Source organism: Nycticebus coucang, chromosome 3, assembly GCF_027406575.1.
Source record: "Nycticebus coucang isolate mNycCou1 chromosome 3, mNycCou1.pri, whole genome shotgun sequence".
Taxonomy (NCBI): domain Eukaryota; kingdom Metazoa; phylum Chordata; class Mammalia; order Primates; family Lorisidae; genus Nycticebus; species Nycticebus coucang.
In genome coordinates, this window is record NC_069782.1 from 116,133,974 (window position 1) to 116,278,152 (window position 144,179).

General features: G+C 38.5%; 1 protein-coding gene across 5 annotated transcripts; it reads left to right on the forward strand.

Annotated features, from left to right (window-relative positions):
- Positions 1-21,465: 21,465 nt before the first annotated feature.
- A1CF (APOBEC1 complementation factor) lies at positions 21,466-107,666 on the forward strand. Of its 5 annotated transcripts, none has more exons than XM_053583843.1 (12): positions 21,466-21,557; positions 51,904-52,047; positions 68,073-68,207; positions 70,063-70,193; positions 75,435-75,673; positions 84,400-84,564; positions 89,808-89,905; positions 92,892-93,165; positions 94,862-95,067; positions 98,265-98,401; positions 99,135-99,277; positions 102,195-107,666. In XM_053583843.1, the coding sequence occupies exons 2-12, from the start codon at positions 51,949-51,951 to the stop codon at positions 102,365-102,367; spliced, it is 1,800 nt and encodes a 599-aa protein (XP_053439818.1). In that variant the 5' UTR covers positions 21,466-21,557; positions 51,904-51,948; the 3' UTR covers positions 102,368-107,666. The 5 variants fall into 5 exon arrangements, with proteins under 5 accessions (XP_053439818.1, XP_053439819.1, XP_053439820.1 ...); XM_053583844.1 differs by having other exon boundaries at positions 21,474-21,557; positions 102,216-107,666; XM_053583845.1 differs by having other exon boundaries at positions 21,474-21,557; positions 94,886-95,067.
- Positions 107,667-144,179: the final 36,513 nt, after the last annotated feature.

The window sequence follows — 144,179 nt, forward strand, 5'->3', positions numbered from 1 at the left end:
CCTGTAGGTCGTGACCCACAGGTTGAGAACTGCTGACTTAGTATAATGTTTTCCAGTTTCATCAATATTATCAGAAGAGGTAGGATTTCCTTGACAAAAAATGAATACTATTATATTATATGCATATACTATAAGCTCTTTAACAATTCCTCTATACATCTGTGTTATTTCCATATGCTACTTATTGTGAATAATCGGGAGTGTAGTCATCTCCTCAAGATCTTAATTCAATTTCATTGGATATATACCCAGAAGTGGGTTGACTGAATCATATAGTTTATCTCAATAAAACATTTATAAAAATTCTGGAATGTGCTTGTCTTAAACTTTAATAAACATTCTTTCAAAGTTTAAGAAAAAAAAAAAGAAGGAACATTCTCCTAAAAAGAGGCATATGGAAGTAGTAAACAAGCAATTTCTAGACTTGACTTTTGTATTTGTAGATATATAAATGGATTTCTTGGGTCAGTCCTGATGGAGCTAAATGTGAGTACAATTAAAAATGAGTAGCTGGGGCTTTTTCCATGACTTAGCAATTATGAATTGGGCTGCAATAAACATTCTGGTACAAATATCTTTGTTATGATGTGATTTTTGGTCTTCTGAGTATATGCCTAGTAGAGGAATTATAGGATTGAATGGCAGATCTATTTTTAGATCTCTAAGATCTAAAAACATCTCTCCAAAAGGAATGTATTAATTTGCATTCCCACCAGCAGTGTAGAAGTGTTCCCTTTTCTCCACATCCACGCCAACATCTCTGGTCTTGGGATTTTGTTCCCATTGATCCATGAATGGATTAATAACTTGTGGTATATGTACACCATGGAATATTATGCAGCCTTAAAGAAAGATGGAGACATAACCTCTTTCATGTTTACATGGATGGAGCTGGAACATATTCTTCACAGTAAAGTATCTCAAGAATGGAAGAAAAAGTATCCAATATACTCAGCCCTACTATGAAACTAATTTATGGCTTTCACATGAAAGCTATAACCCAGTTATAACCTAAGCATATGGGGAAGAGGAAGAGGAAGAGGGAGGGGAGGGGGGGAGGATGGGCAGAGGGAGGGTGATGGGGGGGATTACACCTACGGCGCATCTTACAAGGATACATCTGAAACTTACTAAATGTAGAATATAAAGGTCTTAACACAATAACTAAGAAAATGCCAGGAAGGCTATGTTAACCAGTGTGATGAAAATATGTCAAATGGTATATAAAACCAGTGTATGACTGCTGGTGGGACTGCAAACTAGTACAACCTTTCTGGAAGGAAGTATGGAGAAACCTCAAAGCATTCAAGCTAGACCTCCCATTCGATCCTGCAATCCCATTACTGGGCATCTACCCAGAAGGAAAAAAATCCTTTTATCATAAGGACACTTGTACTAGACTGTTTATTGCAGAGCAATTTACAATCGCCAAAATGTGGAAACAGCCTAAGTGCCCACCAACCTGGAATGGATTAACAAGCTGTGGTATATGTATACAATAGAACACTATTCAGCTATTAAAAAAAAAAAGAGACTTTACATCCTTCGTATTAACCTGGATGGAAGTGGAAGACATTATTCTTAGTAAAGCATCACAAAAATGGAGAAGCATGAATCCTACATACTCAATTTTGATATGAGGACAATTAATGACAATTAAGGTCATGGGGGGGAAGCAGAGAGAGGGAAGGAGGGAGAGGGGCTGCGGTCTTGGTGTGTGTCACACCTTCTGGGGGCAAGACATGATTGCAAGAGGGCCTTTACCTAACAAATGCAATCAGTGTAACCTGGCTTATTGTACCCTCAATGAATCCCCAACAATAAAAAAAAAAAAAAAAGAAGGAGCCCTCTGTGAGGACAGCAAGGGAAATAAAAGCTTGAACTGTTAAAAAAAAAAAAAATTCCAATTTCCTTTTTTGTACCCATAAGTTGTTAAGAAATGTTTTATTTACTTTTGAAATATTTTGGGATTGTCCAGATTTATGTTAGGGAGTTCTACTTTAACTCCTGTGTAATCAGAGAATATATTTAGTATGATTTAAACGATTTTGTATTTGTAGAGACTTGTTTTATGGTCCAGAGTATAGGGCGTGTGGATAGACCTCAAAGTAAATTTGAAAATAATAATTTAAAAATAACTTTCCATTGGGTGGTGTTTTTGTAAATGTCATTTAAATAGAGTTATAGTAAGGGTTGCTTAAATTTTCTGTGTCTTCATCAAATCTCTAATTATTCTGTCAATTGTGAGAAGAATGTTGAAACCTTTAAATAAAACTGAGTACTTTTCTACTTCAAAAAAAAAAAAAAAAGAAAAAAAAAGTGTATGGTGCCCCATGATCGCATTAATGTATACAGCTATGATTTAATAATAATAAAAAATATATATACATATAAAATAAAAAAAGAGTAGCTAATGCTTTTATTCTGATAAGCTTTGTTAGATTTTTTTGGATTTTTTGTTTGTTTTTAAAAATCTCTGCCTCATTATCCAGAGGTCTACATTACTCATTGAGTTAGCCTAATGAAGGGCCATTGCCTGGGAGAAAGAATAAGGTCCACAAGGATATTTCTCTCCAACACTGCCATTTTCCCTTCAGCCTATGAAGGGAACTAACTCATATTAAATGTTTACATGCTCAGCACAATGGTAAGCCTTTATACAGAGTCTGCATCTCATTCTTCATAGTTCTTCCAAAGAAAGTTATGAAAACCCCGTTTTACAGATGAGGAAAACTAAGGTTCAGAAATTATGTGGGCAGACTTACCAGATCTCATATTAAGTTTTTCTGTCTCCTGCTTTTTCAGTACTACCTAGAATACCTTGTTGATTGTGTATGACACAGAGAACATAGCCCTATTGAGATAAAATCATTTTAAAAAGCCTTTTCTGGTCACAGCTATATAAGAACACACAAAGTTCACAGAATGGGCACCCATCTATAGTCCCAGCTACCAGGAGCCTGAGGCAGAAGGTTGGCTTGACAGCAAAGTTCAAGGCTGCAGTGAGCTATTGTTATGATGCAGCTAGGAATAGGCATTGCACTCTAGCCTGGGCAACAGAGTAAGACTCTGTCTCTAAAAAAATTAAATAAGATTAAAAAAATAAAATAATTAAAAATGAAAATAAAACATGGATTTAACAATAAAAAAAGTTTACAGAAGTGTAAAAATGTCAATCTACTTCTCTGATAAAATTAATACAAACAAAAAAGTAAATCATAAAACAACTCCTCTGGCATAAAGTCAATAGTCAGATGCTTAAACTCAGAGGAACTCCACGAAGTAGGTCTTGCTGAATTAAGTGTGACTTTAATTGGTGCTTTGGTTGAATATCTCTTTTGCAGCAAACAGTCCACAGTGTCTCCCATTAACACAAGACCTCGTTTTCCAACTGAGTGAACAGAATTGGCTGCCGGTGTAAAGTTTGATTGTTCTATTTTCAGTGGTTCTCCATTGTGTGAAGTTAATGGGTTAGAAGTAATCTGTGTGAACAGGCCAAAATATTTCCAGCAACAAAATCCAGAAATATCTTGGTTGGCCAAAGCAAACACAACCTGGGATGCATTTTAAACTGTGAGCCGCCTTCCTCTCCAACTCTCTCACTGCAGGATTCAGACATAATAGTGCTATCCTGAGCACCAAGCACCCATTTTAATTTGTGTTTTAGACACAAACTCAATAAACCCTTTAACTCTTTCTTTTATATTTCCGTCAAATAACAACATAAAGGAACTCTTCCCTTTCCCCCTTAATAAATTTTTCTGGATAATAAGTTCATCATATTATTGGAACCCATGTTCTACTTTGATGATGTATAGTCAACATTCATTGAGTACTTACTCTGTGCTAGTGAATGGGCTAAGTGATTTATAGGATTATGTTAATTAATCATCACAATATCTTATTTTAGAGAGAAGGAAATTAAACCTCAAGAATTTAAATGACTTCACCAAGATTTCACAAGTAGTGAGTAGGAGAGCTAGAAATTAAAGACACAGGAAATCTAGGTTGAGAGCCCAAAGGCTTAGCCATTGCACTTTCCTACTAGGCAGGTACTGAGCAGAGTTACTACTCAGCCATATCATTCCTGTGCATTCCAGCACTGACCTCCCAGTTCAAATCTAGGTAGAAGCCATCAAGTTCTAAGATGAGCATTCACAATTTGGGGTTGCTTGTCTCAGTTCTTCATGCTCTCCAAATCAAACCTTTGGCCAACTCCATGTAGGTCAATTTCCTCAATTATAAAAGGAGAGAGCCAGACTAAAGACTTTCACAAATCTCATGGTTTCTTTTTTTTTTTTTTTTTTTTTAGCTTCCTATGGATTGGACCTTCTGATTTGGTGATCCACATGAAAGTCTACTCTGAGCTTCCTACTTCCTCAGAACTTTAATCCCATCAGTGCCCTTCTTACCCTACAGAAGCTCACATTACAAAGAGTTAGTAGAGTCATGGTCCTGGAATTAAAGAATCACAGAGTTTTACTGCTAGCAAGGAAATTAATGGCAAAGGGTACTGAAGGGGATTGCATTGAATCTGCAGATTGCTTTGAGTAATATGGTCATTTTAATGATATTAATTCTTCTGATTCATGAACATGGGATATTTTTGTGTCCTCTTCAATTTCTTTCATCAGTGCTTTACAGTTCTCTTTACATAGATCTTTTACCTTCATGGTTAAATTTATTCCTAGGGATTATTTTTTGTTTTGTTTGTTTTTAGCTGTTGGAGATGGGATTGATTTCCTGTATAAACATTTATTCGCTGCTGATTTTTGTACATTGATTTTGTATCCCGCAACTTTACTGAATTCATATATCAAATATAAGAGTTTGTTAGTAAAGTCTTTAGATTTTTCTAAATATAAGATCATAGTATTAGCAAAGAGAACAACTTGATTTACTCTTTTCCAATTTGGATTCCTTTTATTTCTCACTCTTGCCTGATTGCTCTGTCTAGGATTTCCAGTACTATGTTGAATAGGAGTGGTGAAAGTGGTTGTCTTGCTCAAGTTCTTAGAGGAAATGTTTTCAACTTTTCCTTGTTCACTATGATGTAAGTTATGGGTTTGTTGTATATGGCCTTTATTATTTTGAATAATACATTATTTATTTATAAATATTCTTTCATATTATGTTATTATGTTATGTTATGTTATTTATATGGAACCAAGAAAGAACCCAAATAGCCAAAGCAATCCTGAGGAAAAAACAACAAAGCTGGAGGCATCACATTACCTGACTTCAAAATATATTACAAGGCTATATTAACCAAAACAGCATGGTATTGGTATAAAAACAGACACATAGATCAATGGAACAGAATATAGAACCCAGAAATAAAGCCACATATTTACAGACAACTAATCTTCAACAAAGTTTACAAGAACTTACCTTGGGGAAATAACACTCTCTTCAACAAATTGAACTGAAAAAATTGGGTAGCCACATGCACATGAATGAAACTGGACTCCTATCTCTCACCATATTAAAAAAATTATTTCAAAATAAAGATTAGACATGGACCTAAAACCATAAATATACTAGAAGAAAGTCTAAGGAAAACTCTCTTGGACCTTGGTGTAGGCAAAAAAATTATGACAAGGACCTCAAAATATAGGCAATAAAAACAAAATTAGACAAATAGGACTTAACTAAAAAACTTCTGCATAGCAAAAAAAAAAAAAAAAAAAAAAAGGATGGAGAAATGCTTTAGGATGTTGGTCTGCACAAAGGCATCTTGAGTAGTAACCTCAAAACACAAGAAACCAAAGGAAAATTGGACAGCTAGAAATTCTAGTACTATGTTAATAATAGTGGTAAAAGTGGGCATCCATGTCTTGTTCCAAATCTTAGAGGAAAAACTTTGTTATTCCCTATTCCATATGTTGTGAGCTATGGATCTGTTATATATGACTTTTATCATACTGAGGCAAATTTCTTCCAGTTTATTGAGAGTTTTTACCATGAAAGGATATTGAATTTTATCAAATGTTTTTACAACATCTCAATTGAAATGATCATACAGTTTTTGTCTTTGAATCTTTTGATATGGTGTATCACATTGATTTGCATATGCTGAATCATACTTTTATCCTTGGGATGAATCCTATTGGATCATGATAAACAGTCTTTTTAATATGTGTTGAATTTTGTGTAGTTTGCTAGTATTTTGTTGAGGATATTTGCATCTAAGTTCATCAGTGATATTGGCCTATAGTTTTTTTGTTTGTTTTTTGTTTTTTGGGGGAAAGGGGGTTGTTGTGTCTTTATCTGGTTTTGGTCTGAGGGTAATGCAGGCTTCACAGAATGAGTTTGGAAGAATTCCCTTGTCTTCAACTTTCTGGAATAGTTTAAGTGTCAGGATTGGTATTAGTTCCTTTTTAAACCCTTGGTAGAATTCAGCGGTGAAGCTGTCAGGACCTGGACTTTCCTTTGACAGGAAACTCTTTTTACTGCTTCTATTTGTTACTTTTTATTTTTTACTCAAATTTTGGATTCTTCTTTATTCAGACTTGGTAGGTTGTATGTGTTTAGGAATATATGTGATAACTCCTTAAGAAGTCATCTAAAGGCTAGTGAAATTTTTTTTGTGGGCATTTTTTTCTTTATTACAAAGAGAATACAGCACAGCACAAAGACCCGATTATCTGTATTTTCTATTTTTTATATATTTTTTTATTTTTTAGAGACAGAGTCTCACTTTGTTGCCCTCAGTAGAGTGTCAAGGTGTCACAGCTCACAGCAACCTCAAACTCCTGGGCCTTTGTGATCCTCTTGCCTCAGCCTCCCAAGTAGCGGGGACTACAGGCGCCCGCCACAACGCCTGGCTGTTTTTGGAGACGAGGTTTTGTTCTGCTTCAGCCTGGTCTCCAACTCCTGAGCGCAGGCAATCCACCCGCTTGGGTCTCACAGAGTGCTAGGATTACATATGTACAGGTGTAGGATTATGCCCCACCTAGCCTGTATTTTCTAATATTATTACAGGAAAATGCCAGGTTTGCTAACTGATTTTTTTTCTCAAATGGCTCTTTCACAGAATCAATTTCTGCTTTTGAGTTCATTGAGCTAAGTAATACTACTTAAAAAAAAAACATGATCATATTTAAAAAATTTAATTTCAAGAACATTCACTAAACACATGAATGGCTATGAAAAGGAATAAGGATTGAGAGTTGGGAGATATTTTACTCAGGTTTAAAGGACAGAGCCAAAATAGCATCCCACCTGCTGCCATAGGTTTTAGATGTAGCCTGGACTTTATGTAAAATTTCAAGTTCTCACTTAATCCTATAATTGTTATATTAAAATTCCATTCAAATGTGCCAGAACCAAATGCAATTTCCTTTTTTTTTTTTTTTTTTTTTTATTGTTGGGGATTCATTGAGGGTACAATAAGCCAGGTTACACTGATTGCAATTGTTAGGTAAAGTCCCTCTTGCAATCATGTCTTGCCCCCATAAAGTGTGACACACACCAAGGCCCCATCCCCTCCCTCCGTCTCTCTTTCTGCTTCCCCCCCCACAACCTTAATTGTCAGTAATTGTCCTCATATCAAAATTGAGTACAAGGGATTCATGCTTCTCCATTCTTGTGATGCTTTACTAAGAATAATGTCTTCCACTTCCATCCAGGTCAATACCAAGGATGTAAAGTCTCCATTTTTTTTAATGGCTGAATAGTATTCCATGGTATACATATACCACAGCTTGTTAATCCATTCCTGGGTTGGTGGGCATTTAGGCTGTTTCCACATTTTGGCGATTGTAAATTGAGCTGCAATAAACAGTCTAGTACAAGTGTCCTTACGATAAAAGGATTTTTTTCCTTCTGGGTAGATGCGCAGTAATGGGATTGCAGGATCCAATGGGAGGTCTAGCTTGAGTGCTTTGAGGTTTCTCCATACTTCCTTCCAGAAAGGTTGTACTAGTTTGCAGTCCCACCAGCAGTGTAAAAGTGTTCTCTTCTCTCCACATCCACGCCAGCATCTGCAGTTTTGAGATTTTGTGATGTGGGCCATTCTCACTGGGGTTAGATGATATCTCAGGGTTGTTTTGATTTGCATTTCTCTAATATATAGAGATGATGAACATTTTTTCATGTGTTTGTTAGCCATTCGTCTGTCGTCTTTAGAGAAGGTTCTATTCATGTCTCTTGCCCATTGATATATGGGATTGTTGGCTTTTTTCATGTGGATTAATTTGAGTTCTCTATAGATCCTAGTTATCAAGCTTTTGTCTGATTGAAAATATGCAAATATCCTTTCCCATTGTGTAGGTTGTCTCTTTGCTTTGGTTATTGTCTCCTTAGCTGTACAGAAGCTTTTCAGTTTAATGAAGTCCCATTTGTTTATTTTTGTTGTTGTTGCAATTGCCATGGCAGTCTTCTTCATGAAGTCTTTCCCCAGGCCAATATCTTCCAGTGTTTTTCCTATGCTTTCTTGGAGGATTTTTATTGTTTCATGCCTTAAATTTAAGTCCTTTATCCATCTTGAATCAATTTTTGTGAGTCAATTTCCTAAACCCCCAAAGCAAGGAATGTAGAGATATGTGTGTATGTGTATGTTTTAATCAACTCAACACTAGGTGGCTCTAGTTACAAAACCAATACATTTTAAAAAATCTAAAACCCTGGGAAAAGACATCGTGAGAACAGATGGATTCTAACCCACTGAATCAAATTCTATTTTCCAAAGTCTTGCAAGCATTAAGAATAGCGTTGAGCACTTAGGTTTGAAACATTATAAATATCCAAAAGAGCAGGCTTAGATCCTAGAAGTCCTAATTTCACAGATGGAAACAAAAAGTTGCATTGACACAGCCTCAAAGGATGGAGCTTTAATCTGCTCTGTAATTATTACCCTCTGGCCTCACACAGTACTCTATTTATTTGGGGGTCATTTTTGCATATATCAATTCATTTGACCCACCCAGTAATGAGTGAGGTAGATAAGGGTGGTGGATGTTTTGCTCATGAAAGGGTAAGACACTGAGACTCAGACGAGGGGCAGAAACTTGCTCAAGGTTAAGTAGCTCATAAATAATAGTGTTTGGGCTGGAATCCCAAAGTCTTGACTCCTGGGTCAGAGTCCTTTTTACACAATAGTCAAGAAGAGAATTAGACTTTTCATGGATACAATGTATCTGACCTGACCTTTCCATTTTTTAGCATACTCTCTCTCTCTTTTTTTTTTTTTGAATTTGAGGAAGTTTATTTTAAAATATTTAAGACATCAATTGGGAAACATAAATTATAGCTTTTGGATTTTTTTTATTAAATCATAGCTGTGTACATTAATGCAATCATGGGGTACAACGTGCTGGTTTTATATACAATTTGAAATATTTTCATCAAACAGGTTAACATAGCCTTCCTGGCATTTTCTTAGTTATTGTGTTAAGACATTTATATTCTACATTTAGTAACTTTCACATGTACCCTCGTAAGATGCACTGTAGGTGTGGTCCCACCAATTACCCTCCCTCCACCCATCCTCCCTGACCCCTCCCCTCCCTATCTCCTTTCCCCATATTCTTGGGCTATAATTGGGTTATAATTGGGCTATAATTGGTTTCATAGTAGGGCTGAGTACATTGGATACTTTTTCTTCCATTCTTGAGATACTTTGCTAAGAAGAATATGTTCCAGATCCATCCATGAAACATGAAAGAGGTAAAGTCTCCATCTTTTTAAAGGCCGCATAATATTCCATGGTGTACAGAATCCACAGAGAACTCAAACATATTAGCAAGAAAAGAACAAGTGATCCCATCTCAAGGTGGGCAAGGGACTTGAAGAGAAACTTAGAAGACAGGCACACGGCCTACAGACATATGAAAAAATGCTCATCATCCTTAATCATCAGAGAAATGCAAATCAAAACCACTTTGAGATATCATCTAACTCCAGTAAGATTAGCCAACATCACAAAATCCCCAAACCAGAGATGTTTGCATGGATGTGGAGAAAAGGGAACACTTCTACACTGCTGGTGGGAATGCAAACTAATATGTTCCTTTTGGAAATATGTTTGGAGAACACTTAGGGATCTAAAAATAGACCTGCCATTCGATCCTACAATACCTCTATACTAGGTACATATCCAGAAGTCCAAAAATCACATTATAACAAAGATATTTGTACCAGAATGTTTATTGCAGCGCAATTCATAATTGCTAAGTTGTAGAAGCAGCCCAAGTGCCCATCAACCCACGAATGGATTAATAAATTGTGGTATGCGGGAGAGACCTTCTAAAAACTGGACCTACCTCCCCTACTGGGGTGCCGTGGAGTTCTCCTGCCGGACATAGGGCTGAATAAAACTTTGGGAATCCTTTGCCGGCAACCCTGAATCCCCGGCGCTCCCCTCCCGCCCACTGAGGTCTGGAGGCCTGTCCCCCAGGACTTCGGATCCTTGGGTGATTTCTCAAGGGGAGTGGACAGTCCCCAAGTTGCGACTGGTCAGCATTGACTCTGAGGCGCGCCGAGTGAGGAGAGGGCACCGGGCTGAGGGGGAGTCACGCCTCGCGGCACTTCCCTGCGGTGCAGTGCAGCAACCCTCCCCGGGCATACGGGGCCCAAGACTGAATCAGACTCTGGCCTCCCCGCTGAGAGCTGAGAACCCCTACTCTCACTCGGGGTCTGAGGGCCTATCCCCCAGGAGTTCGGCTCCTTGGGAGATTTCTCGAGGGGAGTGCACAGTGCCTGAGCTGCGTCAGGTCAGCGCTGACTCTGGGACACGTGAGCGAGGAGAGGGCACTCCGCTGAGGGGAAATCAAGCCTTGGCGGCACTTCCCTGCAGTGCAGTGCAGGAGCCCTCCCCGGGCACAAGACTGAATAAGTCTCTGGCCTCCCCGCTGAGAGCTGAGAGCCCCTACTCTCACTCGGGGTCTGAGGGCCTATCCCTCCGGAGTTCGGCTCCTTGGGTGATTTCTCGAGGGGAGTGCACAGTGCCTGAGCTGCGTCAGGTCAGCGCTGACTCTGGGATACGTGAGCGAGGAGAGGGCACTCTGCTGAGGGAAAATCAAGCCTTGGCGGCACTTCCCTGCGGTGCAGTACAGCAACCCTCCCCGGGCATACGGGGCCCAAGACTGAATCAGACTCTGGCCTCCCCGCTGAGAGCTGAGAACCCCTACTCTCACTCGGGGTCTGAGGGCCTATCCCCCAGGAGTTCGGCTCCTTGGGTGATTTCTCGAGGGGAGTGCACAGTGCCTGAGCTGCGTCAGGTCAGCGCTGACTCTGGGATACGTGAGCGAGGAGAGGGCACTCTGCTGAGGGAAAATCAAGCCTTGGCGGCACTTCCCTGCGGTGCAGTGCAGGAGCCCTCCCCGGACCGTAGTATTGCGTGAAACTGAATGAAACTCTAGCTTCCCCCCGCCCCACTCCCAATCCGGGTCTGGGGGCCCATCCCCCAAGAGTTCTGATTCTTGGGGGATCTCTTAAGGGGTGTGGACCCAGCACAAACTGCGGCCGCTCAGTGCTGACTCTGGGGCGCGGGACAGAGGAGAAAAGGGTCGCCTGAGTGCCCACACCAGAGCAGCAGTTCCCTGGAGGTAGATCAACAGCCGTTTTTTCTTTAACGGCAGAACGCTCACTTCTGGATATTCTAAGGCCACACCCCCTGTCTCCCTGGGCAACCAGAGGAGGCCACCGGAGTCACGGCTCACAAACCCAGAAGCCTCCAGGGCGGGGCCGACCCAGAGAGGTGTTCAGACGCAATTCTCCAGCAGCAAAGACGTTTGAACTCAAAACAGCCCGTCTCCTGTAGGCGACGACAGGAACAGAGACAGAACCTCACAAAGTTGTCTATTCTGTTCTGTTCTGTTAGCAGCATCCATCAGGGACGGGGCTAAGCCTGAGTGAACACCTCCTTCCCATCACCTGCATCAAACACTCAAAGATGTCAGGCCCCATCTCCTCCTGCTAGATAGTGGCAGTCTGCGGGGGCCTGGCAGACTTCCTCGCGATTCAGGCAGGTGCAAACCCCTGGAGTGTCTGTTCACTGCAGGCAACTGGGTTAGCCATCTGCAGAGATACCAGTGACTGGGTCCGACGGAGGGGCAAAGTGGGGAAGGAGACGTCAACCTTCCCAGACTGCTCTGTTTGCGGGGTGGCTCCTCCTGACTCCACACTGCACTGGGGTGAGCTGTCTCAGAGGAGTCACCAGGCCCCTGTGATCCAGTTCCCAGAGACCTCTTGAACCCTTCCACCTGAGACAAGTGCCGATTGAGACAGTTGATTCGGACCTTTTGAACTGGGCTAATAGACTGAAGACTTTTCAGGTGGTGCCCTGGGTGTGCGATTGTAGGAAGGTTTCATTCTCCTTTTCCAACTGGGGCCAGAGGTGGGCAGGCGGGGTGACTTAATTGCTGATTTTTTCACACAGCTGAGACTTCAAGCCAGAGTAGAAGTTGCAATAGGATCGAACAGAAACCAGCTGAAAACAAGACAGAACCACTTTGCTCCACCACACCAGACAGGGCCCCAGTTTCTCAGGCCACAACACTGTACGGGCCCTCAATAAAACCCCAGGGGAAAAACCAAAGGGAGTAAACCATGGGGCGGAATCAGCGGAAAAACTCTGGTAACATGAATAACCAGAATAGATCAACCCCCCCAAGAAAAGATACGGCAGATGTGATTGAAGATCCCATTCATAAACAACTGGCTGAGATGTCAGAAGTTGAATTCAGAATTTGGTTTGCAGACAAGATTAATAAAATGGAATTAGGAATTCGAGGAGAAATTCAAAAACTGTCTCAAGAATTTAACGAATTTAAAGACAAAACCACCAAAGACTTAGACACACTGAAACAAGAACTTACAGCCCTCAAAGATATGAAAAATACAGTAGAATCCCTCAGTAACAGAATGGAGCAAGCAGAAGAAAGGATTTCTGACATTGAAGATAAAGTCTTCGAACGCTCCCAATCTCTCAAAGAGGAAGAGAAATGGAGAGCAAAAACGGATCACTCACTCAGAGAGCTCTCAGATAATTCGAAAAAAAATAACATAAGGGTTATAGGAATTTCGGAGGCTGATGACGTGGCAGCCAAGAGCACAGAGGCCCTTCTACATGAAATTATGAAAGAAAATTTTCCAGACATGCCTAGAGAATCTGAAATTCAGATAGCAGACAGCTTCAGAACCCCAGCACGATTCAACCCCAAAAAGCCATCTCCCAGACATATCATAATTAGCTTCACTAAAGTTAACATGAAAGAGAAGATTCTCAAAGCAGCCCGGCGAAAGAAAACTATAACGTACAAAGGTAAGAATATTAGAATAACTGCAGATCTCTCTGCTGAAACTTTTCAAGCAAGAAGAGGCTGGTCATCAACTTTTAATCTCCTAAAGCAAAAAAACTTTCAACCCAGGATCTTGTATCCAGCTAAACTGAGTTTCATCTATGATGGAGAAATTAAATACTTCAATGACATTCATATGTTGAAAAAATTTGCCATAAGTAAACCAGCTCTTCAGGATGTTCTCAGACCTATCCTCCACAATGACCAACCCAATCCTATACCACAAAAGTAAACTCACTCAGAAACTTCGGATCAAACTCCAACTTCCACACTGGCGAAAGGATTAAAAATGTCCACTGGACCTTTGAAAAACTCGATACCCAAAATTCCACCAGACTTATCCTTACTCTCCATCAATGTGAATGGCTTAAACTGTCCTCTAAAGAGGCATAGGTTAGCTGACTGGATACAAAAACTTAAGCCAGATATTTGTTGCATACAAGAGTCACATCTCAACTTAAAAGACAAATACAGACTCAGGGTGAAAGGATGGTCATCCATATTTCAGGCAAATGGTAATCAGAAAAAAGCAGGTGTTGCAATTTTATTTGCAGATACAGTAGGCTTTAAACCATCAAAAGTAAGGAAGGACAAGAATGGTCACTTCATATTTGTTAAGGGTAATACTCAATATGACGAGATCTCAATTATTAATATCTATGCACCCAACCAGAATGCACCTCAATTTATAAGAGAAACTCTAACAGACATGAGTAACTTGATTTCCTCCAGCTCCATAATCGTTGGAGATTTCAACACTCCCTTGGCAGTGTTGGATCGATCCTCCAGAAAGAAGCTGAGCAAAGAAATCTTAGATTTAAACCTAACCATCCAGTATTTAGATTTAGCAGACATCTACAGAACATTTCATCCCAACAAAACTGAATACACATACTTCTCATCAGCCCACGGAACTTACTCCAAAATTGATCACATTTTAGGTCACAAGTCTAACCTCAGTAAATTTAAAGGAATAGAAATTATTCCATGCATCTTCTCGGACCATCATGGAATAAAACTTGAATTGAGTAACAACAGGAATCTGCATACCCATACAAAAACATGGAAGTTAAATAACCTTATGCTGAATGATAGCTGGGTCAGAGATGAGATTAAGAAAGAAATCACCAATTTTTTGGAACAAAATGACAATGAAGACACAAGCTATCAGAACCTCTGGGACACTGCAAAGGCAGTTCTAAGAGGGAAATTTATAGCACTGCAAGCCTTCCTCAAGAGAACGGAAAGAGAGGAAGTTAACAACTTAATGGGACATCTCACGCAACTGGAAAAGGAAGAACATTCCAACCCCAAACCCAGTAGAAGAAAAGAAATAACCAAAATTAGAGCAGAATTAAATGAAATTGAAAACAAAAGAATAATACAACAGATCAATAAATCAAAAAGCTGGTTTTTTGAAAAGGTCAATAAAATAGATAAACCTCTGGCCAACCTAATCAGGAAAAAAAGAGTAAAATCTCTAATATCATCAATCAGAAACAACAAAGACAAAATAACCACAGACTCATCAGAAATCCAAAAAATCCTTAATGAATATTACAAGAAACTTTATTCTCAGAAATATGAAAATCTGAAGGAAATAGACCGATACTTGGAAGCACGCCACCTTCCAAGACTTAACCAGAATCAAGTGGAAATGTTGAACAGACCCATATCAAGTTCAGAAATAGCATCAACTATACAAAACCTCCCTAAAAACAAAAGCCCGGACCAGATGGTTTCACGTCAGAATTCTACCAAACCTTTAAAGAGGAATTAGTACCTATATTACTCAACCTGTTCCAAAATGTAGAAAAAGAAGGAAGACTACCCAACACGTTCTATGAAGCAAATATCACCCTGATCCCCAAACCAGGAAAAGACCCAACAAGAAAAGAAAATTATAGACCAATATCACTAATGAATATAGATGCAAAAATATTCAACAAGATCCTAACAAACAGAATCCAGCAACACATCAAACAAATTATACATCATGACCAAGTTGGTTTTATCCCAGGGTCTCAAGGCTGGTTCAATATACGTAAATCTATAAATGTAATTCAGCACATAAACAAATTAAAAAACAAAGACCATATGATTCTCTCAATTGATGCAGAAAAAGCTTTTGATAATATCCAGCATCCCTTCATGATCAGAACACTCAAGAAAATTGGTCTAGAAGGGACTTTTCTTAAACTGATAGAGGCTATCTACAGCAAACCCACAGCCAATATCATATTGAATGGAGTTAAATTGGAATCATTTCCACTCAGATCAGGAACCAGACAAGGCTGCCCATTGTCTCCATTGCTTTTCAACATTGTAATGGAAGTTTTAGCCACCGCAATTAGGGAAGAAAAGGCGATCAAGGGTATCCATATAGGGTCAGAAGAGATCAAACTCTCGCTCTTCGCAGATGATATGATTGTGTATCTGGAAAACACTAGGGACTCTACTACAAAACTCCTAGAAGTGATCAAGGAATACAGCAGCGTCTCAGGTTACAAAATCAACATTCATAAATCGGTAGCCTTTATATACACCAACAACAGTCAAATTGAAAAAGCAGTTAAGGACTCTATCCCATTCACAGTAGTGCCAAAGAAGATGAAATATTTGGGAATTTACCTAACAAAAGATGTGAAAGATCTCTATAAAGAGAACTATGAAACTCTAAGAAAAGAAATAGCTGAAAATGTTAACAAATGGAAAAACATACCATGCTCATGGCTAGGAAGAATCAACATTATCAAAATGTCCATACTACCCAAAGCAATATATACTTTCAACGCACTCCCTATTAAAGCTCCACTGTCATATTTTAAAGATCTTGAAAAAACATTACTTCGTTTTATATGGAATCAGAAAAAACCTCGAATAGCCAAGACATTACTCAGAAATAAAAACAAAACAGGAGGAATCACACTACCAGACCTCAGACTTTACTACAAATCGATAGTGATCAAAACAGCATGGTATTGGCACAAAAACAGAGAAGTAGATATCTGGAATAGAATAGAGAACCAAGAGATGAATCCAGCTACTTACCGCTATTTGATTTTTGACAAGCCAATTAAAAACATTCAGTGGGGAAAAGATTCCCTATTTAACAAATGGTGCTGGGTGAACTGGCTGGCAACCTGCAGAAGACTGAAATTAGACCCACACCTTTCACCATTAACTAAGATAGACTCTCATTGGATTAAAGATTTAAACTTAAGACATGAAACTATAAAAATACTAGAGGAGAATGCAGGGAAAACCCTTGAAGAAATTGGTCTGGGTGAGTATTTCATGAGGAGAACCCCCCGGGCAATTGAAGCAGCTTCAAAAATACACTACTGGGACTTGATCAAACTAAAAAGCTTCTGCACAGCTAAGAACACAGTAAGCAGAGCAAGCAGACAGCCCTCAGAATGGGAGAAGATATTTGCAGGGTATAACTCTGACAAAGGTTTAATAACCAGAATCCACAGAGAACTCAAACGCATCAGCAAGAAAAAAACAAGGGATCCCATCGCAGGCTGGGCAAGGGATTTGAAGAGAAACTTCTCTGAAGAAGACAGGCGCACGGCCTTCAGACATATGAAAAAATGCTCATCATCTTTAATCATCAGAGAAATGCAAATCAAAACTACTTTGAGATATCATCTAACTCCAATGAGACTAGCCTATATCACAAAATCTCAAGACCAGAGATGTTGGCGTGGATGCGGAGAAAAGGGAACACTTCTGCACTGCTGGTGGGAATGCAAATTAATACATTCCTTTTGGAGGGATATATGGAGAACACTCAGAGATCTAAAAATAGATCTGCCATTCAATCCTGTAATTCCTCTGCTGGGCATATACCCAGAAGACCAAAAATCACAACATAACAAAGATATTTGTACCAGAATGTTTATTGCAGCCCAATTCATAATTGCTAAGTCATGGAAAAAGCCGAAGTGCCCATCGATCCACGAATGGATTAATAAATTGTGGTATATGTATACCATGGAATACTATGCAGCCTTAAAGAAAGATGGAGACTTTACCTCTTTCATGTTTACATGGATGGAGCTGGAACATATTCTTCTTAGTAAAGTATCCCAAGAATGGAAGAAAAAATATCCAATGTACACAGCCCTACTATGAAACTAATTTGGGACTCTCACATGAAAGCTATAACCCAACTACAACTTAACAATAGGGGGAAGTGGGAAAGGGGGGGGTGGGTAGAGGGAGGGGAATCGGTGGGATCACACCTGTGGTGCATATTACAGGGGTATTTGCGAAACTTGGTAAATGTAGAATATAAATGTTTTGGCACAGTAACTGAGATAACGCCGGAAAGGCTATGTTAACCACTGGGATAAAAATGTGTCAAATGGTTTATGAAGTGAGTGTATGATGCCCCATAATCATATCATTGTATACACTTATGATTTAATAAAAAAATTAAAAAAAAAAATAATAAATAAATTGTGGTATGTGTACACCATGGAATATTAGAATACTTTCTTAGAGTTAATTAAGCATCCCCACCCGCCAAATACACAAAAACTGAAAGTTGTACTCCAGGAAATTGAAACCAATGAAGAGAAGGAAGGTTACAGGGAGGGATGCTTCTTAAATTTGGTAATCTTTGGCTTTGATTATATTTTTGGTTTTGTTTTTTAAGCTTAATGTCAAAAATCAATGCCTTTTACCTGAATGTCGTGTGATAGTAAAAGCAAGATTAGTTAAAAATGCCAGATAATTCACATGTGAATGAGTGATGACGACCACCATTTAATGAGCACTTACTGTGGACCTGGTAGAGCCACTTTGTAAGTCTCTTCCTTTTTGAATATTCCCTTCTCAGCAAATAGCACCACTACCCAGACAATGGCTGCATCCAGTAATTTGGGAGTCCCCCTTCAGATGTCATTGCCCTTAGTCCCCAAATCTGCTTGATGGTTTACCTCCTCTACATTTCAGGGAACCTCATCTACTGTTCTCTATTCTCAGAGCCACCAGCCTCATTCTAAGCACCGTCACCTGCCACCTTCCCCCTGACTGGTCTAAGATGTTTTGCCTCACTCAAGTCTACATCACAAAACTATTTGAATATTATATAGTCTAATCTCCAAAATATTAATAATTCAAAGACAGCCTCCCCCCAAATAAAGAGGGGCAGGAATGTTATACCCTGGCAATTTTTCTCCACACTATACCCAGAATACACAAACATCTCACGTGACCTGCCCGTGCCTGCAGGACCCTGGGCATGGCCTCAGCGCTGCTACCTACTCCTGTGGCGTCCTTCTCGTTTTTCTACTTGCTTCTCACTGAAACTGGCTTTGGCTTATTTGAACGTGTCCAGCTCACTCCAACTGAGGGCATGCACAGGTGCTATTTCTGCGACTAGAAGTCCCCCCCACTCCCCTGACCCCCCAACATGTCCTGCAGATCTCAGTTTAGCTATCTTGTGTTCTGGAAGCCTTTTGTCAACCACTCCCCACTCCCACCCAGGCCCACACCAGGTTAGACCCCTGTGTTTTATGTTCTCTTGAGAACCTTTACTTCTCCTTTAAAACACTTATTACTACTAGAACTAATCATCTGGGATATTTTGTTAATATGTGTGCTCTCTGTCTGGTCTGTTAACCACTGAATCCCTAAAGATCAGTGGACTGTTTTCCGAACGTTTAAAAGTGTGTTCCACGATCAAAAATAAATTTTACATCATAACCAGTACACAGACATACATGTAACTGAAGAAAAATGTTCATGAAAAATATTTACCCTTTCTAGCTGTAATTCACACAATTTTCTATTTTATTTTTAATATGTTGGATACAACCCACTTTAATGATTCCATGGCCTACTTATGGACTCAACTCTCATTTTAAATAAACATTTTTCTAATGCAACACTTAGTAGAGAGAAGGTCCTTAGTAGTTTTTTGTATTAGTAAATTAATATTTATCAGCCATTATCTAAACAGGGTTTGTTTTACAAAATAAAAGCAAGCCTTGCCATCCTGGGTACAGTTAGCTCCCTTGATCAGACTGATGGGATCGAGGTTAGAAGTTTGATCTCGTTTTGATGGGTTGCCTTCTGTGTCTCAGGGTGACAGGCTATTGTGGGGGTTGTGGGGGGGGGGTCAAGTCCCTGAGCAGAAGGCTGACCTATTATTAGTTTTATTTCTGATCGACATATTCATGTCACTGCAACACAGTGGTTTAGAAAATAAAAAGCAATAAGCTAATAATATTACCAAATTTATTACTGCCACTGGCTTTCAGGAGTAATTATCTGAGTTGTCCTACCTGGATCGTCAGATTTCACTTAATGGGACTATGGTCCTTTTGAATGCCAGGACCCATCAAATAAGCTGGTACATTTTTTATAATTGGCTGCTATAGACTGAATGTTTGTGTTCCTTAAAGTTCATTTGTTGAAACCCTAATCTCCAATGTGATGGTATTTGGATATTGGTCTTTTTGGAGGTAATTAGGGTAAGATTAGGTCATGAGAGAGAGACCCTCATGATAGCATTAGTAATTGCTTTTAAAAAGGAGGAGATATGAGATTGTTCTGTGTGTGTGTATACCAAGGAAGGTCACGTGAGGATATAACCAGGAAGGGGGCACTGCTTGCCCCTGATTTTGGACTTCTAGTCTCCAGGATTGCGGGTAACAAGTGTTTGTTGTTGAAGTCACCCCGTTGATGGTCTTTCATGGTAGTCACCAGACTGACTGAGACCCTAGTTAACATAATTCATGCTTTGCTATTTCTGGCAGATACCTAAAATTCCTAGCTTTCCTGTCTGTAGCTCCCTTTATCGCCATCTAATATCCACCACACAAAACCTTTCCAGAACTATCAGTCTTACAACAGCAACAATTCTTTGTTGGACCATGCAAACTCAAATTAAGAATTCCCCACCCATTTGGAAACCCCATACGACAAACTGAGCTTTCTCTAGGAAAACCAGGAAGCTTGCTTGGTGAGGGGACACATTCCCAAGGCGGAGGTAGAGGGTGGTGTCCCTTATTTAGCTATCTAGCTGGGTGGGGATGAAAGTTTCCACTACGTCTAACTCGAGGGACACAATTCCAGAGTAAAACCGTTATTCCTGCGGTGTTCTTTCATTAAACTCTGTCGTGCACTGCTTTGCGAACCCCGGGTGAATCAGGGCTTCCTCGTGTGCGGGAGCTGAGAATACAAGCAGAACAGTATCTCTTATGTCTTCTTCTACTTGTTCATGAATGTGCCTTCCATGGTATTATATTATAGATAAAAATGTTCTCTGAATGGTTGGTTCCTAGAAAATTAGATTCCTCTTACTAGAACTGAAGCCAAGCAAAGGGCATCCTTCAATTCTAGTTTTGGAACCTGTGGTTTGCAAAACCTTTAAACCAAAATTTACTCAACATTAGGAGAGTTTTTGGTTCTTCTTCCCTTTTTTAAAGTGGGCTTTATTACCCTTAGTGACTTCTTCCCTACACTCAAGCTCTTACCAGACAACTTGAATGTAGGGTATGTAGCTTCAAAATACCACTGTTCTATTCTGCAAGAAGCACAGTTCCCTCTGCGATGTCAGAGGATGAACAACAGCACAGGCTGCAATGTGACCCAGTGTGTGGCCGATTACTGTGCTTTCCCAAAGCTGGTTCCCTCTTAAAATCTGAATGAGCGGCTTGTATAAAAGGAAGTATGTTTTCCCCAACCTGGCCTGGCCTAAATCTACCTACTTTATCATATAAATGCTTTGTGTATTTGCTGTTTGTGAACCATCATTTATCCACACCCTTGACCTACAAAAAGTGATATCAAAAAATGCAAAACAAAGAAATACTCTCCTAAATTACCTTAGGCATAATACCACATTGGCATAGGAAACAAAAAAGACAGAAACTAATGTTAAAATAAAGGTTAGTTGTCCAAATTACAGTGAGTTCTACTTTTTAATATACTTTAATTCAATAAAATAGCCTCAAAATAATATTATCAGTAGCTCAATGATTTTTAACGTAAAATGACAAGGGTAGTTTTTTAGATTCTGTGTGGGCTATCGTGACCCAATTCTCTGGTCAAAGGGCTGCATGGATGCAAAAGACAGGGCGAGTTAAAGTTTAACTCCCAGGAATTGTAAACCGAGCCTAAAGCCACTGAACCTTTGGAGTTTGATATGATGGTTAGAGCATAACCAGAGTGACACGTTGAATTCGCCATAATCAAGGAAACCTTTTCCGGGTGGGGATCTCTGAAATTATTCAGGTATGATGTGTGTGTTTTGCTTTTTCTATTTCTACTCTGTGAAACTGTGCATTATAGTATCAGCATGAGTGCAGTGGGAACAGCTTTAGCCGTCTTTTTATTAACAAGTCTAATCCAGGGAATTGTCTAGTTTGTTTCTATACTAATAAAATAACCTTAACACAAAATAATACATTGGAATAATCCTATAATCTTAAAACGGAATGGCCACCATGATTTAGTCAATTTCTATACACGAACCCCTGCAGGTTCAACAGCGGGGTTCTGAGAAGTTTATTGAGCTCTAATCAGACAGCAGGGAGAGTCATGGTTACCTGCCTGCCCTGGTTGTCGGACATTGGGAAACAAAATTGCAATTAACATGAAAAACAGTATTAATATCACTGGTAGATTTTGAGTTCTCTATAAGGATCATATTTTGGACTTCATATGTTCAATTATCTCTAGTACTGTTACCCCCATTAAAAAAAAAAAAGTCTTGGTAAATTCTTGCTATTTCCTCTGTCATTATCCTGCTATCCAAAGGAATGCCCTAAGCTATTCCCTTTTGATGTAGTGAAAAAGAAGAGAAAAAGTTATGAAAAATGACTGGCTTTGAGCGTGTTAAATCTCAAACTTGGAGTAGCTAATTATTAGATTGCTTCCACAGTTTGGGCAACTGTCGTGCAGTGGATGTCTTTTCCCGTTATCATTTTACTTCCAAAAGAATACTCACAGCCGGGATGCAGTGGCATTTTACCTAAAGAAAGAAATGCAAACTGGGCATTTATCAGGAATATCCTATTTCTACCAGAAATCTCCTAAACTCTTTGACCTTTGATCATGATTACCAAAGTAAGTTCCAAGGAAAATGAGTTCCAGGTTAAACAAGTTTCTTCACTATAGGACGTTTCAAGTGTATATTGCATATCTCCAAAAATGTGAAGAGCACAGCATTATTTGCACATTGTACAGAATTAGTGTTTTACAAAACATGTTCTGCTCACTTCTATTTATAAAAATGTGTCTGTTTGGTCTGAAACCCTCTTTATAGCCTGTGCTGAGGAGTATGCAATGGGAGGATAGGTCTGGAAATAACAGTGAATTCACTTACTTGTCAAAGCGATGAGGCTTTGCTCTGCTAAATACAGAGAAAGAGGCAAGTGACTTACAGGGTCATGGATGAGAGACAGGTTTTCTGGATTCACACTGCCCATTTTGGACAATTCTTACCTTTTACTGTTCCAACTTATTGTATATCGAATATAAGGAAAGAAAGAAGATAATTGGCAAGGAAAAGAAATGTTATGAGAAAACAATATAAAATGGCATAATGGATGTGAAAACACTAAAAGTTATTATTTTTAATTGGGTAGTACAAGGGTGGCTTTGCGTCATTTCAAATACCAACATTGCCTACACAGCTACATTGTATTCAGTGGAGGTTAATAAATGGGGCTCCCTTGAGGAAGGGACTCCATTGCAAGTCAGTTGAGGAAATGGTGTTACCAAAAAAAGTCAAGGCGGTTTTTATTACCACGAGAGTGAGACATTTATGACACGCTGTATTGTTAAGTGTACTTCTAAGCACTTTCCATACGTTTATCTCATGTCAGGAAGATCCTACTTGAACATTTTCTAAATGAGAAAAGTGAGGCACCTATGAGGCTCCACATTCCCCCCAGCAAGTAGCAGAGCCAGGTCTCCCAGTCAGGTGTGTGACTCCGGAGCCCAAGTGTGTAATGGCTGAATCACACTCACAAGTACTGAGGGCTTCACATGGGCAAAGATTCTCATTCATTGGGAATATCTCAGAGAGTAGGCAATGCTTTGTTTTCTAAGCTTAATTTACAACGGAGCATCTATTAACATCTCTTAAGATGGGTGTTCCTCAGAACACCCATCAAGAAAGAACGAATCATTTTTATAGCCCACATCCAGCTTTTATAACAAATAAAATGTATTGAAATTGTCACAATTAAAATGAGCACAATTGAAAAATCTAAGGGACCTTATTATAATCTCATCGTCTTTCATTAACTGTGACAAAGCCTATTTTAGACACTTTAAAGATAAATTATAGAAAGAGCCCTGGGCTTTTCTTCTCCTGGACAGAAGTAGGCTGGAAAGCCTATTCCGAAACTCCCTGGGTGTGTGACCTCTGAAATACTGTTTGACCTCCTGGAATCTCAGGCTCCTCCAAGGTGAAATGGAGGTAAAATCTGACCCAGAGAATTTTGTGAATGTTAAATGAGATGATGAGGCAAAACAGTTAATCCCCGGTGCTTAGGAATTCAGCAAAACCTTTCTCCCCTTTCCATTGCCCTATGTGTCACAACCTCTAGAAAAATCTAAAACTGTCCAAACTTATTCATTACTTCTTTGTTGAAATAATACTAACAAAATTTAAATTGAAAACTATTCATAAATCATGACATTTTTAAATAGTAACCCTATCCTGTTGATTCACAGAAAGACAACCTATAATTCTTTTTAGTATTAAAATCCTTACAGAGCATACATTCATTTTAGAGAATGTAGCTCAAGAAAACTCTTAATTTAAAAAGCCCAATATCCTTTGCACTCAAACCCATGGAATGCCTTGATACAAGGTATGTTCATTCTATTACACAGTCAGTTGATATTGAAAATCTGTTTCAGTAACTGTCATTTAAAATATTACCATCTTTAAAAAGCTGGGTAGGACTCTGGGTACTATTGCACAATGGTTTTCATTACTTTGTGTGTCTCTAAATGACTCAATAAGTTCAAACAAGGCAGTATTGATCGACAGAGGATAAACACCACTTTATCTTATTCACAGAAACAGTAACCAGGTACCTCCAAAGTGCAGCCCTAACAGTCCAAACTCCCCCAGGAAAAGCATCTGGAAAAAGAACAGCGCTCTTGCAGGGACATTCTACATAAGAAATCTAAATTGCACCTGCTTTTTTGGCCTGATGCCATAAAATTTAGGCAGGTATTATTAACAAATCTCTACCGCCAATTAGATCAGAGAAGCTAATTGATCATTTTATTCCATCAAACCTATTTTGACTGGGGTATTAGCTCTAAATCTTAACTGAGTTAAAAATTCTTAACTCAATACACTCAAAATTGTATGGAATATTCTTGATTGCTAGGAACCAAAATTTAAAATGTTTCCTTTCATAGGAAATGGTTATCTTGACTAAAATAAGTAGAGAGAGCATCTTGAGATCTCTGATTTGATTTCTTTTTAAGACAGGTAAGATATGCTCCACCACTCCCCATACCAATATGTAGGAGGAATTTTTATGCATTTAGGTATTAACAATCAGGTGGAGAACATTTTAAAGGTTTATTTATTCCAATAGGGATTGGTTTCTGGTAATATCAAAAAGAAAAGAGTAGTAAGAAAATAGGCTAATTTCCTGCAGTCGGCCCAGTCATGCACAGTGTTCTGCTCCAGCCATAATATGACTAAAGAGAATTAGCAGACGACAATCTGGCCAGACAGAATGTCTAAGCGAGCAAATTGGTTTGCAATTCCATAAAATCCCACCTGCAATGATGTTGTAATGTCTTCCCTTCCTCCAGCAATTAAAAAATAATCATTGTGTTGGGAGGCCCAACTGATTTAACGTAGACTAGATGTAAACAGCAGAATTAACTACTATAGTGCCTTATTTCCATAGAAGATTCTAGTTTATAAAAGCATTTGAGAGAGAAGAATTTAGATGGATTTTTTTAAATGCTGAATTTCTTCACAGCTAATTCAGTACACTTAGTTTCTGAATGGTAATTAAGTCATGTATTTGTCATTCCAATTATACAAAGCTAGTTAATGGAAAGATGCCCCACCTAAAATTTATAAGCCCAACCCTTTTTATGTAGTATAGTGTGCTGATGAGGTAATGGGCCTGCAGCAGAGAAGAGAGGACATAGGGTCCACACAGAGGGTGAGAGGACAACCAGACCCATATACATCCCAGAAGAAAATAGCCCTAAACAGATTTAATTATAAATTAGTCCATATGCTATAATTAACACAGTGAAAGAATGGAGGGTTATAAAATCTTCTAACAGATTGCCAGGGGACTGGCAAAGCTTTATGTGCAAATGCAATTTTTTTTTTTATTTCTAATAATTTTAGATTCTCCTATCCAGCTCTTTTACTAGGATGCTGTGTAGTGCTTATCTTTTTAGCTGGGGTGTTCAGCATGGAGTAAATTGGCTTATTAGATACACTAGACACTAAGGCCTCTGATGATTAGCAGGGAAACTCAGAAACCACAATCTGATACCACAGGGAGGGGGGAACTGTGTTGACATATATAGGTGCCCATCTCAAAAATCCTGTAATCCTTTTTCCTGAAAATCCCTAACAGTACCTTATGATTCAGGCAGCACTTACTACCGACCAATTAGATTTGGTGCCCTATGATGATAATAATGGTGATATTAATAATAGCTCTTAATCCTCAGACAGATCCTGCCACATGCCAGGCACATAGATGAACTCGTTCAATCCTCCATGACCCTATGAAATAGGTCATTGCTATGCCATTTTCCCAATAAAGCAGTTGAAGCTTAGGGTCATGGAGAACTTGCCCAAGCCATGATAGTCATGTCTAAGGGAGAAATAACAGGGAGAAACTTCTCAAAGTCACACAGGTGGTAAGTCCGGGAAGCAGCAGTGAGTCCCAGCGACAGCATCCCTCAAAGAAAGGATGAATGATGACTGAGAAGCACTGATACTTGGAACTAGAAGGAAACTTTGAGACCCTTTATTTGACATAGAAAAGCTACTCAAGTTTCCCAAAGATGGACAACTTCCTTTTTCTTAGAGTGAAAACCTGAATACAAAGCCCCAGCCTGGAGGGCCCCTTTCTGTTAACAGTAACCTCCTCTCAGCGTACAGCGTTTCTGACTCAGCTAGATTCTCTGTGCAAAGTCTGGAGACCCCTTAGTAGGACCACCATGGTAGAAAGGAACACTCCTTTCACTTGGAATCCCACCCTTCTTGCTACACCCAGATTCAGGGACTGACACAGATTCCCAGTTAAAGGAGACCGATTTTGTAACTCGGAGAGACGGCGAGGCCCCCATCTCAGAGGAGGCACGTGCAGGTACAGACACCATGAATGTAAAGACAGGAGAAGATGTGGATGTGTCACTGAAAGTACAAAGTAATTGTCCTGAATGATGTGGCTGCCTTACATCCAACTTCTGTTAGTGTCTGAAGGGACACAGCACCACCCACCCGGAGGACATTCCCTTCTCCCCATGGAAAGAGTAATTGGGCTGCCAGGCCTATGTCTGCTAAGGGAGTCCCATATTTAACTGACCTAATTTAGAACTTCAAATTGAAGTTCAGATACTCCCCGATAGCAGCTCCACCACCCTGAATAGGGTTATTCATTTTAGAATTATAACAGTTAGTTTCCAAAAGTTACTTGTTAAAATATAAAGTAGTTGGGATGCAGAGTGTGAAGGATAGAGACGCCTCAGCCTAAAATCACTGAATGGATTAACTAGCCTGGAAAGCAGATTGAGCATTAATCAGCCCTGTGAGAGAAGTAAGTTTTGATGGTGGGGAAGGAGAAGATGGTGAGCATAGATGGTCAAGGCCTAGGAAAGTGTCATGAATAACCAGAGGGGGATAGAAGGGACTTGAGCGCAGGTATTTTTCTGATCTTTGAGGAAGAATGACCTGGACTTATTAAACAATTTTGATTTGTTATTAAAGTCATTGACTATCACACTCAACAGATACTAATACCTCCCTGTCTCTCCCTATCAGATTCATAACAGGTGCATTGATTTGAAGTAGAATCATCTAGATAATTCCATTATAAGATCCCTTAATATATTTTAAGAGGAAAAAAAAACCATATAATATCTAAAAAGTCTTCTTTTTATTTGCCTTTCAGAAATAAGCCATGAGGTCAAATCTTTTGTATAACAATAATAATGCAATACACTTAGGATTTTAAAGGATTTCCTAAAGCCCAGTGATCCAAAGCTCTGACTTGAAGTGTTGGCATAGCAGAGAGGGAGAGAAATTATACGTTAAAGCAGAAGGTCCCAAGCCCATACTGCCTGCCCTCAAATCCTGGATCCAACACTTACTATATAATGTGACCTTGAGCAAATAATATGACCACTTTTTGCTTATGGCCTCTTCTTTAAAGTCAGGGTTGTTTTAAGAATTAGATCAGAATTTATATATGACATGCTTAGAGTAATACCAAGTATGCATTAATTTTAGCTATTATAGCTGTAATTCTTATATTTCTGTGCTGATCGCACAATGCTTTACTACAAGAAAATAAGTAGGGGAGAGAGGAGCCTAAACATATAGAGCATTTTTTAGACCAGAATTTCGATGGCTAAGAAATTAACTATTCCTACCACTGGCTTGCAGTGCAAATTTGGAACCCTCTCTCCCTCTGCGCTGTAGTTTTTCCAAGGCAGATCTGCTCTCTATCACAGTCAGGACCCCTAACTAAGTGTATATGGGATGATCTGAAGGAACCTGGGGGATTATTGAGGGAAGTAGCATAGAAATACAGATCTTCACAACCAAGTGAAAATCTCTTGGGCTTTGTTATTTTTGTAAGTTATAATTTTAAAAAAGATCAATCCTCAAAGCCACTTACAAAGATACAGGTGACTGTTGAAGAATAGGATGGTTATCAGCACAACAAAAATGCAAGAATAAAGTAAGTTAACCTGTCCTCAAGCCAGTCCCCTATGCGGGCAGAGCTGCAGACTCCTGAAGAGGAAATCAAGTGTGGGGGCTCCGGTGAGGCTAAGTGAGGCATCAGGACTGCTGTGGATGGAGTTAAGGGTCACTTCAAAGGAAGTGGCTGGATGACAGGGCACCAAGGAGATCCTTCCCTCTGGGTGAGATCCTTCCCTCTGGGTGAGACAACGTGTGGCCGTTCTATTACTGAGTTCAGGCCCTGAAGCCTTGTTGTCTACAAACCAGGCACTCTAGCGTATATCATGTTCTAACAGCCATCTGTGTCCTAAGTCAATCCACACTCCATTCCCAGCTCAACGTTACTTAACAGCTATCCCCTCTTTTAGACTAGTGCACAGGGCAGATTTCCTTATCCCAAATGATGTGTTGGCCACATCTTCCCCATGACATATGGATGGTGAGTTTATCTTTGAAGTTAAAATTATTATGTTAACTTATTCATTGGAAATTGATTTAGTGATGCTGCCTCCTTCACACCTGCATTTACCTATAACAAAGGTACTGTGTTATTATAGGTACCGTGTTTACAAAGATGTATTTTGTTCCTAAAATCAAGGAACCCATATGGATTTCTCCAGAGCTCCCTTCACAGTCCTTGGACAATTGATCTCTCTCTTCTCCAAGGTCTTCTATTTTGCCGGAAAATGAATATTCACTATGCTAAATTGGTAGCTCTTTAATGGGAAGAAAGTTATTCTTTTGTTAATTATTATACTGAACACAGTGCTAGACCCATAATAAATAGACAATATTGTTTGTTAATTAAAAGAGCCACCTAATTGGAGAGAAAAGGAGAAGAGTTAAAGAAAAACAGAGGGCCGTGCACCAAGCTCTGTACTGTGTACTTATCCTGTCTTCTTGAATCACTGTAACAACTTTATGGAGTAGGCACTATGATTCCCAATCTCAGAATGAAGAAACGGAGACCTGGTTCAAAAATTTGACTAAAGTTTGCGAAGTTTTTAAGGGGTAGAACTTCAACCTTGAAGCCCAAGTCAGTCTGCATACATGATCCCATGTTTTTCCTACCACAACATCCTCATACCTGTGAATCAATGATGAATAAATAATACAGGACAAAATATTATGTATTCTAATATCATGGGATTAAACTAGAATATTATGAAAAAGAAAAAGTCTGGAGTAGTTGCAAAGGCTGTATGAAATTTCCATTCAGTTCAACAAACATGAATGAAGTAGCTATGAAGTGCTCAGTGATGAGGGCTGGGGCTGACGAGGAGAGTGGACGTCCTCAGAGGGGTTTACTCTCATTGCCACAGACATAGTTCTGCCTTTCTCTCCCTTCTCCCATTTGTCCCTAAACTGGTCTATCTCTAATCCATTCTCAGCAAAACTCATAGGTTCCTCTGTCTAAAGAACATGAGGTCCTATCAGAATTCTTCTATACTGATCCCAGAGTTTTCATAATAAAATGACAAGACTCCATCAGACCAACATTGATGTCATTCTTTCTTACCTTACTAGCCTTGTCTGTTGTCATTGCTACGCCCATCACACCCCTTCCAACTTGCATTCCGCGTTCTAACCATGTCTCAACCAGTCATGCTCAACCACTCACCCTCCTCTTCTCCAGAGTCATTTCCTGTTCCCTCTTCCCCTAACTCCTAACCATCATTCAGACTGGTCAGAGTTGATAAAATGGTACATGTGGAAGATTAGTGGAGCACAAAGTTGGATAAGTTTGAAAGGTGATAGAACAGAAAAGTCAAGATTAATTTACAAAATTACAAAATGTGAGGTTATTTGAAGTCTTTTTGATAAGAAAGCAATGTAATAAAAGTGGTACTTAAGAAAATTAATCAATGTTAGGTAGGTGTTGTTAGGATCAGGAAAGAGTAGAACCAAATTAAAAGACCATAATGTAGGCAGGAATTGATGGTAGCATAGATGATAATGGTGGTGGAAAATCCAAAGTAGGGCAACCTATCAGAACACAATGGCTAGATAGAGATAGGGGTCAAGAATTTAATAAGCACCATTCATTCTGCTGCATGAAAATTAGCATAAAATCAAGACACATATAATCTGGCTTTTGAAAGGGAAACAAGGCTTCCTTTGATTACACAAGTCAGCTTGCCTCAGTGCCACTGTAACACACAGCTGTAGATAAATTTTATAAGCTTCACTGAAGAACCGAACATACGACATCAGTTAGTGATTGGGAGTCTTGGTTAAAATGGAGTTTTCAACTTAAATTTCTCCAGATGGTTCTGAGGCAGAAACTAAGTTCAAATGGACAGTTTCGATATGGTTAAAAATAGAGATAAAGATAGGTGGAGAGAGTGAGAGAATGAGAGAGAGAAAGACAGACGTAATAATATCAGACCAAGAATGAATAAAATACAGCACTTGTAGCTAATCGGGTCTCTGTAATATGCCACAGGAATAATCGTACCAGGACTAATGAATAAACATCCGCCTTTCAGCTGAAGGATACGTACATTGTACGCCATGCTTACCACTGCCAATTCATAAGACAACTTAAAAATGAAACATACATGCAAAGAAATTCTACTCTTGTCCTTAGTCTGTGTTATTCTAGAATTTCTAAATTTTGCCAACTCTCTTTCCCAGAGATCTTTAAGAAGCCTGGCAATTTGGGGAGAGTTAGGTCTCACAATGAATGAGGATAATACAACCACCATCTGTGGTCGTCTGATCTCACAGGTACTAGATAATGACAACACAAAACCAGAATCATGTTACGTGTATGAATCAGGGTTCTCCAAAGAAACATAAACAATAGGAGATAAACATATATACACACATTATATACATAAAAACATATATTTATATAAATATAAATATATGAAAGAGAATTATCAAAAGGAATTGGCTCATGCAATTATGAAAGCAGAAGTCCCAAGATTTTCAATCAGCAAGCTGGAACCCCAGGGAAGCCAATATGCAGGTCCAGTCCAAGTTCAAAGGCATGAGAAGTAGGAAAGCCAGTAGTGTAAATGGCAGCCCGGAAGCCACAGGCTCGGGACTCAAGGGGAGCCAAGATTTTACTTCAAGTCTCAAGTCCAGCCAAAGTAGCAGGCTGCAGAGATCCCTTTACTCAGCCTTTTTGTTCTATTCAGGTCTTCCATTGATTGCATGAGGTGCACTCACCTTCCATCTGCTGTTAAAATTTCCCAAAGTCTTTTTTGAATTGAAAACCTGTCATTCATCCCCAAATCTTCAATGCTGACAAAGATGACTTATGAGTATTTTTGTCTCTGAATTTTTGGTGTTCTTGCTCAAGTTGAGTGCAAGTTGGAGAATTTCTAAGAGAATGTTGGTGCCAGAAAGAAAAGGGGCATATGGAATGGACTCTTGCGAGCAGTTGTGCTGCCAGCGCCCCCCCACCGGGAGTTGTCACTGTGTGTATATACACACTCATGTTCACACATGTGCTAGTGTACACACACACACACAAACCTTATGGAGCAGCCATGAATTCAGCTTACTGAGGGAGATTGTAGGAAAAAAAATAGGAATTCTAAGTATGTGGAAAACAAGAACAAAACATTTGAGAAGATAAAACTAACTGGTATTCTGAGGGGCTTGGTGGGCTTGAGTACAGAGTAGCTCTGGACTGAGATTAAAAGATAATCAGGAAAGCAGAGTTAGGACCACCAGATCATGGCAGGCACTGAACGTCAGGCTAAGGGGCTGGACTATTTCTTCATAGTTAGTGATGGGATCAGGGAAGCAGGAGAATAATAAAAACGATATTTTGGGGAGATGGATCTAAGAGTGGTGTGCAGAGCAGAGGTGCGGTGCCCAGAAGTGGTAAGCAGTGATGTTTCATCCTACACTTTGGGCAAGCTCAGTCAGGTTAAGCTCAGTAATGGAAGTGGGCAGGGGGTGTAGCCAGGAGAGGAGGAGGAAAGCGGTGAGGATACATATGTAGAGAAAGCAGGAGAAAAATCTAGACTCAAGCTTCATGAGGATCTGGATAAAGAGATTCTAAGGACTCAGAGAATTCACAGAACTGGCCGACATTTCATTGTTAACCTCACTCAACTTTTTAACTTCATCTCCTCTGGCTTCCGAGACACTTAATGACTGTCTATCATTTTTTTCCTTCACAGCCATTACTTCCTTTCCATACACAGAACCACAAGTTTTACGCACACAGTGGTAACATAAAAACCTTAAAGAGTGATCTGCATCAAAACTGAGTTGAAAACAAATCACTTGAGCCAGAATCTAGTAAGAATAAGACTTTTTTTTTAGGTAGTTCAAGAGCATTCTTTCTAAATACTAGTAATCAGGAAAACATTCATTTGTTAGAAATAATGAAATGTAGATAAAACATTAGAGAAAATTTTGAACCATTCCTCCTTTTCTCCTCTTATCGCGTTTCAACCTTTCTCTTATCATCTTTTTCTTCTTCTGAATAATGTTTATGTATACATCCATCTATTTGGCTGATGAAATAAATTTGGTTAATTGTTTTACCATTTAGCATGTATAGATGGGAGCTTAAGTCAGCTGTTCTTTACATCATTTCCTGGGCCCCACTCTAGGCCAATTGAATCAGAACCCCTCGGGGGCAGGAAGATGCTGCCTGCACACAGGTGATTCTACTATGAGGCTGGGCAGGGAGTCTATTCTTTGTCCACAGAGCCTGCATCTCATACCTGTTGGCAGATGGCTCAGAAAAGGCTAAGTTCCTAAGTGATCTTTTAGTGTCAGTTTGGAGTGTTTTAATAGTGGTACAATATTTTAGAAATAGAGCCTTAAAGGGAGTGATTGCATGTTATAGTTAAGGAACTCACTCAAATCAGACATGACCTCTGAAGAAGATGTCCGTGAAGTTGTTTTTGAGAGTATGATAAAAATAGAGGGAGGAGAGATTTAAGGAAGTGAGTATCACTTGCTAAAATGTAAGACGACTTGCAGTTAATCTCAAAGCCCTATTGTGACAAGATGTGCAGAGGTTGATGCTTCCTCTTCTTGTCTCTCCTTGTGTAATTTACAGTTCAGGCTGAACCCCAGGGATTCAAAAGGCTTCTCCTTGATATTTAAAGAGTATTTTAAGCAAATAAATGTGAAATTTCTTTTGAGCAGATAAATGTACCTCTATAAAATCCACTTAATCAGACTATGCTAAAAAAGCAAGAAGTGTTTCTATTAGATCATAAATTATACAATTTTAAACAGATTTTTTAAATGGAAATAAATTGTTCTGACTATTTGAAATTACTTTTTCCACAAGCAAAATTAAAAGGATTTTGAGATGTCAGAGTTGTTTTGCAAGAATGATGATTTGTGAGCCAGATGAATATGCTTAACTTTCCCAAGAGCTAGGGTCACTTTTTTCTTTTAATTAGATTATGTCTAGTTCCAGATTGGATATAGCTTTAAAAAAAAAAATTGGGGAAACAAGCCTCCCCCATCCTTGCATGTTTTAATTCCCTGATTGAATACAGGTGTGTATATACACACACATCTATAAAACACATGTACAAAAATTATAATACAATAATCATTTGTCACGCATCTGCCTGATGTTTTTCTTTGATAATCTCTAAGTCAGTGGTCCAATGATATTATTTCTTGATGCAGTTTTGTTCTTACTTATGTATTTATTTATTTTTGCAGTTTGAACCCACCACCCTTGGCATATGGGGCCAGCGCCCTACTCCTTGAGCCACAGGCACCTCCCTCAGTTTTATTCTTTGTATTTTCACTACAGAGCAATTTCCCACCATCTTAGGTTTTGCTATTTTTAAATCACTCTGTTAAGAGCTTAGAATGATTCGAAATAAGATGGATTTTAAATATCCAAAAATATATTGAAAGTATCAGCTGACCCAATACATCCTGGCAAAAATGACCCTTTCTTTAGAAAGTCATATCTATCAGCCCCATTCCCCAGCAGTTACTATCTCGTTTTCAAAGTACAACATACTATGTTGTAGATGGAATCAGCAACTTCTTTAGCCATGGGTGCCATCCATAGAGGAGAGAGAATAAAATCTAAAGAAAAGAGAGGAAGAAACAGGAGAAGGAAGGGGAATTATAGGGGGCATCTGAAGGCAAAGGACAAGAAGACTCTTCTCCCAGAGTAGCTATGTTCGGTGTCTGGAGAAGCACTTGCAGCTTTGGTTTCCACTACTGCACACCCCGTCAGCTATTTGGTCCACAGTTAACTTCTTTCTCTCTGGCTATCTAAAATCCAGAAGAACTAAAGATCAGTGGCAAGAAGAATCAACAGCTTAATTTAAATATAAGAATGGAAATTAACCTGAAAGCTGATATCATCCCTTGGTAAACCATGAAGGTGTTATACTCTGGCAATGGTCATGTGTCCATTTTAGTCCATATACAAAGGGGGTCAAATCCTGAATGTGTCCAAGTGAACCATCAGCACTGCTCCGAGAAGCTATGACAATAGTTCACCTTCATCCCCACGAAGAGGCGAAGTCACCAGAGTGCTCTAGATGCCTCAGACCATGTTCCCTGTGGAGGAGAATGAGGATTCACAGCATCACCCTCACTGTCACCCGCACCAGCTTCCGTAAGTGTGTTATGCTCTGCACAGCAACACTGCAACGGAAGTGGGGGACAGAATCTCCCCTCCCCACTCACACCCTAGTTATTCAAGGTGAGGAAACTGGGAAGAAGTAAAATTTAGTCATTAAAACTCTTCCCCACGCTACCTAGATTCAAATTATCTGACACTTACCATAGGTATTACCTTTGTGACCTTGGGCACATCAACTAACCGTTCTCTACCTTAGTTTCTTACCTGTAACAGCAGAATAATGACAATACCCTACTCCAAAGTTTTTAGTTCATAGACTATAATGTGTGTTCAGTAATTGTTAGTTTTAAATCGACTATGCATGTCCTTTGCTCTCATGTCCGTTAATCTGCGAGTCTATTATTTATTTAAAAGTACTCTTCATGTCTATATAATAGATTATTTCTCTGTCTATTCTATAAATAACAATCATTTTCTTCCAGTCTATGCCTTCTTCTTTACTTTGCCATTGTAGAAGTTTGTAACTTTTCTGTAGTCAAGTCTGTTAACCTTTCATTCATGGCTCTTGGTAAACTTGGTTTAAAAGACACTGGGATGTCCAACCTGTGACCCGCAGACTGCATGTAGGTGTTTTGAGGCCTGTTTTACTTATCCATGGTGTTGGATGTCACAAAAAGATCTTTTTGTTTTCTTCTCATCAGTTTTCATTAGTATTTATGAATTTAATGTGTGGCCCAAGACAACTGTTATTCTAACTGTTATGCAGCAGAAGAAAAAAGGTTGGATGCCTTGTGACATTATGAAAATTTTCCATATTTTCTTCTATGTGCTAGGAATTATACATATTTAAAGGTTTTTTTTTTAATCCACTTAGAATTTTAGCATGTTATGAGGTCATATGCCAACTTTATCTTTTTCTCAAATTGTATATGAGCTCCCGATAATTTAAAATAACATTTATTAGAAAATTCCATTGTGAATAAAACTGTGGATCTGGACTTTTTCTTTCATTCTATTAATCTCTTTATCTATCGTTGTATTTATTTTAATCTTAACTATTAGCCTGGTTACAGATCAGTCTATACTTTTAATACGTGTTGTGACATTCATAGCACATTCTCCCTGCCATGTGAACTGTGAAATCAATTTGTCAAATTTCAAAGTAATTTTACTGAAATTTAATTGGAATGACATTCATAATTTGGGAAAAACTGATATCTTTAGAATAGTAAGCCTTTGCTTTATCAAGGCCTTTAGATTAGAATTTTATCATTTTCTTTATGTAGGTTTTAGATATTTCTCATTAAGTTTAATCTTATTTGGTAAGTCCTTATATTGTTCAGATCTTCTCATTCCATTTATTATTTCTGTTACAGAATATTAATTTTAAAACTGTTTTTTAGTATTCGTTCATTAGTCCTAATAGTTTTGTCCAGTGATTACTTGTTTTCAATGAGAATGAATGACCTCCGTGTTTCACTATTCAGCATAACGTTTGCTGTATGGTTCTGACAAATGCTATGTATCAATTTAAGGATGCTTCGTTTTACTATTAACTTATGAAGAGTTTTGTTTTCTTTTTATAAAAATTAATATTGGGTGTTAAATTTTATCAAGGTCCACTTTACATTTACTGTGATGATCATGTGCTTTTAATCAATGAAGGAAATTAAACTAATAGCATCTCTAATGTTGAATAATCTTTGAATTCTTGTAATGATCTCATCTTAACTATATACACAATATTGTATATCTTTATAAATCACTTATTTGATGCTGGTCTAGTCTTCCACAAGGTGTCCCGAAAGTCATCCCTAAAGTCACCATACGTAGGGAAATTGTAGCTAAATGTATATTTACCAAGTATTCATTACAAAATTTTATAAAGGGATAAGTACAGAATATATTGTAAATATTTGATAAAATTTTGTAATGAATATTTTGCAAATAATATTTGTAGCAACTTTGTGGACATATTTATCTAGTTTTGTATCAGATATAAGTCTATAGATTATATAAGTTTTTATTATTTTCTATGCTTCAAAAAGCTTTATATAACAAAAGAATTATTTATTAAATTATTTATAAAACCTACCTATGAAAATAATCTAGACCTGGTTTTATTTGGGAGAAAAACTCTGAATGTTGTTTAATATAGCTATGGTTATCAGTTTATTCTACTTTTTTTTTTTTTTGACTTTTCTTTTTTATCTTTCTTTTTTTTTATGACATTGTATTTTTTATTTTATTTTTTTTCCTTTTTTTTTTTTTTATTGTTGGGGATTCATTGAGGGTACAATAAGCCAGGTTACACTGATTGTAATTGTTAGGTAAAGTCCCTCTTGCAATCATGTCTTGCCCCCATAAAGTGTGACACACACCAAGGCCCCACCCACCTCCCTCCTTCCCTCTTTCTGTCCCCTCCCATAACCATAATTGTCATTAATTGTCCTCATATCAAAATTGAGTACATAGGATTCATGCTTCTCCATTCTTCTGATGCTTTACTAAGAATAATGTCTTCCACGTCCATCCAGGTTAATACGAAGGATGTAAAGTCTCCATTTTTTTTAATGGCTGAATAGTATTCCATGGTATACATATACCACAGCTTGTTAATCCATTCCTGGGTTGGTGGGCATTTAGGCTGTTTCCACATTTTGGCGATTGTAAATTGAGCTGCAATAAACAGTCTAGTACAGGTGTCCTTATGATAAAAGGATTTCTTTCCTTCTGGGTAGATGCCCAGTAATGGGATTGCAGGATCAAATGGGAGGTCTAGCTTGAGTGCTTTGAGGTTTCTCCATACTTCCTTCCAGAAAGGTTGTACTAGTTTGCAGTCCCACCAGCAGTGTAAAAGTGTTCCCTTCTCTCCACATCCACGCCAGCATCTGCAGTTTTGAGATTTTATGATGTGGGCCATTCTCACTGGGGTTAGATGGTATCTCAGGGTTGTTTTGATTTGAATTTCTCTAATATATAGAGATGATGAACATTTTTTTATGTGTTTGTTAGCCATTCGTCTGTCGTCTTTAGAGAAAGTTCTATTCACGTCTCTTGCCCATTGATATAAGGGATTGTTGGCTTTTTTCGTGTGGATTAATTTGAGTTCTCTATAGATCCCAGTTATCAAGCTTTTGTCTGATTGAAAATATGCAAATATCCTTTCCCATTGTGTAGGCTGTCTCTTTGCTTTGGTTATTGTCTCCTTAGCTGTACAGAAGCTTTTCAGTTTAATGAAGTCCCATTTGTTTATTTTTGTTGTTGTTGCAATTGCCATGGCAGTCTTCTTCATGAAGTCTTTCCCCAGGCCAATTTTCCTATGCTTTCTTGGAGGATTTTTATTGTTTCATGCCTTAAGTTTAAGTCCTTTATCCATCTTGAATCAATTTTTGTGAGTGGGGAAAGGTGTGGGTCCAGATTCAGTCTTTTACATGTAGGCATCCAGTTCTCCCAACACCATTTATTGAATAGGGAGTCTTTCCCCCAAGGTATGTTCTTGTTTGGTTTATCAAAGATTAGGTGGTTGTAAAATGTTAGTTTCATTTCTTGGTTTTCAATTCGATTCCAAGTGTCTATGTCTCTGTTTTTGTGCCAGTACCATGCTGTCTTGAGCACTATGGCTTTGTAGTACAGACCAAAATCTGGTATGCTGATGCCCCCAGCTTTATTTTTGTTACAGAGAACTGCCTTAGCTATACGGGGTTTTCTCCGGTTCCATACAAAACGCAGAATCATTTTTTCCAAATCTTGAAAGTACGATGTTGGTATTTTGATAGGAATGGCATTGAATAGGTAGATTGCTTTGGGAAGTATAGACATTTTAACAATGTTGATTCTTCCCATCCATGAGCATGATATGTTCTTCCATTTGTTAATATCCTCTGCTATTTCTTTTCTGAGGATTTCATAGTTTTCTTTATAGAGGTCCTTTACCTCCTTCGTTAGGTATATTCCTAGGTATTTCATTTTCTTTGAGACTATGGTGAAGGGAGTTGTGTCCTTAATTAGCTTCTCATCTTGACTGTTATTGGTGTACACAAAGGCTACTGACTTGTGGACATTGATTTTATATCCTGAAACATTACTGTATTTTTTGATGACTTCTAGGAGTCTTGTGGTTGAGTCTTTGGGGTTCTCTAAGTATAAGATCATGTCGTCAGCAAAGAGGGAGAGTTTGACCTCCTCTGCTCCCATTTGAATTCCCTTTGTTTCCTTGTCTTGCCTAATTGTATTGGCTAGAACTTCCAGCACTACGTTGAATAGTAAAGGTGACAGAGGACAACCTTGTCTGGTTCCAGTTCTAAGAGGAAAAGCTTTGAGTTTTACTCCATTCAGTAAAATATTGGCTGTGGGTTTGTCATAGATAGCTTCAATCAGTTTTAGAAATGTGCCACCTATGCCTATACTCTTCAGTGTTCTAATTAGAAAAGGATGCTGGATTTTATCAAATGCTTTTTCTGCATCTATTGAGAGGATCATGTGATCTTTATTTTTGCCTCTGTTAATATGGTGAATAACGTTTATAGACTTGCGTATGTTAAACCAGCCTTGCATCCCTGGGATGAAGCCTACTTGATCATGATGAATGACTTTTTTGATGATAAGCTGTAATCTATTGGCTAGGATTTTGGTGAGAATTTTTGCGTCTATGTTCATGAGTGAGATTGGTCTGAAATTCTCCTTTTTGTTTGGGTCTTTTCCTGGTTTTGGTATCAGGGTGATGTTTGCTTCATAGAATGTGTTGGGGAAGATTCCTTCTTCCTCAGTTTTTTGGAATAATTTCTGCAGTACAGGAATAAGCTCTTCCTTGAAAGTTTGATAGAATTTTGGAGTGAAGCCATCTGGACCAGGGCATTTTTTGGTTGGAAGCTTTTTTATTGTTTCTTTGATCTCAGTGCTTGAAATTGGTCTGTTCAGGAGCTCTATTTCTTCCTGGCTGAGTTTAGGGAGAGGGTGTGATTCCAAATATTGATCCATTTCTTTCACATTGTCAAATTTCTGGGCATAGAGTTTCTGGTAGTATTCAGAGATGATCTCTTGTATCTCTGTGGGATCAGTTGTTATTTTCCCTTTATCATTTCTGATTGAGGTTACTAGAAATTTTACTTTTCTATTCTTTGTTAGTCTGGCCAATGGTTTATCTATTTTATTTATTTTTTCAAAAAACCAACTCCTTGTTTCATTAATTTTCTGAATGATTCTTTTGTTTTCAATTTCATTGATCTCTGATTTGATTTTGGAGATTTCTTTTCTTCTACTGAGTTTAGGCTTAGATTGTTCTTCTTTTTCCAATTCCGTAAGATCTCTTGTGAGATTGTTGATGTGCTCTCTTTCTGTTTTTCGAATGTAGGCATCCAAAGCGATGAATTTTCCTCTCAAAACTGCTTTTGCAGTATCCCACAGGTTTTGGTGGCTTGTGTCTTCATTGTTGTTATGCTCAAGGAAGTTATGATTTCCTGTTTGATTTCTTCCTGCACCCATCTGTTATTCAACAGAAGATTGTTTAGTTTCCATGCCTTTGGGTGGGGTCGAGCATTTTTGTTAGAATTGAGTTCCACCTTTAGTGCCTTATGGTCTGAGAAGATACAAGGTAAAATTTCAATTCTTTTGATTGTGTTGATATTTGTTTTGTGTCCCAGGATATGATCAATTTTGGAGAATGTTCCATGCGGTGATGAGAAGAATGTATATTCTTTATCTTTGGGATGCAGTGTTCTATATGCGTCTATCAAGCACAGTTGTTCTAGGGTCTCATTTAAGTCTCTTATATCCTTGTTTAATTTCTGTTTAGAGAATCTGTCCCGCTCTGTAAGAGGAGTGTTAAGGTCCCCTGTTATGATGGTATTATCAGATATCATATTGCTCAGACTGAGTAAGGTCTGTTTCAAGAATCTGGGAGCATTTAAATTGGGTGCATAGATATTTAGAATTGAAATGTCTTCTTGCTGTATTTTTCCCTTGACCAATATAAAATGACCATCTTTGTCTTTTTTGACTTTAGTTGCTTTAAATCCACATGTATCTGAAAATAAGATTGCAACTCCTCTTTTCTTCTGAATTCCATTTGCCTGAAAAATTGTCTTCCAACCCTTGACTCGGAGCTTTAATTTGTCTTTTGAAGCCAGGTGTGTTTCTTGCAGACAGCAAATGGATGGCTTGTGTTTTTTAATCCAGTCAACCAATCTATGTCTCTTCAGTGGGGAATTCAAGCCATTAACATTTATGGAGATAATTCATAAGTGCGGTACTATTCTATTCGTCTTATTTTGTGAGAGTCCATTGCTTAGTTTTATCTTTTGTATCAGTGTGGAGGTTTGGTTCTGTCCTTTAATTTCTGAGTTCTTACTTTGCTGCTGATCCATTGTGGTGGTCAGTGTGCAGAACAGGTTGAAGTATTTCCTGTAGAGCTGGTCTCGTTGTGGCAAATTTCCTCAATGTTTGTATATCCGTAAATGATTTGATTTCTCCGTCAATTTTGAAGCTTAGCTTAGCAGGGTACAGAATTCTGGGCTGGAAATTGTTCTGTTTAAGTAGATTAAAGGTAGATGACCATTGTCTTCTTGCTTGGAAAGTTTCATTAGAGAAGTCTGCGGTCAATCTGATGGATTTGCCCCTGTAAGTCAACTGGTGCTTACTCCTGGCAGCTTGCAGAATCTTTTCTTTTGTCTTGACTTTGGACAGGTTCATCACAATGTGTCTTGGAGAAGCTCGGTTAGAGTTGAGGCGACCTGGGGTCCGATAGCCCTCTGAAAGCAGTGTGTCAGACTCTTTGGTGATATTTGGGAAATTTTCTTTTATAATATTCTCTAGTATGGCTTCCATTCCTCTGGGGCATTCTTCTTCCCCTTCTGGAATTCCTATAACTCGTATGTTGGAACGTTTCATAAAGTCCCATAATTCTGACAGTGAACGTTCTGCTTTCTCTCTCTTCTTTTCTGCCTCTTTTACTATCTGAGTTATCTCAAAAACTTTGTCTTCTACCTCTGAAATTCTTTCTTCTGCATGGTCTAACCTGTTGCTGATACTTTCCATTGCATCTTTAAGTTCCCTGATTGACTGTTTCATTTCCTTCAGCTCTGCTATATGCTTTTTATATTCTTCATATCGTTCGTCTCTTATTTGATTCTGTTTTTGGATTTCCTTTTGGTTATTTTCCACTTTATTAGCAGTTTCCTTCATTGTTTCCATCATTTCTTTCTTTGTTTTCAACATGTGTATTCTAAATTCCCTTTCTGTCATTCCTAACATTTCTGTATAGGTGGAATCCTCTGCAGTAGCTACCTCATGGTCCCTTGGCGGGGTTGTTCTGGACTGGTTCTTCATGTTGCCTGGAGTTTTCTGCTGATTCTTCCTCATGGGTTATTTCTTTTATCTGTTTCCTTGCCCTAATCTTCCTTTCTCTTCCTCTTGCTCTTTAAGTTCTCGTGCCTGTGGACGGTTTTCCACTGTTTTAGTCCTCCTCTTGGGGTCCAGAAGTCTCTCGCTGACTCCCTGTATCCTCTCAGGGGTGATGATAGGCAGATCCCAGCAGCCAGAGATGCCTGGAGTCCTATATCCCCAGACTCATGGTGCCCAGATGCAAGGAAGCTGTTACTTGGCTGTCATCTTGCTCCGCCTCCAGTTTATTCTACTTTTTAACTTGTTCTTGAGGCAATTTAAAAAATTTACACTTTTCTAAACAGTGTCCACTGCATCTATATTTTTGAAATTATTAGTAAAAGCCTTCTCTCCTTTTAAAGTCTCTGGGTCTATGGATATATGCATTTTTCTCTCTTGTTTTTAAAATATATTTTCCCTGTATCACCTTATTAAGATTGCCAGCAATGTCCTAATGGGCCCATCTTTTCAACCAGCTCTTACATTTATTTATCAAATTTACAGATTTTTGTTTTAAATTCTACTTTTCCCTTTGATTCCTTCTAATTTTTTTCATTCATGTTCTGTTCCTAGCTTCTTCAGTTAAAGCTTATTACTAGTGTTCGTTGTCTTCTAATGAATGATAATTTCCTCAGACTAGAATCTTGACCACATCTCATAATAAAAATGATATTGCACTAACATTTATTAACACATTTTAACTTTTTTCTTAAATTGCAAGAGAAAGAATGCTCAAAACAGTCAAATAAGCAAGAATGAATACAACAAAAATAATTTGTTAATCCACCACCCAGGGATAACCAGTTAGCCTTTAATAAATTCTTTATGAATATAAAAATTAACACAAATCAAACCCTACATTCTATCTTATAACCTGCCAGTTCTATTATTTCTTAATATCAAACTCATTATATATTCTTCTAGGACATCAATTTGATTAACTATACTATAGCACTGTTTATTCAAATATTTCTTTATCATTGGCTATTTAGGTTGTGTCTAATTTCCACTAACGCACTAACAGACTCTCTGAGAGATGCTAAACATGCAGTCTCAGTACCTTAAGGACTTTTCCTACTAAGAGGGGAAACAAACATAAATGAAATAATAATATCATTTATTAAGACAATATAAAAGAGCTCAAGATAATGCATTCAAAACTATACTTCTCTCCACCTTGGATAATTACTGAAAAGGAGGATAATCCATGAGAAAAGTCACAGGTGATGGCTAAAAACCAGTCAGCCAGACCAGCAGATAAGGAAAAAGAAAGGAAATTTACTGAGCATGTCTATATCCCCAAGCACTATGATAAGTGCTCTTGTGTCTATTACTTCGTTGATTTAATTCTTTAAATGACACAACAACAGCAACAGCTTCAAGTTAGGGATTTGTGTTTCTATTCTTTTTGTTAGAATAGAAGCACAGATTTCAGAAAAGTTAAAATCACAGCAACAAAACTGAAATTTCAATGCAAGCTTATCCTTCTCTAAAAACTCGGAACCTACCACAGAAGAGGAATTTTGTCAACAATTACAAGTGAAATTAACATATTCATTATGAAGAACTTTAATTTCTTTCTTTACTTTAAGCCTGTCTAGTCCCACATTGACAAGGCCCAGATTAATGTATGATTCATTACTGATGCCTTAATAATGAAGAGGGGATTTTGGTGATCTTTTTCCCTGATACACACACACACACGTAAATAATATGCCACAAGTTAGGACTTTGTGTAATGACTTTATGGCTCTATTTTGAAATTTTATGTATGCATATTCTCTATTAGTTATGCTATGGTGCATAGCCAAATGTAGAGTTAGAACATTAATTCACTTCTAAAATAAACTTAAAACCAATTATATACATTTTTCCTAAGGAGAACTTTAAAACTAATTTATATTTTTTATATAAAACAATACAAAGTAGTATTTACTCCACATTATCCTGAAAATGAATGAATTTTTGTCATAATTCTTTCACAAACCATTTCAGTACAATCTAGAACTCTTTCCATGTGAAATTTCCAAGAGATACTCGAAGGCTGAAATTCATGCTAAAACCACTTGTACGAATTGCTTGCTGCATAAAAGTTAGGTCAAGCCTACCTCATGCAATGTCAGGGCACAGGGAAACACAGGAGAAAGACTGGATTCAGTCTGGAGAGTTCTCAGTGGCAAGTGAAGCCATCCCCAAGTTGAAGTGCTCATAGGATACACGTCGTACATATGCTACAGGTCCCAGGAGCTCCCCACACACAAAAAAAGAACACCTCTCTTCTGCTTTGATTCCGCCTCATTTTAGTCTTTTCTCCATCCAGTTTCCTTATCCAAATTCTTGGGAAAATCAAGCCAAATGGATAAGATAGCAAATACAATATTAACAGAATTTCTGAAATTTCTAATTCTAAATTGTCTACCACAGTGCCGATACACGCATGTGTAGCCGCTATTAAATTCACATTTCTTGACCCTTTTGTTAATATCAAGGATAATTATTTCATTTGATTTTTAACCAAGAAATCTTCTAACTTTAGTTCTATCTTCATCATTTGTCTCTTTTCAGTTCTCTATAATTCACAACCACCACTTCAGCGTTTGCTTTTCCAAGCTATCCCTTCTTGAGTCTTCCAATGTGCTTATCCATCTTATACTTCCTCTTACCTTCATCTCATACTTTGTCAACTCATACTTTGCCCAGTTTACCATTCTGGGAAAATTTGCAAAGCAAAACGAAATTGTTTGCTCACTTCCTCTGTTTCCCTGGCTTCCAAATATGTCTACCACGGCAATAAGACCTTCCAGTATGGCTATAACTTTTGACAAATTGAGATCACAAATCTCACTTAAAAATCATCTCTAGTTTTCTCTCAATGACTTGGTTCTCCATGGAAGACCAATTTTTATGTACAAAATGAATGTGATTATCCTTTCTAGATCAGAGTTATAATGAAAGAATGGCTCATAGTATCCAGCTGACATGTATGGATTTAGAAAAGCCAGAATTTACCATCCTACCAGCTCCTCTAATCCATCTTCCTCCTCATCTCTGTTTCCCTGCAACCTTACCTGAACCAGGGCCTGCTGACCCCTGATTCCCTCAGGGTCAGGAACAGTAGCTCTAACCTTGCCCAGTAGTGAACTCTGGAAATTGCTATTGAGCAGCTGCAACCAAGTGATGGGGTGACCTGTTCCTTCCAATCCTCTCTGCTTGTGGGGAAGGAAGAAACCTTGAACCCTAGTAACTTCTAGGTCCTTCTTTGCTTGATGAAATAGGCACTAAATTTACAAATATAAAATCAGAAAGGCACAGAGAAGAAAAAAGGTATATCCAAACTTTATTTCTTTATCGCTTTGCATATCTCTCTGGGTAGCAGTAAGTGCCACCTTTTGAATGCTCTCAGGAAAGTATTTTTATAATTATTCATTTTCTTTATTTTTCTTGTCTCACTCCCAGATGTGATCAGACATGAATAAATGCAGAGAAACCCCCAAAATAAATTTCTCACATAAAACAAGCTCACTCCAGGATAGAACTTTCAGAAAGTAATTGGAAAAAGAGAAATAATAAATATTAGGAAATTAGATTTGGATTAATTTTACTTCTGTTTGAGAGAAAATTACTATAAGTTATATAATTGTTGATCCAAAATCTTTTGTTTCACAAGTGTCTACTGAACACTTAGCATGTCGGACTAAGCCTTCTGGGGAAACGAACATCAATATAAGACCGCTCCTGCCCTCAGGAATCTCACAAGTTAGTGATAAAGATGGATATGTAAGCAAATAATTCCAATAATATATGCACTAATACAGGGGTGTGCAGGCTTTCTTGGGAGCATCGAGGAGGTGGCACTCTCCTCCCGCATGGACGTTGGGAGAGAAAGCAACACAGAACAGACAACCTTTCAATCAAGTCCAGACACATTAATAAGCATAGTGGTGACGTTAGGAAACAGGAGAAGGGAAAGGCATTTCAAACAGAGACCTGAAGGTATAAGAAACGTTGTTAATTACAAAGTGAGCTCCAAGAAATCAACCCAAGCTCCCAACAACCCATGAATGGATTAATAAACTGTGGCACATGTTTACCATGGAATGCTGTTCAGCTGTTCAAAAAGATGGCGATGTATTAATCTGGACAGAGCTGGACAACATTCTTCCTAGTAAAGTATCACAAGAATGGAAAACCAAGCATCCAGTGTAGTCAATACTAACATGAAGCCAGCAGATGAACTAATTCACACCCACACAAGAGAAAAACTCGATTTAATCAAGTTGGAGGGAGGAAAGAGAGAGATTGGTGTGCTCTAACTTAATGAGTACGACGTAAGGGTACACGGCACACCTCCTGAGTGTGGGACACAGCTACAACAGGGACCCTTCCTCACAAACATTGTAACCTAATCATTTACACCCTCATAGTGATGTTAAATTAAAAAGAAAATAAGAAAATATTATTGTCATATTCCAGGCATGTAAATGACATGGGAAAGAAAGTCCAGGATTTTCGTCCTCAAGGAATGCTGTGTCATGCTAAGGACTTAGACCTTTACCAGCTCCACAAGTGGTTTCAAAATTATACCTTTTGGAATTAGAGATTAATAATTATGATAATAATTAAAATGATACAATAACTAATGGTTATTGGACAGTTAGATACCAGGAACCATTTTAAGTATTTCAAATATATGTTAATATTTAATACTCAAAAGAACTCTATGAAGTAGGACCTATGATTATACTAACTCTACATGTAAGGAAACTGAGGCTCAGAGAGCTGCTACTGAGGTGGAAGAAGGTTGGGTGGTGAGTACAGCCTTCTGTGCTAAGAAAAATATATTTGTCTGATAAGATGGAAAGACATTGACCACAGATTCATGAAAACAGGCAGAGCTAGGGGAAACTCCTGTTGTTTATATTATTAGTCCCTCCCTCACCTCATTTTCAGGATAGATATAAGGAAGAGAAAGGGAGAGAATGGCACAGGAAGTGCCGACGTCTCCCAGGCCCTTGATGGAGTACTTGGCTGTCCCTCTACTCCGTTTCTCTCCTCCTTTGTGACTTACCAGCAGGAACAGGAAGACCTGTAAGGAGAGCTCAGTTAGTGGCACTTACCCAGAGTGCACAGTTAAGAGGAAAAACAAAGGCATAAACTCAGGAAGGCTAGTTCCAGGGTCTGCACAGCTGATCACTCACTTGTTCCCCAATCCCTTTCTTTACTTGGCTCCTAAACCCTCTCACTGGCCTCATTTTCCTCCTGCCTTTCTGCTGGTTTGTCTCCTTTGCTGGGTCTTCCTTAGTTCCCTGACTTCCAGAAGTGAGAGCAACACAGATATCAGATTTGGACCCATTGTCTAACTCAGTTCTTATATGATCTCATCCAGTTTTGCAGCTTAAATATCACTCTATGCTAACTTCCAAGTCAACACCTCCTGCCTGGAGTTATCCCATGAAATTAAGATTCACGGGTATCTGCCTGTCCATTCCATTTCTCCATGTGGGTATCTAAAGGGCATCTAAAAATCAACATGTACAAGACTAAGCTTCTGCTCTTCCTCCACAAACCCACAGCTCCTCCACTCTCATTTTCCAGGCCAAACACGGGGTGCCATATTTGAGTGCTTGTTTCCTCTAGCACTACATATTGGCCTATAAAACATATCCTAGATTTGATCATGTCTCACCTCCTCCACTATCACCACGCTAGTCCGACCCACTATAACCTTTTGTCTGGATTTGCAGCGTCTTCTAAATGGTCTCCCTCCTTCTCCCTTTTCCTCCTATCAATCAGAACCAACTAGAGTGAGTTAAGTGAAGCAAAAATCTACTTATCTACCATACCAAAAATCTCATTAATCAACAAATGATATTTTAAAGCAATATTTTTTTAAAATGCAAAAGATCACAATGAACAAAGCAGCAAATTTTTCAAATAAAACAGGACCAGATCCTGGATTTGCATTACTCACTCCCCGTACCCCCTCCTCACCCCAGCCCTGACCCACACACCCTTCCATGTATTTCCAATAGTCAAAGTGACCCTGTTCAAACATAAGGAAAATTTTGTCAATGCTCTGGCCTCACACATCAGAGCAAAAGCCAAAGTCCTTCCGGTGCCCGACAAGACCCTTCATGATCTGATCAGACTCCCTCTGACATTAACTACCCCACTTCTCTCGTCAGTCACTTGGCCCATCCCCTACCACACTGGCCTCTTTGGCATTCTGACAGAATCTCCCAGCTCAGCCCTTAATCTCGCCAGGCCCTCTACCTAGAGGGCTCTACCCCAAATCCATCCCTCACTCCCAAGTCTCTTCCCAAATTCACTCTATCAGGACCACACTATCTGTTTGCCTACCTACACACACACACTTCTTATTCCTTGTCCTCGCTTGACTTTTTTGGGAGGGAATTGTCATATTTTACTTATTTTTTGATATATATTAGTGACATATTTTGAGGGGCACATATGTTATATTGATACCTGTATACAATGCGTGATGATCAAATCAGGGTAATTGGGATATTAGTTACCTCAAATATTTATTTTTTCTTTGTGTTAGGAATATCATAAATCTTTGCCAACTATTCTAAAATATCCAATAAATTTTTATGAACTATGATTTCTCTACTGTACTATCAAATACCAAAACTTCCTCCTTCTAACTCTATCTTTGTACCCTTACCCAATTTCTCTTTGTCTCCCCATCTCTGTCCCATTTCCAACCTCTGGTAATCACTATTCTACTCTCTACCTCCATGAGATCCACCTTTTATATTTTATTAACTTATCTTATTTATCAATTCTCCTGCTTGCTATAAAACTCCATAGAATGTTCAGGGCCCCATGAATATATCAATGTACACAGCTATGATTTAATAAAAATAAAAAAAAGAATGTTCAGGGGATGGGTCCATTTTATTCTCAGCTACATCTCTCCTGTATTGAAAATGCTTGGAAAATAGTAGATACTCAATAAATAATTTTTGAAGTAATAAATGATAAACACTCAGGAGTGCTTTCCTCCATCTCTAAGGGTCTTGGTGTTTGTAATATATAGGTTTTAAATTCTTTTGCCTCAATCAATTACACCTTTACAATTTAATAGTCTCAGATTTGAAAAATTTATAAGATGTTAAGTTAGAAAACATATTGCAAAACTTTTATTTCAAATTAGCCACATTTTTAACAAAAGATTGACTTGCTTAAAAAAATATTTAAAAGAAATATTTATCTGGGATTTAAGTTCACCCCCGACCTTGGGTCAACATTGGGAGAGAGGATTGTTGTTGAGAAATAAAAATGAAAGATCAAGTGTCTCTTGTGGCAAATTCTGAATTTTATTTCCATGTTCTGATTTCTAAGGATTTGAGACTATATTGAGATGTTACAGATTTTCTCAATAACTTCGGGGTAGATTTATATGTAATCAAAAGACCTTTCTGATGTCAAAACACCTTTAAAAACCTTTACTAATCATTAACTAAAACTAAAGATAGGTTTTGCAAATACAAACTTGTCATTTCACCATGAACTGTTATCTTTTTGATGGAAAAGATTAAATTCAACCAAGAGCAAATCTACAACTTAGCAAAAGACTATAGACTTTGCCTTCAACCAGCTGTACGAAATATATACAAATCCTATCAGACTCCCTCCACAGCCTCCCTGCTCCTGCAGGTTAAGTACAGCACAGTGGGACAGTTTGAGAGAGGCCCGATGAAAAGACAATTTTAGTAACATTGTGGAAAGCACAAGCGTTAGACTTTGTCTTAAAGGCTAGTTTTCTTTGTAAATCTTGAAAATGCCTTTGTCTATCTTATTTGTCTATTTTAAAAGGATTTATATTGTTTTATAGAGATTTCTAATGACTATATTGACCTGCAATTGAGGCTTATAAAGTGAATACAGGTCTCAGTTTACCCCTAAGTCATAGTATCCACAGAGAAACATTTATATTGTAACCGTGTCAGTAAAGCTACTTGTCCCAACTTGAATTGCTACATATATATCAAATCGGCACTATCAGAAAGAAACTTTGTCTTAGCCAAAATACAAACTCAAGATTACGTTTTTAAGCCACTTCTTTTTTTTTTTTTTTGCGAAGTATAGAACTGAAACTTGTATGTTAACTTACTGAGTTAGCAGACGGCCCATAACACACAGCGCCCTGAAGTTGGGCAGAGGAGAGAGCTGGTACGCAAGAGAGCATTAATGATGTAGTGCTGGCAACAGTGAATGAATACAAACTGAACTGACCTGTTTCAGGAACAAGCAAGAATCTTAAGAATGATCAAAGACAGGCCATGCCTATATGCAGAGGATGACATTGTTTTGTCCCTGTAACAGTCAGTGAATGAGCGGTCTCCTTATGGAATCTCACATTTTTTTCCTTTGGTTTTCTATGATTGGAAATATTACTTTTTAAATCATGCCTGTCTATTAATTCGGAGGCTTTTTTCAATTCTACTACTTTGGTAGTAAAAATACTACTATTGCTATTATTACTAACACTACTATTAATAGTCCTAATAATCTTTTTATTATTACTAATGGTAATATTCTATGACTATTCCATTAGTTTAGCAATAGTTATTTTAGTAATGGAATACCTTGAAGTTTCATTTTTTTGAAATGATCACTGTGGCTTCATTTTTTTGTCACCCCACTTTTGATCCAGTTCCCTATGCTATTAATGGCCTGCTTATTCTGAATCTATGAATGACAATGAAAAGCAACATAGGAAATCTCAATGCATATGACAGAAACTTTTCCAAAGGACTTATAGTCAAATATATTCGAGTTGCATTTGATTCGAATCATTGTAAAACACATTTTCTGTGTCCTGGTCAGCAGAGCATGGTCAGCAGGGTGCAGACCCAGCATGGAACCTTCACAGCCCTACTCACACTCTAACCCAGCAGGGCAGTGTCCTCCTGTGCACACTGGGGCCTCTGGGACCTCACACCACTGTAGCTCGTCCTTGGCCTATGAACCTGTGGATTTGAGCAACCATTGCCTCATGTTCCCCAAATGGAAAGTATAGATAATGAAATGCTGAAATTACGTATTACTATTTACATACACAAACATGAACGTATGCAACCGTTCATGATTTCTTAGATTTTACAAAGGTTTTCATGTCCTCTGCTGAGTGTGTCTGTGTATAGGATCAGGACATTAGTAGGCCCTTCTCACACCTGCTCAAAAGTATCTCTCGTTCTTGATTTGTCCAAATCCATGTCACATTTTTATCAAATGCAGTAGTTTAAACGAAGACTTCTCTATATATGACATCAACACACTTCACTCTAGAAATCTGTCTTCAGAGAATAAATAAACGTCTCGGGTAACAAAGAAAGCTCAATCTCTGAATATTCTGATGCCCTATCTTAAGTGCCCTTTTCCCACATCTGTAAGGACCATCCTTCATATTCTTGTAATAATCATGACTTAATTTGTTTTTGAGCATTGATAACATCCTGAGATAAGAGGATCAAGAATTATTGATTTGCCTTTGGAAAATGGATATTATTTGTTTTTGACTTCTAAATTTCAACTAATATTGAACGTTTTTTAAAAAAACTCCCAGAGAGTACGTTTCACCAGCCTTGTTTGTGTGTAGCTGTTAACCTTAACGACTTATTTATAGAGAATGTTTCCTGAAGATGAAGGACAATTTTGGACTTGGCAACAGTAATGTACTTAATTTATCTTAAATTTGGTTTCAGTGAGCAACCCTAATTAACCTGATTTTTTGCTGATAATCACTCTCAATGGAATCAAATCACAAATCCGGGGATGGATTGAGCGGCACCCAGAAGGAAGCAGCCCTCCGCGCCCTGGTCCAGCGCACAGGATATAGCTTGGTCCAGGTAGGAACTTCTTGTGACACCTGCTGAGACCCACCACTGAGTTTGCACAGTGGCGGGAGGATTAGAGGTCCTAAAATGCAAACCATGAACCGCCATTTGTGTGCCACTTTAAAGGTGTCCCTTTGCAAAGGAGAAATTGTATTATTTCAGTGTTGTAAGTGATTCTCTTTCTACTCCGGATTATCAACTCAACTTTAATGGGTCATTTGAAAACAGAATATGTCCCCAGTTGTAGAAACTATCAGAAAGGCAGGTGAAATTTGCCACCCAAGGCTGTGAAGTAGAACCAAGTTATTGTTTCAGGAATCAGAAGTGAAAAAATGACTGAGGAACTAGCTTCAGTTTTCAGAGAAATCACTGCAGATGTAGGAAGACTTCTAGATGTGGGGTCTCAGGAATGAACATTTTGTCAGCCTAGCTATTGGAGATTGTTTTCTCAAAATAGCCACCCATCCAATCTAGGATATGGAATACTAACTTCTTATTTAACATTTTTGAAAAGGAAAATAAAAAGCCCATAATCTTCAAACCGTCTATTTATAGACATTAGTTTTTAGAAATTATCTGTATATCATTGTTGTCTTTGTGATAACTGCCTTTAGAGAATTTATGAAGCATTAGAAAGTAAATGACATAGTATTAGACAAAGTAATTCTTATTTGAAGAAATAACATTGTTCTTTTTAAAGGAGAAAATATTTTAAATCTTTATTTTAATATTTTAAATCTTATCTTTATTTTAGGAGAAAATATTTTAAATCTTCAGTTACTGCCTTTAACTCACATAGTTTTCTGACTTAATCAAATCTAGGTACCACGATAAAGACAAATGTCTTAGATGATTAAAAATAAAATATGCAACAGTATCCTTCTATTAGATGCTCCTTTGCCAAATTGGTGCAAAATGTACAGCATTTAATTTCTGATTAATCTTACGAATCATGGTATGCCTTGTTAGACACAATATAAATGTTATAAAAGACAAAAATGTCTTTAAAATAATTTTTGTTTAATTTTTAGCTTGTTGATATCTGAAACACTCATTCAAAGACAGTTGTAGTAGAAAACACTTCAACCCTTTTGACAAGCAATCTGTTGATATTTATATGTAAAAATGTTCCCTTTCTGTAACTATACCTCTAATGATCTATCAGCTAATGACAGACATATATATAAACCTATCTAGTACGGCATTACTTAATATAACATTTATGGAAATGTTGATTTAAAAAGGAAAGAAAATTCTCTTTTCAATTTACTGTATCCAAACAGGTACAAAAAATATTATCTTAAATGCATTTGTTTTATAAACTATAAAGTCTATATAATTTTCCACTTAAAAACTTGACATCATTCAGTCATAGGTTCCCTTTCCCAAGTATGCCAGGGTGGAGGGTGATTTCGCTTTGGTTTTCCTGCTCTCTGCTTTAGTATTCCTGTACCAGTTTGCTCACTACTGTTTCTGACTCCGAGTTGAAGCACAGAGAGGAATAAAGGCAAATGAATGGGGAAGGAAGCGACTGGCCTTGGGCTCTCCGGCCTGATAGGCATTTCAAGCTTGTGGGATACTTTGTAGGATCCTCAGAGACATCCTTGTTTCCAGTATTTCTTTTAATACTTAATAAAAGTCAAGTTATTTTAGTTGGGAGTCTTTCACCTAACTATACTTTTTTTAGTCTTCCTGGAGAGGATAAAAGATAATGCCTAATTCCTAAACTCTCATCGCTGGGAAACAACTCATTCTCTGACCCAGTAAAATCTGGAAGTACCGGTGACGCAAAGTGATTCCCTCTCTTTGCCAGCATCAAAGCAATGGGCTGACCCATTGCTCATCTTTAGATATTTCAGCAATGAGTTATACTTGCCAGCCACATGGGTTCACCACACACAAAGGCACAGAACACCGATCAAGCTCTCTAGGTGGTTTCCTTGCTACCCTTCTCCCCTGCTTTAGGAAAATGAGAGGCACTTCCCAATTTCTCTCAATTAAGGGGAACCAAGACTCACTGCCGTTGTGTAAATTCCAAAACTGCTCTCAAACTCTCCAATCTCTTTTCTAAGCTCAGGGTGCTTTGAAGGCGTTAAAACTGAAAAAACATTTTCCTGCTACCTTTTCATCCTGCTTGATGCTCTCAAGACTTGGTTTCATTCCTAAAGGAAAGGCCAAAATTAACAATAATCTCTTGTGTATTTTGAAATAGCCAGAAGATTTGGAATGTTACCGACAGAAAGAAATAATAACTATTTAAAGTGATGGGTATCCCAGTTGCCTGATTAGACCATTACGTATTACATGCAGGGATCAAAATATCACATGTACAGTTATGTACAATATGTGCAATTAGTACACAGCAATTTAAAATGTCCAATCCCACCTTGAAATCCTATTACAAATGAAACAGTATTCAGTTACTAAAAGTGATCGTTTAAAAAAATTCTGCAAAACAGAAAACTGTAGCAAATTATTACAGTTATATAAAAAGTTCACAAATTTTTTTTTAAAGACTCAAATAGCAATGGAAAGAATTTTACTCCACTGTTAAATTTTACTCCTTGATAAGATTTAATGCTGTGATTTAAGAACATTTGCATGATAGAAGAAAAGGAAAAACACCTGATGTTATAATTTATAATGTTTTCACATAAAATATCCCTACAATATATGGCCAATCTGCATATTACTTTATTATATATTTAATAATATTCAGGAATAATAATAATGAGGATTTAAATTACAGGAGTCATAATAACAAAGAAAAATAAAGTTATTTGGTACTTCTAGTCTAACTGCTTTATGTGTATTAATTCATTTAATCCTTTCTATGACATTATGATGTAGCTATTATGATCAAATCCCCAATTTTCTAATGAACAAGGCACCAAGAGGTTAGATAATTTGTAAGATTTGATAGGCTACGACTCTATTGTTATTGACCAAAATTTCTGGCCAGATTTAGAGAACTAAGAGTAGAATAATGTGACTGTTAAGGTTGCAATTTTAGAGATTAGCATGCCAGGGCATGCAAAAAATATTTTTGTTGAAGCCTAAACTTTGTCACATGATTCACTTTACGGATATTAAGTATTTGATAGCAGATATTCAGATACAATGAGTATTGTATCAGAACTCCTCCAAAGCCTAATATTCCAAAACCTAGCTATCTAGACCTAAAGCCTCTAATCAAAATGTAAATACATACATATAATGCAATCATTGGGGATGATATTGGAAAATCCCTCCTAATTTTGGCTGCAAGGTGTGGACAATCACCCAAGACTTCAAATCAGAAGGCCTATAATCTAACCCGGTGTCCACCATACATGAGTTGTATCATTTTGAACAAGTCCCTTCACCACTCTAGGAATTAACTTTCCAGCTAGCTCCTACCCAACTCTATTTGCCATGATTTTGTGATTCTAGTATCTTCTGAATCTAGTCATTAGTCAGCAAACTGGACTGTTTGGCCGAAAAAGTAGCCTAGGGATGTGTAGAGACACAGCCTTAAACTTTGAAAATTAGGTAAAATCCTTTGTCAGCAATACTTATCTTCCTATTCTAGATTATAGGAAAGATTTTGATTATCTAGAAACAAAAACAATCAAAAAAATAAGATAGAGAGAAGGCAAGCTAAGATTTTAAGCTTTACTTTTTAAAAAATTTTTGTACGAAAATGAAGAAATGTCCAAAGTACAGTTCAGGAAACAGACCTATAAAATGATAGTTTAGAATTTTATGGTATTTGCTAAGTTGGGGTTTGAGGAATTTACTTTTGCTGTATTTTTGAAGCCTCTGATGTTGAATGTTAAAAACTTGCAAAACAAGAATTAAAAAAAAAAAAAGGCCAGAGAGTGACCAATTTGTGCTCTGTTATCGCTAGCAGAACAAATACAGCTGTCAAAAATAGAATTTTGTGAGTTACTTAATAACATGAGCCAATCTCGAATATAGCAACTGTTGCAACACCACATGCTTGTGAGGGCCTGAAAATATGCTTTGTGGTAACTTTTAAAAATAATTGAATATCTTTGTATACTGATGCCTGAAAATGCTATCAAAGTACGTTTTAAAAGAGACAATATAGTACCCTACATATAGTAGGTATTCAATAAATATTATTGATCAAAATTGTATAATGTTGACAAGCTAAACTTCATCATTATAGCATGTCATATTGAAATATTTTGGAAGGAAGTATGCTATGATGTTAATATCTAAACCTTTATGTCTAGGTAATGAAATTACAGGTGGTTTTCGCTTTCCTACTTTTTCACCCTTAACTATTCTCAGATTTCTAAAGCTAGCATGTATTTGAAAATTAAAGAGGAAAAAATTCACATTGTGATGAGCTTTTCTTTACCAAAGCATTCGTGATGTGGATCATAAACTCTGTGACATGTGATACACCTCCCACTTGAAGCTTTCTCCTTAGAACTCGTCCAAAAATCTAAGAAAATAGATTCCCATGGATGAGCATATTCAGAAAGCTTTCCAGCCAATGTGGGATTAGTTTACATAAATTTCAATTCTTAAAACTAAAGCTACACATATATTTAATAAGAATCCCCTTCAAGTAGTCTGAATACTTTTAAAAAGTAGATTCAGTGAGGTGGGAGGTTTGAGCCTCGGTGTTTAAGACCAGCCTGGGCAATGTAGCAAGACCCCATCTTTACAAAAAAGTAAAAACAGCTCAGTGGCTTGGCACTCACCTGTAATCATAACTAGACAGGAGGCTGAGGCAAGAGGATCATTTAAGCCAGGAGTTGGAAGCTGCTGTAAGTACGATTGTACCAGTGTACTCCATCCTGGGCAACTTAAAGAGACCTTGCCTCAAAAAAAAGAAAGCGAGAGAGAGAGAGAGAGAGAGAGAGAGAGAGAGAGAGAGAGAGAGAAAGAGAGAAAGAAAAGAAAAGAAAGAGAGAGAGAAAGAAAGAAAAGTAGACTCAGGATACTTATCAAATATTAATTTTAAATGATTTAAAATATGGTGGGTATTAGCTTTGTTTACCCAATTATCCTGTTGGTAATCCATTTTCTAAAAATCATCACAGCACAATTCGTTTTTATCACAATCAGTTTTTATGAAGTATGATAGTCTCATTGCTTTCTTAAACCAGTGATTGTCCTGAATAAACATAAAGCGTTTATTTTTGTTTTCTGTTTTGTTTCCTTAGTCCCCTTCATTGAAAGTGATGTTGTTAGGGCTGGGCCTGGGGATTAGAGAAGTATAAAATGTGTAACTGACCTAATGTGCAATTAAAGCAGATGAGATCAAGAGAATTTATCCAAAATTAAAAGTGACAACATAATGCCACCTCCAAGGAGCAAAACAGCTGTGTGTCCCATAAAATAGGAGGATTTTCTATATAGATCTTTAAAAGTGATCATACTCTTTGGCCTAAAGAATAAGCAAAAATACATAGACATAGAAGGTTCATCATGGTGGAATTTATAACTTAAAATACTTACATATACCCCAAATCCCCAATAAAACACTAATGGCCAAGTAAATTTTGATTTTACTTCTAAATTATGTGGTAATACAAAACTATGATTTTAAAGAATTTTCAAAGTCACGAAGAAGGGCCTAAATTTTAACATTTAGTTAAAAATCTGAATGCTATAGATAAATTTCCAAATAACATTTTATGAAATCATTCACACACAAGTGTATATTTTTCTTGTTTGATGCTCTTCTTTATTTTCTAGACTTTCTATAATAACTATTGATTTTTATTGTTAAAAAAATTTCATAAAGTAGAAAATATTTCTAACCATCATTCAAATAAGAGTAAAAAACTGAAAAAAATTCATGGAGGAAACATCGTAATTGAATCTGGATGATAAGTGCCTGGATTCATTAGGCTATTCTTTCTACTTCTTCATATGTTTGAAATTTGCTTAAGATCAATATATTTCAACCCTTTTATTTCAGTTAGAAAACACAGCCCAGAGTTGCACAATCATAAACCAGGAGTCATGAAACCAAGACCTATGAGCCAAATAGGGTACAGCTTGTTTTTGTAGTGATTTCAAGCTATAAATGGCCTTTACATTGTTAAAGTATTACAAAAAAAAAAAAAAGAAGAAGAAGAACCCAGTAAAATGTCAACTATTTGGCCTTTTTACAGAAAGGTTTGCTGGCCCCCAACTCCAATCCTTAATAGAGTATCCTACGTTAAAAGCTAATTCACAGTTTAAGAAAATTCCCTATAACACAGAAAAGTGTTCATGTTTCTTTAAAAGAAGCAGGTGCCTTTTTGCTTGTCATATCCTTTCTGCCAACTCAAGCACTGAGCTCTCCTCCATCCATTCCATTCATTCATTCATATGTTGGTTTCACAAAGAGAGACATGCTTTTGCCTTCATGAAGATCATCCTCATTGGGAAGATAGATAACAAGGAAGTAAGGAAATAAGCAAAATAATGACAGACCATGGTAAATGCCAGGAATATCATAAACTAGGATGGATGAAAAAGAATGTCAGGCGACCTTCTGCAGGAAAGATGTCACAGAAGAGTGAGAGCAAACATCTTGAAAGGAGCGGAGGAGAAATCACCATCTGTGACCGAGAGGACCACCCAGGCAGCACTCTTTAAACAAAGTATTTGTAAAATGCAGAGCATCTTTGGGTGGTGAAAATATTAATGTGTCAATTTCAAAAATATAATAAGATTACAGCAGATAAGTAAGGAAATGTGTTCCATCCTTCCATTAATCAGCCATGAACCTGGGGACCTCAGAACAATCTCCCTCACCCTTTGCTTTCCATGCACAACATCCATGCACGAGTTTCAGTGCAACCACGTTTTGATTCTAATGTGTTCAATTCTTCAACAAATACGTACAAGCCATAGGGACCAAGGACGTTGTCCGATCAACATAAATCTGATTAGGAAACTATTCCTGTTCTAAGGGTGTCCCAAATGAAGTTAACTCCTCATCACTTTGGTTTTGAATAACATACTTTAGTAATTTTAATTGGTTATTCCTCAATTCATTTTTTTCTACAAATACTACAAAGAAAATAATTAGCTGCAGGGCCCCAGGTTTACTAATTGGTGTCATCTAAACTGGCTCCAAGAGAAGAAGATGGAAAAACACTGTTCCCACTGACATTGTTTTCTAACCACTGCACAAAAATCCTAGGGACAGAAATAGGAATTTGACTTCATGGTAAAAGATAGCCTGTGGGTCCTGCTTTTCTGTCTATTGCCTGTTCTCACCACCTGCTCACATCCCCCGCTACCCAAGGACTTAGGTCATTCACCAAGTACATGAATGCCAATTCTTTACATAGGTAGCACTAGGCACGAGAACAGGACGGGCCAGTAGATCGTCCGAGGTATGTGCTTCCCTAAGCTTTTCACCCCCGCCACCCGCGGGCCAACTTTCTTTTAAAGCATGAAATACAGCCTTGTTTCTACTAGCCAGAGATGCCAGAGCATGGTGTGAAAGACTCCAAATGAAGAAGTTCAGCATGTCCCTTTTTGAGGGTGTATGTGGCTGACATCTGTGGAAGTTGCATCACCTCAAGAAACAGAGATGTGTTCCAGAAGCTATTTTCAAACAGCACTGAATTTCTTCTCAGATAGCCTGATAGAGAGTAAGCTAGATACAAGGTCTTCAATGTGGGATTCTGTATTTGTAAAGTATGCATTATAGTACCTCCTCTTGAACTGAAAACGTGGAGGGTTTCCTTTTTATCAGCTTAAAAGTGGGTGTGAATACCCTGACCCAAAGCTGCAGAAGCATGAATAGCTCTTTTGAACGTTGGACTCTGTTTGGAGGCAACTTCATGATCTTATTGTTGAGGGCTGCCTGTTTGTGAATACTGCTTGGTGACCAATACTAAGGGGCTGTTCATCTTTAGAACCCAAGACTCACCATTATGAGATGCAAAAGCTTTCAAAAATAGCTCTGCCAAGAAGAAATCAGTGAGATCACAGAGCTGTGGGATCCTGAATTGATACAGGACTTCAGCAGACCCAAGCTTTTATAGCATTGTGCCAAATAGGGACACATTTGTGTCAAATAGGGAGGTGCCAAATAGGGAGGTGAGAGGATGGGAAATGGCACACTGCCACAGCATTTAAATAATATCGAAACTCATAGTGAGAGAATCACACCACTTGGAATTCTTTCAGGCTCTCTGGTGAGGAGAGTTAGTAATTGGAGGTACGTCTTCGACATCTCTCTAGGCCTTGCTAATCTTTTTACGTTCTGAAAGCAAGACTAGAGATCTAAGCTTTTAGCAGATAATAAGGTCTAACTGATTTGTCCTGATTTCCCTTTTTTGTAATTGTCTTAATAATTACTTTCTATTTGTTGGAAGTGATACTAAAATTCCACTTATAAGGGGCAATATGTATTTTCTGTTTTGTGTAAGTTTCTTTAAGTAACAAATCAATGCAAAGAAAACTAGACTAAGTGTCAAGTGGATACACAATTGGAGATGATGATTTTTAAAATTCCAGGAACATTCTCGTTAAGGCTCCTGTTAACTCACAAAGCATCCTATGAACATTTTCCCACATTTAAACATGGTGTCAAAGTCAGCCTCCCTTTCACAAGCTCCTAACACCCCCACAGAACTATTGCAATCACCTAACCAAGCCCATCCCTTTAAAGATAAGGAAATGAAAGTCAGAAAACATGTAGTGCCTTGCCAAGTTCCTCAGCTTGTCAGAAATTAAAATTCATGAGGATATGGTAGGAGGATAACGATTGTATAAAATTCTTTACATGTCAAAAACAAAGTACATTAGATGGGATTAACCCTGGCATGTGTTGAACTAGAAAAAGAAAGAACCAATCAAATGTTCTTCATCATGTCTTTATCTGCAGTTGGGAAGTTCTCCATAACTTAATCAGATCTCTAGCTGCTATATGTTAATTCAAAAAGGCAAATTATATCTATAAGTAAATTAAAAGTTAGATATGCTTATTGAATAAACGACACATTCTAAAAGAATAAAAGCCCCAAATGGATTATGGAATCACCAAAAGCTTTCACCCACTTATGTCTTGGATGGAATTGAGAGGTTCCTGTAGACTGAAGCAGCATGTCGAGACACATGACCACAGCCAGAAGTGTGCATGAACACAGCAATGCCTGGCCTCAACCACGAGGAAACATACACGTTTTAGTCCATCATCATGGGAACATTACTGTGAAATGCAAACAGAATCTTAGAAATGAGTTGACTCAAAAAACCCAAACCATGTCTTCTGACTTCCAATTTTATCTTTTCTATGATATTAGATATTCATAAGATATCTAATATTCTTATGTTCAAAAACTTACTTTATAAAAAGCTTTACAAAACACGTATTTGTAAGAGGCTGTTTGCCTTCGAATGCTTCAAGTATTGAGAGAGTGAATTTCTAAGGGGTGGTTTGCAACACATAATCCTCTAAGGGAAAGGGAAATTATTAAATGATATTAAAATCATCAACTTGATAACATGAACTGCCTCTGCTTCCTTAAGATAACTAATAATGATTAGGGCTATTTTCCCAGGAAATAGTCCTTCCAAAGTAAAACAAGTACAAGATTCATAATTTGCTAATAATTGTTTCTGTGAAAGAATCATATACTTTTTTTAAAAAATCATTAAATGTGAGTGTTTTGTGGAAAGTGAAATTGATAAGTTTTCAAGAGTCAAAATCCATTTGCATCCTTCTTCATGATTTTTGCCATAGACATATGCCACCAATAATATTAGTTATTTAGAATTCATTAAATGAACTCACTATTTCTATTTTGTTTACTTTTCCTCGCTTATGTAAGTGAAAATCCACAGGTTTTATGTGGTAATTATATTTTCTCCAATGTACTTAAACTAAATGCATGATTATTAAAATAAGATACATTGGCCTATAAACTTGCTAATATCATCTCACATGCCAGGTTTTGAGAAACACGAGGTTGTATGATGATAAAGCTAAATTAATATTTTAGCCCTACGTGTTCCTCTCTGTTTTAAACTCTAATTCTACATTTCCACCAATTTCAACAACTCATTTAGTCTTTATACCACAACTGTTATTACTCTTTCTATTTTAAGAGAATACTATTTGGCATTCATATTGCATATGCCTTGCAAGAATTGTAGAGAATAGCTAATCAGGGTAATGCTAACCTTCAGGGTTTATTAAGTAAATTCGGAATTCTAAAAGTTTCCAGGCTAAAAATAGATTTTACCAACATGAAGTCACTGATCTTAACAAGATTTGAAAGTGAATAAACTATACAAAATGGATAATTATCCTTTATATAAAGAATTAACGAAATTCACATTTCCAAAGACACTGTCTGTGGTTCTCAGGCAACAAAAGCTTTGTAAGAAGATAAAAAGTAAAATCACATCTAAGAGAGTCCATTTGGCACATCTTATTAAGTCTCCATAAACTCTGTCACATAGTGGGGTATCTGGTATATAGGTAGAATGTAAAATAAAATTATGTAAATCTCACAGATCAACAACTGGGAAAACACAGCATAGATTTGTAAACCACAAAGGACATGGTCCAGAGATACATTCTGGATGCATCACTCTCAACTCTTAGAACTGTCTGGGAGAGTCTGACCATTGAACCACCACTCTGAATATGGCCCTGAGTGACTGGTCAAAGCTGTAAAGGCCACCAAGCCTGGGTAGACCAGCCAGGACCAGAGGAAACAGAAACTGGAATAAACACAAACCCCATCAATTGGAAAACAGGAGAACATCTGAAACCAGTTTATTTAGGGAAAGTACATAGTTTCTTCTCTCTTGGAAATGAAAAAAAAGGGAACCATGAAGATGATTACAAATTTGGAATATAAAATTTCCAAAGAGCAGTTAAAGAAATTGAAATTACTACTTAGGCAAAAGCAGACTGAAGGAAGGTTCATTAATTAATGTCATTTATGGGAAACAACTGCCATCTGGTCTCTGTAATCGGTGGAGCTGAATAGGGAAGTAACTGGAACACACAACCTGAGGAACTATGAGGCTGATGAGCCTGAGAAGAGACATCGTCTAAATTTATGAGTGCTCTGTATGCCGCCAAGTTCACCGAATCAAAAATCACAGATCCTCTATGCTTGTGCTTTCTGTGACTTTAGGCAAGTCACGGGACATCTCTGCACTCAAGTTTGCTCACTTGTAAAACGAGTATTTTGGGTTAACACAAAAGCGGAAGAGAAATACTGTCAGGACAACAAGCGTGGGCTTAGATCCAAATGTGGTCTCGGCTGCTTGCTGTTTGTGTGAATATGAGCACAGTCTAGGCCTTGGGTTTCTTATCTATAAAATGAATGTAATAGCAGTACTGCTCTCACAGGTTTATAAAATACCTAGCACAGTGCTAACTCAACTGAGGTTAGTTGCTTTTGCTGCCACTACTAGTAAGTGCCAATAACAGTACTAATTAGAAAGGTATAAAGGCTATTAGTTCACAGAAACTTTGCATTTGGAGAATAAAACCCCACTCTACATCACATATCTGTCATGTTAAGAAAATGCATCTAGCATCATAGAGCACTCAACATTAAAGTCTGCGCACACTTGACTTCTGCATCAGAACTCAGTTTTACTTCACTGTAACCATGACTGTCTCCACTGCGAGGAAAGCTAGCAAAGCAAGTATCTGACATTAAGTCCTATCGAAGGCAGTTTTGCCCAGAATTCCCCAGATATGTATTATGTTCAGATGTTCGGGGGCCAAAATGAATTCAGTTCATTCAACTTCCATGCTGAGAGGTATTGGTTAGAATGATTTATGGAAGAAGGTTGGATGGTTTGTACTCAAGGTTAAGAGGGTAGACACAATCTCTGGAAGATTCTATTGCTCCACTACGAAGAACTTGAAATAGCTGTAACAGGATATTATAAATATTCTTGTGTTATAGATAGCCTCAGCATCCACTATGTATATTATTAAAGCTGTTTATAGTTAGATTGTGTCCTCAATTTTTAATGGACAGTTGAAGGTTTTCTACCTACTTATATGTAACTAGAAAGAGATAATAGTTTTCCAAGTTTTAATTGGAAAAATTAAAGTTCACAGAGTATAATGAAAATTCTCTCATGAAAAATAAAAACTTATATTCTTTTACCCTGAACTATTAATACAGTTGTGCTGCTGGGGTGAATGCATCCCATGAGAAGGCTATCAGCCAGAGGGAAAGGAGCAGTTATAATTAGGCTTTATCTATTTTAAACTCCTCAACCATAAAAATAGTGCCTAAAATACCAGCAAACGAGAGCCCAACTGTCCTTTTCCAGTAATGGACAGCTATTCCAACCCCATGACTAATGCCCAGTGCCTGTCTTAAATTGGTCTGTACTTCCACCGTGGGTGCATTCCAAGCCCGGTGGGTGGTTCACAGTGCCAGCCTCTCCAACTGAGTGAGATTCAGAGCAGTCCCCCAAATCATTCTAGGGGAATTTCTTAGAAACCACAGAAAGATGATAAATTTGAATAAATAGATGAATCTTCCTATACACATGATATGCACAAATTGGTAGGGTGACATTTCCAACAATACTGCAATAAAGAAGTTGAAGAGAAAAAAAGGTCTATCTGCTGGCTGCCTATTTATTTTCAAATATCAGATAATGCTTGTCAAATCAGCAATTTTTGAATAGTCACTTTAATGTTATATTTACAGGATGAAAATTTTCGTTTCCTCAATCTGAATTACAAAAACACTACCAAATTTATACTAAATTTAATACATTAATCTATGGAATGTTATATACATCAAAGATATACAGAAATGGCCTCAGACCCAAATGGGGAGAGTTGGCCTACGGAGGAAGGTGGAAGTTTGGCAATATATACAGATTGAGTGCCTTTTATGTGAAATGCTTGGGACCAGAAGTTTTTTGGATTTTAGGGTTCCTTTTTAAGATTTGGGAATATTTGTGTATACATAAGACAATTTGGGAATGGGACCCAAAACATGTAATTTATGTTTCACATACATCTTATACACATAGCCTGAAGGTAAATTTATAGAATAGTTTTAATAATTTTGTATTATTAAAACTCATATGAAATCAGGTGTGAAATTTTCCATTGGTGGTAGCATGACAGTGCTCAAAAGATTCCAGATTTTGGAGAATTTTGAATTTTTTAAATTAGGGACACTCAACCTGTAACAATGTACCTCTCTGTAAGCAATAGATGTTAGATACAACCTTCCAAATATTTTTGTGTAATAAAATGGGGGAAAAAATCTAAATGCAGCAAGGAGTTTGCTATTTAATGGTCTAATTTTTTTTCACAAATAAGGAGTATTTTAATGTATTTGTCTGTTGTAAATGACCAGGATTTCATCTATCAAAGCAGCAAAATGTAGAGATTAAGCTGACTGCCTGGGTTCAAATCCTGGCTTCTTCACTTCCCAACCACGTGATGTTGGCAAGTTACTTAATCTCTCTGGGCCTCAATATCTTCTGTAAAATGGGATAATAACAGTCCTTAACCCATGACATTGTTGTAAAGATTAAAACAACATCTGACATGTTCCAAGTGCTAGATAGGTATTTGTTCTGAGTAAATAAAGCCTTTAATATTTCTGTAAATATTAATTTTACATTTTTTAGGAAAGTCTTGAGATACAGACCACTGAATTAAAATTTATTTTTTCTATAACCATAAAACATTTCTTTTTTTCTTTTTCTTTCTTTCTTTTTTTTTTTTTTGAGACAGAGTCTCACTTTGTGGCCCTCAGTAGAGTGTTATGACATCATAGCTCACAGCAACCTCATACTCTTGGGCTCAAGAGATTCTCTTGCCTCAGCCTCCCAAGTAGCTGGGACTACAAGCACCTGCCACAATGCCTGTCTTTTTTTAGAAATGAAGTCACGCTCTGGCTCAGGCTGGGCTTGAACTCGTGAGCTCAGGCGATCCACCTACCTTGGCCTCCCAGAGTGCTGGGATTATAGGCATGAGCCACCGCGCCCAGCCAACCATAAAACATTTCATTTCTCAATTTCTCAGTGATGCCAAAGTTGTGTTACTAGACAATCCTACAAGAATATTACAGTAAGAAAAAAATACGTGAGAACACTGTAAGCAAAAATTTAAATAATCAGTAAAATAAAAAATAGTTGTTGGAAACAAAAAAGTAATCTAGGCAAGTTAGAGACTCATATACAACTGTTTTATCACTATTATTTAAAGAAACATAATGTGAATTATTAGGAATAAAAAAGTGATCGTGACCACAGACATCAATTCAATACTGTGATCTAAGGAGCCCTTGTGCTAACACTTATAAAATAATTGAAAAAACTCAAGTTGGTATATATAAAGATTTAAGAGGGACAGTACAAGTTGCCTTGATTTTAAATAGCAAAGAACTCCCATGCCAAAGTGTCTTTAAACAACTAACATACATCTTTTAAAAATATAGTATATTGACAAAAACTATACTATATGGGAAGGCAGAAACATTTAACAGTATCTATATCTAAATGGGTAGAATGGTACATTGGAGAAATTTTCTTTTTATTTTATATATCACTGTGTTTTCCTCCCAATAATATCTATCATTTATAGCATAAAACTTTAAATATTAGTTGGCTCGGCACTTGTAGCACAGTGGTTATGGCGCCAGCCACATACACCAAGGCTGGCAGGTTTGAGCCCAGCCTGGGCCAGCTAAACAACAAATGACAACTGCAACAGAAAATGGCCATGCATTCGGGTGGATGCCTGTGGTCCCAGCTACTTGGGAGGCTGAGGCAAGAGAATTGCTTAAGCCCAGGAGTTGGAGGTTGCTGTGAGCACTCTACCACGGCACTCTACCAAGGGCAACATAGTGAGACTCTGTCTAAAAAAAAAAAAACTTTAAATATTAGTTTATAGATGTTAGTAATGAATACGGATGTTTGGTCCATTTTTAATCCCAAAATCATAATGAAATATAATGACAAAGAATTCTGACTGTGTCTATGTGAAAATCAATTTGTCTACCTTTCCCCAACAAATGAACTATTAAATATTTCAAATCAATAGTGGTGTCTTAGGCCTATACTTCACCTTGGGGCCCCTGAAGTTATTTTTAGGTCTTTAACCTCTAGGAATATAAAGGGGTTAAAGGTGTAGAGAAACACCACTGCTACCCCTCCCCCAAAAGGTCATTTGTTAGGAATAAGAAAGTTCAAAAATAGAAGTTAATTTTATTTGAACTGAGAACATTATTGCACCCCACATAAAGATTCAGTGTTAGTAAACTCTTCTGTCTTGTCTTGAAAATAGATTTGAGTCCCTCTCCAGCCATCCCCAAAATTACCCCATTCACTCCTCCCAATGTTAATCTTCATATGTTCTTATCTGGAGGCCACATTGCCTTGCTTTGGCTTATGAAACCACTTGAATTTAAAGAGGCAAAAGGAAATTAATAACTATTAAAGGTATAGCACATACCAAAATCCATACATATGTGATATAACGTTGCCTGTAATCAAAAGCTGATATTATTCGCAACTTACATGTGAGAAAGCTGAGGTTCTGAGAAGTCATTTGCCCCAGATCCCACAGCTCGTGAGCAACAGAGCCAAGTAGTCTGGCTCCAGGATACTTATCACCACAGTCCACAGCCCTCATTATTAAATCAGAGTTCCAGATTTAAATTATAGTCAGATCCTTCAGGGATCTAGCTTTGGTGAGTGTATATGACAAAATAAGAATAAAAATAACCAATAAGTAATAACTTCTAGATTTTTTTTAAGAAGGTAGATCTCCTAATTGTTCTTAACACAAAATTTAAGAATAATAATAATCTCCTACAGTTGCCCAGCACTTTATAAGTTTTAATAAGGCTCATCTCAAGCAAGTTGCTAACGCACACCTGGAACACGGGATTATAATCCACATAAAACAGGCTTTAATTCTTCTCCTTTCACCAGCCAGCTATTATTTGTCAATGATAAATATGTTCATTAATGGGAAATTATTTTTAAAGAAATTAAGACATTGATGTTAACACTCTCTTTTCTTCCTTGTATTTGCCCGGGATTTGCAGGAAAATGGACAAAGAAAATACGGTGGCCCTCCGCCTGGCTGGGACGCTGCACCCCCAGAAAGGGGCTGTGAGATTTTTATTGGAAAACTTCCCCGAGACCTTTTTGAGGATGAACTTATACCACTCTGTGAAAAAGTAAGTCCAAATTTAACATTTACTTTTTCTTATCTTTCAAGGGAAAAATACCATTCTCTTCACTCTTACTCTTGTTGATGACAGTTTGTTTCTCTTCCAATTGCCATCCCTCAAAATCATGGACAAAGTTAAAACCTTCCTTGCTGTGAGGGATTGTCCCTTTGTTATCACTAGCTTGGCCCAGATCTTTGTCATGTTCCTGACAGCTTGACCTGCAGTCACTAATGACTTTCATATCTGTACCTCGTTCCCCAATCTCTCCACTGGTGACCATCTCACTGCAAACTTAGGGTGTCTATCCATCTACAATCACACTACAACCTGCCTAAGATTAGCTATTGCTCCAACCTAACATTTTAATACGGTTTTATAAAGTACAGTACTTTCACATTAAAAGAATACGTATGTTTGTCATGGCTCAAACATGTGCCTATAAATATTAATCCTGAACGAAATTTTCTTCTGCAATTGTCTATCTTAGTGCATCAATGAGATTAAGAATATCATTTCTCAATGGCACTATATATATTATATTATAATATGGAATAAATTCCTCCAGTTTTAATTCAAATCAAGAATTATGTAACCAAATTCAAATTAAAGAGAGAATAAAAAATTAAAATTTATTTTCCATAATTTACTGCGTGGTTTTGAACAAGCCCATCACTGAAAAATTTAGTGAATATTTAGCTCTTTCCCTGAATGCCAAAATCAACTGTGTGTATGTATGTGTGTGCATGTATATCTAAGTCAGCCTCAGATGCAGAAACATGATTTAACATATACCATCCTATCTGGCACATGGCCAAGTTATGAGGACTTAATTCTGTAGGAATCGTATGTACTACACATCAAATTGAGCATCAAGAAACACCTGAAACACAGAGATGAAACGTGCTCAAACTCTTTCCTAAGGAGCCCAGAAGAAATAGGTATCCACCACTGAACACCTTGGGGCGAGGAGGGGTTCAGCTGAGAAGTAACCAGCCACCAGAGTAATGGCCTCGCTGACTGACACTTCTCCCAGACATGCCCGTCATGGTATGTCAATTTGGGCAATCCTTCTTAACAGCTGCCAGCAATAGAAAATGTACAATGGTCAATAGCTGAGTTTGTATTGCTGCACAACACGCAGGGTGGTGGCAGGGAGAATTCTGTGGGCAAGCAGAGTCCCTGCCCCCTTGAGGATGGAGTGAGTGCTCTCCACCTGTGGAGGTCCTGGCCCAGTGGCAGTTGTATTAAGACTAGCACTGACCCTCAGCCTTCAGGCTGAGAAAATGGCAAGACTGCCCCGATCAGCCTCTGAAAAACACGTGTGTTCATGTCGACGTCATGACAGGGGGAAAAGACAGCTAAGAAATTGGTTTACCAACATTCCAAATGAGCATTCTTGATTTTTTGATAGAGGAGGACCCAGTCGAGATCAAACTAAAGAGACTGCAGAAGTCCATGTGGAGGGCGTGGACAAATCTATCAAAAAAGCATAGTTATAAAAAAAAAAAAAAAAAGCATAGTTATAATGACAACATGTGTTTTCAGATCCCTAAGGCATCGCATAAATCTCCAGACAATTATGGGATGAAAGGTCTTTCACCATGTCAAAAACATTCCGTTAAGTTGAAATGTCACTTGTACATGTTTTCTTTAACTTGATTTTTCCCATAAGTCAGATAACTGAACTGAACCCAGCATGAAAATATACAAACCATTCCACACGGGACTCAAGTGCCAAATGGTGCTGGTAGGAGGCAGACTTCAGAAAACAGTGTGTGTGTGTGTGTGTGTGCGCGCGCACGCGTGCACGCATGTTCATTTGCAAGTACAAATACGAACTTTCTGTTTCTGTGACTTACAGATCGGTAAAATTTATGAAATGAGAATGATGATGGATTTTAATGGCAACAACAGAGGATATGCATTTGTAACATTCTCAAATAAACTGGAAGCCAAGAATGCGATCAAGCAACTTAATAATTATGAAATTAGGTAAGATCCACCTCTTCCAGATTAAAAATGAATCAGATGATGCACCTTTATTTTTCTTTCAAGTTTATACAAATAGCGTATGCAAAAAAATATAGGCAAACCAGCAATAGAAAATGGTTTGTTCTTTTTCTTGTTAAAAATAAATTTGATGAAATATCTATTTAATAAGAATACTATGAGGGACCAAAGTAAGTTTTGTAAAAATATTCAAAGCAGCAAAATTCATTAATTTATCTACTTTATAAATATGTGCTGGGTACTGTTCCAAGCCCTGGAAACTTATCAATTCCCTGTCCTAGTACTAAACAAGTATATAAGATGACTTAAAATAGTCTGAAAAACTAAAAGCAAAGACGGGATAAAGTTGCATGAGGAGGTGAAGATTCTAACTTAGTGTATTTAAAAAAACACTCTCTGGGAAAATGAAATTTGATCTGAGACTTAAGAGCCAGGCAAGACCATCAGACCTGGGGAAGGTTATTTCAGGAAAATAGAGAACAAAGTTCCCTAAATGAGAAGGAGCTGGGTATGACTGAGGGAGAGGAAGAAAGCCCACGAGAGGAGGCTGGAAAGCGGCATGGTTGGAGAGCCTCGTATTCAGCAATGAAGAATTTGAATTTTATTTTAATAAAAAGAGAAAATCATAGGAGAGTTTATTTTTTCCCAAATGAATATGAGGCTACAAAGGTTTAGGTTACATTGTTTTCAATTCAGAGGTAAAGTTCAAGTTGTAGTTGAGCCCTTCACTCAGGGGGTGTGCTGAACACTCTCACACTGTGCACACTAGGGGTGATCCCACCAGTTGCCCTCCCACCTCCTGCCAATTAGACAGTTTTTATTAAAGTTACATTTTTTAAAACATGACTCTGGCTGTTGGGTGGAGAGTGGACCACAGCAGGGGGAGAATGGAAAGGGGAAAGCCAGTTGGCTGCTGGAATGGTCTAGATCGAGGCAAGAAGTGATAGTGGTTGGACAAGGAAGTTAGTGGTGAGGGTAGTGAAAAAAAGTCGTATCTAGGATATACTGTGAAGGTTGAAAAGACAAGACTGTCTAGATGTTGTAGTCAGAGTTTGAGAGAATTCAGGATTCTGGGAAGAAACCTAGGATTTGGTCCAAGTATCTTTGGAAATGGTAATGCCATTGATACCGGAAAGAATGAAGGAACGGCAGGAAACACGTGAGGAGCTCCTGGGGCGCACTACATTTGAGAGGCACATTGGACATCCCAGGGTAGATGCTAAGGAGGTAACTGCATGATAGTGCAGGCAAGAGAGAGGTCACATTGGAATATAAACTTTGGGGCATCTGGCTAATATAGATAGCACTTAAAACTACCAGGCTAGAGGAAGGTTCATTGACACAGTGCAATCAATAACTGGTTTTTTACAAATTGGAAATAGGAGTGAGGTGCAATGGCTCATATCTATAACCCAGCACTTTGGGAGGCCAATGCAGGAAGATCACTTGAGGCCAGGAATTTGAGACCAGCCTGTCAATATAGTAAGATCCCATCTCTACAAAAAATTTTAAAAGAATTAGCCAGGCATGGTGGGGGGTGTCTATAGCCCCTGCTACTTAAGAAGCTGAGGTGAGAAAAAAATCACTTGAATTCAAGGTTATAGTGAGCTATGATCATAGTTCCACACTCCAACCTAGTGACAGAGCAAGAGTTTACCTCTAAAAAATGATAAGTAAACTGAAAACAGGGCTAACTTTATGACTTTTAAAAGCTTTGTCTGGTGAAAAAACTGTCACAAATCCTTTCTTAAAAGAAGTTCTGAGCTACCCTGAAGAATAATAATGTTGTAATTAAAACACCATAGCTTTGGGGTCAACCAGCCTTCACTTGAGTCCAGCAAGTTAATTTAAAACCACTGAGCCTCAATTTCCTCATCTATAGAATGGGGATAATATCCATTTCATAGGTTTTATTGTAGGGATATTATAAAGATTTTTAAATTCTTACCCCAGTGTTTAGAATGCAGTAATAAGTCCACAAATGATAGAATTATTGTGTATTAGCACAATTTTTGACATTTATTTTCTTTCTGAAATAGGGGTGCATCTTAAAATTGATGCGATTTTAAACTTGATGAATACAGAAAGAACAGAATTCTCACCATTATTTTTCTCCCACCTTCTATAGGCCCCCCAAAGTCACATTTTCCTTATAGTTCTTCAAATCAGTCAACTACTGGGTCATTTTTCTTAAACTCCTTATCTACAGAAGATCAACTAGATTTGATACCTACTAGTAGCCCAGCCATTCTGTCCCAACATTGGATTCTGGGACAGAGTCTTAGAGAAAATATAAAGCATCTTTTCTTCTCATACACACCTTCACGAGCCCAAAAGATCTTTGTGTGGTATATGGAAAAGGGTTTACAGTAAGAATCAGGAGACCTGAGGCCCAGCCCAGGTTCCTTTGGACAAATCTTTTAACGTCTTCAAGTAACACTTACATTCAGGGATGTAGTGAGTATCCACCCTATGAAAAAATAGACACTAAAGTGCTTTGAAAGGGCTGTAAAAAGCCATATTTTAATGTTACAGTTATATGATTTCAGGGGTTAGAAAATTCCCCATTTCTTGGTCTTTCATGGAATGTGGATATCCTAATAGGAAGTTATTCCTGAAAAGCCTTGTAAGTCGAGATGTCCATGGAACTGGCTATGCAGGGTACCAATAGGATTCATTGTATCTGCTCAACACATGGTTATTCACTAAGGCCTCTCAATGCTCTTTGATGATAGATAGGTTGTAAATAATGAACATAACCAATCCACCAGTCACTGATGATTTATAGTATTCTTCATAAATTTCAGTGTCTTTGTCTTTAACATAGAGATAAAAAATATACCTACTTCATGGGGTGTTATGAAAAATAAGATAATGCTTATAAATCTCAGTGCCTGACATACATCAGGTGCCCTGCAAATGTTTGCTGATGGTTATAGTGAGGGTGATGGGGAGGGAGGAGGGAATGGGGAGGGGGAGAAACAAGACAAGGAATTTAGAAAGAACATTAGTGGTCAAGATTCCAGTCAAAGCTCAGATGCCAGAGACCAAGCAAAGGCACAGAGTTACTTTGAAAATTAGGGGTAGGATAAATGAAATATGACATAGCAGAATACAGACCCCAGAGACAACCTCAGCCATTTCCACCCTGTCTTGAGTCAGTCCTGCCAGAGAGGGAACCTTTCTTGTAGAAAAGAGAACATCCTGTGATGTGCTTTTAGCTCCCATTTCTCAGGGGATAAATATGGCCCTTTTCGGGAAAAGACCCACCACTGCCAAATCCTCCTCCTTATCATCAAATATTCACTGCACATCAACTAAATGGCTGGTGTCTAGAGACATGAAAGCTGTGCCCTCAGCTTTTGAGAGCTGGCTCTTTGTCTCCAGTAATTCTGGACAAGGTGCCTGACAAACCACAGTTTCAAAAGAGGACATGGAATGCTAGGCTCCCCCTACTGGTAGATGGTACGTGACCAACCTCCTAACTAACAAAAATAATCTCTAGATAAATAACAGCTTGCAAAAGAGGGTTTTAGTGTATAAGTAAAAACAAACAAAAAACTATAACATCATTTTATGAATGCCTTGTGCCCCTTCCCCCACTAAAGACATTCTTGAGCTAATGCTTACTAGGTGGAGATGGAGCTGTCACAGAGCTGATACATGGTCCTTGGTTTTCCAGTAAAGCCCAGGAGACAACCAGGACAGGGCTCAATCCTGGTCAGAATGCCAGCCACATAACTCAGAGCCATTAGTTCCAAGGAAATCAGACCAATGTCCCACTCACCTGACAGAGAGCGTTTATTAATGAGAAATGAGTGGCTACCTTACCTATGTTCAATAAATTTGTGTTACTGCAAAAGTCATAAGCCTAATCTTCAACACATGGAAAACATCAAAAAGCAGAAAGTAGTAAAAGTTGAAACCATTTCTCCATAACCCCACTGCTGAAAGATGACCACTATGTTGACATTTTATTATCTTTCCAGATTGTCTACACATTTCTAATCAAAATGGCCTTCTCATATACCTATTCTACAGCCTTTTTCTTTTTTTAACCCAGCAGCATACTGCAAACTTTTTTTATAAACCAGTAAACATTCTCCTCCATGACTATTTTTAATGACTTCAGGACATTTTATGGGATGAATGCCCATGTTTTATTTACCAGTGATTTTCAGCCAAGAACAGTACTGTCCACCTTAGGGGACATAAAGAAAAGTGGGGAAGTACTTTTGAATGACCTGATGTATCACCATTGGTATTTGATGATCAAGAACTGAGGATGAGAAACGCTATGATATACACGAGGAAATGTCCAGTCTCAAAGCCAACAACATCTCAGTTGAGATGAATTAAATCAGTTCTTTACTGGGAGATGTTTTGCTCATTTCCAGTTTAGGGACTAACTAGCAGCAATTCATATTTAAATATCTTTAAATATGAATGCTGGTAATTACCTTGATTTCCCAAGGACACTTTCCCAGAAAGGGGTCAAAAGTTATGCACACTTAAGACTTTGATACATTTTGTCAAATGTCCTCCAGAATAGTTTAATTAATCCATGGCAGCCTATGAAAGTATAACTTCAACTTGCTAATAAGCAACTCCACACAGTGGAAAAAACAGGGACTGAGATCCCAGAGGTCAGTTTCACCTCTTAAAGTCCATAAAATCTTAAGCAAGGATTCTTGGAGTCTCCAGTTCATCTGCCCACCACATAGGACTGTTGTGTGGACCAAATAATATGTGAAAACCTGTTCAAGTATAAAGATTTTTTCTACTTTGAATAAAGATCACATCAGTACAGCTTTTCTCTTTGGCCAGAAAAGAAAGGGAACATCAGGGGTTGCAAATTCAAATGCCTGCAGGGCCAGGTACAGGACATGAGTGACAAAGGCCAGGTGGAGGGACCTAAGGACTGGGACACAGCAGGGAACGTGAGCAGGATGACAATGGGTGAATCCACAGGTGTCTACAGAGAGCAGGTGCCTCTCAGCATCACATAATATTTTTCCTTTGAAAAATGTACAACCTATGTTGACACAACTAATGATCTCTTAAAAATAACCACAGTGGTCCCAACATGGTTTCAACACTTGGAAGAACAAACATCCTGCATCTGCAGACCACACCAGACCCAAGACCATACATTTGCAAACTCAGCCTTCAACCTTAATCACACAAAGATTCTCATCTGTCAAATACCTGCTCTTTTTGCAGAAATGGACGCCTCCTGGGGGTTTGTGCCAGTGTGGATAATTGCCGGTTGTTTGTTGGGGGGATCCCAAAAACCAAAAAGAGAGAAGAAATCTTATCGGAGATAAGAAAGGTCACCGAAGGGGTTGTTGATGTCATCGTCTACCCAAGTGCTGCAGATAAAAGCAAAAACAGGGGCTTTGCCTTTGTGGAGTATGAGAGCCATCGGGCAGCCGCCATGGCCCGCAGGAAGCTGCTGCCAGGTTAGCAACCCCATTCTCAGAGATGAGACTTCTCTGCTCCATCCTGCCTGACTCAGCAGACCAAACAAGTGGGGTTTTTATTTGCTTTTTATTTGGGGTTTGGGGGATTCCCTATATCTTTGATGATCTTTTCCATCTCACGGTTGACTCATTTCCCTAAAGTTTTCACAGAGTGAGGTTTGAAAAATGTTCCCTCTGTGCATTGAATCTAATTTACATGGACTGGAGAATTCCAGAATCTTAACTGATAACAATCCTATGATAAATCCTTAAAGTGAAGAGTGGCCTTCAAATTAAATATATGCTAATTATTTTGTGTATAAATTTCATCAGGCTTATTAGAAACAGGACCTATTATCCATTATAGTGCAGAAATAATAAATTTCAAGTGATACATTGTCCCAGTGACAATTAAGCGATATATTATGCCTCCCTGATGTCTAATAATTTCTGTGTAATTTGAGAAAAGAGAAATAAAATCCCTTCTTAGAAAGACACCTTTCTTTGGTAGGTGCTACACCACAGGATAGGTCACATTTGGGCAATAACCTTCAATTCCTGAGTTTAAAAGACTCCACCAATTATAGCTTAAAGAAAGTTTCTAAAAAATATTGTCATGGAAGTAGTTTAAAGTGAAAAAAAAATGTATATGAGATAGCTCCAAAAATTGCTGACTCGATTAGAAAGGTGGAGATTTTTAATGATGAGTTTTTCATCCACAACTTCTTCATTCTTCACCACCCAATGCTCAAGTCATCTAAATTACAGACTCATGGACCATGTATAGTCTCTTGGTAATCTGGACTTAATATTTAACTATATGCTTCAATTCTCTCACCTTCAACACCGATAATTCCACCACTGAAAAGACTCTCATAACTATTCTGTTCTCAGGCCTCTGGTGTAGTCTAAATGCCTCTATTCTAAACTTTAGATAATTTTTTCAAGGTCTCTATTATTCTCCCAGCTCTGCTCTTTATTATCCTCTCTACCCTCTGGCTACCCCATCATGAATATGACCACCAGATAAAAGTCTCCAGAGTATCTTATCATTCTTTCAACAAGTTCTTACAAATGGTAGGGATTCAACCTCTACCATAGTGCCACCTACTCCTTGCCATATATAAGGACTAAATCTCTGAGCCTGTTATTCAAAGCCTCTCATTCACGCCCCCAGTCCTTTACAACCATATTTGCTATCTTCTATTTCCCAAAAAAAAACCCTCCTTTCTATCAGACTCCTCGATGTCCTAATAACCGCCATGTTCATTTCTATCCCTTTATTTCTAATGCTCCATCCTTTTCTAGAATAGACCTGCCCTTCCTTTGCTCAGGACATTCACCCCAGCTCAGCCAGCACCTCCTTGAGAACTCCACGGCCACTATTCGAGCCTTGAATGAGTCACTTTCCTCCCTCAATTAAAGCAGCCATCATTGTCTATAGAAACAGCTATGTAAAGTCATTTTGGGGGTTGGGGAGAATGGCATGAAGGATGTAAAAGAAAGACAGTTTTCAGGGTCTAGACAATCAGTGTTTCTAGAGTCTGAACTCCTGAAAGCTTCTTCATCTCTTCAAAAAAATCAGCATATTGCCTCACCAAAAAGAGCTTCTGTCTCTACATAAGTTGAGCTGACTAGGCCCAGCAAGGCTAAGCAGCTGTGCTTCAGAAATTCTTAAGCCCTTTGTTATGCTTCCACACAAGCTCCTAAATCTTCCTTATGGATTCCCTCTATGTTGGACAGTCAACATAGAGAGGCTGTCTCACTCTCTCCACTCACTCCCTATATTCACCGGGATCCCAGACAAACCCCCTCACTACAGCCCTTTAAGCTAGCCTCGACTGGGTTCCATGCCACTGGATTTTAGTCTGGCTGCCTCATCTGCAGACCAACAAGGGGAGGCCCAGCAGCAAATGAGCCAGCCAGCCAGCCAGCCCACTTCACTCCTAATGAGACCTGAGAACAAAATCCATCCACCCCGTAGATCATTCTACCTGTTACTCAATGACAACAAAGGATTTCAGGAATTATCAGCTCCCTGGAGAGCCTGGTTGTAAAGAACAAAGAGCTCTTTTAAGAAAGTTGATGAGAAAGGACCACAAGCAGCTTTTCTTTCTTCCTTGATCCAGATGTAGAGACAGAAAACTGTGGTCTTAAGTGAAGTGAATGCTCCCAGCCACTCACCTCCTCTCCTGGCAGCGACAGCTTCCTCTTGACAAATCTTATATGTGTAGAGTGTGTACAAGACAAAGTTGTTGCATCCAACTCACAGGCTGTAAAGACATTCTCTGGGCTTGGGATGCTCCAAAGAAAAAAATTTAGCATCATCATCAGACATCATCAGAAATCACTTGGAGAGCCTATTGAACCATAGACTGCTAAACCCCACCACCTGATTCCATGCGTTTGGTGCAGGGCCAGATAATTTTCATTTATAATGAGTTCCTAGGACGCAAAGGCACCTCAGACCACAGGTGAGACCCAGGATCTAAATCTATGGTTGTCCATCAGGGCTGCATGCTAGAATTATCTGGAAGGCTTCTAAATAACGCTGGTACCCTTATCAATTGACTCTGTTTCACTGGGGTATAGAGCTGGGGCACAGGTGTTTTAAGTTTACCAGATGAGTCCATTGTTCAAATTTTGTGATCCAGTGCTAAATCTATCAGCTAATGATACAGGGCATTCTTCTGCATACCATGTAAATAACAACACCTGGGAACCACGAGGTAGTCATTTATTAGGCATGTGGAACATACGCTGCTCTCTTGTAAATGACATGGGACATTCTTAAAAAACATGTGACCTAACCACTGCATTGAAAGAGTGCATGTTCTGAAGAAACTACATGCACCAAGAAAAAAGGCAAAATATTAAAAGGAGAGTGTGTTGGGGACTTTTCGGTTTGGGGGGGACGGGGGTTGTGTGTGAGTGTATTGGTCATCATTTAAAAGTGATAAACTAAATGTCTTTTTATTTTTATTGTTGGGGATTCATTGAGGGTACACAGAACCAGGTTACACTGATTGCTTGTGTTAGAGACCCTCTTCCATTTGCGTCCTGCCCCTAAAAGGTGCACCACATCTCTTGACCCCCACCCCCTTCCTCCTTCCCTTTCTCAGCTCTCCCCATCCCCCACCCCCCACTGTACTAGGACCTGAATTGTTCTCATATCAGAATTGAGTACATAGGATTCTTATTTCTCCATTTTTGTGATGCTTTATTAAGAATAATGTGTTCCACATCCATCCAGGTTAATACAAAGGATGGAAAGTCTCCATCTTTTTTAGTGGCTGAATAGTATTCCATGGTGTACATACATATACCACAGCTTGTTAATCCATTCCTGGGTTGGTGGGCATTTAGGCTGTTTCCACATTTTGGCAATTGTAAATTGAGCTGTAATAAACAGTCTAGTGCAAGTGTCCTTGTGGTAAAGGATTTTTTTCTGGGTAGATGCCCAGCAATGGGATTTCAGGATCAAATGGGAGGTCAAGCTTGAGTTCTTTGAGGTTTCTCCATACTTCCTTCCAAAAAGGTTGTATTAGTTTACAGTCCCACCAGCAGTGTAAATGTGTTCCCTTCTTTCCACATCCATGCCAGCATCTGCAGTTTTGAGACTTGGTGATGAGGACCATTCTCAACAACAAAAATAAACAAATGGCACTTAATGAAACTGAAAAGCTTCTGTACAGCTAAGGCAACAACAACCAAAGCAAATAGACAACCTACACATTGGGAAAGGATTTTTTGCATATTTTGATTCAGACAAAAGCTTGATAACTAGGATCTACAGAGAACTCAAATTAATAAACATTAAAAAAGTCAACAAACCCTTAGATCACTGGGCAAGAGAGATGACTAGAACCTTCTCTAAAGAAGACAGATGGCTAACATATAAAAAATGCTTATCGTCCCTAATTATTAGAGAAATGCAAATCAAAACCACCCTGAGGTATTATCTAACCCCAGTGAGAATGGCCCTAAACTGAGTTTCTTATCGGAATCATCTTTTTTTGTCTTCACAACTTTTATCATCCTAATATCATAGACAAGGTAATGGATACTTAGAAAGGGTATGTTTTCTTAGCCAGAATCATTGTTCCGGTATTAGAACTTGTCTTACTTCAAAAACTATGTTCTCAAATCAGTCTGTAACACTTTCACCATGGGCCTTCTCAGGGATGTCTCAGGGAAATCAGTGTCTCCCACACTTGCCCTTATTTCTGTTCCCTTTAGCCTTACACAGCCAGTCAGGACCACGTGAGGTTTGCAGTGGTTCCAGGCTGAGAAGGCAAAAGTTAGAGAAGTGGTTCTCAACTTTGGTTGCATGTTAAAATTAACTGAGCTACTTTTAAAATGCTAAGGTCCAGACCATCACATCAGAGTTAGGAAGGACAGTCCAGAGGTCAGTAATGGACTGGTAAATCTTTTAACAGCCAGCTCCCAAGGGAAAAACAAAAGCCCTGCTTTGTAGCATTTGCCAATTTCCACAGTATTAACACTCCAGCTGTATTTGATTTCAAGTCACCAATGTGACGTCAAAAAATTCTGATAATTTCTTCACCCATTTTCCGTTGATGAACACTTAGGTTGATTCCATATTGATTCCATATCTTGGCCATTGTGAATAGTGCTGCAATGAACATGGGAATGCAGATATCTCTTTAACATTTTTTTTTTTTGTCTGCTGTAGAATGCTGTGACATTATAGTTCACAGCAACCTCAAAGTCTTGGGCTCAAGTGATCCTCTTGCCTCAGCCCCCCAAGTAGCTGGGACTATAAGTGCCCGCCACTACACCCGGCTATTTTTAGAAACCAGGTCTTGCTCTTGCTCAAGCTGGTCTTGAACTCCTGAGCTCAAGTAATCAACCCACTTTGGCCATTTATATCTATCTATCTATTTATATACATACATACATACCCAGTAGGGCCAGTAAGGTGATTATTACTGTATCATACAGTAATTCTATTTTTAACTTTTTGAGGAACCTCCATGTTGTGTTTCATAATGATAGAACCAATTTACATTTCCACCAACATTGTACAAGGGTTCCCTTTTCCTCAAATCCTTGTTGACATTATCTTTTAGCCATTCTACCAGGTGTGAGGTGATATCTTATTATAGTTTATATTTGTATTTCCCTGATGTTTAGTGATGTTGAGCATTTTTTTCACATACCTATTGGCCATTTGTGTGGATATTAACTCCTTATCAGACATAAGATTTACAAGTATGTTCTCCATTTCTTTATTTCAAGTTAATGTGAGGTACAACCAGGTCCCAATATTTGAATTTGCTAAGTTGATTCCATCTTATAGTTGTGTCCCTCACCCAAAAGGTGTGCCATACACCCCTACATTGTGCCCATTAAGTGGGAACATACCAATCCCCCTCTTCTCCCCTCCCTCTTCCATCATTCCCCCTCCCCACAACTTGAATTGAATTTTACTCCTATGTGAGTGTGAATTAGATTGTCCTCTGGCTTCATATTAGTATTGAGTACACTGGATATTTGCTTTTCCATTCTTGTGATGCTTTAATGAGAAGAATGTGTTTCAATTCCATCCAGGTTAATACAAAAGAGTCAGCCATAAAAAAAAAAAAAAAGTAGTGACTTCACATCTTTTTTTCTCCTATCCTTTAGGTTGTCTCTTCACTATTCCTTGATTTTCTGTGCAGAAGCTTTTTAGTTTCATGCAATATTTTTTCTTCCTTTTGCTCCCTGTGCTTTTGGGGTCATATCTAAAACCTTACTGCCCAGACCAATGTCATGAAATTTTCCCTATGTTCTCTTCCAGCAGTTTTACAGGTTCAGATTTTTTACGTAAGTCTTTAATCCATTTTGAATTGATTTTTGTGTAAAAGGTAATGACACCATTTCATTCTACCTATGGTTATCCAGTTTTCTCTACACCATTTGTTGAAAAGACTGTCCTTTCCCCATTGGATGTTCTTAGACCTTTGTTAAAGGTTAACTGGCCATAAATGCTTGGATATGCTTCTGGACTCTATTCCATTCCATTGGTCTATATGTCTATTTCCATGTTAGTACTATATTGTTTGGGTTACTATAGCTTTGTAATGTATTTTGAAATCAACTAGTGTGGGGCCTCCAGCTTAGACCTTTGTATTGCATTGCTTTGGATAGGGTCTTTTGTGATTCCACACAAAATTTTAGAAGTTTTCTTTTCTATTTCTATGAAAAATGTGATTAGAATTTTGGTAGTGATTACACTGAATCTAGATTGTTCTGCTCTGGGTAGTGTGAACCTTTTGACAATAACAATTCTTCTAATCCATGAACATGAGATATCTATTTTATTTCTTCTTCATTTTATTTCATGAGTGTTGTATAGTTTAAGTGTGAAGATGTTTTGTCATTTTTATTAAATGTATTTCTTATGAGGAGATGCTATTTTAAATGAGGTTCTTTTCTTGATTTCTTTTTCAGATAGTCTGTTGATAGTGTATAGAAACACAATGGATCTTTTATGCTGGTTTTGTGGATTTCAGCTTTTCTAAATTTTCTTATTAGTTACAATAGAATTTTTTCAATCTTAAAAGATAAGGAAATAATTTCACTTGTGATAACATGCATGAACTAAGCGAAATAAACCAGGCATGGAAAGACAAATACTGCATGATCTCACCTATAAGCAGAATCCTAAAAAGTTAATTTCATGGAAACAAAGTGTAGAATGGTAGTTACCAGGGCTTGGGATGGGAGTGGGGGAAGTAGGAGGAGATACTGGTTAAGGGTACAAAGTTTCAGTTAGTATGAACAAGTTCTGGAAATCTATTGTACAACATGGTGACTATAGTTATGTACTATATACTTGAAAATTGCTAAGAGAGTAGATCTTAAATGTTCTTACCACCCAAAAGAATATGAGGTGATAGAGCTGTTAATTATCTTCATTTAATCATTTTACAGTATATACATATATCAAAATATATTATACATCAGAAATTTATTTTTATTAGCAATTATTTCTTAATAAAGTTGGGAAGGAAAAAAATCTAAAAATTTAACAATCTATTCAAGTGGATAGATACTGGCTCCAGCAAACCACTGGGTGGAATCCAGATTCCAGCACTGTTGAAAGTTTATCCAGTATGGGCTATTTACTTGGGAGCCTGGGGGATCTTGGGATAAGGTCAACAGCAAAGTCTGTGTAATACATAGAGAAAGAAGTGGAGGGAAGTAGAAAGAATTGAAGGGAAGGAAGGAAAGGAAAAGACAAAAAGAAAAGGAAGGTACAGGGAAGAGAGAAGAGTGAAGGGAAGAGCCTAATAAAGAAAACCTGCCCTAGGATGCAACGAAGCATCAGCCTATCTGGGACCAGTTAGCCCCTTAGGATGTACTTGTCCTTCACTTGGGTTTTAGCACACCTATGCCACAGACACTTTCATTGTTTTTCAAGGAATAAAAAGATTCATTTTGATTGAAAATAATTGGCCTCCCATGTATAATAATTAAACTAAACCCTTACCATTCCAACAATTCTGGATTTTGTCCTTTCAAGCTTTGTAGCTTGTTTCCGAACAATAAAAAAAGAAACTGACTAGATTTCTCACAAAATTGTAGAATTTGAGTTGACTCTGATTCTCCTCTTGTGACTTCGACAGGATTTGCACTGTTTATGGATACAGGAGCTGTGTATATCAAAAAGCAAAGGGGGAAGGTGGTAAAATGAAACAGGTCTGGGCAAGTGATCCTCTCTCAAGCTCACCTCCTCTTCAATAACAGTGGGAGGCATTTCCCTCCTCACAGGGTTACTGAGAGAAGGAACTGAGATAGTCCCTGGGAAACATGTAGTATACATGGTGGTACAAGACACTCAACAAATCGTAATTGTAGGAATACAAAAATATGTCATCACAGGTAACAATTACCCTTTTATTAAGACATCAATTTCTCATTATATGCTTCTGCTCCTCCCCTGTCTTCTTAATTTGGATAAAAAAAATTTTTTTTTCTTCAGGTTCCCAAGTTAGTCCTGTTGTGACAGAAAATGAGGAGGAACCACAGTTTGTCTGAGCTCAGACCAAATTCAGGGGACAAAAGACAAACTAGGAGTGCTCGCTACCCCCACCCACGCACCACCATTTTTTGGACATCTCCGTGGTGGTGCCTGGCCAATATAGCAACACAGATTCTAACAGCAGCAGACATATTTCCTAGTAACTTTTTAAATGTTCTACAGAGTCAGACTATGTCTGAGCCCTAAATCCATTCTTTTCCTTTCTCTGTTGGTATTTTACCTTGATATTTCATCCTATGAAAGCTAAAGAGCCAAATGTGCCCAACGCTGCCTCATTTCTGTTCTTTCTCAAACTGCATCCTGGTTCCCTTCATATTCAATCATTATAAGCCGCTAGTCAGACAGAACTCCCTTCTAGCCAACTCCTGTATTTATTTGGAATGTCTCTTAAAATCAATAATTACCCATTTTACTGGTCATTTTGCTCATCCAAAACCTCAGGGGCAGTTCCATTTAAAAAGCCATCACTCCTGGGTGTGTGTCACACTTTAAGGGGGCAAGACATGATTGCAAGAGGGACTTTACCTAACAATTGCAATCAGTGTAACCTGGCTTATTGTACCCTCAATGAATCCCCAACAATAAAAAAAAAAAAAAAAAGCCATCACTATAAACTAAGATGATGTTGTACCAATTTCTACATAACTAATCATATTCAGGTGACCATTTTCAACAGGAAGAATTCAGTTATGGGGACATCCGATTGCAGTGGACTGGGCGGAGCCAGAAGTAGAAGTTGACGAAGACACAATGTCGTCAGTGAAAATCCTGTATGTCAGAAACCTTATGCTGGCTACCTCTGAAGAGATGATTGAAAAGGAATTCAACAATGTTAAACCAGGTAGGACATACAGATAAGATCATTTTTTCCAAATGTACTTGAAAAGCACTCATGCTTGAGATGACTTCCCATAACTTTAAACAAGGGTAGCTTTTATTTAGCTTCTTCTCAAAATTGCATGCAGAGTACTCAAACCACATTCCTATTTTTGGATGAGAAAATTGGAACATACGGTCCTACAACATTTATCAATATTGTAATTTTATGCTTATCTGATGAAGGGTTTCTCAACCTCAGCACTATGACATTTGGGAAGAATTTTTTGTTTGGAGGTGGGGGGTTCTGTCCTGTGAATTACAGGGGGTTTAGCAACATCCCAGGGTACTACCCAATAGATACGAGTACCCACCTCCAATATGTAGGTGGGAAATGGGGCGGGAAAAATTACTTCCAGTTGAGAACCAATGAAACATCCTTGTACTTTAGGTACATAAATAAGAAGGTAGCAATTAATCCTAAGAAACTTATTTGGGTAAAGAGGAAGGGAAAGGACTACAATGAAGGCAGACAGGATAATTAGTTGCTATTCATCTGTGAATACTTTTCAGTATCAATTCTAAGCAAAGAGATTGACTCCCCACCTCTTTCTTCTCGATATAGGAGCTGCAACACCGAGACAAGTAAAGCATTTTAGGAAACGATACCCAAACTAGCATTTCCCTAGAACAATCCAGAGCATAACTTCTACAAACTTTTAGTAGATAATACTCATCCTAGAAAAAGTGGTACTTAACTATCTAGTCTCGTAAGGTGCCCCAATTGCCAAACTTTGGGAACATGGATCTTTTGGGCAGACCATCTGTGGGATTGTTGTACTTGGAACACACTCTGGGCAACAGTGGCCTGGATTTATCAAATAGCACCATCCTTTCACAACTGAGACTTTCTCAGTCTCCAGGCAAATTCTCTAAATTGCTGATAAGCATGGCTCATGGTGCTATCCTGTGAAAACCACCTGGGAATATACATTTCATACATTCACGTTTCCTGTTTCCAACTCCGGGTGCTATTTCAGGTGCAACAAAATATAAAGCTGACGTATGGCAAGAAATGAACGGGCAAAACCACTGCAAACATTTCAAAACCGCATTTATCTACAACTTAGTTCCAATAGATTGGCCTACATTAGTCCATTTCATTTTTCACAAATCCTGGAATGTTCGCTTGAAAATGGGACAAGTACTCTCTGACAGAATACAACTTTTAAACTCTTTCTTGAAACATACTTCTGTATGCCCCTCTCAAAGCTATTAGTTCCTCATTACTCATGAGAAAAGCAGAAATATATCTTTGTTAAATAAACAAAATTTTAATGGAGAACTCTGTCATAAAGTGTCATTAAAAAGTGAAAGTTTAAATAATTAAAAATATATATATAAATATATATAAAGCTGACGATAGGCTCTGAAGGTAATCGGTAAGGATGTCATTTCTCCCTTTTAATTTTTTTTTTCAGTCAATACAGTTCTGATTTTATTTTTTTTGTCAAGTATATACTCATTTTGTAATTAAAATATGTTTAAAACAATATACAATGCACAAAAGTTGGAATATATCTTAAATATTCCGCAGAGGAAATTGGAAGCCGTAACTTTAGCCTCATTAAACTATAGCTTCATTTTAGTAGAAATCTTAAAAACATGGAACTGCCTAAGAATCATTTATGCAGTATTTCTCCCTTTTTAAAGATTCACCAAAGATCTGTCTCCCTCGAGCCTCAGGAAATCTTCCTCCCTGGACATTTTAGGAGAATGTGGTGGCTCCATATCAAGAGCTGTGAATCCATGTTCCAGTATAGAAACTGCAAATGGCTGGCTGCCTCACTACATGCCAGGCATTGCTGTGAGCACTTTTACAGTGTATGTCCTTTATTCACCATGACAGCCCCGTACTACAGGTTACTTCATTAGTTCCAGTTTGTTCTAGGTTAAAAAACCTAGGACCCAGAGTAGTTAAGTAGCTTACCCAGGGTCACACGCTAGCCCATGGCAGATCCGAGATTTGACTCCAGGCTGGTTAATATGAAAGGGCTGCTTCCTTGTCACTAGTTATCAGCTTTCCTAGTTTGTATACTACCTATTGGCATGTTGAAGAGAGACGTGTGCCTGGGCCTATTAATTATAATGCAAATAATCAATGCCAAATCTGTTTAGCTCCTTCTCAGGCCTGAAGTGTGTCCAGCAATTCCAGGGACATCCAGGGGCTGCTGGAACAACTCTGGGCTCTATAATGATGTGTGGCTTGTTCTTTCTGGCATTGTGCGAAAGAACATGAATTGCAGAGTGTGAACAACTAGCAGATATATCCGCCACCTTGAGAGGTAAAAGCAGAGCTAACTAGTTTCTTTTTCAGTGGAAAGGATGTATTACTGTATCAAGGCAACACTTCATCTGAAAAAACTGTGGAGAGAAATAGGACAACTTACTCTTTAAAAATTCTATTTAAAGTTTAGATCCCTCAGTGGAACCTGAAAATTCCCCCCAAATGTTTGACCATGTATCGTTTAACCATGATTAACTTGAAAAATACTATATTGCCACCCAGAGAAACAAATGAAAATCAGAATAAAACCTGGGGCCTGAACATGTTTGTTCTACCCCAATGTAGCCAGGCGGATGTCTGTTGAAGTTTCAATTATAGGCATTCTACAAAATCTGATTTTCCTGCAATGGTTTGGTAGCATCAGAATCTCCTGATTAAAACATGCATCACTTGGCCCATCTGGGGCGGCTCAAGTATTTGCATTTCTACTAAACTCCCAGGTAAAGCTGATGCTGCTCAGGGGACCACTCTTGGAGAACCATAACCCTTTGATAAGCTTTCTGTTGGCACACAGGTGTGTTTCTCCTCAGGGAAATCGGTGTGTTGCTGACAAGTTGATAATAAACAGTAAAAATTTTCAGCTTCCTCGTATCATGGTTTCAGAGGGCCTTTTTCTTCTTTACCATGTGGTGAATACTACTGTAGAGAAAACTATCTTTTACGATACAAACTCTTTCTAAATTTTCTGTTCTAGGAGGCCAAATTTTTACATGTTAAGTTTTCCAAAAGCAGGTAGGTTTGAGCATGATCATTCAAAAAATGCAAGATGATTTCAAATATCTGCAAGGAGACTTTCACAACACCCAAATTCATTATCATCTGAAATGCCACATAACTAGTGTGGAGGAGAGAAGCAGGAGTGTGAATTGGCTGAAAATATTCCCTGATTCCACGTGTGTTTACTGAGTAGCCCCTGTGTCTGAGGCAATAGGCAAGAGCTGGGTGAAGATGATGCCCAGATGCCTCTGAAACAGATCCTGTTCTCAGGGAGCTGACAGACGAGGGGAGCTGAGGCAGAGAATGACAGGGAAGGAGGAACAGAACAAAGACTAAACAGGTGGAGGTCACGGTTGGTCATCACCTCCTTATCAATTACCAAGACACGCCTTGGGGTTCAGTCAGAACAATCCTTCCACCTGACACTGAAAGGAACAGAGACCGTACTGGAAGTTCAGTTAATTACGTGTCTCGCGCTTCATGTTCTCAGGTACCTGCATTTATTTTCTCAGTCTGGCCAATACAGACAATTTTGCTCTGTATAACTATTGTCATAAGAAGTCCGGGGTTGACTGCTGAGGGGAGTGAAAAGAGAAGTATCACATGGTTTTAAATTATTCTTACACTGAGTGCCTACTATTATTCCCCCCAAAAAAGACAGTCAGTCATTGAACCATGTGGTAGAGACTCTAATTGCCTTTGTGACATTGAATCTAAGTGGATAACTAGACTTTGATAGGAAACAAAGGAAAAGACTTATTTTTTCCCCTCCCTGGCATGCTGTCTCATTCTATGCAGTCTCGCTGGTCTCTTAAAATACACCCATGTGAGTGTGAGCTAAAAGGGAAGAATTGGCATGCTAGATTGATAGTGGTTAAACAGGTGTCCATATTACCTGCACTCTAAACAAAAAGTCCATTTCTAAAATTGAGCAAGCAACAATATTCTACAAATACAACATTCAACTATCTTGGTACAGCTTTAAAACAATTTTTTACATGTTGCCATCAACATGTTTAGCAGTTCCTCTACGTAAAAATAAGTTTGGTTTGTTATATTACATAAATAATATACATTTTGTAAATATTTATAAAATATCAAAGTATATCAGTTAAAATACGAACCATTCCTGAAGTAATCTCTATTAACAGTTTGGTCTCTATCCATCCAGTTTGCTTTCTATATATTTATACTTGTGTGCACATATATGTAGGTTGGGATTAAAAAAAAATAAATGCTATATTATTTTATAACTTTTTAAAAATTAAATATACAACTTAAATCTTTTCCTGTACATACTATTTTGTTCTCTTTAAATATTCCTTGGTATTGGATAAATGTACCAGATTTAGTCACTCCCGTGAAAATGGACATTAAGGTGTTTTCTTTTTGCCATTTCGACAGTGGTATACCTGTAATTGATATTCTTACGCATGATCCTTGCACATACTGTGGAAATGTTTCCGTATAAGACATTCCTCAAAGTCAAGTCAGTAGATATCCACATTGTTTCCAATTTTTAGATATGAGAGTATGGTAGAAAACCGTCTTGGTTCTCAGATGTTCTTTCAGAAACAACTTTTCTTTTTTATGTGAAGAATATTAGATAAGGATATAGGAGATCTGGTTCTAGTTCCTAGCCATGAGACTCATATCTCATTTACCTTGTCAGAACCATAGTTTCCTAATATTTAAGTTAAAAATAAGTAAATTGAAGAAAATTTAAAGTAAATCACCGCTAAGTCTGTCCTAAAACTCTGAATTCTATTATATAAGACAAAAGAGATAAAGTATTGGGGGACCATAAATCTTAAAAAGGTAATCACCTAAATACACATTTATAAGATAACCAATAATTGAGTCCAACAATTCAACAAATATTTTGTCATGCATAAGGTACTATCCTTTATATTATATAAGATGCAAAGTAAGATGCCATCTCTAAGCTTGAAAATCTTAAAATCTAACAAATTACTAATTAGAATAAATCAGACTATAAATGTTATTTAAAAATTAAAACATAAAAAAATTACAAACAAAAGCTGTTGCTGAATGTGCAGAATTTTAAACCTAGACTTATTAAATATTCTTGATGAGATCTTCCTTAAATATTGGGTTGCAAAAAAAAACCATCAGAACTCCTGGAAGCTAGGTACTAAAAGATATTTTCAGTGCCAGCTCAAGTTTCACGCATTCATTTACAGGTGCTGTGGAGAGGGTGAAGAAAATTCGAGACTACGCTTTTGTGCACTTCAGTAACCGAGACGATGCAATTGAGGCCATGAAAGCTTTAAATGGGAAGGTAATGCAGGACGAAGAACAAATATGGACGGGTTTCATCCAAGTTTGGTGTGGACGTTCTACCCCAAAGAGCATTTCTGCAAGTTTGTCTTACTCCAGCTTTCTCTGGCTCTGACCCTGCTGCCTCAGTCATTTAAGATGCCTAATATGGGGCGGCGCCTGTGGCTCAGTCAGTAAGGCGCCGGCCCCATATACCGAGGGTGGCGGGTTCAAACCTGGCCCCGGCCGAACCGCAACAAAAAAATAGCCGGGCATTGTGGCGGGCGCCTGTAGTCCCAGCTACTCGGGAGGCTGAGGCAAGAGAATGGCTTAAGCCCAGGAGTTGGAGGTTGCTGTGAGCTGTGTGATGCCATGGCACTCCACCGAGGGCCATAAAGTGAGACTCTGTCTCTACAAAAAAAAAAAAAAAAAAAAAAAAAAGTAAAAAAAAAAAAGATGCCTAATATGAAGATGCATCTAATATGTCCAACTCTAGGTCTAATTTGTTCTAATTTGGGCAAGCCATTAGCCTTCAATTTCCTTAGGAAGAGGGGTCTGGAGTAGATTACTTCAAGGTGTTTTCCCCAATTTCTATTTTCTCTTATTACTTCAAAGAGATTATCACCTACATAAGTATTTTAGAGGCTCACTATCAAAAAAAACATATCAAAATGGCTGTTTGACCTCTCAACTCTGGAAGGCTTAGCATCGTTCACCTTGCCAAGAGTAAGGTCTGAGAGAAAACTAGCTTCAATATCCTTACTGTAAATTAGTGTGTGGAAACCAATATAATATCTACATACCAATCCAGTAAACATTAAAAACCTTCTGTAGGCCACTTATTATGTGAAATAGATCTGGGATACCAAAACAATAAACCAAAGATGAGTGGTCAACAGTCTAAAAGTTTGTTGGAGGAATAAGACAAATACACTAACACCTGTGCAAAGTATAAACTAGGTGGATTAGGTGTCATAAAAAGTGATAAAAATGGTGAGAAATTGCAAAAGCAGCAGCAGGTCATCAAGAATCAGAAAATCTACATGGATGTGAGGATGATATGTAAGAGAAGTTATAAACATTGGGTATAATTTCAAAAGACAAAATATGAAAAGGGGAGGCAGCCTTAGAAGAGGCACAAAATTTGAGAAAAGCAAGATTGGAGAACAGTACCAGGGAGAGTAGTTTGGTTGGAGTTTAGTGCACATGTGCTGATCTTGCATTAGTCAGGGCCCCAACAGAAAACACGTGGCAAAGGAATTAATTGCAAAAATGTGAGTGGAGCACAGCACAATCACAAGAGAATGCAAGCGCCTGTAGTTAATAGCATTTCTGGAGTCAAAGCACGAGAGGATGGAGAATAGGAATCCTGAACAGGTGGAGATGGTGTAGAGCAGGCCTCTTTGATAGAAGTAGTGATCGTTGATGAAGGGACACAGCCAGCCTGAGGTAACCTCTCAAAGAGGGAGCCAGGAAAGTCAATGTCCCCAATTCACTGTTGCCTCTTTCTTCTCCTACCAGTGTTCCCCATAGACCAAATTTAGTCCTAATCCAGAACACCCAAGACCCCTGAGGAGGATGTCCTGTGAGGAAGCCTCCCAGAGCAGAGCACAGGCTGGAACCAGTGGGAGGGGATCTGGACGGCAAAGGAGGATCCCTCAGCCTGGGTCCTTCAGACACAGGGAGGTCTCTGGCAGATGAGCTTCTTAGGGGCCCAGTCAAACTCAAAAATGTTTGCGTGGAAACATCAAGAAAAAAAGTACTGATTCTGAAATATCAGAAGAAAACTGCAAAGCAAAAACTAATGCATATAAATACATGTCTATGGGACATTATTTCATCTTCCCTGATCATTATATTTAGTATCTTAAAAAATATTACTTTGAAATAATTTGTAAGTTATTACTTTGAAAACAATTTGTAAGTTAGGTTTTCTCTATTTGGAAACCTTCCTGTATATACACAATGATTGCCAATCATCAATTAAATGCTAAACAATTACGTTGGTATAATAGCAATGGAAAATTATTCAAATAATTCCCAATTTTTTATAGCTACATATTTTATAGTAATGTTTACATTTAACATGTAAAAGTTTATTCAATATTATTAAATATATGTATATTTTATTACTAAATACAGAGTATTACATTTGACTATAATGTAGCATGGAAAAATCAAAAGCAAGTTTTCCTAGAACCTATGAAGGCTTTTCAGTATACGTATGAATATATATATTTAATACATTAGACAAAGATAGGCTTTAAAGTTTTTTTTATGTAGGGAAGTAATAATCACAATTACAATTTAAGGAAATAAACCTAATAAAAATTGACTTTTTTATAGACTTGAGAGAGAGATGTAATGGAAACTAGTTATAAAGCTATTGCAGTTAGCCAAGTGGGACAGAATAAGGGCTTGACCTAAGGTGGGAATAAAATATAAAACCCTTCACAGAACGATGGGGGATTAATTCATAGACCCAGGAATTGATTGTTGATAGGGGTGAAAAGAAGGACAAGTCATTATAAGTTTTCAATATGAGAGACTGTTAGGAAAGTCAGGAAGGGAAGCCTATTAGAAGAGAATTTTGATGAATTGAGCTTTGGATGTGATTATTCATTTATTCAATAAATATTGTTGGAAGTCTATGAAATGAAAGACATTGTGCAGAGCTTGGGCTATTAAGATTAATAAGATGTTGTCCTGGCTCTTGAGATATCTAAACCAAATCACTAAAACACAATACTGAGTTTCAAATGCTGTCAGATAGGGCAGAGAAACGCAGGACAAAATCTATTATAATGAGAAATCTGGCCTTGCAGACAATTCAGCTGGCACAAACCTACACAAACACAAACCTGCAAAGAGACAAGATGCGAACAACGAAAACAGTCATGAAACCCAGCAAACAGTGTGTCAGTGAGAGGGAGACGTGTTAGGAGGTCTCGGCCACACTTGGTTGCCTTCTTATCATCTCATGCTGCCTCTTCCTTGCTCTGTAACAGGTGCTGGATGGTTCTCCTATCGAAGTGACCCTAGCCAAACCAGTGGACAAGGACAGTTACGTTAGGTACACCCGCGGCACAGGTGGAAGGGGTACCACGTTGCAAGGAGAGTACACCTACTCTTTGGGCCACGTTTACGACCCCACCACAACCTACCTTGGAGCTCCTGTCTTCTATGCCCCCCAGGCCTATGCAACAATCCCCAGTCTTCATTTTCCAGCCACCAAAGGACACCTCAGCAACAGAGCCATTATCCGAGCCCCTTCTGTTAGAGGTAACATCAGACAGTGCTCGCCTTAGACTAACCCTGAGATTTCAAATGATTTACATGGCAATAGTCTTAGACTAACTGCATGGGTCCACTGGGGGGAAAAGAACTGGAAAATTGTTTATTCAAAATCAAACATTATATCAATATCCTTCCTTTCAGGGAAATATTTTTTCACATTACAACTGGTTATTGAAAAGACTTGGTCAGAACATAGTGTCAATGAGCCTAGTGCACAAATTTGACCTTTGCGCAGGCCCATAAAATTTGCACAAACTAAAACCCAGTTCCATAATTGGTAGCATCTTCTGTATCATTAGGCCACCAGCTTGCAGTCATCTGTGACTTGTTACAACCCATTCAGTGGAAAGGAGGATAGCCCAATGAAAACCAATCACTTCAGATAACAAAAACATTTCAATATACATGTACCACCACCTTTAAATATAAATCACAAATTATCATAAATATAGATTAACAGATATGTAAGATGTATCTTTTATTTCCAAAAAACTAGTTTATCTCTGCCTTTTGGGCTCCTTAAAATTGATTGCTCTAGGATGTGGCTAATGCCAACAGAACTCCAGTTCTATCTTCTAAATCTGACACTAATTTGGGCAATTCAACAAACTGTATAATTAAATTTATTTTGGAGTTTGACTTTAGAAGCAAAGGGTATATCCAGATTACTGTGGGAACAAACTATCTTACTGTGTTTTACTATTTTTCAGAAGAACTGAATTGACCATCCTAGGAGCTCTAGTCTTCAACAGCTTTAAAAGTTCCCTAATCACAAGACAATCACTCTCCCAGAAATTGTAATGCAAAAGAAGTCATCAGAATTTCCTTTAACAGGTTTTTAGAAACTTGTCCATATGATGATATTGAAACATTATGCATTTATAATGTAAAATCATGTCATTAACCAGTCCATACATTAAATATAAATTGTCAACCAGTTGTGATGTGGAAAAAACAAACAAACAAACAAACTCCACTCTAATGGAAAAAATGCCTAACTTATAACAAGAAAGAAACCAATGAATAACATTCATGGATGAAGGGTAATCAACTTAATTATTATCTCTTTATGCCACCAGTAGGAAATCGAAGTAGCAACATGGCGCAACAAAATTAAAAGGAATCTATGCATGAAACTCAATGGAAATTTAAGCCTCACAATGAAAGAACCTAAGAGAGGGGATGGTGACCTTTAAAGCACGCTTTCTAAATGTTGGTTTTCCAATAAGGGGAAAGCTAGGATTCATTTCTCATGTACTGATCAGGGACAACCTCTAGGCAAGACTGATTTCACTGCAAGTGGTCATATAATACTATCTTGGAAAGTTTTCATAAACACATTCCCAGCCTCTATTAGTCTACAGAAAATGGCAACAAAAGGTCAACTGAAGACAGAAATCAAAAAACTTCTCTCTATACCCCAATTTTTAAATTGCTCATGTCCTTATCCATAGCTTTGATGGCATTGTTTTCTTCCACAGGTAGTTTAAAAAGAGAGCAAGAGACACACACATATGTTGAACTTCACCTTATGCTGGGCCTCATTACATTAGAATACTAGAATTCCAACCCATCTTCAGGGCAATAATCAGTGTGACGTGGGCTAACTTTTCCATTACAGTAAGATTCAGGGTGATTTTCTGGTGGTTTGATTCAGTTTAATGCCTTCTTACATTCCTAGAAATTTACATGAATGTACCTGTAGGGGCTGCGGGAGTGAGAGGACTGGGCGGCCGTGGCTATTTGGCATACACAGGCCTGGGACGTGGATACCTGGTCAAAGGAGAGAAGAGAGAAGATAAGCTCTATGACATCTTACCTGGAATGGAGCTCACCCCGATGAATCCCGTCACTCTAAAACCCCAAGGAATTAAACTTGCTCCTCAGGTAGGTAATATTATTCTAGAAATAGTTTTCTAAGGTGAGCCAATGACCATCCACCTTTCAGCAAATGATTTAATTTGATCCCTACTTGAGCTATTTTGTATCTGTGTGTTTAACAGATAAAAGTAGCCAATCAACATAGTGTACTTGGAGGGAATACTGAGCATTCCGTGCCATTATTCCATTATAGGCCTTTTCAATTTTTAAATCATGAAATTTAAAACCTTAAATAATCTTCTGCTGAAAACCATTAAAAATGATCAACCAACACTTTATTTTTTTATTAAACCATAGCTGTGTACATTAGTATGATCGTGGGGCACCATACACTTGGTTCATAGATCTTACAAGGGTATATGTGAATCCTAGTAAATGTGAACTGTAAAGGTCAACCAACACTTTAAATGGAAATAGATGAGGCAAAGACGCCATCTCGGAATAAGATGTGAGTGAGCCCACTGTGTGTAAGTCAGGTTGATTGGCAAATGAATAGTGGTGACAGGGAACCTGAATAGACTACTGAAGACATCTTTTCTTAGAAACACAGTGCCTAAGACAAACACCCACCATGATATTTAGGTGAATCTTTAACTATGAAGTGTCCTCAGTCATATCAAATTGTCTTCTACAATGGTTATATTTGGGAAGTGGCATTTTGGTGAATTTTTATTGCTTTCATTTAAAAGTTATGAATTTCCATGTTCCTGCATGAGGCTGTGGTTTTTATTACTGGAAAATTAAAAGTTATAAAACTTGTTCCAGTATGGAAACTGAACACAGAGTTAAGAATAAAACAAAATAAGATCTGTGTGAACCCTTAGACTTTCCCCTGTGGGTGTGTAGTGTACGCTGCTCTCTCTGAAATACAGTTTGTCTGAATAACCAGAGGAATAGCATCCTGAAGGAAACTTCCTTACTCCCACAACAAAGGTATAAGCCTCACATTTTTGGAAGTAGCCCTTCTGATTGCGATTGAGAAGAGCACTTGATTTTCTAAAAGCTCATCCTGGGTATTTTTGTTGTTGCTGTTGTTGTGATTAATGACTTTGCCATACACACAAATTTGTTCATCTAAGACAGGGGTCCTCAAACTGCGGCCCACGGGCCACATGAGGCGGTGTGATTGTATTTGTTCCTGTTTTGTTTTTTTACTTCAAAATAAGATATGTGCAGTGTGCATAGGAATTTGTTCATAGTTGTTTTCTTTAAACTATAGTCCAGCTCTCCAACGGTCTGAGGGACAGTGAACTGGCCCCCTGTTTAAAAAGTTTGAGGACGCAATCAGTGTAACCTGGCTTATTGTACCCTCAATGAATCTCCAACAATAAAAAAAAAAAAAAATGAAGAAAAAAAAATAAAACCTTGATGAGAGAAAAAAAAAAGTTTTTAGGACACCTGACTAAGGTTTTTATTCACCCTACCCAGGAAATTTTCAAAAAGAGGGAGAATGCTATTAAAAGAGCACAAAAGGTTTTTGTACCATTGGTAAACAAAATAATTTTAAAAAATTAAAAGAGAATGCCTATCAGAGTGCAAAACAACAATCACTTGTTTGTTCAGAAAGCACTTATTGGGCTGCTTTTACGTACCTTGTGCTAGATGCTGGAGATGCAGAAGGGAATACAATAAAATCCTTACCACCAAAAATTACCTAGTAATCAGTGGGGAATCTGACACATAAACAGAAATTATAATGAAATCTGGTAAGTGATCTGATGGAGCTTGCCCAGAAAATATAAAAGCTGGTCATCTAGTCTCTCTTGGGTTAAAACCCCAAATAAAGAACCTAATTAAAGTCCTAAAATACCTAGAAACTTTTAAGAAAATAAAAAATATAACAATCACGAATTCTGTATAATAGTTCTGAAAGCTGCTATACCCTGAGAAGAGATCTCTTCTTTTTACATTAAACTCAGGTTAGAAATTGGTCAGGTTTCTATGGATATGTTAGTAATGATCTCTATCAACTAATGTAAGCTCTTTCATTCGTCTGTGAATTTTTACAAGTATAGCCTAGAAATGGAAGAACGTGTCACCCCCAACCATCATAGACGGAGCCTAAGCAACTCTGTAACAGAGCTATCAATTTCCAGCAGCACTGCAGAGGCACAGGCGCCGCCCCCAGGGTCAGCAGTTGGAGTGGGCGTGCCTTCAGAGTGGGTGTGCTTTCGGCGTGGGCGTGCCTTCAGCGTGGGCGTGCCTTCAGCGTGGGCGTGCCTTCACCTGGCACAGTATCTGCCAGCAGAAGCTACTTTATTACTGTCCCAGAACATTAGAGAATGCTTTGTGGGTGATAATAAGAGATGCTAGAAGAGTGTTAAAAAGAAAAATTTTTTAGAGAAAATAAGAGCAAATCTACAAATTTATAAACTGGAAAACGTCATGGTTTTGCAGCTGGATTAGTGTCAGAATAGATGAGATAAGAAATGCCAGGGACACATCCTGGGGCATTGTTCAGTCTCAGGGATCTCAGGCTTATGCCCTGTTTGCACAGTTTACTGAACCTGCTGACTAAAGGAAGGACCTCTGGACCACTAAAAATGGCTGTGAAAGGAAGAAGCTAGGAGTTCTTAGAAAAGATTTAGTTTTTAAGTAATTACAGAAGGAAAAAAATCATGTCTGTCATAAAAATACCTGAAGTGGTGTCTTACCGAACAAATTCTTTAAAAGTTGTAATTGTCATCTGTGAATGCTCATCAAAAAATATTAATCCATTAAATGCTTCTAACTCTATTTTTATGAAAATGTGAGGTTAAAATGCTAAAACAAATGATATGAAATAAGACTATATTCTTAGATTATCTTCAACCACCATTATAAACTACAATATTGAGTATAATAATGAGTAAATCTATCCAGTATGGGAGCATTGGCATCAGCTTCTAAAAAATAGAATAAACATACCGACCAAATCACAAAATTAAGCTCTTGGTAAAAAGGTATAGCTAACGGGCTAAACTAAAAACATATTAGAGTAAATGGTGTGAAAATGATTTTTATGAAGTATTACACGGAACATTTTAAATGGAGTTCATATGGAGTTCATCTTAAATTTTATGAGTCATTAAACTATGTGACATTTTATATCCTTTCCTATTAGCTTAAACTCTGAGAATTAGTTTAAAAATCTGAAAACTGGAGAAATAATGACACTGTGACATTTAAGGGGATATACTTTTTCTTTTTTTAAACTCTTGCAGATATTAGAAGAAATTTGTCAGAAAAACAACTGGGGACAGCCCGTATACCAGCTACACTCTGCCATTGGGCAAGATCAAAGACAGCTATTCTTATACAAGATCACCATTCCTGCGCTGGCCGGCCAGAATCCTGCCATGTGTGTAACTTCTCCAAATTCCCTGTCATTTTCGTTTTAGAGTAAGATAGGCTCATACATCATGGGCACATAGTTACTGTCTAACCAACATGAGTATGCGTGTCTACCACCAACTCATTTGTCATTCAATGCTAACATTGAGATGTGTAGCTGGGGCGTGCCAGTTATGACACTAGCATCTAAAAGCCCCCCATAGACAGACAATGAAGACTATGTAGAATCATCAACCAATAGAAAATAGTTGAAACTGTAAAAGGTCATAGAAATGAAAATTACAGGCCATCCTTCCATCTGTGCTACTGATTTAGCTTGACTGTATGAAACTGCCATTTTTATACATTGCCCCTCCGCCCCCATGCCCCATCATTTCAATTTTGGACCAACGATATGACCTGTTAGTGGTTATCACCTTCCGAATTTTACCTCAAGCTTGCATTTCTATATATTTTAGAAATCACTGTGTCTCATGTGTACTTCAGAAACGCCACGTAGTGAGTTGTAATTATGCCCCAAGAATGTCATCCACCACGGATGTTCGAGCTCCATTCACAAATATTCCTATGCGCATCCTAAGTCTAGAATCTTTAATAGCAAAGAGAATGAAAAGTACCCACACACAGTGCCATCATCCAGTCATCTTACAAAGCTGACCGTGAGTGCCTGACGTTTTCACCTGCCTCAGTAGCACAAGTTTGAAAATGCCCTGCCCTGACCGATGATGTGTGCTTTCCAGCCACCCCTTCACACCTCCGAAGCTAAGCGCCTACGTGGATGAAGCAAAGACCTACGCCGCTGAGTACACCCTGCAGACGCTGGGTGTCCCCACAGATGGAGGGGATGCTGGTACTGCAGCTGCTGCTGCTACAGCTTTTCCAGGTATGGAAAAATTGTGCCAGAAATGGCACCCTCCAGAGAGTGTTTGGGAAACCCTTATTGGTACCTGTACTCACGGAAATGTTTGTGAGCCTTCCCAACAATCAATCAGATTAGCACCATCTGGGGACCAAAATGAAGTTATCGGAATGACACATTAAAGGATGAGGCAATAAAATCAAGTTGGGCAACAGAGTGGGTTCAGGCCTCGGCTCACCTGTAAGCTGAATTTACCACCATTTGGTCTTGAGTGTGTCACTTGCTCTCAGTCTGCTTTCTGTTTGTGGTTTTTACTTTTAGTAAGGGAGTTGGCCACTATGAATAACAGGTGTTTGAGCTCTTACCGTGTGTTAGGCACTCACTTAAAAGCTCATTAAACTTTGCATCGTCTCAGAAATGCTCACGACATCTCTAAGAGTAAGGTTCTATCAGAATACCCATTGTACAGATAAAGAACCCAAGTCCTAGAAGGATGGAGCAGTCTGGCCAGCGTTGATTAGCTTTTAATCAGTCCCTAAGCACCCTTCCAAATTCTAACCTTCAATTTACTTCTGTTATTTTGATTCAAAAGTGATGTGTAGATCACATTTTTCATAAATTAAATCAAAAATTATGTGTTTGAGAAATACACAGAAAAAGGCAAGCAGATCCTTTCAATATGTGAGTAATTAGAACTGAATTTATCTGTTCTGTAATTTTGGTTTAAGGCATATGGTGATTGCTTAAAGTCTATCTGTGGGTCAACAGTGCCTTCAAGGGTCACATATAAAAGACTTTTCCCCCATTGATTATGTACAAAGGCTAATAATCGAAAATTAATCCTTTAGACATTAAAGGGGTCCAGGCAAGAAACTTCTTTAAGAAATATTTTCTCAGCAGTCAGAGTGACCCCATGTTTTCTTAGCAATAGAAGTTTATTTCTACTGAAGAAGTTTGTCCTTCTGTCACTGTGTCAGTACATGCCCTATAGGGCCAACTTAGAGAGTTCTAACTACACCTAAAAATGTGATGTTCTTATCAACTCATTCATTCATATATTGGTCATGTGTAGGTGTGAGAACTTCCCTTTTCCTCACATCCATAACACCTGGGGCTCGCTTTTTTTTTTTTTTTTTAACTTTCTCAAAAAATGTGAATATATCCTCCATTCTGGCCAGTGAGGTTAAAACTAACCAGGCTTCACACATCAGTCTGTGACCTCAATGCCAGCTTTGTTGCTCTGTAAGAACATGGAGACACTCTGTGGTGAGTCCCTAGGAGTTTGCCAAGCAACAGCTGGCAATGCAGAGGGCGAGGTCCTCCCTGGGCAGCGCAGGGCCATGGGCCTGGTGCTTCCTTTCCACACAACTGGGCGTTTACATGTCCATCCCCTCAGGACTTATGCCAGGTTTTCTTAGTTCTCGGAGGACACTGAGCCCCTGTCTTGCAAAGTTTGCACTGCAAAGACGCCTCACTACTGTACTATAAAATAACGAGCCACAGTCAGGAGAATTTTCAAGTTTGCTTTTATATCGGAAAGGATTCACTTTTACCTGAGACTGTTTTATCTTAAATTAAAAATATTTAGGGCATGAGCGTTGTCTCAGGAATGCCTAAGAATCTGAGAGCCTCTCTTAGAACTTTGCTATGTAGTCAAGCAAAGAATAACAGGCTCCAAGGGAAGAATCTGTTGGAAACACAAACAGCCTTGCACTTAACAAATTAGCCAGATTTTAAAAGAAAATTCAAAGTCCCTAGAGGTGAAATGTGCCTCAAACACATTTATGTGTTTCATTTGTATGTGCTTCAAACACATATACACACACAGTTATACTATGTACTTACTTTAGAAACAGTGTCGCCAAAAATCACAAAATTGTTAACACATTTCTCATATCCTTGGAAAATGTACCAAACTTCACTAGCGCATTAGTCAGCATTATTGACTGAAGGGAAGGAGCCAAGCAGTGGATTAATTTTTTTTTTTTTTAATGATACAACCAGCTTCCTGCCACCACTTCCTGAGAAGCCACTAGAAAAAAAAAAAAAAAAATCAATGTGTCTGGGGTTAGGCAGACATCCACCACACAGAAACCAAATGGGCTTTAAAAAAATCAGGTTTCGTTGTATATTTAAATATACGTCTCCTTTTTTCTTTTGTCTTTTATAATTTTTGAATCATCTCAGAAATATTCAGGTTTGGGTCTAAAACAACAGGAAAATACTTCTTTAGATAGTGGTTTTTTTGTTTTCTTCTTCTAGACTCTATGTTAATGTGAAAGCACACTTAATGAATTTCCTATCACTCAAATCCATTGGTTCTCTGAAAGTGAGAACCAGCATTAAAGACTCTGAATGCGTCAAAAACAGTCTTGATGGGGGATAAGAAGGTGCTTTTTCCATTACAGTTAGATCTAATATGGACAAGAGAGGCATTTGCTTTTCAGGTATTGGGCAGAAGGACACTTAGACTTGACAGTGTTTTCTCTGCTGGTCTACCGGTCTCCACACTGCCTTCTTAGGTAAAAGCAAAGGTTTTCAATATTTAGGCAGGTGTGCAGTTGCAGCAGAACCAGACCTACAGAGCCCCCCCCACACACACACACACACCATGCCCTGCCAACCCTCATTTAGAAATTGTGACACCCTCTGAAAAAGTTCTAGATTGCAAGTTTTAATCAACTCAGTTCTGTTTCTTAGACCTTATTCCCCATATTCCTAACGAAGTGCTTCATGACACAGGTGGTTGACTCCACTTTCAGGAACATGGGGGACTTTTCAAGTGCCATTTCAAAGCACTGAGTCCCTGCAGTGTCCCCTGAGAGCACCTTTTAAAACATACACATTTCACTTTGATCTTGATGCAACAAGTTAAATGTTCATATTCCTGAAAGAGGGCAGTAAGTCAGAAAGAGAACAGACCTTAACTCCTCTCATGAAGTTTTCTGTGCCTCATCTCCAGGTTACGCCATCCCTAACGCTGCTGCACCTGTGTCTGCAGCCCAGCTCAAACAAGCAGTGACCCTTGGACAGGACCTAACACCATACCCGGCTTATGAGGTCTACCCTACTTTTGCAGTGACTGCCCGAGGGGATGCATATGGAACCTTCTGAAGATACCTTTTTGAAAAATTAAAAAATAAGACACACAAAACTTTTCAAGAAGAAATAAACCTCTAACACAGTCCCCTAAGGATGATCACTGGTAATATCCTTCCTAAAGCTATCCATGCCTTTTCTGAGACCACACCTTACGCTAATTGTAGAATCATGAAGTGAGAATGTTATTCCAAAATGAAATCAAATGTTAAGGAGCCTTTTGTTTGACAGGAATCTGGAGAGCTGTTGCCCCCAGAAATTGTTCTGTGTTCCTGAGTGTCTTGGGAGTGTGTTTACAAACCTGGACAGAGTGGAGAGAAATCTTTTAGCCAGCAAGGGTTGGGGCTGAACAGACCTAGGTAGTCAGTAACCACCAAGGAAAGCCTGGTATACTGCAGAGTCTTAACCCCTGGCTCACAGTTACTTTTGTGGTACACAAAAATCCCAGAGGCAAAAGGAAGGGAGGAGGTTGCTCTTTGAAATGCATTCACCATTTTCCACTGTGTGGGGCAGGATCCCAGCCCTGTGCTCATGAAAGACCAGCCAAGATTCGTGAGGTCAGCCACACTGCAGTCTGAAAATGCCATAGTATTTGTCATAGGTGAGGATCTTTCTGTCACTTGCAGCCCCTGGAGACTTCGTATAAATGGATAGGATATGTAGCAGATAGAGTTAAAACAAATGCAGGCCACATTATTTGCTCAACTCATTAGCCCACCTATTTTTCCCTAGAACTTCTACCTTTCCCAATAATCCTTCCAATATGAAGTGATTTGTCATTTGAAACATTTTGACTTGCCCACATTTGATTTATTTTCATTTCAGAACTCATTTTGTTTTTCTCCAATATCAGAAAAATGTAAATCAAATCTACCAAATAATGTTTATTATACTTTTTCCTATTCAGCAAATTGGCTGAAAAGTCATTTCAAAAAGAGAAGTGAAGCTTTTTTTTTTTTTAATCTTTTTTGCAGCAACTCAGATGACCATCCAGCATTTGGAGACAGTGATATTAACTTGGGGTTAGCTTTGGATTATCTAATCCATTTATATTAAATCAGCCAGGAAATTCTCTACCTTCCCTTCCTTTTCCTTTCAGTAAGTATCAGGGTCCTTTTGTCTTAAAGCTGCCTCAGGAAAACCTTACATCCATCACTGCTGATTAGAAACTGTTTCTTCAGACAATCAACAAGGGTGTTATTAGCCAAAACCCCCTAGAGTCTTGGGCCTCTTCTTCAAGAGCACCTGATGGGAGAGGAGGGGTACCACTGGGCCCTAGAACGGAGGTAGGGGCAGGCACTCCTTCCCTGCCATACTTGGAAGTGACTGCTTTGTTCAGAACAGAAATAGTCAAAGTCCAACACCAAATACCTATCACTGCTACTCAAGTCTCATTAGTGGTTTAAGACAGACCGTACTGTAATTTCCATTTTAAAAAATCCCTTGGCACTTATAAAATTCTACAGAACTCAAGGGAAAAAATATAAACACTAAGGCACTAAAAATTTTGTCAACTCTTTAATGGGATTCTTTCAACCAAAATCAGGCCAGATTCCAATCAAAATCAGGTAAATTTCAATCACAATTAAAATTACTCATAACCTTTCCATTCCTTTACCTACAATCAGCTATCAAAGGATTCAAAGCTACAGTTGAATCTCTGAAAGTCCCTGATTTCTGTTTTACATTTAGCTTCTCATACTCTGTAGGGCAGCAGTTCTTAAACTTGGCCGCACATGAGAAACACCTGGAAAGCTTTTCAAAACGCTAATGCCAAGATCACAGCTCACATCACTCACACGGGAACGTGCTGGAGCAGGGGCTCGGCTTCAGAATACTTTAAAGATCCCTAGTGATTTCATTGTGCACCTAAGTTTGGGAAACTGCTATTTTCTTGTATTTCTAATCTATCCCTTAATATTTTTATTTTACTTTTGTTAAATAGAAAACAGCAAGAAAAGAATTGTCTCAGTTAAAACAAATAGCCAAATCTTATTTTATATGTGTTCATCTCACAATCAATATAAATTTCAATAAAATTCATATAGGCTTCAAATTATAGCAGAAAATAAAAATTCTCCTAAATCAATTCTTATCTCCAAATTTATACTCACCCATGGATCTGCTTCTATTCTTAAAAATGTAAGAATAAAAGTGTTCTTACACTTTAAATGTACGTAATTACACTAACCTAACAAATGTCCATGGGACATTTGGCAAATTCTATTCAGCCTAAAAACATGTCCCAAATTCCAAGAGCAAAAATTTTGAAAATCCTTAAGAAAAATAAATAGCAAATGCATTCCATGTGTATAGTCAACGCAAAATAGGTTTGATGTAGAGGAATTTTAAATTTGATTAAAATGAAAAAATTATATAGTATTCTCCTTGTGAGAAAAGTAATTATTCCAGATAAGTCCTAACCACTTGTTTAAAAGATAAAGAAACCCAAATATACAATAAATCACATGTCAAGAAAATTGCCACTGGAACACCATCTCATTACTTTCAAGTAAAAACACAACTATTCATGCATTTAGCTCCTTAGAAATGATTTATACAAAGAAACAGATGTGAGGGTTTTGCTGAAATTTGACTTTATTTAGTGATAGTATCTAGAGAATACTTTGAATTTCATTAGAATATATTCATAGCAAGTGTTAAGTTGTCCACCATGCCATATGTATGTTCTTACTTACCCCAAGTTAAGGAATATAAAGCAGGTCGGTCCTGCCACCAGGAGTTTCAAAGTATTACAATAATTAAACAGGTTTTTTAAGATCAAGTGGAGAACTGAAGGCTAATTTTGTATAATGTTTGTATTTTTAGACTTAAAAAATTAGTGCCTATTTAACATCTTCATACCTTCTGCATCACTCTCCATTTTTCTGCCATTTCTTACTTAACTGCTTTCTAATTCTCCGTAGAAAAAAGTAAAATTAGTGACCCAACCAAGTGATAATAACAAAACACCTAAAACATAATTTGGAAACATCTAGTAAATTAGAAATAGGTGTCTAAATTTTGGTAATTAATAGCTGACTGGTGATTAAAATCATCCCAATGTAACTTGGGAGGAAATGGAATAGCAATGAAATTAGGTATCTATTTTCTTACCTGTAAACATGCTGCCCCTTCTCAAACTGCTTTCTTCCTTTCCCACTGCATTAATAGAACTAGAAGAGTGCCTTCAACCAAATCTAGTTCTCCAGGATGACCTGGATACCCTCCAACCCAGCATCCCGCCGAACCACACTGTGTTTGGGTAATAGCACCCAAAATGCTGCTAGAAAGCTACCTCATGTTAAGAAAATATTGACTTCAAAAAGTATTTAGCAAAAGAAAACCTATTTCCTAAGCATAATTTTAAAAGGTAGAATGGATATTAAAAACTATGTATTAATAGTAGCTATGTAGAAAATTAGTTTTTGTTTTAAGATTTTTTAAGAAAAGCATATTCTCCCAGTCACTTAATAAGCAAAATATTGCATCCATTTTCAATTTACATTAATTTTCATTATATTTTAGATAACTATTTTACATTTCCGTCTTGGACCACTGAGCCTTGGTAAGAATTTACATAGACAGGGTGACATTTACAGAATGAAGGACAATAAGGAAAATTAATACTTTCTTTGAATTCAGAGCTACAATGTTTGATAAAATTTATTATTGTTGAGCAACTCCACACCCACCCACACTTTCCATAACTTACAACTAAAAGTGAAAAATATGCCCAATATTCACATAGAGTCATTGTTATTTATCCTTTCCTTGCATTCATACAGAAGTTCCCAGGAGGGTGAAAATGTATCTAAAAATTAACGTAGAGACTTGGCACTTTTTATATTTTATACATATACTTTCATGTTGTAAATATATCTGTTAAAGATAAATCTAAGTTTCAAATATAACACTATTGGAAAACTTTGTGATAAATATTTTTAAATATATGAATAGCATATCTTATGAATTTTTATACTTATCAGAAGCCAGAAAGAAACTAGGCAACAAGCATTCCCACCTGATATGTAATCACTGTCAACTAGGTTTTGTTAAACTGATTGTCAAATTTAATTTTGAAATTTTACTTCATTCTAGTAGCATCTTGAAAATGCCCTTGTTACTAGAACATATTCATAGAAAGTCAAATGTATCAATCAGCCTATATATTTATTTTTGCCAATGATAAAAGAAATGAACAAATTGTGCTAAGAGTGAAACAATTAGAAACACAACATTTTTCTGGTCCCATATCCTATCTCTTTACCTATAAAGTAAAAACATTTAAAAATAATTTATTAAATAAAAAAATGGGTATAGAATATTCTGTTGTCCCCCCAAAACATTCAACATTTTAAAAGCCAGCTTTTTCTTAAGGCATTTATGCAAAAAGTAAAATGTACAGATTTAGCAATATATATCTTGAACACATAAACTTATTTCAAACTTTGTGTCCCTAGCTGTCCTCAGTTTTGTAGGAAGGATCAAAGAAAATTTTAATAATGAAAAGGAATTCGTATCTAATCTACAAGGGAAAATAATAATTTGAAGACCAAAGCCTTCATTCACTTAAACGTGCCCGAAATATAAAATGGAACACTTTTGCATCTACCTCTCACTGACAGACTTTTCTCCTATTTTAAAAGAAAAATTAAAATACAATACATACAATACTTAGTTTAAGGGAAGGGGAGATGCCAAGAAACAGCAACTTAGAGAAAGGAAACTGCCCATGAGAATTCCTTGGAGACGAAAGAGTGTCAGCCCTACGCAGGGTTTAGCAGTGTCTCTCTAGGGTGACGATAATATCTTGCTTTGCTAGGACAGTGCTGGCTTACGTCATGCCACCACAAATGTTAGCAATTGATTTCTCTTACTCTCAAACGTGTCACAGTATAGACAATAGATTAGATAATGCTCTTCTCTCATTACCTTTTTTTTTTTTTTTTTGCAGTTTTTTGGCCGGGGCCGGGTTTGAACCCGCCACCTCCAGTACATGGGACCGGTGCCCTACTCCTTTGAGCCACAGGCGCCGCCTCATTATCATTTTTTTTGTCAATCTTATAGAAAATTAAACAGAAGGGCTCTGACTTAGGCAGGAGCATAGAGAATGGAGAGAGATGACTCACCTTCACCAAAGTGACTCTCAGTCTAGCTGTCCCCCTACCATTTCTGGTCCTAGATTTGCTCTCACTACCCCTAGGCTGTGGGTCCTGAGTTCCGCCTTCAGTTGGCAGAGCTAGCAGCCACAAGGCCAGATCAGGCAGGGGATGAGACAAAAAGGAAAGGAAAGAAAAAGAAAAGTAAAGAACATTTGGAAACATCTGCTCGGCCTGTTGAAATCCATAGGTCATTAGCAGGATGTTAGAGCATTTGCTGGTTTCTATCTTCCTTGAATCAGCCTACTCAGCCCCAAAACCAGGAAGGATTTCTGTGATAAACCTTCACCTTAAAAAACATTTTGCCTTTTTTTCCTTCTTCTGTTTCAATTTGCCCAACACTAACCCACCACTAACTCCACCACTATGGTGGCTCATCCACTATTTTTCACCAAAAAATCCCCATATAATTCCATGTAGAAGATTTATTTTCACATGGAAGTAACACTGACAGGTTATTTTCATTTTTAATATAATTTCCTTTTTTACTCTTCTTTTACTCTCTTTACCCATATTGAGAATTAAACAAATTATATAAACTCTATTGTTATTAACCCACAATATTAACCCACAAACCTGTTCTTCAGAGAATATATGATCAGCCTGTGTTTATTACACACCAACTCTCAAGCCAGAAGCTGTGAATATAAATACACATATTTCTTCTTTCTTTCTTCAATGGGGTACATTCCAGTGCTCCATTCTGCATTTTTCAAAACTGAATATAATTGTATCAGCTGGCAGATTTTACCTCTTAGTCAGAATCCCAAAAACAAATCAACTCCGTTTGAAACCTTAAGTTTCCACTAGTATTGCCAAACACTAGGTTGGTACAGTAAGTCTTTTCAAAGATGAATTTAACACTTGACCTATTATTGTTACTTAAGTAAAATGAGTTTTCAGACATCTTCCCCAAGAGAAACACAAAGGACTATGCGAAAGTAGAAAAGAAAAGGGTTAGAGACAGAGGAGCCTTAAAACATGGAACTGACAAATTCACACACCGATTTGTGATATGCTTCTGATTTACTTGAACACATTTGCTCATTAACTAGTTCTGTTTTCTAAAGTGTACTTGTGTTTATAAAATTTAAAAACCTATTTAACAGGCCTTAGACATATCTATATTTTTTGCAGTAAGCAAATGATACTTTTTTACAAATGTAAATTTTATTTTGAAACTTTACATTTTCTATTACAGTTCTTAAGAGATCTCTGGGCTCACAGACTGCAGAAAATCTATTTAAATAAGTTCATCATTATCACCGGTTTAAATATTTAATATAATTTTTGGCATTTTTATTCCTATTCATTCATAGAATTCCTTTCCTTCTAGTTTTCTAAGCCAGACTTTGTTATCCCTTCTTAATGAAAAGCAAGCTATCAGCAAAATGCATGTCTAATTTCCAGATGTTAAAACAATTTCTTGCTTCTTTTCCTTTTGTTATTATGTATATTTATGTAAAGAGGTAGCAAAAGAGATAAAAAACAGTATTAAAGGATGTGCATAAAGCACTTATTTTTGTACTGGAGTACAATGTTTTGTAGAAGTCTAACTATAATCTACCTAAATATATTAAGTAAAATTATACCATTCACTTATTGGGAAAATAATCATTGGTTTGGAAGATATAAACATAATGGGTATTGTAAGTTACATGAAATGGGAAACAGTGAAATATTGTATAATTCCAAGATAATAAAGTGGTTTTAATTGCATTTTCAAGTGCCTTTATAAAGTTTTAAATTTACCAACATGAGTTTCTGACTAATTTTTTCTTTTCTGAAAACTAAAGTTTTGCACTTTTTTTGAGTAAATGCCTGAATTTTAATCCATCATTATGATGTGGCTTTGATAACTTCTTTACAGTCACATTTTTTGTAAGTTCCGTGTGCTGCATCTTGAAAATAAATGTAATTTTTAGTAATTAAGTGCATTATTTTCCAATAATTTTTTTTTTTTAAGGCAAAAGAAATACTCAAACTAAAAATAATGAGGAAACAGAATTTCAGACAGGTAAGTGGCTCTGATGTCAACATTTGCCTGAGGGCGTCTGCTGACCCCTAATGGACTTGACCAGGCTGTCCCTCTACATCCAAATCCAGCTACTTAATGTTTGTTAGCCCTTGAGCTTAGCTCTTGAGGTTTTAAAGGGTTCAGCTAAGAAGGCTTTTTACATTTGTAAACGATTGTTTAATTTTAAAAAAGGAAAGATGGAACTAAGACCATCGATGGCCCTCAAAACCCAAAATACTTACTCTCTGTCCCTTTGCAGCCCAAATTCGCCAACACTAAGCCCAGACCCGCTATTGTAGTTTCAGTTACACTTAGTTACGTCCCACTTCAAGGTCCCTAATTCTGCTTTAGGCTTGCCTGGCAGTGACAGTGCACCCAAACTGCAGTAGTTTTAAGAAGATAATAATTTACAGTCTGTGGCTCCAAAGTCCCAGAAGGCAGTAAAATGCTGGTCTCACACATCACAGCTTCGTGAATACTGGCTCCTTGTTGCTTTCCTGTCTAGTCTCAACCCAATCATCTGAGATTTACACTCCAATTACAAGGACGGAGAAAGGACAAAGGCCAGGAGGAAGGGACACCTGCTAGGCTTTCCCTTCAGGGGAGTTACCGAACTCTGACATCATGTGGGCCAGAACTCAAGCATGTGGCCTAGCTCTAGCAAAAGATGGGGAAAGTTATCTTTATTATCTAGGCCACCGTAAAAATTATTTTACTATGAATAAACGGAAGGACTATCAAAGGAAAACTAACAGTCTGCCACAAACACCCCCATGGCAGGAAGGATGAGAAGGTTAGATTAAGTGAGGCTCATCAGGGGCCCTCATGGTAGAGGCTCCCCTTCACCCTGCCTTCACCAGCTGACCAGCTGCCAATTTGCCTTAGAGTTGCTTAAAGCATTGTCACCTATTGAACAGTACAACTGTGGCAGAGAGCATTCCTATGACCCTAGCTCCTGGTATTCACACCATCCTATAATCCCCTCCCCTCGAGTGCAGGTGAGGCCTGGTAACTCAATGTTAGGAATATGGCAACGAGGGTAGGATATCACCTCCAGGGTTAGCTATGGAAGGTGGTGATTTCCCTCTCTCTGGCTCTTCCTGCTCGCTTGCCGTGGTGGAACAGGCTGCCAGGCTGTAAGCTGGGCTGTGGAAAAGATACATGGCCAGGACTGAGGGCAACCTGCAGCCCGTGGGCAACTGAATCTTGCCAACAGTCACAGGACTGAGCTTGGAAGCAGACCCTTCCTCTGCAGGTCCTTGAGAGGGCTATTCCTTCCTAAATCACTAAGTGCAGCTTATGAGAGACTTCAAAGCAGAGGACCTACCTCCTGATCCCACAGAAAGTGTGATGTAATACATGTTCTTTTAAGTTGCTAGATTTCCAGACAATTTGTCCTGAGGCACTAAGTAACTAATACAACAGTGAAAATGTAGGAATGGCAAGATATGCACATGAATTTATCATCTGAGAGTCACTGAAACTTGTGCAAAATCAGAGAAACCAAGTTAATTTGGGGGTGTTCAGTAATGGTTGCTGACATCAGTATGACATCAGGAGCATATGCCTGATGCTGGGGAGGGTAAAACTAAGCAAAAATGGAATCCACTTTATATAAGGGGGTGCTCAAAAATCATGGCTGAGGGCAGCACCTGTGGCTCAAAGGGATAGGGCACTGGCCTCATATGCTGGAGGTGGCGAGTTCAAACCCAGCCCCGGGCAAAAACCACAAAAAAAAAAAAAAAATTCCTAGCTGAGTGGAAAGAAAAGAAGGGAGGGATGGAGGAAGGGAAGGAGAGAAAGAGGAGAAGAAGGAAGAGAGAAGTGCAGAGAGAAAAGGGAAGGGAGGGAAGATTGGAGGGGAGAGAAGAGAAGCTGGACCTCTAAGAACCAAGGGCAGTATTAAGTAGCAGGAAATGGGTAATGTCTTTTGCTCCCATATTTCAAACAATTCTAAGTAAAATCTCCTTTTGATGAGTAATGTCATGATATGAACCATCATAAATCCTAAAATTTCACTGAGAAAAAAAAAACCTCTAAGACTAAGCATTTGCAAGGATACCTGATACAGTCTCAGTGAAAAGAATGGACCCTGCGCCAGTAGTCCAGGATGTAGGCCTCAGTTCTGCCACTTTTTTTAATACCTAACTCAGACTTCCAGACTCCATAACAGAGACAATCCACTAAGATCGTCTAACAATGATGGGAGGCCAATATTGTTTCAGTGGCACAAAGTCAAAATAGTATTACCACAATGCCCGCTTCCTTGCCACTTGCCAAATTCTCTGTCCCCTGCACATACTGCTAACAAGAATGACTGTGATAAAATAACCCAGGAAAAGCAATTATCTGGCACATGGGCAGCCACCCTCCTCTCCCACACCCTTGGAAGACACTGCCGAGTGACTCATTGGTCTCCTGTTCACCCAAGTCAGAGCTTCAGAATCCTTCTCCCTACTGGGCTCCAAGTAGCCACTGCTAATCAATCAGCATGGAGTGAATGATCCCATTAAAAATTTCCAGTTTCCTCATTCAGAAAACTGGCTATTATTAATAAACTACTTTTAATAAGCAGTTCAAAAAGCCAAACCTTTCTGCAGCTGAATTAAAGTGTTGCTCTATTGACTTAATTACAGATTTCTTAGCTTGCCTGGCTGTATACACAGTTTAGATGTTAACTTCTATTCTCACCATATGTTCTCCATTTCTCAGGGGTCCATCTGTCTATCATTGTCTCCATAAAGGTATCAAAATATCAGAGCTTTCCTGCAGGGTTTTCCTGCTGCACTTTTTCAAAAGCTTTAACAATTCAAACAGTTGACAAGGCTTATGGAAGAGGTAAAAGAGTAAGATAAAGTGATTCCATAGTAGAGATAAGGTTTCATGGAAAAGCAAGGGGAGGAGTACGTGCCCCATCCCCAAACAGGAACGGGAATGGGGAGAGAGAAGAAAGAGATCTGAGAACCAGGAACCCAGGAGATTTGGATCCTGCTTCCAAGCAGCATCAACCAGAAGGTGACAAGACTTGAAGGAGTAGCAGGCTCACACTTGTAATTGTAGCACTCTGGGAGGCTGAGGCAGGTAGACTGCTTGAGCTCAGGAGTCCAAGACCAGCCTAAGCAAGAGTGAGACTCCATCTCTACAAAAAATAGAAAAATTAGCCAGGTGTTTTGGTGAATGCCTATAGTCCCAGCTACCTGGGAAGCTGAGGCAAAAAAGATTGTTTGAGCCCAAGAGTTTCAGGTGGCTGTGGGCTATGACACCACAACACTCTACCCAGGGTGAAAGAGTGAGATTCTGTCTCAAAAACGAAATTTATGTTAGGCGACAGAAGCCAAACATAAAATAGCACATATTGTATTCTTCCATTTTATAAAATTCTAGAAGGTACAAACCATTCTATAATGAGAGAAACCACCAAGAAGTATTTCTGGGTAATGGATATGTTCACTATCTTGATATTCATGTGGTGATATTTCTACAGGTGCATATGTATGTCAAAACGTACCAAGTTGTGTAACATAAATATGTATAATGTATTACCTATCAATTATACCTCAATGAAAGTGTTTTTTTATGAAGTTGAACATATTCTGATCCTGTGATCCAGCCATTCCATTCCAAGGATTGACCCAAGAGAAACAGAACACCATACAAAGCCTTGTACATGAAGGTTTATAGCGGCTCACCTGTAACAGCCCATAATGCCCAAAAAAGCCAAAACATCCATCAACAGGTGAATGAAAGAATAAACAGATTATGGAACATTCATACAAGGGAATGCTACTCTACAAAAAGAATGAACTCCTGATACAAGCTACAACATGGATGAATCTCAAGTTAAGAAGGCTGAATGAAAGGAGCCACGCAAGAGTACATACTGAACGATTCCGTTTATATAATATTCCAGAATATGCAAACTCATCTAGAGTGAGAAAAAGAATGTCAGCAGATCAGTGGTTGTCTGAGGAGAGAAGGGGGAGGGAGGGATTACTCAGCAGTACAAGGAAAACTTCAAGGGTGATGGATTTTTTCATTAGCTTGACTAGATGATGGTTTTGTGAGAACAGACATACCCAAACTTACCAAATTGTACAATTTTATTTGTGTAATTTATTATATGTCAATATTCCAATATCAAAACAAAATACCTCCATATCAAAAAATGGGCATAAGAAAATAAAAGCAACAGGGTAATTAAGGAAAGCAGGGGACAAAGATCCCAGTGATCTGGGTATGAGAAAGTATCGGCTGAGCTAAATTGCTATAAAACTTTGAGCAAGTCCTCACTCACTTCAGGACCCGTATTTCTGGTTCTGTAATGGACAGTGGTTGGGCTTAATGCTCTAATATTTGTTCTACTTTTAAAAAGCTACGCCACTGATTAAAAAAATGGAGACTTGAGGCAGAGCAAGATGGCAGCCGAGTAACAGCTTCCTTGCATCTGGGCACCGTGAGTCTGGGGAGATAGGACTCCAGGCATCTCTGGCTGGTGGGAACTGCCTATCACCACTCCTATGAAGATACAGGGAGTCAGCGAGAGACTTCTGGACCCCAAGAGGAGGACTAAAACAGTGGAAAACCGGCAAGTGGTCGCGTGTGTTCAATCCGTCTAAACCCGCCCACAACTATCCCTTTTACTTTCTCAATTTTCCTAGTTTAATTATAATTTCCCATTGCTGCCTTTTTTAATAACTTCAACTTCATTTTTGCTAGTGTTTCTACCTATATAATTTGGTTTTTCACCCAATTTTATCCCCGTAAAGTTTTCTGTTTGCTTCTTTTGGTTTGATTTATAGCATTTTTGTCTTTCCTCTCTACTTGGTGGAGGTGGGGTACTGTGTCTGATCAGGTGAGCAAAGAGCTGCTGACCTCAAGGGAACCACGCAACTGGGCACCCCCAGAAGGTGGGGTTTTTTAAGGTTGTGTCAAAGTACCCTACTGTACACTTATATTGCCCGGTCTCCCTCTTTCTGTGCCTCTCTTCTTTTTGTCAATATTCCTTATACCCACCCCCTCTCCTTTCTCTATCTTTCTTTTTTTCTTATCACTCGCTCCTCCTTTCTTTCATCCCCTTTTTTTGCTCTTCAACCTTCTCACCCTTCTGGTCCTGTAACCCTTAGTCCACAGGCACAAGAACTTAAAGAGCAAGAGGAAGTGAAAGGAAAATTAGGGCAAGGAAACAGATAAAAGAAATCACTCATGAGGAAGAATCAGCAGAAAACTCCAGGCAACATGAAGAACCAGTCTAGAACAACCCCACCAAGGGACCATGAGGTAGCTACTGCAGAGGATTCCACCTATACAGAAATGTTAGGAATGACAGAAAGGGAATTTCGAATACACATGTTGAAAACAATGAAAGAAATGATGGAAACAATGAAGGAAATTGCTAATAAAGTGGAAAATAACCAAAAGGAAATCCAAAAACAGAAACAAATAAGAGATGAATGATATGAAGAATATAAAAAGGATATAGCAGACCTGAAGGAACTGAAACAGTCAATTAGGGAACTTAAAGATACAATGGAAAGTATCAGCAACAGGTTAGACCATGCAGAAGAAAGAATTTCAGAGGTAGAAGACAAAGTTCTTGAGATAACTCAGACAGTAAAAGAGGCAGAAAAGAAGAGAGAGAAAGCAGAACGTTCACTGTCAGAATTATGGGACTTTATGAAGCATTCCAACATACGAGTTATAGGAATCCCAGAAGGGGAAGAAGAATGCCCCAGAGGAATGGAAGCCATACTAGAGAATATTATAAAAGAAAATTTCCCAAACATCACCAAAGAGTCTGACACACTGCTTTCAGAGGGATATCGGACCCCGGGTCGCCTCAACTCCAACCGAGCTTCTCCAAGACACATTGTGATGAACCTGTCCAAAGTCAAGACAAAAGAAAAGATTCTGCAAGCTGCCAGGAGTAAGCGCCAGTTGACCTACAGGGGCAAATCCATCAGAGTGACCACAGACTTCTCTAATGAAACTTTCCAAGCAAGAAGACAATGGTCATCTACCTTTAATCTACTTAAACAGAACAATTTTCAGCCCAGAATTCTGTACCCTGCTAAGCTAAGCTTCAAAATTGACGGAGAAATCAAATCATTTACGGATATACAAACATTGAGGAAATTCGCCACAACAAGACCAGCTCTACAGGAAATACTTCAACCTGTTCTGCACACTGACCACCAAAATGGATCAGCAGCAAAGTAAGAACTCAGAAATCAAAGGACAGAACCTAACCTCCACACTGATGCAAAAGATAAAACTAAGCAATGGACTCTCACCAAATAAGACGAATACAATACTACCACACTTATCAATTATCTCAATAAATGTTAATGGCTTGAATTCCCCACTGAAGAGACATAGATTGGCTGACTGGATTAAAAAACACAAGCCATCCATTTGCTGTCTGCAAGAAACACACCTGGCTTCAAAAGACAAATTAAAGCTCCGAGTCAAGGGTTGGAAGACAATTTTTCAGGCAAATGAATTCAGAAGAAAAGAGGAGTTGCAATCTTATTTTCAGATACATGTGGATTTAAAGCAACTAAAGTCAAAAAAGACAAAGATGGTCACTTTATATTGGTCAAGGGAAAACTACAACAAGAAGACATTTCCATTCTAAATATTTATGCACCCAATTTAAATGCTCCCAGATTCTTGAAGCAGACCTTACTCAGTCTGAGCAATATGATATCTGATAATACCATCATAACAGGGGACTTTAACACACCTCTTACAGAGCTGGACAGATCCTCTAAACAGAAATTAAACAAAGATGTAAGAGATTTAAATGAGACCCTAGAACAACTATGCTTGATAGACGCATATAGAACACTCCATCCCAAAGATAAAGAATATACATTCTTCTCATCACCACATGGAACATTCTCCAAAATTGATCATATCCTGGGACACAAAACAAATATCAACAGAATCAAAAGAATTGAAATTTTACCTTGTATCTTTTCAGACCATAAGGCACTAAAGGTGGAACTCAACTCTAACAAAAATGCTCGACCCCACCCAAAGGCATGGAAATTAAACAATCTTCTGTTGAATAACAGATGGGTGAAGGAAGAAATAAAACAGGAAATCATTAACTTCCTTGAGCATAACAACAATGAAGACACAAGCTACCAAAACCTGTGGGATACTGCAAAAGCAGTTTTGAGAGGAAAATTCATCGCTTTAGATGCCTACATTCGAAAAACACAAAGAGAGCACATCAACAATCTCACAAGAGATCTTATGGAATTGGAAAAAGAAGAACAATCTAAGCCTAAACTCAGTAGAAGAAAAGAAATGTCCAAAATCAAATCAGAGATCAATGAAATTGAAAACAAAAGAATCATTCAGAAAATTAATGAAACAAGGAGTTGGTTTTTTGGAAAAATAAATAAAATAGATAAACCATTGGCCAGACTAACTAGAAATAGAAAAGTAAAATCTCTAATAACCTCAATGAGAAACGATAAAGGGGAAATAACAACTGATCCCACAGAGATACAAGAGATCATCTCTGAATACTACCAGAAACTCTATGCCCAGAAATTTGACAATGTGAAGGAAATGGATCAATATTTGGAATCACACCCTCTCCCTAGACTTAGCCAGGAAGAAATAGACCTCCTGAACAGACCAATTTCAAGCACTGAGATCAAAGAAACAATAAAAAAGCTTCCAACTAAAAAATGCCCTGGTCCAGATGGCTTCACTCCAGAATTCTATCAAACCTTCAAGGAAGAGCTTATTCCTGTACTGCAGAAATTATTCCAAAAAACTGAGGAAGAAGGAATCTTCCCCAACACATTCTATGAAGCAAACATCACCCTGATACCAAAACCAGGAAAAGACCCAAACAAAAAGGAGAATTTCAGACCAATCTCACTCATGAACATAGACGCAAAAATTCTCAACAAAATCCTAGCCAATAGATTACAGCTTATCATCAAAAAAGTCATTCATCATGATCAAGTAGGCTTCATCCCAGGGATGCAAGGCTGGTTTAACATACGCAAGTCTATAAACGTTATCCACCATATTAACAGAGGCAAAAATAAAGATCACATGATCCTCTCAATAGATGCAGAAAAAGCATTTGATAAAATCCAGCATCCTTTTCTAATTAGAACTCTGAAGAGTATAGGCATAGGTGGCACATTTCTAAAACTGATTGAAGCTATCTATGACAAACCCACAGCCAATATTTTACTGAATGGAGTAAAACTGAAAGCTTTTCCTCTTAGAACTGGAACCAGACAAGGTTGTCCTCTGTCACCTTTACTATTCAACATAGTGCTGGAAGTTCTAGCCAATACAATTAGGCAAGACAAGGAAATAAAGGGAATCCAAATGGGAGCAGAGGAGGTCAAACTCTCCCTCTTTGCTGACGACATGATCTTATACTTAGAGAACCCCAAAGACTCAACCATAAGACTCCTAGAAGTCATCAAAAAATACAGTAATGTTTCAGGATATAAAATCAATGTCCACAAGTCAGTAGCCTTTGTATACACCAATAACAGTCAAGATGAGAAGCTAATTAAGGACACAACTCCCTTCACCATAGTCTCAAAGAAAATGAAATACCTAGGAATATACCTAACGAAGGAGGTGAAGGACCTCTATAAAGAAAACTATGAAATCCTCAGAAAGGAAATAGCAGAGAATATTAACAAATGGAAGAACATACCATGCTCATGGATGGGAAGAATCAACATTGTTAAAATGTGTATACTTCCCAAAGCTATCTACCTATTCAATGCCATTCCTATCAAAGTACCTACATCGTACTTTCAAGATTTGGAAAAAATGATTCTGCGTTTTGTATGGAACCGGAAAAAACCCCGTATAGCTAAGGCAGTTCTTAGTAACAAAAATAAAGCTGGGGGCATCAGCATACCAGATTTTAGTCTGTACTACAAAGCCATAGTGCTCAAGACAGCATGGTACTGGCACAAAAACAGAGACAGACACTTGGAATCGAATTGAACACCAAGAAATGAAACTATCATCTTACAACCACCTAATCTTTGATAAACCAAACAAGAACTTACCTTGGGGGAAAGACTCCCTATTCAATAAATGGTGTTGGGAGAACTGGATGTCTACATGTAAAAGACTGAAACTGGACCCACACCTTTCCCCACTCACAAAAATTGATTCAAGATGGATAAAGGACTTAAATTTAAGGCATGAAACAATAAAAATCCTCCAAGAAAGCATAGGAAAAACACTGGAAGATATTGGCCTGGGGAAAGACTTCATGAAGAAGACTGCCATGGCAATTGCAACAACAAAAAAAATAAACAAATGGGACTTCATTAAACTGAAAAGCTTCTGTACAGCTAAGGACACAATAACCAAAGCAAAGAGACAACCTACACAATGGGAAAGGATATTTGCATATTTTCAATCAGACAAAAGCTTGATAACCAGGATCTATAGAGAACTCAAATTAATCCACATGAAAAAAGCCAACAATCCCTTATATCAATGGGCAAGAGACATGAATAGAACTTTCTCTAAAGATGACAGACGAATGGCTAACAAACACATGAAAAAATGTTCATCATCTCTATATATTAGAGAAATGCAAATCAAAACAACCTTGAGATATCATCTAACCCCAGTGAGAATGGCCCACATCACAAAATCTCAAAACTGCAGATGCTGGCGTGGATGTGGAGAGAAGGGAACACTTTTACACTGCTGGTGGGACTGCAAACTAGTACAACCTTTCTGGAAGGAAGTGTGGAGAAACCTCAAAGCACTCAACCTAGACTTCCCATTCGATCCTGCAATCCCATTACTGGGCATCTACCCAGAAGGAAAAAAATCCTTTTATCATAAGGACACTTGTACTAGACTGTTTATTGCAGCTCAATTTACCATTGCCAAAATGTGGAAACAGCCTAAATGCCCACCAACCCAGGAATGGATTAACAAGCTGTGGTATATGTATACCATGGAATACTATTCAGCTATTAAAAAAAATGGAGACTTTACATCCTTCGTATTAACCTGGATGGAAGTGGAAGACATTATTCTTAGTAAAGCATCACAAAAATGGAGAAGCATGAATCCTATGTACTCAATCTTGATATGAGGACAATTAATGACAATTAAGTTTATGGGGGGGGGAAGCAGAAAGAGGGATGGAGGGAGGAGGGTGGGGCCTTAGTGTGTGTCAGACTTTATGGAGGCAAGATGTGAGTGCAAGAGGGACTTTACCTAACAATTGCAATCAGTGTAACTGGCTTATTGTACCCTCAATGAATCCCCAACAATAAAAAAAAAAAAAAAAAAAGCTATGCCACTATTCTGAATCATTGACATCAGGGTTTTTCAAAATAGATTTAAAGAGTGTGCCTGTGAGTAGGCTTCCTTAGGAACATTCAAAATTCACATCAACTAAAGAAATAGACATGGCTCACCTCCACATTCCTGGGTCTCTAGGGAAAGTAACACAAGTTCCCAGGATCTCAGAACAAGTTCCCCAAGTAGTAAAACGTTTTAAAAGGAAACCTGACTTATTCTTATCTTGATATTTCCTACACGTCTGCAATTCTGCCACCATAATCTTGCAAATAACCTTCTACTATTTCAATGAGAACGCAACTAAGGAAACCTAAATTAGAAAGGTAACTGCTGTGACTATCTCTCCACAAACAGTTGGCAGAGTGTGACAGCCTTAGTGGCAACCTGAGTGTGCACACGTAATCCTCCATCTGACAGCTATGAACATTTAAACTCCTAGTTTGTGCCTGTGTGTACGCATACACGCATACAGTTACTTTATAACTCATTATAAAGTACTCAGAGTGAATTCTCACAGCTTGGTTTTGCTGATAAGAGCTGGGATGAATCATGATCCTTGGCTTGTCTTACTGATTTCCTGTTAGAGGCTGTGGAATTTATTATTAGCCTAATGGGTCTCTGCTAAGTGCCTTGGGAATTCTATTCCAACCACAGTCCCATCCCTCGAACCAAATTCATGAGATAAAACATTCATGAGATAAAATACTCCTTCTAGTGCTGGTGTGAAAGCCAAAATATTCTGAGGTTTGTCATTAGAGCTTAGATGACAGCCAGAGCTAGACAGTGATTCTTTTCATTTGCTTCTGCAGAGCAGAAATTTCCTAAAGGTACATAATTTTGACGTATCTCTAAAGTGTGAGGCTCAATGCCAGGGACCAATCTGGGACTCAAGTGTCCTGAGTTATAGTCCCAGATTTACAGCATATTTAACCTGTGATTTTGGTCAAATTATATGTGGCGCCTGGGTGGTCCGGCTCCTTCTTTGCAAAATGAGATCAAGGGCTCCCACACTCTGTCACCTTCAGGAACCAGCTGGTAACTTGTGTGAGTGAAGCACCCCAGTGAGACTCTTGGGAGTTTGACACAGTTTTCACAGCCCTGATCAAACTAAGAATGCATCCTCAATGCATCCACCTTCAATTAAAACTGAGAAAAAATAAAATGCAAAAGAAAACTTACCTGTGGTCCACAGTTTTCAAACTCTGGCCTCAGAAATCACTGAAGTCCATTCCGGTTCTAAAAGCTTGACACTGTCCAAGCCGAAGTACACTGCACCGTGCATGCCTGGTAGCTTAGATCAAGTATGACATCCAGTGGTCTATTTGGCTAATGACACTTAGAGACTGGGGGGTTCTGACTGTTCTGGCACTTCATCTTACTGAAAAGATTGCAACAGAGGAAAGGGAAACAGAGCTAACAGGTATTCTCCTCCGGACTCCAGGCACTCCACGAGGGACTCTCCCTTCTATTCTACTCACTACGCCGCAGTACCTGTGAGACCAGTGTTGTCAGCCGTCAAAATGGATAAGGAAACAGAACAGCATAGAGATGAGCCAACTTGCCATACTATCTCACCAAGCTTGCAAGTAAAAAATTTAAATACAATCTGATTCCTGAAAACCATGCTGCCTCTATCATTCTGACACTTTAGGGAATATGTTTCCAAGTTTCTGTTTGATAAATGTAGAAATTAGCCTGAGAAAGGCTAAGTGATATTTAAAAAATAATAATAACAACTTAAGGATACAGCAAAGGCTGGAACCCAAGGCTTGCAGAAGATCCACCCATTAGTGATGAGTTCCACTTCATCATAGAAATATGTTTATCACCACACAGGGCCTTCAAAACACAGGCTGTGATCACAAGGACACCATGCCGTACCTTGAAAGTTACCACTAAGCCCCATTCTGACATTGAGGTTACAGTTACCACTAAGCCCCATTCTGACATTTGAGAGACTAGAAGTGAGCCTACGGACTGCTTCATTCAACATTTGGCAGCAAAAAAGAACCAAAGAATTAATAATTTTTTACTACATCTGGAATGTATTGGTAGTGCCATTAGCTGAAGGTCAGAAAATCTGATGCAGTTTAAGCTCCAAAGGTTTCACCCATGCAACGAGGAATAATAATTAATGTCTACAATGATGACCCTGAGCTATTAAGGGAAAATAATCATTATTCTTCGGTGTATGCCACAAATATGGGGGCACTGGTCCCATATACAACCTATTTTAAATATCTACTGCCTGCTTTGCCATGATAAAATCTAGTTGCCCTTTCAATTCTGTCTCAGAACAAAGTCATATTTAAGAATCAGTTTAGAGAGGAGGCGGAGCAAGATGGCAGCTGAGTAACAGCTTCCTTGCATCTGGGCACCGTGAGTCTGGGGAGATAGGACTCCAGGCATCTCTGGCTGGTGGGATCTGCCTATCATCACCCCTGAGAGGATACAGGGAGTCAGCGAGAGACTTCTGGACCCCAAGAGGAGGACTAAAACAGTGGAAAACCAGTAAGTGGTCACGTGTGTTCAATCCGTCTAAACCCGCGCGCAACTGTAAGTTCAGTAGCAGCGAGACTGCAAACCAGAAAGGCCTTACCTGTGAACTATTTTGGTGTCTTTTGACTTGGCACTCAGCTGAACTACCTTGGGGAGAGCCTGAGCGGGAGTGCGGAGAACTTTGGCCTTTGTCTAGGGCCCCAGTCTGAGCCACTGAGCCAGACGGAACTAATAGTGCTTGGCTCTGGGTCACAGGCAGCCATTGTGAGTGATCTGCCCCGGCAAACTCCGCCCTCAGGGTCGCAGAGCTCGAATTGGGTGGGAGCTGGCAACCCAGCGACCAACTAGCCTAAGGGTGGGGTCTGAGCCGCCTTGCAGCCCTAACCCTCAGGGGCAGAGGGAGACCAGTTTTGGCACACAGGGTAAGTGGATAGCCACTTCAGCAGTGATTCCAGCGACAAGCACTTCCCCTGGGAAAGCTTCTGCTCAGCAAGTGAACATGTTCAAAGTGCCTTTTAAGTGGGCTAAAGAGAGATTTAGGGAGTCTACCTGCTGGGGTTTGAGAAACTAGCAGCCTCCAGTCATATCAGAACTGTGATTAACATCTCATACCCCAGAAGACCACGTGTTGCCCAGACAATATTCAATGACATATACAAACTGCTTTGTTTTTGGTTGTGTTTTTTTTGGGGGGGGGGGGGGGTTTGGTTGTTTTTTTTGTTTATTTTGATGTTGTTGATTGTTGTTTTGTTTTTTAAGTTCAACCTTTTCTATACAGATGCTTTTTCTTTCTCAATTTTTCTAGTTTAATTATAATTTCCCATTGCTGCCTATTTCAATAATTAGAACTTCATTTTTGTTAGTGTTTCTACCGCTATTATTTGGTTTTCCACCCAATTTTATCCCATAAAGTTTCCTGTTTGCTTCTTTTGGTTTGATTCATAGCATTTTTGTCTTTCCGCTCTACTTGGTGGAGGTGGGGTACCGTGTCTGATCAGATTAGCAAAGAGCTGCTGACCTCAAGGGAACCACCTGGGCACCCCCAAAAGGTGGTTTTTTTTAAGGTTGTATCAAAGTACCCTACTGTACACCTATATTGCTCTGTTTCCCTCTTTCTGTGCCTCTCTTCTTTTTGTCAATATTCCTTTTACCCACCCCCTCTCCTTTCTCTCTTTTTCTTTTTTTTTTCTTATCACTCGGTCCTCCTTTCTTTCATCCCTTTTTTGCTCTTAAACCTTCTCACCCTTCTAGTCCTGTAACCCTTAGTCCACAGGCACAAGAACTTAAAGAGCAAGAGGAAGTGAAAGGAAAATTAGGGCAAGGAAACAGATAAAAGAAATCACCCATGAGGAAGAATCAGCAGAAAACTCCAGGCAACATGAAGAACCAGTCCAGAACAACCCCACCAAGGGACCATGAGGTAGCTACTGCAGAGGATTCCACCTATAAAGAAATGTTAGGAATGACAGAAAGGGAATTTAGAATACACATGTTGAAAACAATGAAAGAAATGATGGAAACAATGAAGGAAACTGCTAATAAAGTGGAAAATAACCAAAAGGATATCCAAAAACAGAATCAAATAAGAGATGAACGATATGAAGAATATAAAAAGGATATAGCAGAGCTGAAGGAAATGAAACAGTCAATCAGGGAACTTAAAGATGCAACGGAAAGTATCAGCAACAGGTTAGACCATGCAGAAGAAAGAATTTCAGAGGTAGAAGACAAAGTTTTTGAGATAACTCAGATAGTAAAAGAGGCAGAAAAGAAGAGAGAGAAAGCAGAACGTTCACTGTCAGAATTATGGGACTTTATGAAGCGTTCCAACATAGGAGTTATAGGAATTCCAGAAGGGGAAGAAGAATGCCCCAGAGGAATGGAAGCCATACTAGAGAATATTATAAAAGAAAATTTCCCAAATATCACCAAAGATTCTGATACACTGCTTTCAGAGGGCTATCGGACCCCAGGTCGCCTCAACTCTAACCGAGCTTCTCCAAGACACATTGTGATGAACCTGTCCAAAGTCAAGACAAAAGAAAAGATTCTGCAAGTTGCCAGGAGTAAGCGCCAGTTGATCTACAGGAGCAAATCTATCAGAGTGACCGCAGACTTCTCTAATGAAACTTTCCAAGCAAGAAGACAATGGTCATCTACCTTTAATCTACTTAAACAGAACAATTTTCAGCCCAGAATTCTGTACCCTGCTAAGCTAAGCTTCAAAATTGACGGAGAAATCAAATCATTTACAGATATACAAACATTGAGGAAATTCGCCACAACAAGACCAGCTCTACAGGAAATACTTCAACCTGTTCTGCACTGACCACCACAATGGATCAGCAGCAAAGTAAGAACTCAGAAATTAAAGGACAGAACAAAACCTCCACACTGATGCAAAAGATAAAACTAAGCAATGGACTCTCACCAAATAAGACGAATACAATACTACCACACTTATCAATTATCTCAATAAATGTTAATGGCTTGAATTCCCCACTGAAGAGACATAGATTGGCTGACTGGATTAAAAAACACAAGCCATCCATTGGCTGTCTGCAAGAAACACACCTGGCTTCAAAAGACAAATTAAAGCTCCGAGTCAAGGGTTGGAAGACAATTTTTCAGGCAAATGGAATTCAGAAGAAAAGAGGAGTTGCAATCTTATTTTCAGATACATGTGGATTTAAAGCAACTAAAGTCAAAAAAGACAAAGATAGTCACTTTATACTGGTCAAGGGAAAAATACAACAAGAAGACATTTCAATTCTAAATATCTATGCACCCAATTGAAATGCTCCCAGATTCTTGAAACAGACCTTACTCAGTCTGAGCAATATGATATCTGATAATACCATCATAACAGGGGACCTTAACACTCCTCTTACAGAGCTGGACAGATCCTCTAAACAGAAATTAAACAAGGATATAAGAGACTTAAATGAGACCCTAGAACAACTAACTGTGCTTGATAGACGCATATAGAACACTCCATCCCAAAGATAAAGAATATACATTCTTCTCATCACCACATGGAACATTCTCCAAAATTGATCATATCCTGGGACACAAAACAAATATCAACAGAATCAAAAGAATTGAAATTTTACCTTGTATCTTCTCAGACCATAAGGCACTAAAGGTGGAACTCAACTCTAACAAAAATGCTCGACCCCACCCAAAGGCATGGAAATTAAACAATCTTCTGTTGAATAACGGATGGGTGCAGGAAGAAATAAAACAGGAAATCATTAACTTCCTTGAGCATAACAACAATGAAGACACAAGCTACCAAAACCTGTGGGATACTGCAAAAGCAGTTTTGAGAGGAAAATTCATCGCTTTAGATGCCTACATTCGAAAAACACAAAGAGAGCACATCAACAATCTCACAAGAGATCTTATGGAATTGGAAAAAGAAGAACAATCTAAGCCTAAACTCAGTAGAAGAAAAGAAATATCCAAAATCAAATCAGAGATCAATGAAATTGAAAACAAAAGAATCATTCAGAAAATTAATGAAACAAGGAGTTGGTTTTCTGAAAAAACAAATAAAATAGATAAACCATTGGCCAGACTAACGAGGAATAGAAAAGTAAAATCTCTAGTAACCTCAATCAGAAATGATAAAGGGGAAATAACAACTGATCCCACAGAGATACAAGAGATCATCTCTGAATACTACCAGAAACTCTATGCCCAGAAATTTGATAATGTGAAAGAAATGGATCAATATTTGGAATCACACCCTCTCCCTAGACTCAGCCAGGAAGAAATAGAGCTCCTGAACAGACCAATTTCAAGCACTGAGATCAAAGAAACAATAAAAAAGCTTCCAACCAAAAAATGCCCTGGTCCAGATGGCTTCACTCCAGAATTCTATCAAACCTTCAAGGAAGAGCTTATTCCTGTACTGCAGAAATTATTCCAAAAAATTGAGGAAGAAGGAATCTTCCCCAACACATTCTATGAAGCAAACATCACCCTGATACCAAAACCAAGAAAAGACACAAACAAAAAGGAGAATTTCAGACCAATCTCACTCATGAACATAGACGCAAAAATTCTCAACAAAATCCTAGCCAATAGATTACAGCTTATCATCAAAAAAGTCATTCATCATGATCAAGTAGGCTTCATCCCAGGGATGCAAGGCTGGTTTAACATACGCAAGTCTATAAACGTTATCCACCATATTAACAGAGGCAAAAATAAAGATCACATGATCCTCTCAATAGATGCAGAAAAAGCATTTGATAAAATCCAGCATCCTTTTCTAATTAGAACTCTGAAGAGTATAGGCATAGGTGGCACATTTCTAAAACTGATTGAAGCTATCTATGACAAACCCACAGCCAATATTTTACTGAATGGAGTAAAACTGAAAGCTTTTCCTCTTAGAACTGGAACCAGACAAGGTTGTCCTCTGTCACCTTTACTATTCAACATAGTGCTGGAAGTTCTAGCCAATACAATTAGGCAAGACAAGGAAATCAAGGGAATCCAAATGGGAACAGAGGAGGTCAAACTCTCCCTCTTTGCTGACGACATGATCTTATACTTAGAGAACCCCAAAGACTCAACCACAAGACTCCTAGAAGTCATCAAAAAATACAGTAATGTTTCAGGATATAAAATCAATGTCCACAAGTCAGTAGCCTTTGTGTACACCAATAACAGTCAAGATGAGAAGCTAATTAAGGACACAACTCCCTTCACCATAGTCTCAAAGAAAATGAAATACCTAGGAATATACCTAACGAAGGAGGTGAAGGACCTCTATAAAGAAAACTATGAAATCCTCAGAAAGGAAATAGCAGAGAATATTAACAAATGGAAGAACATACCATGCTCATGGATGGGAAGAATCAACATTGTTAAAATGTCTATACTTCCCAAAGCAATCTACCTATTCAATGCCATTCCTATCAAAATACCAACATCGTACTTTCAAGATTTGGAAAAAATGATTCTGCATTTTGTATGGAACCGGAAAAAACCCCGTATAGCTAAGGCAGTTCTCTGTAACAAAAATAAAGCTGGGGGCATCAGCATACCAGATTTTGGTCTGTACTACAAAGCCATAGTGCTCAAGACAGCATGGTACTGGCACAAAAACAGAGACATAGACACTTGGAGTCGAATTGAACACCAAGAAATGAAACTAACATTTTACAACCACCTAATCTTTGATAAACCAAACAAGAACATACCTTGGGGGAAAGACTCCCTATTCAATAAATGGTGTTAGGAGAACTGGATGTCTACATGTAAAAGACTGAAACTGGACCCACACCTTTCCCCACTCACAAAAATTGATTCAAGATGGATAAGGGACTTAAACTTAAGGCATGAAACAATAAAAATCCTCCAAGAAAGCATAGGAAAAACACTGGAAGATATTGGCCTGGGGAAAGACTTCATGAAGAAGACTGCCATGGCCATTGCAACAACAACAAAAATAAACAAATGGGACTTCATTAAACTGAAAAGCTTCTGTACAGCTAAGGAGACAATAACCAAAGCAAAGAGACAACCTACACAATGGGAAAGGATATTTGCATATTTTCAATGAGACAAAAGCTTGATAACTAGGATCTATAGAGAACTCAAATTAATCCACACGAAAAAAGCCAACAATCCCTTATATCAATGGGCAAGAGACATGAATAGAACTTTCTCTAAAGACGACAGACGAATGGCTAACAAACACATGAAAAAATGTTCATCATCTCTATATATTAGAGAAATGCAAATCAAAACAACCCTGAGATATCATCTAACCCCAGTGAGAATGGCCCACATCACAAAATCTCAAAACTGCAGATGCTGGCGTGGATGTGGAGAGAAGGGAACACTTTTACACTGCTGGTGGGACTGCAAACTAGTACAACCTTTCTGGAAAGAAGTCTGGAGAAACCTCAAAGCTCTCAAGCTAGACCTCCCATTTGATCCTGCAATCCCATTACTGGGCATCTACCCAGAAGGAAAGAAATCCTTTTATCATAAGGACACTTGTACTAGACTGTTTATTGCAGCTCAATTTACAATCGCCAAAATGTGGAAACAGCCTAAATGCCCACCAACCCAGGAATGGATTAACAAACTGTGGTATATGTATACCATGGAATACTATTCAGCCATTAAAAAAAATGGAGACTTTACATCCTTCGTATTAACCTGGATGGACGTGGAAGACATTATTCTTAGTAAAGCATCACAAGAATGGACAAGCATGAATCCTATGTACTCAATTTTGATATGAGGACAATTAATGACAATTATGGTTATGGGGGGGAAACAGAGGGAAGGAGGGAGGGGGTGGGGCCTTGGTGTGTGTCACACTTTATGGGGGCAAGACATGATTGCAAGAGGGACTTTACCTAACAATTGCAATCAGTGTAACCTGGCTTATTGTACCCTCAATGAATCCCCAACAATAAAAAAAAAAAAAAAAAAAAAAAAAGAATCAGTTTAGAGGAAATTCAGTTCTTTTCACACATTTCCCAAATGACTTTGAAGGGACTTCAATCATCATCTTTAATCATCATCAGAGAAATGCAAATCAAAACTACTTTGAGATATCATCTAACTCCAGTAAGATTAGCCCATATCCCAAAATCCCAAGACCAGAGATGTTGGCATGGTTGTGGAGAAAAGGGAACACTTCTACACTGCTGGTGGGAATGCAAATTAATACATTCCTTTTGGAAAGATGTTTGGAGAACACTCAGAGATCTAAAAATAGATCTGCCAGTCAATCCTATAATTCCTCTACTAGGTATATACTCAGAAGACCAAAAGTCACATCATAACAAAGATATTTGTACCAGAATGTTTATTGCAGCCCAATTCATAATTGCTAAGTCATGGAAAAAGCCCAAGTGCCCATCGATCCACGAATGGATTAATAAATTGTGGTATATGTACACCATGGAATATTATGCAGCCTTAAAGAAAGATGGAGACTTTACCCCTTTCATGTTTACAGGGATGGAGCTGGAACATATTCTTTTTAGTATAGTATCTCAAGAATTGAGGAAAAAGTATCCAATGTACTCAGCCCTACTATGAAACTAATTTATGGCTTTCACATGAAAGCTATAACCCAGTTATAACCTAAGAATATGGGGAAGGGGGAAAGGGAAGGGAGGGAGGGTGATTGGTGGGATTGCACCTATGGGGCATCTTACAAGGGTACATGTGAAACTTAGTAAATGTAGAATATAAATGTCTTAACACAATTAAAAAAAAAGAAAAAAAATGCAAACTCACCAGTAACCCTGGTAAAGTATATCATTGCTCCCCTCTGTCCACTTCCTTCACACACTGTGTCTTTTCTGGGACCTACCAGGAAATGTTCTCTCTGCTTCTCTACAAATCATGCCTTTTTTCTGCCCAGAATTTCCCCACAATGTCCACCTTCCTTTTTTGTCTATTTTTACTCTCTTTAGCCATTCCCACTTCTCAAAAGTTAACTTCTGCACTGGGGCTTAACTGAAATGCAATAAAATCTCCCTGCAAGAACTCCCCGCTCTCTCGTGAAGAGTGAATTCCTTCTCCTACTGCGTTGCAGTGATATTTTTAGTTCACCTCCAAGAACATAAGCAGACTCAAAGAACAGGCTCTAGGATTACCCATCCTGTTTTACTTGCTTAGCTACCATTTATTATGCCCTTTCCATATGCCAGGCCACCTTCCATGCATTTTTCACATGTTAACACATTTCAGCCTCGCAGCTTGCCTGTGAGATGACTACTATAGCCTCGTGATTTAAGATGTGATAACTATGCTTAGAGAAACTTCAGTTCCACAAGGCAATAGGTGGCCCCCTCAAGGAGACACTCCACCTCCTTTTCAGACTCCCAGGCTGATGGATAGGATGAAATCCATAATAACCCATCTCAGGGCACACTGGGCCTTATAAGAGAGGAAAGAGCTCACTCCCAGAGGAAGGGCAAAAGTTACCCAGATGTGGAAGGGGGAGTTGAGGGGGAGCCCTGGGGTTGGGTTGTGAGTATGCTTGATCAGGAGGCCAAAGCGTAGGACCAGATAGGGAAGAATTCACTGACTACAAGGCACTTTCTTGAGACATTCGATTTAGCCTCTGGAAAAGATCCCTGGGAAACGAGCAAACTCACTGTTGGTGCGGTATATTAATTTTGTATTGCTTTGTAACAAATTCCATAAACATAGTGGCTTATGCAGCCCAGATTAAGAAACTTACAGTTACTTAAGATCTGATCAGAAGTCTAAAATAGGTCTTACTGGGCTAAAATTAAGTTACCGGAAGGCTGCATTCCTCTGGAGCCTCTCTGGAAGAATCTGCTTTCTTGTCTGTTCCAGCTTTTAGAGGTTTCCTAGGGTCTTGGTTCCATAGCCCCTTCCTCCATCATCAAAGCCAACAGCGTAGTGTCTTCAAATCGCCTCTCCTCTCTCATCATTCTGCCTCCAGATTTCACTTAAAAGCACTCTTGTAATTACATTGGGATACTAAGGTACACCTGAATAAACCAGGATAATCTCCCCTGGGCCCTGATTCTTGATTTAACCACAACTGCGAAGTTGTTGTCTCTGTGTAAAGTAGTATAACCCCAAATCCAGGGATTAAAGAGAGGGGCTTCATTCTACTTATCTCAGGTGACCCCTTGGAACCCTGAAAAAGCGATATCCCACACTGATTTCAGTAGAAATACCTACATTTCCCTGCAAGATGGTGAGGAAAGAATAAAAAGGGAGAGTCGGAGAGGCAGCATGCTGGATGGCTATGTTGTGAGTGCGAGTGTCTCAGCAGGGAAGGGTGAGCACACTTCATCCACCCAAGACACTAGGAATGTGCTGGCAAGAGGGGCTCCAGTTAGAAGCTCAGGAGGGACTGTCCTCGGCAGGCCAGGGCAAGCATGAAGCAAGCTGGTCACAGCTGGACTTGTTAGCAGACAGTAGGCAGGGCTTAAATAGCAGAAGCCAGGAGGTGCAATGTCAGAGGAGCAGCCAGCAGAGCCTGACCCACACCACTGAGCCATGGAGATAGTTAATAGGATACAAGAAAAATACAGGGGCAGCCAAGGTGGTGCTGTTTAACCAGCATAATCAGAACAAAAGCAACAGAAGAAGAGAGCAGCAGGGGGCTGAGGGTGCTTGTCCCAATAAGAAGTCATGATCCTTTGCTACATTTCTAGACATAAGCAAATTTTCAGTCCAAGGCCCATTGACTTGAAGAGGTAGACCCTGCAACACTGTGGCAAGAATGTGGGGTAATGATTCTGTTCACAAAAGAGACCTGGGTCGCTTACTCAGGTAACTGAACTCTGCAAAGAAGATAATACCCTGAGACTTTGAAGACTATTGGATGTAGGAGCTGAGTTGCCCCTGACACCTGTAAATCATGAAGTATCTTATTAGCCCCTGTTAACGTGGGGCTTATCAGTGTCAGGTGGAGACTAAAGTCAGCCTTGCAGGGGCTCCGCCAGATGGTGTTGAACTGGCTGTCTGGGATGAGGGCTGGTTGGTGGGGTGGGGCAAGCACAGTGCTGGTGGGTCTCTTTGTGTTCTAGAGACAGTATATTCCACACCTAGAAATACTGCTCCAGCCCATCTGTGGGGTGGGGGGGAGGTGGTGTCAGAAGGCTGTCGGCTTGAGTGGGACTGGAGCAGAAGGGGTGCTACAGGGCATCCAGGCTGCAGTGTAAGCAGCTGCCTCTGGGGCCCCCGTGGTGTAGGAGGAGGCAGTGGCAGGTCAAGGTGCACCGTGGAGCATGGCAAGCCCTGATGAGACATTCACAGCACAGGCCTGGGCCACATCATCTGCAGGGCAGAAACAGCTGGTCTCTCTTCTAAAGATCAAATGCCAGGCACCTGCTTCTCAGATGATTTGAACTGACAACCCTTCTGATAAAGTGCATCGCTTGCTACGGCCTCCCTCCTAGAACTCAGAGAGAGTCCAAAGGAGGCCAGGCTAGAAACCAAGCCACACAGCACTCAGCCGTACCCCAAAGCACTCAGCAGCCCCTTACCTACAGCCGCTCCATCAACTCCACACCAGGGGTGCACCTCATTCTCTCTATCAGAGTCAGCTGCCTGCCCATCGAGTACAGGGTATGGAATTTAAACCATTTTTCCCCACAAGTGAGAAAGGTTTCTGGAGGAGCTTGACTCTAAGAGCCAACTTTTCTTTCTAGCAAACTCCTCGGCACACATGCTCTGCAATCTCTAGAGTTTTGCCCCTTGCACGCAGGTCCCTGGTGCAGTTGTTCACCTTTTACTGTTGTACATGGGTTTACCAAAATCCTTCCTCCTAGCTCACTGTGCTCTCACAGTTATAGCAGCTTAATGGCAGATTCAGAACGTGGAGTCTGCAGAACCACTGTGAAAGTGAACATCCAGCCACACAAATTTATAGCTCCTCCTGGAAGCAGAAAAGGAATCAGAAAGGTGTTCTAACACGGTCAAACCTACACCAGGCCCTAAAGTCCAACCAAGTATGTAATTGGAATACAGCACGAATTAACCATTTACATAATGGCAATTTATTTTCATAATGTTCCATGATTATACATCTAATCCAAAGTCTAAGCTTTTCTGCCGTATCGCCAAACTTTTTGAAGTCTCTTTCTTTTAAAACTCATGATTTGAAGAATGGGGGAGGGGCTATAAAGCATATTTGATAACAAGAGTCAGACACTCATGTTTCCTCTACCAGATTCATCAATCTTTTCAGCTGTTTTCCTGCGTGGTGGTTTTACAGGTTTTGCAGGACCGTTATAGGCACATGACAATTTTTTTTTCCTGGTTTTTTTTTTTGTGTGTGTGTGTGTGGTTTTTGGCGGGGGCTGGGTTTGAACCCTCCACCTCCGGCATATGGGACCAGCGCCCTACTCTTTGAGCCACAGGCGCCGCCCAGGCACATAACAATTCAGAGTGAGAGAAAGAGACATCTGGGATCTCACGTGGTACTCAGTGCAGAGAAGTAGATACATTACTTCCTGATGACGGGTGGGGAAACTGACTCACAAAGTCACATGAGAGGGAGGGGTGTGGTTAGAATTCAAAGAGCCCATCTTGCCTTGTCCTCAATCCTAATGGTCAGATATAGAGTACCTAAAATAGTCTACCTAAAAATAGCTCCTGGACAAGTGACCTTCTGGAGTTTCTGTTCTTTAATGTCTATTCCTTCCTGGCAAAGTACAAAATCTATGAGACTCCAGAGAGTGACTTTGAAAATTGAATCTCTGAGAATTAGCTATGAATTTTGCTCTTCTGGCTAAGAAATCTAGAGCCTACTACAAACTTGGGAAGAGACTAGAGATGACACCTCTTACACAAATTAAGAATTCCTTGGGGACATCCTTTCTCTCCAAGTAACTTTCAAGATAGGGACAAATTTAGTAGTAGTAGATGTCTGGGTTTTTGAGGAGTGACAAACACAAAGACTGCCCATCACAAGCAGAACACAATTTCTAACATCCAAAAGGTGCAAATCTCATGTTCTCCAAGAAGAGCCTCTAAAGTGTCTCTATCACAGGGAAAGGCCAACCAAAAATGGGGACTCCTGGGATTCTCCTTGTCAAACAGATGATCACAACCTCAAATGTGTGAAAACTAAAACACCCTATATGGGATAGAGTGGGAACAGCTTGTGTTTGGAATCAGGCAGGCCTGGGTTCCAGTTCTGGTGCTTCTGCTTTCTAATGATGTGCCTGGCCCAAGTTAGTTCAAGGCTCTCAACCTCTACTTCCTCATCTATAAAATGGGGACCAGGCTGTCATGAGATGTAAATCAGTGAACATATCAGAATCATTACAATATTGGGCATGTGAGAGGCCAGTATTGGAAACACATTAAAACAAACAGGCCACCTTCAACTAACTTTAAGAAACATTGGTGGTGGCGCCTGTGGCTCAGTGAGTAGGGCACCAGCCCCATATACCGAGGGTGGCGTGTTCAAACCCAGCCCTGGCTGAACTGCAACCAAAAAATAACCAGGCGTTGTGGCGGGCGCCTATAGTCCCAGCTGTTCGGGAGGCTGAGGCAGGAGAATCGCAGAAGCCCAAGAGCTGGAGGTTGCTGTGAGTCCTGTGACATCACGGCACTCTACCGAAGGCAGTAAAATGAGACTCTGTCTCTACAAAAAAAAAAAAAAAGAAAGAAAGAAACATTGGCATAGACAAAGTTAAACAGGTATCTTACCTTCAGAGCTCTTGAAAACCTCCATTACCCTAATGTCATAAATCTGAGAGGGTTTGAGTGTATTGCAGCTCCCAAACATACTGGCTCTCCGAACATTCTTCATGATACGAATATAAACAATGCTGGCAATACTAATTGGGAGCAAAATCTACTAGACCCTTAACCAACATTATTTTCCTCCCTTCTCCTCCCACCCAGACTTTTTATCCCCTAAAGCTCAGGCACAAATAATACGCTGGTCCTTGCAACTTCAGGGACATCAGAAGAGTATTTAGGGTTTTGAATTTTCCATCTTTACTGTATCATTTAAAATACTGATTTTTAAAAAGGAAATGATTTAACATGTATCGACAAGATACTCTGGGTTTTTATTTATATTGAATTTGAAATGGCTGTGAGAACTTCTCCAAAGGGTTCAGTTAAAATATTATTATGTGAACTTTATGAGATTAAAATGTGTGGTCTTAAATAAAAAGCAAAAGATTTCCTCTCATTGTCATCTGAATCCTTCTATGGTCTTTGCATTATTTCCTGTCTGATTCAGTAGATGGCACTGCCGATTTAATATAGAGAGGATCCCACAAAGTAAATAAACGTGGGTCCACCCTCTCCATTGTTAGATGTTTTTAATCTGCCTGGAAGGGAACCTGTGTATTTTGTTGGAGTGGGATGGGGATAAAACAGTCAAAGATAGTTTCTTCCTGCCCCTCCGTAAAACTCTACCTGTGCATCTTAAACTTTTTTGAAAATGTGCATTTATCGAATTCTGCAGCTCAAGAAGGGCAAATAGGAGGCCATCATTTGGCCACTGACCCAGACTCTGTCAGTGCCAGACAGCACTAATCAATCCCAGCACCTTCGCAGTCCTTCCCAGTGCACCTTTCTGAGCAGGTACTATGAATCCCTCAACAAAGACACCACACCGAGGATGAAATCTATTTATAGTATCTGCCGTAGAGATCAAATCCTTGGAAGACTCAGATTTGTTAGGAAACTTACTCAAAGCCTACCGGACGGTTTATGATGGAACTGGAAGCAGGCCTGAGGACTCAGCTCTCACGGAGAGTGGATCCACCCTGGCCTGACCCTGCTGCTGAGATTCAGATGGTAGAAGGGCAACCCTGAACCAGGGTCGGATAAGTAAGCGCAGAGGGTTGACTTGTTTGGGCTTCAGTGGCCTCGTAATCATCTGGGAAGGAGTGAGCAGAGAGCAGGCAGCAGTTACACCCAGACGCAGCAGGTGGGACCCTGCCTGTTGGTGCGGTCCAATTTTGTCCTAGCCCAAGACAGCGAGGGGGCGGGCCCAGAAGGGCGTGGCCCTCCGATGGCTCCTCCTTCAGGGGTTCGCCACCTTTGAATGCAAAGGCTTTTTACCCCCTTGGTTTTTGAAGTAGTCAGATAGGAATTTTGAGTTGAATGGCAGGTCATTTTATTAATATTGCATTTCCAGGAACTTTCTATGATCTTTCAGCTCTAATTTTGTTGTCTAAAAGTGTTTGAGGAAAAGCTGACAGTGAATCCCTAAAACCATATCCTGCTACTCCCCCCCCCACAACTATTGATGATGTCAGAACGAACGTTTTAATTTGGCTTCAGAACATTTCTAGATGAAACCCAAACAGAATTTTAAGTATCACGCATTCAAAAGTAATATTGTCACCCTCTGGCTTATTCCTGATTTTCATCTAGCAGTTGCAACTCTTAAAAACACTGAAATTATCTAGTCAAACCAGATTTAAAATCTCAGCCACTTTTTAAATCCCCTCTTTCCTTTACCCCATTTCTACCAGTCATGCTATTGCCTGGTTTGCACCCACTTTTTAAAAAAATGTCAGTGAGGCTGGGCGAGGTGGCTCATGCCTACAATTCTAGCACTTTGGAAGGCTCAAACTCCCTTGAGCTCAGGAGTTTGAGACTCAGCCAGAGCAAAAGCAAGACCCTGTGTCTATTAAAGACAGAAAAAATTAGTCAGGAATTGTGGCACACAGCTGTAGTTCCAGCTACTCAGGAAGCTAAGACAGGCGGATCACTTGGGCCCAGGAGTTTAAGGTTGCTGTGAGCAAGGCTGAGGCCATGGCACTCTAGCCCAGGCAACAGGGTAAGACTCTGTCTCAAAAAAAAAAGGAAGAAAGAAAAAAGAAAAAAAGTCAATGAAATATTTCAAGCATATAGAAAAGGTAAAACAAACAAAAACATAGGTAACCATCCTTAAGCTCTGTCAAATGTTTGCATTTTGCCATACTTTCTTCGCTGAAATGAAGAAAAAAGTGTTAATGGACTGTTATCATTTTGTCAGATTACTTTGAAAAGAAGAAAGATGGGTTTAAATGTAATTGAGGTGTTGTGCCATGTGAAAATCACTGATGCCATGGCACCTGCTTCAATATGAACCTTGCAATAGGTCAAAGAGAAGAGTGAAGATGAGAGGTGAATCCTCATAGCTCACTATAGCACAGACAGGCAGACTTAAAAAAAAGAAAAAGGATGACCATACAAGGGCAGTCAGAACCATAAGCACATTATGAGCAGCAATGTAATTTTGTCAGTACAGCATCATGCATCACATTTAATAATGGCTATTATTTGATTATTACTGGTTTGTGGTTTTCAGTTTAATTTTGTTTAGTCTTTGCAGTTTCAGAAGGTAAGTAAAATTGATTTATGCCTAATTATGTTTCTGCATATTTAACTCATATTTTAATAAGAATTTATGGGAAAATATGGGATCCATAAAGGTTATTTTTTCCTTTTAACTCTGGTTCATTTACCACTCAAGTTTAAGAAACACTGACGTAGGCTTAAGGAAAAAGATGTCCCAGAGGTCCTACTGTTCGTGGAGGACCAATCTTGGTCCCTAGTGTCTAAGACTTATTGCCCCCGTGTTCCTTTGACCAGCCCCGTGCTTATCCCTAGGATATAGCTACACAAATTGTCAGGGACAGCTGACTGACTGAGCATCCAAGTTCTCTAGGATTCTATTTTTCTCCCATTTTCTCACCTCTAGAGACATAGCTACTTCAGTTGTCCCTAGAGCTAGTCCACCATGACAGGAGAATACACTTTGAAATGAACGCCCTTGTGTCCAGAAAGCAGAACTTCAGCCTCAAAGATACACCAACTTCAAAGATACAGAAGATTTACTTGTCTCTTTTCTAACAAACTGAGAAGCCATATCACTCCTTCCCGGAGAAAATCATCCCCAGTAAATGTGACAGAAATTGCAGCAATCTTCCTTTCTCCTGAAACCTGCCAGCTAGCTCCAGACACGTAGAAGATTCACTTATTCATTCATTTAAGAAAGAGTTATTAAGAGTTATTCATCCCGTCAAGTTCCAGGTGCTGGGACCACAATGTTGAACAAGACAGATAATTCCATAGGCCAATTTCATAAGGTGATAACTGTTGGGAAGAAAATAATACAGACAAGAGACAAATAGGGAGGGAGTTACTCTAGACTGGTTGGTCAAAGAAGGTGCCTCTGAGCAGGGGATGTTCCACAAGGAACATGAGAGAGACTAGTGCAAATACTGGGAAGAGTAATCCACCCACAAGAAACAACAAGTGCAAAAATACATTATTAACAAACCAATAGAATTTAAAATATTGTAAGATACTATTTGGCATGAGCCTATCAAATAAATAAAGTAATGACCTAGAAAATGGCCTAAGGAGAGAAATCAATATTTTCCTCGGAAAGCAGTAGAAGTATAATATCTAAAGAGACCAATATCCACAGAAGAAAAAGAGCTCCCCACAAATTAAAAAATATACAAATAAAAACCATAAACCCAGATGAAGAGAGAAAACTATTTCTGTTGGCAGATAATAAGGTTATAATTAAAAGCCCAAAATAGTCAATGTGAAACTACTACAAACTGTCTTTAAAACTTAGGGAGGTGGCAGGATATGAAATTAGCATACGAGAAATCAATAGCTTTCATATACAAATATGCAAAAGAAGATAAAAAAAACATAACAACAAAAGCTAGACATAATAAGAAATGTATAAAGCTGACATGAGGACAACTAGAAAACACTACGGAAAGAGACTTAAATAAAAATTCCTACCTTGTTCTTGGACAGAAGGAATCAACTTTGTAAAGATATTCTTTCTCCCTGAGTTAACTTAACAAATTAATGAATAGGAATAAAATAACTTCAACTTCTATAAAAGCCTAAAACAGTTGACTATAGAGTTGATATAGAAGACAAAAAGCTAGAAATATACTGAAAAATAATAACAATAAAATGAAGAGATAACCCTACTAGATAGTAAAACATACTATAAAAATCTTTACCTTTAAAATTGTAATATAGCACAAAAAGGTAGACCAGTAGAACAGAATAATTTAGAGTAGATATTTAAAGGGGAATAAATATATAAAAAATAGACTCAAATGCATTAGGAATTTAATAAAGACAGAATCTAAAATCACTAACAAGTATCAATTTTGGAACTAGATAAATTCTAAATAGATTAAATTTCTAAATGTACATAATGAACCATGTAAGCACTGGGAGAAATCTGTGGGTAAATTCCTTTACAAATTAAAAGAAGACAAAATTCTATTTGCTTTTACTGAAAATCCAAGCACAATGAAATGAAAAGTAATACATGGTCAATAAGAATTTAAATTTTGTGTAGAAAAAATGCTATAAGCAGAGTCAAAATACAAACTGGAAAAACTTCACTAATTAAGTTCCTAACAAAAGTTCAATATACCAAACATACAAAAAGCATTCAGAAATTAAGAAAAATAGAGACCCTTGGGGCGGCGCCTGTGGCTCAAGTGGTAGGGCGCCAGTCCCATATGCCGGAGGTGGTGGGTTCAAACCCAGCCCCGGCCAAAAATCAAAAAAAAAAACAAGAAAAATAGAGACCCACAACTTACTGGAAAATGGAAAAACATGAACATAGAATGAATAAGGGAAGAACATAAATTAAGCAGGTAACTTCAGTCTTCGTAAGAGAAACCGAAGTACCTATTAAGTTGGCAAGAATTTAAAAGCCTGATGGTATACACTATTTGCATGTCTCTAAGGAGACAGGACAGACATTCTTATTCAACACTGAGGCAAATGTGAAATGATACAAATCCTATGGAAATAAATTGGACAATTTGCAATTATATGTGCTTTTTTTTAATCCAGCAATCTCGCACATAGGAATATCTTTCAAAGATACCCTAGAAAAACTAGATATGATTTATAATAGCAAAAGACTGAAACAACCCAAATGTTTAACAATAGATGGCTGGTTAATACAATATGGCGTCTGTATAAGCCGGGGAAATAGGAAGCTATAAAGGAAGCTAAAAGGAAAACAAAGCAGGAGGAATCACGCTACCAGACCTCAGACTATACTATAAACCAATAATGATCAAAACAGCATGGTACTGGCACAAAAACAGAGAGGTAGATGTATGAAACAGAATAGAGAACCAAGAGATGAACCCAGCTACTTACTGTTATTTGATCTTTGACAAGCCAATTAAAAACATTCAGTGGGGAAAAGATTCCCTATTTAACAAATGGTGCTGGGTGAACTGGCTGGCAACCTGTAGAAGACTAAAACTGGACCCACACCTTTCACCATTAACTAAGATAGACTCTCACTGGATTAAAGATTTAAACTTAAGACGTGAAACTATAAAAATGCTAGAAGAAAGTTCAGGGAGAACTCTTAAAGAAATTGGTCTGGGTGAATATTTTATGAGGAGGACCCCCCAGACAATTGAAGCAGCATCAAAAATACACTACTGGGACCTGATCAAACTAAAAAGCTTCTGCACAGTCAATAACACAGTAAGTAAAGCAAGCAGACAGCCCTCAGAATGGGAGAAGATATTTGCAAGTTATGTCTCCGACAAAAGTTTAATAACCAGAACCCACAGAGAACTCAAATGTATTAGCAGGAAAAGAACAAGTGATCCCATCTCAGGGTGGGCAAGGGACTTGAAGAGAAACTTCTCTGAAGAAGACAGGTGCACGGCCTACAGACATATGAAAAAATGCTCATCATCTTTAATCATCAGAGAAATGCAAATCGAAACTACTTTGAGATATCATCTAACTCCAGTGAGATTAGCCCATATCATGAAATCCCAAGACCAGAGATGTTGGCGTGGATGTGGAGAAAAGGGATCACTTCTACACTGCTGGTGGGAATGCAAATTAATACATTCCTTTTGGAAAGATGTTTGGAGAACACTTAGAGATCTAAAAATAGATCTGCCATTTAATCCTATAATTCCTCTACTAGGTATATACCCAGAAGACCAAAAATCACATTATAACAAAGATATTTGTACCAGCCCTACTATGAAACTAATTTATAGCTTTCATATGAAAGCTATAACCCAATTATAACCTAAGACTATGGGAAAGGGGGAAATGGAGGGGAGAGGAGAGTAATTGGTGGGACCACACTTAGGGTGCATCTTACAAGGGTACACGTGAAACTTACTAAATGTAGAATATAAATGTCTTAACACAATAACTAAGAAAATGCCAGGAAGGCTATGTTAACCAGTGTGATGAAAATTTGTCAAATGGTCTATAAAACCAGTGTATGGTGCCCCATGATTGCATTAATGTACACAACTATGATTTAATAATAAATAAATTTAAAACAGAATAAATAAATAAATAAAAGATTGGCAGAGCATTAGTGATTTCTGAAGCTGGATGATGGTATATGAGGAGGATCATATTATTCTCCTGCTTGTTTGTATATTTCAAAATTTCCATAATAAAATGATTTTTAAGGTCTCAAAATATTCAGTGATAGTGTAATCTGGGAATCCTAGTGGAATTCTCATGATGGCCCCACAACAGTGGAGATGCAGGAAGATTAATACATCGAGGAGAAAATCATCACACTCCTCTGGGAAGACTTTATATGCCCCAACCAGGAGAAAACAGTCTGTCCCAGAGGTCCCCACTAAATTCTATATGAAAAGATGGACATTAAGCTACTTGCTTAATTCAAAGAAAATAAAATAATCCCGCAAGATTGGAAGATTTCCCTCCAAGAGGACCTGTAAAGTGTTCTCTATTCATAAAAAACATTTCCTGACATAGAAAATATTCATCTATTTAAATATGAAATGTATCATTCACAGGGAGAAAAAACTTCACTGTTACAACTTTGTGCAATACCTTTCTACAATAGGAATACAATCATCTTCTTCCTTATTTTAAAACTGGGACTATCAAGACTGGTAAGCCCATCATTATTCTTTTCTGGCTTTGCCTCCATGTCAACAGAAAGATGGACTAGACATTTCCCCTGGTGGCTGCAGAGTTTATAATACTTGCATAACACATTAGAGAAGAAAAAGACCAGCTCAGTTCAATTGCAACTGAGAATAAACACATGTAATTGTGTTTGTCCTGATTCTGTCATCTTATAAATATTCATAGATTTACTCACAACCCATAAAAGATCGATTTTCAAAACTGCAGAATGTTTATTCTCTATAAAATTTTGGTTAGAGCTCCTTCTCAGCTGATTCATTTGGCTTTTTATGATATATAAATTAGTTTTAGGATTTACTATAGTCTTTGACAATGGTAGATGACACTCACAAGCAACCACTGATGATGAGGTCAGTTGCCGTAAACTGACCATACGATCCAGAAAGGTAAACAACAGACATGCCAGTCCGTCCTCTAACCTGGAAGGCACCCAGGAATCTCTTTAGGCAGACACCTAAAGGGGGTGGTATTATTACATTGATCAGTGTATTTATTTCTAAAGGTTATCATAACAAGGACAACAGACTGGCTGGCTTAAACAACACAAATGTATTGTCTCATAATTCTGGAAGGCAGAAGATCTAGATCCAAGTACTGGCAGGGCTGGTCCCTCCTCGGGGCTATTTAAGAGACTCCATTCCAGGTCTCTCTCCTGGCTCCTGGTGGTTAGACAGCAATCTTTGGCATTCCTTTGCCTATAGAGACATCACTCTGATCTTTGCCTTCGCACTCCCATTTTGTTCTCCCTCTGTGTGTGTCTTCTTGTGGCATTCTCTTTGTATGGGTACAGATACCAGTCATAATGGATTTGGGGTCCCTCTCACTCCCGTGTGACATTATCTTAACCAATCCTATCTGCAATGACTTGATTTCCAAATGAGGTCATATCACTTTCTGAGGTCCTGTGGGTTAGGATTTCTCTCTCTCTCTCTCTCTCTCTCTCTCTCTCTCTCTCTCTCTCTCTCTCTCTCTCTCTCTCTCTCTATATATATATATATATATATATATATATATATATATATATATATATATATATATATATAATCTCCTTTTAGGGAGAACACAATTCAACCCATAACAGCCAAGAGAGTCATAAAAGAAAGAGGTACCCATACCATTTTTCACAGTTCAGCTAGCAAAGATCTGCTTTCTAATTTTATACAAATATGTTGGTATTTTGTTTAACCACAATAGAAGAAAGTGTCTAAATGATAGCCTTACTGGGGCTATAATCAGCATACTAGTTATAATATAAGTTGTAGCCACTCTAAGAATGAATTGTTACAGTGAAAAAAATGAGATGGAGGCTAGGTGCGGTGGCTCATGCCTATAGTCCTAGCACTCTGGGAGGCCGAGGCAGGTGGATTGTCTGAGCTCAGGAGTTCAAGACCAGCCTGAGCCATAGCAAGATCCCATCTCTAAAAATAGCCAGGCGTTGTGGTGGGCGCCTGTAGTTCTAGCTACTTGGGAGACTGAGGCAAGAGAATCACTTGAGGCCAAGAGTTTGAGGTTGCTTTGAGGTGTGATGCCACAGCATTCTACCGAGGGTGACAAAGTGAAACTCTGTCTCAACAAACAAACAAAAAAAGAGATGGAAATTTACTTTCCCTTCATTTAGTCATCTGAGAATAAGCAGTCTGGGGGATGATTTGATAATTCCAAACTATTGGCCACCCAGGATTCTTTTACATTGTTGCTATCTTTAATGTGAAGCTTCCATCTCTGGAAGCTTCCAGCTCAAATGGTTGCTTCAGTTCTTGCTATCATGCTAACTACACACCTATTAAGACAGAAATTGGGACAAGGGAGTGTATGTCCACAGACAAGTGGGAAGAACACATCACTTTTCTCAGCCTATTGAAGAAAACTTAGCCAATGGCTATACCAGCTGCCAAAGGCAGTCCTGGGCTATACCCCGGCTGGGAAATGCACTCCTAAGCCCATGGCCAATTAAAACAATCACCATGGAAGAACAGAAGAGCAGACTCACCCCACTGAATCAATCAGTAAGTTGTATCCATCTGCACTCCAGAGCTGACATCCTCTGACCCACTCCTGAAGCCATTGTTCCAGTTCTGGGACTGACCCCCATCACCTCTTAGTCTAGACCACTCTATCCATTTCTCTTTCCATTCTATTTCTTCCTACACTAGTATCAGAGATCCCAAAGCACAACTTTGAAAAAAATCAGAGAGAGCATGGTTATTGAGACCAACCATGATTCATATCTCAAGGGAAAATATTTTTTACTTCCTACTATTTTCCAGATACTTATATGCAATATCTCATATAATACTCAATAACATTTACTAAATTCATAGCTAAGTAAATTAAGCCCATACCGTATATCAAGCACTGTTCTTGATAA

Excerpts from the sequence above, each read along its gene's own strand:
- A1CF (XM_053583843.1), top strand. The coding sequence starts at position 51,949 with ATGGAATCAAATCACAAATCCGGGGATGGATTGAGCGGCACCCAGAAG. Across the intron at positions 75,674-84,399 it reads CCGCAGGAAGCTGCTGCCAG|GAAGAATTCAGTTATGGGGA; the intron begins GTTAGCAACCCC and ends CATTTTCAACAG. Across the intron at positions 98,402-99,134 it reads GCCGGCCAGAATCCTGCCAT|CCACCCCTTCACACCTCCGA; the intron begins GTGTGTAACTTC and ends TGTGCTTTCCAG.